The following is a 133,205-nucleotide window of genomic DNA, read 5'->3' on the forward strand; positions in this document are numbered from 1 at the left end:
TTACAAAGGAAAAAAAAAATATATATATATATATATATAAATGCTTCATTTATTTTTTTCCAAGAAAGAATTAATATGAAGAGAGAGAGAGAGAGAGAGAGATTAGTTACATTACTTTGGCCACTGAAATACTTTAGCAAAGCGATCTAGAATGGTCCTAACTTTATTACATTTGATAACCATCTGGGATTTGTCAATTTGGAGCTTCTTCTTTTCATCATCAATCTGTGATCTCTCAATTTCAAGCTTCTTTCTTTCATTATCGATTTGGGACTCCTCAATTTCAAGCTTTTTTCTTTCACTATCAATGTTGGTCTTCTCGATTTCCATATTCCTTGTTTCAGTCTCTATCTTCTTCAATTGAGCTATAACAAGCATCTCTTGATTATGATAATTTCAACTTGTTTCTCCATAATTGATAGACATTGCTCCATCAATGGGTCTCCACCACTGCTTTCTTTTCCTTCATTTGTTTCCTTCTTAATAAACGGCATTGGTTTTGATGGTCTCCTTTTGCTTCTCTCCCTCCTATGTGAGATAACTGTAGCTATATAAATTATGTTCATATATATATATATATGTTAGTGATTTTAATGGGATCATTGAAATAAAGATGTTTAATTATTTAAACTATGATTTTATGTTACGGATATGAATTTTTTTTTCTTTTGTTTTTTTTAATGTTTTGTAGAAATCTAAATTGTTAGGAAGAGTTAATCATTTACATTGATTATTTTTCTATAAAAATTATTATAGATTTTAAATTGTTTCAAAATCAAAATTTAAATATGCATTCGAAATTTATATAAATTCAATAAAGTATTAAAATTTTAAAATAATAAATTTATAAATGCATTTTGAAATATTAATTTTTATAATTTTTAATGGCAAAACAAGATGTATTGATTATTTTAATTCTATACCAAAAATATTCACAAGTAGTAATTTCATCATGAGCATATATCATTGAACTATTAAAATGTTATTTTTAATTTTATTTTTATCAAATAACAGAATTGATACTTAATTTTCCTAACAGGATGAAGAATCTTGATATGTACCTTCTTGATGTAGGCGAAGAACACTCACACAAAACAGGGTTTCAATAGTGTTGATTCGATCCGCAAATGACAAAAAGAATTTAGGGATTAAAAAAAATATATATAACAGCGAAAAGTTATAGCCTCCAATGTGTACTTATAAGCAGCGAAGTAAAACCCTAATACATAAATTAATAAAAACCAAAAAAATAAATATAACTAAATTGCCATAGTTAATGAGATTATTAAAACGTGAAAATAAAAATACTAAATTCCAAAATCAAAATGAAATTCATTGGTCTTTTAAAATATTTTTAAATATAGATAAGTGAATAAAAAAAAAAAGTATATTGATATGGGTGAGTCAAATCATCCTAATTGGATTGGCTAGTTTGATTTAGATATTTTTAATTCAAACCGAATCAAATAAGACCATTTTTTATAGTGTATATATATATATATATATATAATTTTAAATATTTTTATTATAATTAATTATAGTTTTTAATATATTTTATTTTTTTAAAAATTTAGTTTACAATATTTATAATATTAAGTTGACATTGTTAAAAAATAATTATATTATTTTAAAACTTACTAAAAAAATTAAAAATTATAAAACGATACGGTTTGGATTAAAATCTAAACCAACCAATCGAACTGACCAAAAATAATCGGTTGGATTTGATTTTTCCTAATGATTCTATTTAATTTGGTTTGGGAAAAAAAAAAAAAAAAGGTAAAAGATCAATCAAACCGAATCAATGTCCACAGCCTAAAAAAGAATCCAATTAAATATTGCAGTTTATTATTTGGTAATTTGTTTTTTTAATCATTTAGTATTATTCCTAAAATACACTCCCAATCTATTTGGACTTGAAATACTCAAATTACTTTGTATAATTTATGAACCAATAAATACACTCCCAATTTTTGCTGCCACAACATGGTAATGGGGAACTAATTTACAACGCTATAAAGCTATATATTATTCAGCTATATCATGACAAATACTATTTTTCATATATATATATATATGATTCTACTAATCCATGATGAAATACTCTATCGATTACATATACTTTGGCGTTTGTTCACAGTTTATATTTCAATTTTGGAAATATTACAAACATTCACACTAATGCCATACAATTTATTTTTTGGCAATAATCAATTGGAAGATTCAAACTTAAAATAATTGATTATAACAACATATTATGTTATAAAACTATCAACAATGATTCTATATTATGTTGTGATAGAAATTAAGAAAATATCATTCAAGCATGTAGCCACAAATATTATCAAAAGAAAGGTAATTGGCAAGCCACAAGAGAAGAATATCTTTAATGTAACTGTCCTACGGTACATCTTATTTACATTCATTTATGGGATTTACATATGTGAGTAGGGCTCACTGCAGGATTGATACACTGAATTTATTTTCCACAAGCAGCCACCAGACATCCAAACTTGTTTGTCATGAAAATTCAAGTGTGTCCTGCAAGCATATTAGCCACAATTTGTTACAAACTCTGGGAGAATAGCAAAAAGAATTTCAAAGAAACCTATAGCAAAAAAGGATTTATGAGAAACCTGCTACTAACTCAGAGTAATTGATTAACAATGTTACCTTCCATGGCCATTCAATATTCCTCTTTTTTCAACCATACAGAAGTGGGTACCACCATATTTGACAAAATCCTATTCCAATTTGGTTTTCACTCAAAGCCATGGAATTGAGTCAAACAATATTGATTAATTTCTTAATTTGTGATAGTGGAGCTCTTATGTTTTTGAGCTTTGCATATTTTGTTTAGAGCTAGAAAATCCAAAAGAAAACCAACTATGGATATAGACCATCACAATTTTTGCCACATCGGAAATGAGACAATTTTTTACCATCCCAACCATAAGCATACTTCCAGGAAAAATAATATTTGCGAAAAAGAACCATGGGAAATGTTTTTTTCTTTTTTATTTTTTAGCTAAACTTCTTACACAAATGCAACGATCAGAATTATGTGGCCACTTACATGATAAGAAAAAGCGCACTGCTTGTGAGGAGCTCCATTATTAAGTACCAATTACTTATTTTGGTCAATTATTTTTTGATTTTTTTTCAAAGATAAAGTACTTTTAACTAGTCGTATAAAAGTTGAAAATTTTATTATTATCAGTCCATGTTCACCAATAATTTCTACCAAAATAATTACCGTACGATAGGCTATTTTCTTATATACCAATACAAACAAAAATGATTTTTCAATTAAATTTCTAGATTTGAACAATTGAATTCTTGTTTTCAAAAAAAAAAAAAATAATAATAATAATAAACATATACTTCAAAGTTATATTCCAAACATTAAACAAATATATTGTCCCCTAAAGAACTGAACTCTTAACTTCGAATCTCATTAAGAATTTAACTACATCAACAAAAGAAGAAAATAATAATAATAAAAATAAAAATAAAAGTAGTTTGCCAATGATATGATATTCTAGAGGGTTTACCAATCACCACATGTTACTCCATTGAGTGGCAATCAGCTCTCAGTTTCAGCTTCTTCAATTCATCGTCAATCAATTGGGATGTCTCAGTTTCTAACTTTTTTCCTTCACTATCGATGTGGGTCTTGTCCATTTGCACCATCATCTTTGCTTCAACCGTCATACGTAATAACTTTTCACTTATAACGAGGAGTTGATCTGTCAAATTTGATTGCTCTTTCACCAGGATTTCTAGCTTTTCCAATAATTCATCATTAATTCTTATAGGCATCTCCTTGCCTTCCTTCTTAACATCTGCCATGGAAATCTTCGGAGAGATGATCTATTTTTATTTTTTATTTTTTATTTTTTTATTTTTTGAGTGGAAGAGATCTACTGTAATTCCTCTATGTTGTGAGTTTAAATATAATTTATCGAGATAAAATTGATAATATATTCTAGTAAAAGTAATATTTACTAACGATATGTAAAATATTTTAAAATATATTGCTATTGATTCGAATTTGTAGTGCTATCGTATATATCCATATCTGTTAAAGATTTGTAGCTGTCGTACGATTCTTATCTTATCTTTTTACCTTTTATAATGTCTATTTTTTGCAAGAAATTTCATTCCTTTTTATCACTACAGAATAATAATAATAATAATAATAATAAAAAGTTATGACTATTTCTTAGACATAATTCATATCTAAATAATAATTAAAAAAACCATGATCAATTGGATTTATTTGTTTTGTAATTAACTTTGAACATGTAACATTACTTTTCAAAAACTTTTGGATTATAAGGGAGAGTTTAAATCTTTCAATTTACTGTTTGGAGGTGCTGTTGTAATAATCAATTATGAACTCTTAGTAGTACTTTCTTTTTGATAAGGAGCTGTACCTTAAAAGTACATGATTGAACAAAATTGATACGGCTACTCAATTTATAGCCACAGCAAATTTATCACGTTTTTGGATTCTCTTCCTGTTTTCACCAATAATATCAAATTATTTTTCGTAGCCTCGAAATAGCCTTTCAGGTTTTGGCATTGTTCTGCTTTCAAAAAGCAGAGACCTATTTTGTAGCTCTAAATTCAAATCAAGGAAAGAGATGAACTGAATTCAAGGAAAAAAAAGAAATTACTCAAGCTTTGTAGCCCAGCTACTGAATGATAAAAGAAAAATGTTGCGAAAAACAGAAGATTTGAAAAAAAAAAAAAAAAAGAAAAAAGAAAAAAGGGCAAAAAGACCTTTACAGATTTGACATGGTAGCATAAACTTATAATTTCATAACAGCCAAACTTGAAACTTAAACCACCACCTTAAACCAAGAAACCCAACACCCTCTCTTATTACATATGAAGTAAATAATGAAAAATTATAAAAACAAATATTAGATCAAATTTTAAATACAAGGTAAGCTTTCACTCTTATGTTTCTTCTTTTATTCAAAGAGTTTTCCTGCAGTGGAGAATGAAAGGGCCAGTAGACTTGAAACTGGAGGGTTGAAGTCGAAAGTCAGGAAGAGTTTATTTCCAAATTTTAACAGATTTGTCATAACTAGCCGAGGCAACCATCCCTGTCCTTGGTGACTGTGCTAATGCTGATATAACACACTCATGAGCTGCAATTGTCATACGTTTATTCTCAGTCAAGTTCCACAGCTCCAATGTCTGCAATCATTTGATGCCAAAATACAATAAGCACAGCATCAGTATGCTACTACAAACATAAAAGTCGGAAACAATTCACTCTGAAGAATTTATACAACTGAATGTTTTTCTGATACAGCTAGGAAGGAATGAAATTGATCTTTCCATAATACTTTCAAGTCTAAAGCATTATTATATGGAGACCACATGTTAAATTCAATAAAAAGAAACATATGTATAACTTCAAAGTTTTAGGTGTTAGGGCAACATCAATACATCAATGTTTAGATGGAGCTTTTAAGTTTTTAGGTTAAAAATATATAGGTATTTTAATGTGCAGGATTAGAAATGTAAAGTACAACAATTTTTTTGAAGAAAATTAAACAACAAAAAATTATGTCAGAAGTCTACATTTCTAAGAACTCTTAAGAATCTCCAGAGGTTTTTGTTGGGTTTTAAAAGGTTGCAATGTCATATGCTTTCTTTTATCAAAAGTCTTAGTCATAGCATGAAAGGGCAGCTCTAATACACCCATATGATGTGTTTTGTAGGACTTGAAGACTGAGAACTGACAATGAAATACCAATCATTCAGAGGGTGAGGCAGTGAAAATGTGTGCTTTCTGATTATTTGTGCACTGTTAATGGATTACAGTGCACTACGAGAGAAACAACTCTTACTTTCTTACAATCCTTTGCAATACAACTCTTCCCCTCCTCAGACCCTAAATCTAAATGTAATTTCCACTCACCCCTCAAATGACTCTTAAAATAACCCTTGGAAATCCTAAAATTGCTGGTCCACAACTTTCAGCATGCACAATACCATGCTTTTCTTAACTTATAATCATGAAAATCCAATATTTTCGTCATATTTGACTTACACACTACCAAATTCCATAGCTTATTTTTTTAATGACATCATGCATTTAAACCACCACCTAAGCACACATGGGCTGGTTTCCTAATCTATCATATCTCACTTATAGAAATCCCAAGTAGGATGTTCCATTTTTTTTTATGCATGTATTTAGGCAGAATTTGGTTCCTTGGAATGTAGTTGCTACATGAAAAAAGGGTCCCAAAATGTCTTCTGGACTTACAAAGATTTACATCCTGGGTAACTTCACACCGAGTGTAGTAAGAGTAGAAGCAAAGATTTACATCCTGGATACCATCGTTAAGATGCAACATAATATTTCTATTGCAAAATATTAATACTGCGATAGTTTTCTAACATCACATTTAAGAGACGTTGAAATGCATCCTAATAAAGACAAACCACTCTATGAATGCTTACTGGCCTTTCTTTTCCTAATTCACATGACTGGTAGATCCTCAATAATAGCTATAGAGCTATACCTCAAGATACTTGAGGTATAGCTGGCACAGCAAAACATGAGTGACATTGAATGTAATAAATTGATTTACCACCATTATGAAGAAAAATGTCACCTGGTATCCTCCAATGACCAGAAGAGTTGAGTAGCCAGGATGGAAAACACAAGAATGGAACATGTTTCCACTGGAACTGTTCTCATGAATGCACTCTCCAGAGGCTAATGACCACACTCTGACAGAATCTTGACTCGCAGATGCCAAAAGATCTCCATTTGTATCCCAACAAACAGAGTGTATCTCTGTGGAGTGACCCTGAAATCAAAAGATTTTGCCATCTGATTATAGAGTAACAGCAGATGAAAATGCGCAACACTTACAGGAAATCATATAGAAAATAAGAAATGTTTAGATCTATAGGGACATTAACATGAATTACACACACCTGAAATGCATGTGTCCGTCTGTCCTTCTCAACATCAAAGACAGACAAAATATTCCCAGCCGCTGCGGCCATTAATTGACCAATTCTTGGCTGAAATCTTACCTGTGCTGAAGCACCCTGTTACATCAAAAAATAAAAAAATACATAACCATAGAAGCTTGAAAAACTTAGAAAATGGAAACCAAGAAGAGTTTTAATACTAGCCTTGGAAACACGAGTGCAATTAAGCTGACTGATCCTCCAAAAGCGGATCTCATTGTTGGCATCACAAGAGCAGAAAAGGTCCATCTCCATGGGGTGAAAATCAAGTGACATCACCTGTGAGGTATGCCCAGCATACACCTGTGAGCCAAAGCTTGGCTGCAATAACAGACTAAAACAGTTCAGATACACATAAGAAGTTTCAAAAAGGAAAGAGAGATCAACCTATAACAAGATCACGATATATGTTAACCTACCTCTACATTGACTACTAATCAAAAAGCAGATTGTGTATGTTTGAAAGTAGTAACATTTACAAGCCTGATGCTTATGGCATTGAGATTGTCAAGCACAAAATAAAGGGTATAATGGTGTTCACAATTCGTTATGAACTCAAAATATGTGGAAGTGGATGATAAAAACATAAAATGGGCAGAAGTCATTGGAAACAAATATGTTCCTTTGTAAAGTAACAAAGAATGAAGACAGTTTACTAGTAAATATTTCAATTCCATAATGTGTAAGGTACAGACCAATGTGGACGAAGCAGGAATGTATTGTTAATATACATATTAGTTTGTTCATATCCTCAATTTTGCTCCATGTGACTGCCCTTGGGCACATGTACAGTACAAAACAAGATATTGATTACAAACATTTTAAAATTAATTTCCTGACCATATCCTCATAAATCTGTCTTCAAGGATCTAAAAATCTACATAGTCAAAAAGGATTTTCATTCATGAAAGCTCAACTAATAGTTGGAAAGATTGAAAAATGACGATTCTATTTATCTGGAAATTAGGCCAGCCTCCAGGAACAAGCATAATATACTTAAATAAAGGAACAAAAATGGTGAAATCAAATATTAAAAAATGAAAGCATCTAAGGGTTGTGAACAAAACTGGAAGAACAGCTATAAGTTGTTTACTTGTGACTGCTGAGACAGTTGCAACAAATACATCTATCTCACTATCATATGCAGAAAGAGACAGAAGCAAAAAATTTACCTTGGCAGCATCCCAAAGTCGCAATGTTGCATCAAATGAAGATGTTGCCAGCTGTGTTGAATTTGGTCTAAACCGAACATCTGTTATTATCTGAGTGTGGTCCTCCGAAAGGCTCTCAGTTTGCAATGTCTCCATGTTCCAAAGAACAACCTACTAACATAGGTAAGAAGGGTAAGAATCTGCATCATTACCTTTTCTTATTTACTTCAATTTTGAGAATCTTAATTAATTATCTCTCATAATTGTTTACCAAGTGATTTATAGGTAAGCCTGAGAACCTAAACTAAAACATATGCATAGGAATGATTTTGCAAAATTATATACGCATAGATATGGTACTTGATTGCTATCGCCCAGCTTTTTAAAAAAACAAGAAATGAAACTTTTGAGATAATAACCACAAAACCAAAAAGAAATTTGTTCAAGAAAAAATACAACCCCATAAACATTGGTCAAATGCCATTATGTAAAAACAAAATATTTGTTCAGCAATAAACTAATAAATTGCTCTATTGTGTCCAACTTTGTTGTCCGTGGGAACTGTTATACATACACAAAATTCTAACATAATGATATCATATAATAGCAACATGCTTTAAAATATTTCTATTATTTTTTAGGAGTTAGCAACTTTATTTTCAAACAAATAATTGGCTACTTAATGTAAATGAACTAGAAACAGAAATCAATAACTAAAACCAGAAATGAAGATAAAACAGATTTTACTAACTCAGAAGATGATAATTTTATGGCCAATAAAGTGATGTTTTAATTAATAAGTGAAAAAACACACCTGGGTCGCAAAGTTACAGATGGGCACAAATGCAAAAACACTTACAGGGCACATAAGTCTAATTAGGATGGTCCATAAGACAGGAAGTAGATATATGCAGCCGTGCAAATATGAAAGAAGTTCTTCCAATTCATTAAACCATTATACTTATATTTAAAATGAAAGCCAGACAGATATTAAGATTTTAGTACAAGTTAGTAGCAGTAGAAGATATGGAATTAAAAAATTCAATAACATTTAAACATAAATTAGAAAAACTTGGTATGCTGAATGCATGGGGTTTATTCTCTGCATGATACGAAAAATTATACCTTCTTATCATGTCCAGCACTGGCCAACAACTTCCCATCTGAAGAGAAATGGCAGCAGACAACCTTACTATTACTTTTGCGTATTGAACCAACTTCATTGAAGGAAAAACCTGCGACAGAGATAACACTGTCACTCTGCAGTTTATCCATTCACTTCAATAAGGAAGTTTATAAATTACCCTTTGCCGCTTCAGCTGCATGTTCTGGGTTCCGTTTCAATGAACCAAACAAATCCCTTCCATCTCCATCATCATGTGATAAAAAAGATTCCACATTGTCTTCTAAGGAGCCAACATCACCAAACTGTTCTATATCGTCCTGAAATTAGAAATTAATCATAAACAGGCATTTGAAAATGGTTAAGTATTTTTTAAGTTGACGAAGACCATCATAATATACTCTCTTGCTTGCAAATTACACATGAAACATTTTTTACTGGTGAAAGAACTAGCACAATAAGAACAAAAATAATAGTCAAATGTCAAGGGCCATTAAATTTGGAAAATCATGCATCTGTTGTTTATGAAAATTTTTCAAGTGCTCAAAACAAAAGAGCATTTGATCCAAAATCTTTCTTTTGCATGAAACTAATGACATATTGTTTCAAATCCAACACCTAAGATATGATATATACTTTTTAAGTCTCAATGTTTAACCTTGCAAGCAACTTGCAAAGATGAGCAGTTAGCACTTAAAATTCACCATCCAGCTAGCATGCAGTTTTGAAACTTCCGTAAGTTTTCATACCAGTTGATTTGTTGACAATGCAAGACCACCTGTTCCATCTGCACCATACATCATCAAACCTTTTGACATGCTACTAACATTCTGGATATTACTTCCCATTCCTCCTACATCACCAGGGGTATGAATCGATGGAGTAGATGGTTGAGAGTTAGGTGAAGGACCAACTGTATTTCCAGTACCAGTGCTGTTAGCAGGTCCAGAAGATGAAGGTCCTTTCCTTTTTCGATTAGTCTGTTATATGGTAACTATAGTCATTAATTCCAAAAAATGACCAATACACCATCATGAATCAATATACTACTACTTCATGGAGTTCCACAAGCAAGTGCAATGTAAAGTAATTTTCACACTATGACCATGAATATGCTCCATGAAATTTCTAGTTTTCACGAGTAAAAGAAAAGAGAAAGATCTGATATTATCTCAAACAGACGTAAGAACAACCTGTTGTACTTGCTGGGGCTGCAAAGGGTCCTGTTGTTGCTGAGAAGAAGATTGTTGCATTTGTGGCGTGTTCATCTGCTTAAAGCACATAAAACTAAGAAAACTTACTACTATAACTTTTTGAAAACAAAATAGAGTGATTAAGATGTTAGGAAGTGAAAGAACAATCTTTCTATACCAAACTAACACAGTGGACAGGGAAGACTCCCCTCATTTTTAGGCTCACCCAATAATGGGATGCATAAATTGGGCATTCTATGCAGCATATAAATTAACAAAAAAAGGGGGCTAAACTAGGATTTGAACAAAAGAATGGACAAATAAACTAGGTTCTATCTAAGTTACCATCAACACAAAGGCTCATGATATTAGGATGTGGGCCTAACTATGTCTAGTGATATAACAGAATAGAGTCAATAGACAATTAACAATGCTCACAATAAAAAATAAAAAAAAGACAAAAAGAAAGAATAAACATTTCATATATATATATATATATATATGGACAAACAGAATGCAACTTTAGAGCCAGCTTTGTGCTATATATATGGACAAACAAGACCAATATAAAACATAATATACAAATTACTAATATAGGAACACTCTAACAAAAAATTGATAAAAGACAGCTGTTTAGGAGTGCAACCCATGTCAAGGTATCTAAGAGATTGTAGGAAGAAGGGACAATCTGCTAACAGGTGTGGGACTGAGATGTTACCTTTGATGAAGTCGACTGCATCGGAGAACCTATAGATCCATCATTTGCAACTGGTTGGCCATCTTTAGAATTTGGAGTTCCCCTAGCCAACCCCCTAAACCTTTGAGGATCCATATCACCATAGATAGTCGAACTAGAAAGATTGCCTTGTGCTTGGACTTGTGACAACAGTTGCTGTTGCTGTTGTTGTGGCAGGAGCTGAAACTGACTTGGGTTTTGTAAGAATGGCTTTTGAACTTGTGGACCTAAACCTGGCCGAAATTGGTCAATGCCCTGGAACCAGCATACGGATCAGTTAATAAGTAGGGACTGGGAAGACATACTACATCAATTGCTAGGAGATATGCGGTGCATATTAAACGTACAGTTAAGGGCCACCCCTTTAAAGGAAGACCACTGACTCCTGGGTTCAATCCTGTTAAAGAGAAAGTAAAATAATATTTTATAAAATATTTGAAGCATGCCTTAACAAATCATAGAAACATAACCGCTAAGGAAACCCAGTATACATGTCCTGGATAAGTCCTATTCAAAAGATACCATTGCTCAGAATATTTTGAAAGAAATGTAGTTGATTGATTGTTCAAGACTTGCAACAAGTCTATCTGGAAGATCCCCATTGCATATAAATTGTTTAGGCACAATGCAAAATAACAAGCCAAGCAAGAAGTCCACAGGTGTTCTATGTGATTAATGAGGTATCAAGCAAAAGAATTTGTTGGATTGCTAGCCAGGAACTCATCTGGCAGCAAATGAATGTTGTTTGAGCAACAATGTTTTCCTGTCCTAACTCAGGATGTAACAAGACTATTTTAGTCTAGTCCAATGGTTAGATCCTTCAAGTCAGTTGTGCCAAACACCCTTTACTTGAATTTTAATACCTTCTAAGTAATCAGATAACATACCTGCATTCCCTATGCCAGGTTTTGACTGCATCATGCTCTGCCCATAGAGTGATGAAGGATCCATAGGCAAAGATCTCTGAGCAGTGCTCATCTCACTTTTGATTTCCTATACACAAAATAATCAATACATTAACCAAAGTACAAAAGATAAGGAATAAAACAGAATATCAGAAACAGCAACTTTTTCTTAGCACTGACAGGGTTCTGTTGATTTCGGGCCTGAATTTGTTGGAATGCTGCATTTACACTACCAGTGTTTCCTTGGACCAACTGACTGCGACAGGTAGGTAAGCTAAAGAGTTTACAACTCAAATATCGAAATATCAGGGAAAAAAAAGTCACTCAATAATATCTACAGCTAATTTACCCAGGATGGTTTGCTGATTGTCGAAGGGCCATCCTAGCATCAATGAGGGGTTGGGATGTATCTGAGTCCATTTGATTAGGGTGTTTCATACGTTCCTCGTACATTTTAGCTGCCAATGCAGTAGCAGTAGATTGCCCAAGCATTCCTTCAGATCCAATAGAATTTAGCTGACCACCAAGGGGAGGATGATTAGGATCCCTTCGTTGCAACTGAGCTTGACGCATAAGTTGAAACTGCTGCATTTGCAGCTGATGTTGCTCTTTTGCTTTGATTTGTTGTGCCTTCACACCAATACCAGATATGTAGAAAAGGAGCGGAACAGAGAGGGAAAAATATAAAGTCAATCAGCTAAGTAGATTAACTAAGCCAAGTGATCACCTCTATACAGATGAGATTTAGAAAAACACCTCTATGTATGCTGCAGCAGCCTCAGAATGTTTATCATTTGTTCTCGCAATAAAGATGTCCCAAAAGACAGACCACCATTCAAAAAGAAACCCCCCGGGAGCATCGATGGCTGCACACATCAATTAGTAATTACATGCACCCCTAATATTTATCATATTTTCCTTCAAACAGTGAAAATGCAATACAAAAACTGTTAAATCAATTAACCAATGTGATGAATACATCGATCCTTAATTAAGCTGGAAATACAAAACATATTCAAAATAAAAGTCAAAAGCAAAAAACCCAAGTAGAGATCATGAAATTGTTATTGAGTTGATCCATATTAATATAAATTTGAGAGCATTTCTAAAACTAAAAACATTGTTGGTCACCTAAGCAATTACAAGCTGAATTAAAACTAAAAATATAAAACGTTTAACAATAATCTATATTACCTACTGGATCCGGGGCAACTTTTCCTTCAGTCATGAATGACTTTGCGGTTGCATGCAATTTTTTCTTCACCAAATAATCATAAATGTACACATCAAGCCTATCAACATTGAAGAAGTAAATCAAATATAATGAAACTCAATACACACAAGGAACAAAAAAGATCATGTAAAGCATATAACAACAAAGAAAAAAAGTGATATTATTTACATCTTATCTGCTTCCCAATTGCTCAACGCCATTATTCCAGGTCAAAGAAAACCAATCCGAACTGCCCAAAAAAAAAAAAAAAAACACCAAAAAATCCAAATTCAATTCCCAAATCACAAAACTTGATTACAAATTAAGTTACCAAAACTGTCTTACTTTAATCAAAACTACAACAAAATCAAAACCAATTAGTGAACTTTATTATTATTTTTTTTCTATGAAAGAAAAAAAAAAAAAAAAAAAAAAAAACTGCTCTCTGTAATTGAATTGAACGTACATTGAGAGGAATTAACCTTCAGAGCCAATAAACAGACGGATCAAGCCCTAAATCAACGACGATCTTTGTTGATCAAGAATTCAATTTCTTTTTTTTCTCAATTTTAACAAACATCCCAGAGCACACAATTAAAACATCCAAAAACAAAATCAAAATCGTAATTTGGAAATTTTATCGAGAAATGGATAATGAATAAAAATCTTTACCTATTGCATCGAAATCAAGAAAGAGGGGCTTTAGGGTTCTTGATCAGAAGGCCATCGAGTTTGAACACTTGGACGGTTTAACGGGGTTGAGACTCTCTCTCTCTCTCTCTCTCTCTCTCAAGAGTAGAGGATTCGAACAATAACCGAAGCTCAGCTTGTAAGCCAGCTCCGAAGCTGAGGTTGGGAAGCCCAAGCCTCAGTGGCTTGCGTGTATATATATATATATATATATGTTTTTTTTTTTTTTTTAGAAATATTTGCTTCTCCAAATATTTTTGTATCACCAAAATAGAAAAAAGAAGAAGAAGGCATTTATTATTATTTTTTTAAGATTTATGATAACAAGCTTATTTACAAATCAAATAATGTTAAGGTATCTTTTATTAAAATAAAATAACTTTAGATTCTTTGTTGTTACTTTTTTATAGCAAAAAAGAAATCTTCTTTTAAAGAAAGCAAATAAATTTTTTTTTTTTTGAATTAATGCGACTATTCTACTTTTTTTTTTTAAATCTTTTTTACCTAAAAGATTTTATCACTAAACTTTCAATGTTGGATTGAATAATTTTCCATATATGGACAATTATTTAGCGATTGAGAAATTAATAGTAAATAAATATAGATTCTCATGTCATTTGTTACATTTGTTGGTAAATAGAGTATACAACTACATAGGAGAATATTCTAGTGAACGTTAACACAATCTTACACATCTATCTCAGATCAATCTTTATCTTATATTAATCTGGATAGCAGCACATGTTCAAATCCAATTTAAAATTAATATATATATATATATATATATATAGTCAGTTTCAAGATACGTCCATTTTATTTTTGTATTTATGAAAATTTTCATTCTAGCGAATATATATAATACACATAATGAAGTTTATTGATTTTTTTTTTTCTTCCTAATGCAGCTTCTATGATATAGATGAACTTATAAGCTATATTAATTTTCGACATCCAGGCCCATCCAAATTGAGGGTAGACTTTGACTTAGTATTAATGTGGATATTGTTTGGATAAGTAATCAATTTAAAGTAGTTGGAAATGCCCGTGAAACTTGGATACTTTTGATTCGGCAAAGCTGGCGCATATAAAGCCTGGATATAAAATTTCCTCATACTCTTCATATATATATATATATATATATAGACTTTTGATTGATTCGAAAAGTGAAATATTTTGGCATTGCTGTGTAAACCAAATGAAAAATGAAATGAAATACTTTTAAGATCAAGATTTCCATATATACTAATTAAATTCGATCAAATTAATTTTCCAAATTTTAAAAAATAAATATTTTTATATTTATTGTAATATTGCGTTCAGAGAATACTGGAATATGCGCTGCTGTTAAGATCTGCTAGTTTACAACATGAGATCTACAAAATACATTGTGTGCGCACTCTAGTGCGATCATATTCCGGTGAGTACTATGAACCCAACAGTGGACAGATGCAGATTATAAATAATTTCTGGTCCAATGTAAATAGGAGGCCACTAAAATGGAAGTGCTAGTTCATAAAAATGATGTATATTGTTGAAAGGAAGTCTAATCTAATTTAGGATGGCAATCGGATCGGATTTATCTGGATTTGGAAAAATCTGATCCAACTCGATTTGATTATAACCAGCTCCAGTTTCTTTGTCACTAAAATTTTCCTTTTTTATTTATTTTTGCCGCCGAAGTCAACAGCCGAATTGTTAAATGTCATACTTCTTTATGTTTAAATTCGAATCTATAACATGACTGCAATGTCAATATTTATCAACAAAAAAAAAAAAAAAAAAAAAAAATTATCCTTTTTTTTTTTTTTTTTAATATCTTTATCCGATCCAACCCCCAACCCGATTTATTGTATGTTAAAAAATCCAAAAAAATATTTATTTTATCTTGTTCCCAACACATTCGGGTAAAGTGAACCTGAATCCAATCTGGCAGGAAACACGAATCAGGCATAAAAGAATTATAAAAACTGTATGCGACCCAAAACAATGTAATCCACACCAAATTGACATTCTTAAATGTAAAAATTGGTGAAAATATTAAAATATGGATATGGCTTTGTTCAATCACGATTGTTCAACCATTTTCTTATTTTGGCATTTGAAACAACAGCGCTCTAGAAAAGTGATGATACACCTGCCGATATATAAATTGGAGTTTTGAGAATGTGAAATTGAGAGGGATTCTTTGCAAAATTGTTCAGATGGTTGGATGGCTAGAAAGTTACGTATAACATGTTGAAAGCAACATATGCAATTTTGAGAGAGTATGTATATTAGGTACACCCCAAAACCAAAAAAGTACCTAAATTTGTTTTTCAATTGCTTAGTTTATTCTTATTCTACTCTTATTTCTACTGTTAGATGAGATGTCAGTGCCATATAACTGGTTGAACATGAATTAATTAATGAGAATAGAAAAATTTGATTGAAGATCCTAACAAATTTGTTGATTAAAACAATATTACATTATTCATATTATACATACTCAAGAAACATTGTTAAACTGCCTCACATAAAGGGAAAAGAAAAAGAAAATAATAATAATAATGATAGATATTGAAAATTGATGAGCCCTATTCATATCTTTAAATTATTCTCTTTTTATACCACCCTGCGAGGTATGACCTACCAGGCAACTTAATTTCACCGCCCATGCTACATAGATATATACGTATAAATATATATATATATCAATATATATATTTGATGTTGTATTTTTGACCAAAGACTGTCACGTCTATACATGCATGTGCTTCTATGAGTGGTCACATTAACATAGACTCGAACCCATCGGATCTATCTGTATGTGAAGTTTATTGTATGTTAATATTTCTCGTTTTTGCTTGATAAAAGATGGTTTTAATCTGGAGGCACACAAATCAAGACCAGAGTTAATCTTAGAGAGAGGTATTGGTCATGAATTGATCCTTCTTTCTTTTTCCCTTTTTTTTTTTTAATAATTAAATCATGAATTGTTCTTGTTGAAACTAGCTTTCAACGGCTTACTGCTAAGAATGGACCAACTGTTGAATCTTGGATGAAAATTTCTTTCACCTATTTCTCTCGGTAATCTATTATTAACAACTTTTTTCCAATTTTTTTTCACTGTAAAGGAATATGATATTCTATATTTACAACTTGGCTTAAACAAAAGAAATAAACAAACATCAAATTATTCATATATATTCACGATATGTTTCCTATGGTAACTGAATTATTTTGCTGTATCCAGACTAATACCAATCCAACCCATTTCATGAATAAAATGTGACCAATTAACCAACCAACAAAACTACTTGATACAAATACCATCATGATGCACAAATATATGGTTTTTTTTTTTTTCCTTAGCAAGACATTATATGTTGACATTACAAATCGTAACGTGACATCTAAATTAAATTAATGATCATTAACCCTAAAAAAATCTTTTTTTTTGGTGAATAGAACCTCGCATAAAGCACAAAAGAGCCCCAGGTAGGGGATTACAAACTGCCATTCTTGCCCAGAAATCAAGAGCACACAAGTTTAAAATATCTCTAGGCAAGACATCCACATTACAACTAAAATAAAAAAACAAAAGTACCATATAAGGCTTCCTTTGCTAAAGAGTCAGCTACACCATTGGAAGATCTAGCATTCCATTTTATAGGCCACTTGAAGTTTTGGAATCTCGCCCGTATCTCTAACATCTCAGAATAGGTAAACCAGCTGATTGGTCGGCTATTTCTTTTACCACCATGGCAGCATCAGAGGACCACTCAATGAGGTTCCATCTTTTGTCATCTGAATAACCTAAATCTAATTAGGAATATGTACATACTTCAATAATAGTTCAGAAGTAATCAAATCTTATATATATATATATATATTATATGTATATTTTCATTTTGGTAAGTGTATATATATATTATTAGTAATTCTCTCATATGAAATGCTGAATAAAAATTTATACAAGATTTAGTCCTTGTTTGCTAATTAAATATTCTAGATTCATTAAGTAATAGAGTGTTTTTTTATTACCCTTCTACTGTAAAAGGATAAACTTTGAACAAATTTTTGTTCAGAATTTTTCACATATAGATATATATTAAAATTAATTCCGCGTTTCTCCCAAAAAAAAAAAAAAAAAAAAAAAAGGAAATTAAAGAGAGCTTCCGCGTTGAGTAGTACCATAACTACGAGACGATATGAAGGAGAGAGGTGTTGTTGGCCGGACATTGTTTGGTTGATCCATTAATGGCATCAGAAAATAGTCATTAAATGAAAATCACTTTTTGGCGGGAAAAAGATAGAAAAAAATTATACACTTTTCAGCTTGATCAGCTCGGAACTTAGCAACCTCAAGACTCAGATCCCACACTAGCTCTTTATAAACAAAAGGATAAATGATAAAATTATATACATTATACAAAAGGGCAAAAAAAAAAAAAAAAAAAAAAAAAAAAACTCCACGCAGCAAAAGTCAAAACCCTCTAAATGTACATATAATGCAACAGAAAAGTAGGGGTAGGACAGTTGGACAAAATAAATGAATCTACCAATGACAGATAAGCCTCATTTACTTCATGCAAGCGTAACAGTTCGGTGACTTTGAACCTCCATTTCCAATCCCATTATAGCCTCTCTCTATATGTATATATACTACACTCTACTCTTCACTCTTCACTCTTCACTTGTCTATCATCTCTTTCAACCTCCCTTCTTAATTTTGCTTTTCTTCTTCATCTAGCTGCTTCTTCATATCTGTATACATACATATATATATATATATATATATATCTCTTTGTTTTTAAGCAAGACTAATTTGTAGAACATGAGAGTTTATTCTGGTCGTGTTGTGGTCACTTTCTTCTGTGTTCTACTTGTGAGTGGTTTGGTTGTTGCTGATCATCACAATGGTGGAAAGGTTGATAAGGAAGATAAGCACTTGTTTCCACGTCCACATTTCTATAAAGGTGCAGGTCTAGGGCATGGAATATACAGGAAAGGTTTCAGGCATGGAAGGTTTGGTGGAGGTGGGCTTGGTGGTGGTGGTGGATTGGGTGGTGGAGGTGGTCTAGGTGGCGGTGGCGGGCTTGGTGGCGGAGGTGGGTTAGGTGCTGGTGCCGGGCTTGGTGGTGGAGGTGGGTTAGGTGGGGGTGGTGGGCTTGGTGGTGGAGGTGGGCTAGGTGGTGGTGCCGGGCTTGGTGGTGGAGGTGGGTTAGGTGGGGGTGGTGGGCTTGGTGGTGGTGGCGGATTAGGAGGGGGAGGTGGGCTTGGTCATGGTGGTGGGTTAGGAGGGGGAGGTGGACTTGGACATGGTGGTGGATTAGGAGGAGGAGGAGGGCTTGGTCATGGTGGTGGGTTAGGTGGAGGAGGAGGGCTTGGTCATGGTGGAGGGCTAGGAGGAGGAGGTGGGCTTGGTGGAGGTGGAGGTCTAGGTGGTGGAGGAGGACTAGGCGGTGGAGGTGGTGCCGGAGCCGGTGGTGGAGGAGGACTTGGCGGTGGAGGTGGTGCCGGAGCCGGTGGTGGAGGAGGACTTGGCGGTGGCGGTGGAGCCGGTGCTGGAGGTGGTGTTGGCGCTGGAGGAGGAGTTGGTGGAGGTGGTGGACTAGGAGGTGGAGGTGGAGCTGGCGGAGGTGGTGGGTTCGGCGGTGGTGGCGGAGTGGGTGGTGGTGCAGGTGGAGGCTTCGGAGGAGGTGCCGGTGCTGGCGGGGGACTCGGAGGCGGAGGCGGTGCTGGAGGTGGATTTGGGGGAGGAGGTGGTGCAGGTGGAGGAGGAGGGTTTGGTGCAGGTGGGGGATTTGGCAAAGGTTTAGGTGTCGGCGGTGGAGAAGGCGGAGGTGGCGGGTTCGGTGGAGGCAGTGGTTTTGGTGGTGGTCACTAATAAGTTGGCTTCTAGCGACCAAAACGATATATATGTATGAAGATGTTACGAGGCTAGCTATATTTTGATGTGAACTAATCAATTAATACGAGTAGTATGTCAATAAGTGCTTTGAGTTACAATCATTTTGTTTCTATTATAGCTGAAAAAAGCAAAGCAATTTCAGCGAAGTCTTTCAGATGGTGTTTATAGTTAAAATGCTATATATATAGAGTGATTAAGTACTCCTCTCTTAGTATTAGGGTAACTTCTATATGCATGGTCTTCAAGAGAAGCATGTAAACTTTCATCGTCCCCCTATTATTATTATTCTTCTAAATAAAGTTGCTCTTCTAATTCTTCTCTCGTGTTCAATCATATTACCTCTTTATAAATTATATATATGTAATATATATAAATATTAATCTATATATATATATATATATATATAAGTAATAGTTGGCCTACATTAAATGTAAAATATATATATATATACACATTAATATGATATTTTTCAAAACAATAATTAAAATATGATACTATAGATCCCTATCCTGTATATTTATATAGCTAGAGTGCTGCTTACACGAATATGTATAAAGTAATAGAATATATTTAGAAATTTTCAGAAGAAAAAGAGTAAAGAAAAAATAATACCTCATTAGGGAAACGTGCATGCTTTCTTCGTGATGGAAAAAAAGACTAGGATGTGGAAACTTGTAATATCTCTACATTATCATTAAATAAAGTAATTTCAAGATTTTGTCAAGAGTTTGACCCCCCCCAAAAAAAAAAAAAAAAAGATTTTGTCAAGAGTTTCTTTCATAATATATAGTTGATATGTGACACGTACAGCACCAATAAATAAAATATACGGTACTATCTTGAATGCTTGATAGTACAAAAATTATACTAGCATTGATTGTCCTCCAACCAACATTTTCACCTATCTAAATCTAACTTGTTAATAATCTTAACTATTCCTTTATAATAAGAACAAGAATGAAATTAATAATCTTAATTTTAGAAATTACTAATCTTAATTGAGCAAAAATCATTTAAAGAATTAAAAGCTATGGGTAGCTCAAACCAACCAATGCACATGCTGTGGGATAATATTTTGTACAAAGGGTCTGGATTTAGATCATGCAAAGGTCCCACAACCTTCATTTGTTGGCCCCCCATGTCTCTTATATATCATTCAGAATATGTTGAAATATTTATATCAACAATAATAATTTAAAGTCATTAACTTAATAGTCATTTATTTCTCTTCTTTTTTGAACAAATATAAATTAAATAGGAACGGGTACTGCTACATATATGTATACAAACATTTTGGATACAAATTGACAGTCTGTATGGATAGCAAATAAAAATATATTAAATACATAAATAAGTGATTAAATCAATATAAAATAATATTACATCAGCTGGTATTCAAAAAATTGATAAACAAATTGGTGTAGATATTGTATTATAATTAAATTTGAGTAAAAGGTAATTATCGTATATATATTAGACAGTCAAAATCTGGTGATTTATATATTATATGACTTGCACGATTTACAGTGATAAATTTAATTTTATCTATTTTTACTGTAGTTTGAAATAAAAACCTTACTCGGTGGATGATAAAAATAAAAAGGAAATCCTGAATTTATTTCCATATGGAAAATAGGACATATTTCAGAATTCTAGGTTTAATTTCTATCAATGGCTTATTCATTTGGTATCATACAAGACCAATTGAAATAGCGTAACATGTTAAAACAGTCAAATTTCATGCGAATTAAATTGCCTTGCAATAAAAGAAAATTACTTATTGGCTATTCTATCATGACGTTTACACCTACTCAAATATTGTATTTACTCAAATGTGGTTATTAATTAGAAAACTGTTTATTGTGCCTTCATTGTGTGAGGGAGCTTAAATTAAAATAATTAATATATTGTTTTAAAAAACAATTTAATGACAAAATTATTGCTCTTTTTATATGATATATAATTATCCAGAGAAAACAAATATCTTTATATTTACACAACAAGTCATTCTTTCTTAGTAGGTTTAAAACAGGGGATTTTTATGTTTGGAGAAGTATCTTGAGCTCTAAAGATGTGGTAAAGAAAGGCTCTTGTTTTAAAATTGACAATGGGTGATAAGTTGATCCCTAGATTGATCCTTGGGTCCCTGACATTTCTGGAAAAATTCCAAAAATTAAGAACGGAGCTGAAGAAGCCTTGGCTTGGAGAGTTTTTGATCTTCTTAACCCTTTGTCGCTAAGCTAGGATGATTCCAAATTGCACCAGCTTTTTGATCAAGATTCTATAGAGGCCATCAAAAGAGTGAAGATTCATTGAGCTGATAGGGAAGATAAATTGTTATGGACATGTATTAGCAACGGTGTTTTCTCAGTTAAAAGTTGCTATAGCTTACTCTCCTACAGTGAGACAAGGAATGACAAAATTTGGAAGGATATATGGACCGCCAAGATACATGAAAGACTGAAAATGTTTTTGTAGAGGTTAGCTGCAGATGTACTTCCTTTGAAAAATACCTTGTTTGAAAGAACTAGAAAGGGTGATCCTTGTTGCGCTATATGTGGGTTCAATAAGGAAACTTCTTCCCACCTTTTCATAGAATGTCCTGCGGCTAGAGCCATTGCCTTTTGCAGCAAATGGGGGCTAAAGTTAGATGCGGTTGACACTAATAACTCGCAGGATCTTGTCAGCTGGTATGTGAACCCTTCGGATCAGCTGGCAAATATGCTTGGAGGTAAAGATTTCACGACTTTACTTCTGGCCACTTTCTCTATGTGGTCTGGGAGCTTCGAAATGACAGAGTCTTTGAAAACAAAATCTCTATAACCAAGGCCGTGATAAGATGGAATTCACTTGTTGAAGAATTCAATTCAGTTGCTTTAGAAAGGAGTCATGAACATTCTGTTGTTAAAGAGACTAACTGGACACCTCCCAAAAGTGGTAGGATTTGTATTAATACTGATGCTGCTTGTATTAATGGTAAATCAACCATTGCTTTGATTGCTAGAGATGACAAAGGGAAGGTTATTCTTCTTACAGCTAAACCAATCCCTCCTTTAAGAGTTGATGTGGCTGAACTTAAGGCTATCGAATGGGCCTTAATTATAGCTGAGGAATTTGATTGGCCTTTTGTGGACTAGTTTTGTGATTCCCTTTCTGTTTTCAATCAGATTAATGCCTCTTTAGAGTTGTGTGAATGGGAAACATGGGAAATCATCTCAGCTCTCAGACGTAAATTGAAAGAGAAGAACTGGTCTATTTCTTGGACCCCAAGACAAGCCAATAAGTGTGCTGATATTGCAGCTAAGTGTGCCTTGAAGGATAACATTTTATTTTGCTCTTATGATTTTCTTTGTAATTGTCCTGCTGGTTTGGTCTCTCAAATCATCTCTGAGGAAGTTTTTTGTGTGTACTGAAGGGTAATCAGTGTTTTGCTTGGTTCCTTCCCCCCCTTTTGTGCCTAATGTAGTTTTATTTACCAAAATATATATATATATCTTTAATTGTCTGTTTGGGTGTAAACACACTTCTTTATTTTATATATATATATATATATATATCTGTATATATATTTGGAAGAAACTAATTTCTTTATTAACTTTATAGTTTTAGACTCTCACATCCCAAAATCTAATAAATTATACCATATTTCAATTAAGAAAATATAAATATATGTAATTTTATTATAGTGAACTTGCACACTTTTTATATGATGATCATTATTTTATACTACTACTAATAGATTAAACTAATAGTATCGAAAGCAATCTCATAATATGTGCAAGTTGATCATAGTGGGCATGCATGAATATATTCTCTTTGCCGTATAGTTTGATTTGAACTATTTATATTTATAGATATGTGACATTAATATGTAAGTTTTTTTTTTTTTCCTTGTTTTTACATTTAAGTTTCAAAGTTATGATGCATTTTATTTTACTTTTTATTTTATTCAATATTATTTGCATGTTGCATTAAAAACTTCAAATCTAATAAATTAACTGAATTTCTGACCTCCAAATAGGTCATGTTAGATTAAGGTTGTCCAAGAAATTCTTGTAACCTAACGGGGTTGGAATAAAAAAGAGTGGAAAACCAATAAATAAATAAATCTGAATCTTAAGCGGATCAGGGCCCCAGAAGCATGGTCTATATTTATTACCATCTATTACTTTCTTATTCAGTTATTCCCAGTTGTATTTTCTTAGGTATTGGTCAGAAAAACCAAAAAAAATAAAAATAAAAATAAAAATTCCAAGTGCTTTATTTTTTTTTTCTTGATTAATATAATCTTTTATTATTATTATTTTTTCAAAAGTGCATTTTTTCCCCTCCCAATTTCATCTTAACAATCAATTTCATATATTCCAAGCGAGGCTCGCTTCCGAATTACTATAGGGCCCCAACCTTGTGTGTTCAGGCCCACTCTGAATCAGCCCAATAATGAGCCGACTCATTTCACTATGATTCTTGTTTTTGTTTTTTGTTTTATTTTTTATTTTTTAAGAAATACCAAAGATTATTTAACTTTATTTACAAAAAAATATAAAAACAAAATAATGTGGACACCCATTATCTATCAAAGTGCGTAAAAGAATATTGCAAGCAAAATATGAATTTCAACATTTACATGTTTGTTTTAACATGAATATATATATATATATATTTTTTAATACCTTATTTTCTATCTTGTTAGTTTAATATACAAAATTTGATTCACTTCCTAATAATTCAATTTTTTTAGAATTGATAGTAACTTTATATGGCACTACAAAGCTTAGTTTTTCTATATGTTCCCATTGTGCTGTATGTTTTTTTTTTTAAAATGAAAAAAAGGGGTTCATGGTGAGGTCTATGCTAAAACCATATTTATCAACCTTTGTGTTCTAATTAAACACTCTAGTAATTATCTGGGCAAAGAGAATATTATACATAGAGCTTATATATATATATATATATATATATATATATATATATGTTTTATATTAAAGGTGGGGGATTAAAACTCTGAATTCAAGTTAAAAAAACGGTTATTTTGTCACTAACTGTAATATATAAAGAATAGTGTACGTTTATAAGCATCATATAAATGTCAAAAAATATTTGGTAGTACATATTAACAGAGAAAGAAAAAGAGAAACTAAAATATATTCATGGTGTCAAGTGTAAACAGAAACTTCTATTACATATATTTTCTTTGATCTATAATGGATAAGAATAAACATCATTATTTAGAATAACCATTAATGAATGGGTGCAAGCATTTCAAAACTTTGGCTTCACAACTTTTTTTTTCCAAAACAATCATGTGTTTGCCACCTCAATATTATATTGAAACTAATATTGCCATGTCATTTGAAAAAACAAAAAATTGGGAAGCCAAAAATTTGGAATCCTTAGCATTTTCCCAATTAAAATTGGGTTTTCCATTACAAAAATCTATCACTAAGGCTAAAATATAAATGTGGAAGCATGTAAATGAAGCTCGAGTGAGATGATGTAGTACATATTTCAGAATTATATTGAAACCAAAAATTAATATATATTGAGAGGTTTAATTGGAAAAAAATGAAAAATGCAAGGTCTAACTTGAAAATGAGAAAAACACAGTTCATCCTAATATTTTAAAATACTTAAAAGTATTACTGATAGGTATATCTATTTTACATAAAAATTAATAACGTAACTGAACGTTACTGAAGAGTATATACAAAGCAGAAAATAAATTCCATAAAACTTAATTAGCATATTATAACTTATAACTAATTAGTAGAAGGTATTCATCAAATCCAATATCCAATTTGTAAAAATCTAATTCAAGCCAATACAATCCAATCCAATAAAAATTGATTTGGAAGACCAATATTATATATGCTTTTAATTGCAGTCTATAGAGAATTGAATTCCGGGGTTAGAGAGTGTAGAGTTTACAACTTATCTAACTATAGCTTTGTAGTTCTTAGGAATTGACTAAAAAATTCAAAAAATAAAAAACAATTAAATTAATTACGCTTAGACGAGATTATATATATATACACAATAATATACAATTGCTGCTTCAATTATTTATACAGGGCAATCATGTTTTTATGATTATGAAATCATATACCATTTATATATGTACCTTCATGACTTTTTGAGGGTACTGTCAGGTTTTTTTGCATGTATTAGACAATAGAAGTACCAGACAAATGCAAAATTCCATGCCCTCATGAAAAATTTCTTAGATGGATACCAAACTAAAGTCGTCCTGTCACTTTTTTTCCCAGATATGCAAATATATATCTCTGTATCGTCTTTCTCTGCATGATGTACTTTAAACAGTTCAATTTTAAGCTTAAAAATAAGATTAAACCCAGCAAACCCAGGAGATTCATATTAGAACGAACTAAAAGTCTTAAAACTTGTTCTATGACGCCGTACAACCCAATTGAACAAATTCCAAAACATGAAACAAAGTCTTTGCTCTAAAAACTCTTATGTCTTACTGAACAAAATCATGCATATAAAATATATCAATTAAAAGAGTTCAATATTATTAAAAAAAGAAAAAAAAAAGGGAAAAAAGCAGATTAAAAGAGTTCAAATTCAGAAATATGTATAAATGTATAGCTTACTGTACATTCAAAGGAGACCAAAAGGAAGATACATAACAAATATATTTCCGACTCAATATATAATGAAAAATTATACCACCCAGCAATAATATACTTGTAGTGATAATCACAATGATAAATTATTAATAATATGTTTTTTTTTTTTTTTAATTTTAGTTATATATATTATTATTTTTTATTTTCTTAGTACAAGCAAGCTAGGCTAGCCAGCTGAAGTGCTTTTGCTTACTTGTTGGAATCAGGATTTGGACCACTAGGAACTTCATGAGCAGAGGCTCCAAGATGTTGATGTGTGATATTACCATTAGCAGGTTCTTTAGGATGAAATTCCATAGAAGATGATGAAGACGACGACGAATTCGCCATGGATGACTTCGAAAGCTCGGTATGAGGACGAGCAAAGAGCACCGGAACAACCAAGAGAAGCACAAGAAAAAGCAGTAGTGTTGCTTGGGATTTTGTAGTTGCTTCGAAGAATGATAATTTTGCCATGAAATTATTTGAAACGAATAAAGTTACCCACCCCCCAGTAATCCACAGGAGATCAATATCCATCAAACACCTGCAAAACCCCACTCCAAGTCTAGGCTAGCTTTCTTACCAAAAAAAAAGGTCTAGACCAGCTTGCATGAGCTAAAGAGAGATGACTAAAGGGGGGGAAAAAAGGAAACAAAGGAAAAGAGATTGGGAGAAAAAAAGGAAACGAAGGAAAAGAGATTTAGTTGGTCCTGAATTTCTCGAGAAGAAAAATGTTTTATGATTGCTATTTATCATCTATGATAACCACCACCAATTGTAATCATTACTAATATGATAATTGTTAAAAAAAATATATTATTTATCATTATTGATAAATAATCAAAAATAAAATTTATATTTTAAATTTCAATTTAAATAAATTCAATTTTATTGAAAAAATTCACTTTTATGGTTTTTATATAAAAAAAAAATAAATATTTGAGTTAAAATTTATCATATAAAATAATTATTGTTATTAAATTAATAATATTTAATTATATATTAATTTTTATTTTAAAATTTTAATTTAAAAAATAAATATTTTTAATAGCCATTTAAATTCATAAATGGCTTATAATTTTTCATTATTGCCCATTTCTTTTTCTAAAATTTCAAAGATATTCCTTTTGTCTATTAATCTAATTAAATTTGTATGTACCCATAAAAATAAATAAAATTGTAAATTAAAATGTCAAATTATTTGCTTTTGGAATTCATTAAATATTCTAAAATAGAGGAAGACGGTGTTATTTCTAATAAGTAATTAATTAAAAATAAATTTTTTTTACAATAAAAAGTGCATGAAAGTCACCATTTCCACGCTAATTAAGCTTATATTACTTAATTAATATAGTAAAAAAACACTAAATAATTATATTTATGTCATATCATGAATAGTATATGTGTGGTAAATTCAGAACGACAAGGACTTTTCAGAAGAAAGAGGGTGGGAAGCGATAACTTTCACCCAGTTTTACACACAAGGATGGGTAGTAGTAGCAATACAATTATTCTGAAATGATTATGATGTCAAAGCTAAAAGTGATACAATTAGTTCGACAAAGTTTCTCAATTAGTAATTTGATAGTATTAGATAGCTAGAAAAATAATTATAGATAGCATGAATTACATGAAAAATAGTTAATATATAATGCTCAAATATTCGATTAATTATTTTTGTGCAAGGGCATTTTGGTCATAACAACATCTAAGCTTCACCACCCAGCCATCTAAAACTAAAGGAAGGTGGTGGTTGAATGGGAGGAGAGTGGGCAGTGGGAAAGGAGCAAATGGTGTGTCACTTTCTTGCTTTGGCTGCTTTCCCTAAGCAATCTCTTTCTTTGACTTGGAAGCATTGGAAATTTTACTGTGTCTCTCTGATTGGCTTGTCTTTTTCTTTCTTTTTTATTTTTCTTTTATTATTATTATTATTTTTTTTAAAATTCAAAATAAAGAAACGCAAATAGCAGAGAGAAAAAAGCAAAACATGCATGCATGATTTTCCTCAATTGCTGCTTTCTACGGCTTTGTGAAGACCCACAAGGTTTGTCTCCATGATCCTGTGCAAAGAGTCCCCACACTTTATTTTTTTAGAAACTTTGCCAAAGAAAGAGATGGTATATGTTTAGCTATCTCCACCAATCCATCCTTATGGTTTCCTTTTCTTAACCTCCCAATATTTCTATGCTTTTTGGTCTTACGTGAATTCTACACTTGATTTTTTTAGTCAATATATATACATATATAAATATATACCACATAGTCTTCTTCTATCATTTAGTTTTCACACGCAAAAACACACACATGTACACACAAGAACATGCATTGTTGAAAATTTATTAACCTCGTCAACTATTTGATAATTTACATCATTACATAAAATCATGACTATATATATATATATATGGGCGTCTAAATTTATCACATAGTTAATTTTGTTGATATGCATTGATAGTTTGAAACTAGACTAACTTCTATCAATCTAACCTTTTGAAAGTTAATAGTAAGCTAATAACTTTATTTTATTAAAAAAAAGTTCGTAACTTTATTTATCAGAATTTGATGATTATCTTGTGTTAATGGGTATACTTTTCCCAAGCCTACCATAACCTTTTGTACTTCATTTACATATTGCTTATTGTTTTTTGCATGTATGATTGAACCTTGATAAGTGGAAAGGTAGGAAATTGAGAAAATTTTATTTTCCTTTTCTTTTTCTCTTTCTCTTTTCCTACAGCTAAGAAAGTTTGATAGGACTTTTTGTCTTCTTTTCTTTTGGGTGAGCGGGCTGCATGTAAAAACAATGACGTGCCAGGGGGGGCTTTTTGAAAAAATCAGAAAAAGGAAAAAAAGGTTAGCATGCATGGGAAAGCAGCTAGAAATTCCATGTATGTACGTAAAGAGCTTTATACACACACTGCTAGATCAATATCACCAAAATGAAGTCTTCTGTTTGTCTCTTACCTTCTATCTTCCAATTCTCATTTGCCAATTAAATTTACCTTATAAATAATATTCATAAAAGGGGTTCCCATCTTTCCAATCTTTTCTTTCTGTTATGTGTATTAATCCCTTCCGTCAAGTACCATGACATATTAATTAGGTAGCATAAATAACTTTGTTCTTCTAGTTAAAATTGGTTGTAAAAAAGAACATTCACATATGGAATGTATGATATCTTTATTAGTGAAAAGTGGCCTCTTTCCTTCCTTCTCCTTCAGTGCTATATGTTCCTTCAATTTTTGTCCTCGCTACCAAACAAATTCTAAGTTGATCTAAACAAAACAAATATTTTTTTTTTTTGGGTGAAAAAAAATATATATTCATTTATATGTTGGGTATATATGCTAAATTATTTCATCAGAAATTTTGTTTTTTGTTTTTTGTTTTTTGATTTTTTTTTCCTGCAAAATAACTGTTTAATTAACAAAATAGGCCAAATATATATACTAGCGCAAACCTAAAAAGGTGCATGGGATTCACAGCTAACTTCCAAAAAAGAAAAAGTAATGTTAGTAGTGGTTGATTATTGAACCTTTTTAAAATTGGTTGGAATTTGATTTCATATGTGGCATTATCGTGATAACGCATTTTTCATAAATTGCTTACAAAGTTCCCAATTACATCAAAATTATATATATATATATATATATATATATAGATCTATTCTAATTGAGAATATCTACTAATTTATTATGAGAGACATGCTGATATATATATATATATATATATATATATATATATATATATATATATATATATATATATATATATATATATATATATATATATATATATATAGATACTCAAATCGCTTAGTAATAGTGTCCCAATGAGTATGAAACAAGGAAAGCTATAATAAAATATATATTATAATAAATTATTAATAATTGAATGTACGTGGATGTGTGGCAGCATTTTCTTACTTCGTGTAGTCTGCTGCCAGACAACAAACGTATATTTGGCCTTATTAGGCCACATTAATCAATGTTGAAACACTTTTCAAGAATTTTTGGTTGAGGTTGGGCGTTGATTAACGCATCCAAAACAAATAAAAAGTGAAAATGTTGATTAAAGTTAAGCCATGCATGCATTGATTCAGTGGTTGATTTTCCCTTTCGAGAAAACCAAGTTAAGTAGAGAGAGAGAAAAAAAAAAAAAAAAAAAAAAAAAGCTATAGCAGGGGTCCATATAACAAACCTACGGATAATTGGATGGATTATTATTCAAATGTGATACTCGTTTTCTTTTCTCTTGGACAATTTTATTATCCGTTACCGTCGGAAAAAAAAAAAAAAATTTGAATTCTAGTTCTGCGGGCTTTAGCTTTACTAATTTTTATTTATTTATTGGGTGAATAGCATTAGCTTTACTATCAGTCTATTGATGTGTGTAAAAGCTATATAGCAGAAATGAAGAAGAAAACAAATCCCTTCACAAAGACTAAAATTAATGGTATAAGAAAGTCCTCCTCATGTATACAATTTTTCATATTCATATGCCGAGGACCAACGTCGGAAATGTGTGCCTTTACTATTAAAATTTTTATAGGTTTTACCAAATAAAAATAAATAAATAATACTAATAGACCATCCATGCTATAAAATATAAGCACACCCTTGATATCAAAAATATCAAAAGCGTGTATGATAGATTATATGTATACAATTTTTCATATTCATATGCCGAGCAACAACGTTAGAAATGCATGCCTTTCTGTCTATTAAAGTTTTTATTAGTTTTGCCAAATAAAAATAAATAAATAATACTAATAGACCATCCATGTTATAATTTTGCTATAAAACATATGCATGTTCTTGATATCAAAAGCATATATGATAGATTACATGAAATCAATCGATATATCTGGTGGATTAAATATAATTGAATCATATAACCCACTATAATCGATGGATTACAAATAATTCACTGGGCATGTATTTAATATTGAAGGCATACACGCATTTTATAACAAAAATGTCTAAATTATAGTACATAGCTAGCATTGAAAATTTTCAAAATGTTGTAGAATTTTGAATACATGAGACATACTGGATTTATGGTCTTAACATTGAGGTTCATTATCGGAGGAATCCAAAAGTCATAAAAGTCTTAATTTAAAACCTTTTTGTTTGAGCTAAAAATTCATTATGGTATGTTGCGAACATTTTTTTATTTGAATTTTGCTATTTTTTACCATTAGTAACGATCATCTGCTTATGTAGTAAATTTAAACTAAGAAAATGTAAATCTTATGTTTTTTATACTAAAATTTTAAAAGTGAACATTTTAATAGTAAGTATTTAAATATTTATCTGAAATGTAGATACCGTTGATATTCATTCACTGACGGTAACAAATATATTTTTTCTTCCTTTTTATATTAGAAACTATATGTACTACATAGTAAGTATTAAACATTGCCACTTATCTAGCTTGGATTTCAATTAAATCATTTTTTTTCTTTTTTTATTTAAATGAATCAAATCAAAATCTTATATATGAAAAGGTGAGGATGTTGTCATTAGACTGTCTCCACAAAGATAATTTAAATCATTAATTGAGATATTAATATTTTTAGCATTTGTTATGCTATATCGAAACTTAGGATGATTCCTAACTTGAAAATGAAAACATGTTCTATCACACAAAAATGTATTTATATATATATATATATATTATATACTATATATAGAGAGTTAGTTTTGTTAAATTACCATTAATTTCAAAAGTTTAAGCTATTAGGATGTGGGTTTATTATATATATATATATATATATATATATTAAGCTTGTCTAACATTCCCCCCACTTATAGATATAGGATGTGGGTTTATTATATACATCAAATTTGTCTAATATTCTCCCTCACTTGTAGATAAAAAAATTATGTCTATCAAGTTTGTCTAATATTCTTCCTCACGTGTAGGCTATTTTAGTCTTTACAAATGTTAATTCCTTGAATTGGTGATAATGTGATGATAATAGGATTTTAAGCTAGGATTTTAGGATTTTGAGCTTTGATACCATGCTAAATTATTATTAATCTCAAAAGCTCAAGTTATTAAAATGTGAATTTATTATATATATCAAGCTTGTCTAACAAGTCTCTATGTCAAACTAATGTATGGTTTAGCATCAAGTCTTCATTTATTAACTTGAAAAATCTTAGTTGGGCAAAATAAATCATGCATGTAGGAACCTAAAGAATCATAAATTGTTTTTAATCTCAATACAAAGACCAAAAAGGGAAATTTTAATGATAAAATCATTAAGTCAGTAGATAGGAGTAGTTATTTAGATATATATAAACAGTCTTTTATCCGAACACCTTGATAAATTTTTGTAAGGATTTCCATTTTCAACTTTTGAATTTTTTTTTTTAAAAGTTGAGATTTAAAAATACATTTTGGATTTATATAAATTCTAATAGGATTGAAATTGCTCTCATAGAATTTTAATATTTCATTAGATTTATATAAAACCAAATATATATTTTAAAATTTAAATTTTTGAAGAGATTTAAAACCGATAAATGAAATTCTGATGATTTTAATAAAAAAGTCACCGCTATATATCAAAAAAAATTCAGCTACTTAATTTTCTGAATTCTAAATGTCCATCAATAGAGATTTTAATAAAAAACTCACTGATATATATATATATAGATAAAAAAATTTTAGCTACTTAATTTTCTGAATTCTAAATGTCCATCAATAGATTCTCATAAACATATATATGATCGTAGAGCTTTACAAAACTAAAGATTTGTAGGAACAAGGCAATCAATTTGGTTGTTATATGAAAACAATTTATAAGAGTTACGGCATAAAGATATTAGATCTATTAACAAAGAATTTTATATTGTGTCCTTTCTTATATATCTATCAAGGAGTACCATCAAACCCCCCTTTTTTTTGCTTTAAAAATACTATGACTTTATGGCTAATACTTGTCACTTTTTTTCTCTCTCTCATCTTTTTGCATGCTCTAATTAGTTTTCTTCCTTTCACATACATTTGCATGCTTGGCTGACGCATGCATTATCAATTTGTGATGTCATTAATTTATTCATATGCTTATTTTTTACTTTCTATAAATATATAGTTCTCAAGTATAGAAACACTTTCCAAATAAAATTATCATTTGCACAGTTACTATTCAGATAATTGCTTAGAAAATACTATCAAACTTTATGGCTGATGGTTGTCACTTCTCTTCTTTTTGCATGCTTTAATTAGTTTTCTTCCTTTCATTTATATATATATATATATATATATATATTTGCATGCCTGGCTGATGCATGCATTATCTACCTCTGATGTCATTTACTTATTATCTACTTCATTTTAGTCCTCAGATATAGAAACTTCAGTTTCTAGATTAAGTTATGATTTGCATAATTATTATTCAGATATTGAGCAAGCCCAAAATGTACTAGCTAATTTATTTAATCCTTTGATCAATTCAATTTCAATTTCTTTTTTTTTCTTTTTTCTTTTTTTTTGAATTTTCAACTTCCAATTCTGTGTGTGAGATAGGTTGATTATTATACTCGGGAACATACACATGTTCAATTTGAAAATTTCATATACTTTGTGTCAAAACAAAATTATGAAGTTGAACGTGAAATATTGGTTTCCTTAAAAATTTATGCAACAGATAGACTTTTCTTAAATTTTTATTGGAAAAAATTACTTGAAAGAACTGTAGAACCGTAGAACCGTACTGGTTCCATATTGAAATAATAAAAATAAACAATTTATGTACAAAAAAATTAGAAGAAATAAATTCTTTAAATTTTAAAAAAAAGTTCGAAGAAATAAATTTTTTCATTTTTAAAGGTGAATATATTTGCAATTGGGCTTAAATGGATTAGTTCTGTACTGGCCCAGACTTCAAGAAAAGTTGGCTATTCAATTGTTGGGTCCAAAACAGTGTATTGGGCCAAATTACCCTCAAGTAGATCTTCACAAAACCCGGCCCAAAGGCTAAGAGCAACGTCATTCTATTGGCTTTCTTTTACGACGTCGTTTCATAAAACTTTCGAGAGGAGTTTATGAAATTTCCAACTCGGTCCCTTCCTGTTCTTCCCAATTCTCAGAGCCACAGATCAGACCCTCGTTCTCTCTCTCCTCTCTCTTTCCCTCTCCATCTGTATACCAGAGATGGACTTTCACAGTTTCAATTTGCTTGTTATCTTCTTCCTTCTCTGCTCGCGAGCTGGGGTTTTTACTTTCTCTCTCTCTTTCTTTGTTTCCCTTTTTACTGGATAAAATTTCTTCACCATGTGATGCGTTTGTACTAGATTGACGATCTGATAATTATTTTTGGCTTCAATTTTTGATTCAGGCCGAAGGTACTGGATCTGTATTCTTTGTCGATGGCTCCGGTAATCAGTTTATTCGCAATCCTTCTCCGAACGATGTCGACAAGGTAAATTCTACGCTATTGCTTCGTCTTGTGCATTCATTTTTTTTTTTTTTTCATTTTCAGTTCTTTTATGAGGAATTTTCGTTTAGCATTTGATTTGAATTGATCGTTTGCTTATAGTTCTTTTAGTTGATTGCGAACTTTTTCAGAGATTTTGATGAACTTTCAATTTGCCAATTCTATATTTTATATATATAATATATAAATGTAGTAGGAAAATGATTATTCCATTTTCCTAATGTCTTGGTATAATTGAATATGTTTGATTAAAATTTGGAAAAGCTAAGCTTTGGCTTGATTACGTGACAAGTTCTGTTCTTAATGCATAAATTTAGCGATCCATTAAAGAAACAAGGTATTGCTAGGGTAGCGTTTTAAATGGTTTGTCAAGATTTTGTTTTTGTAATTGTTGATGACCCAAAATAGATTCCTTATTACATACCATTTTACGATCGCAGCCTGATTCAATGGTGGCCATGGAAGTTGGTGCCGCAGTCTCAGTTTTGCTTGGTCTTGCTCCACCTTCTACACTTTCTGCGGCTAGCTCATCTAAGGTTTATAACTGATGAAAAATACATTTTATAGTTTGTAATTGCTTGCAGTCCTTAATAAAATAGAAGAAACAATAAATTTACTTCCCGTAGTTAATATTGTAAGTTTTGGTATTTTTTTTGCAGTTGAATGAGGTTCTCCAGCCTAATCCTTTCAATAGGCCTCGTGCTGTTTTCATGCTGGAAGTTAGAGGAATTGATGGTCTCTGCTTTTGATATTTATATGTATTCGACTCTTAGTTTACAATTTTTATTGGTTTTGTTATTGGCATAATCCACAAATCAGTGTCTTATACATGCAGATCCTAGTCTTGTAGTCAAAGGTGATTCCATTCTCAGCGATGCCTATGGTAGTAAGATTGTTTTTTATTCAAAGGAAGCCGAGATTCAATTGCCAGGTATTCCATCTAGTATGGCCATTCATACTGTAAAGTTTAATATATGAACTATCATATCAACTATATGGATAATAATCGCATAATAATCACAGATGAAGATGAGGTAGCTGTGGTATCTTTGGATGAGCCACTGGCAGATTGTACTGATAGAGAAATCTCAGATTTTGTGAGTAATGCACATGTCGTTGTTTATCTCCTTTGTGTTTTTGAATCATTTCATTTCAACATAAATTTATTTGGATTTTCATTATTATTTTTTTAGGCAACTTGGATGGGTGGATCATATGTAGTTGATATGCTGGAACCATTGAACGGAGAGTTGACTATTCCATTGGGCAGTGGTGCCAATGCAAAGTTTCATATGTCAAAGGTGGTTCTCTGGGTTTAAAATTTTTTATTTGTATCATTTAATGAGCAACAGTTGTCTACAAAGTATTGAACATGAAAATATATCTCTCTTTTTTTTTCTTTTTTTTTTTTTTTTTTCTTTTTTCTTAATTCGCATTTAGCATTTATCGGATGGATAATATTTTAATTGCTTGCAGAAAGCTGACAGGGAGTTTATAGTGAGTCTTCTATCTCTTATCCACAATTTTAGACGGGCAATAGAACTGCATGAAGATTTATCTCAAGGCACACAACATCCTGCTGAGTTAGTGACTGGTCATTATGATGGCATTAAGGTGATGTATCCTTCAGTTCCTTCTTTTATAATCAGAATTTGGTGTGAATGTAATGTGACCAAATATTCCTGAAATATGTCTTTATAGAATAGAAATATTATGGTGTTTCATTACATATTTAGATACTAATATACAAATTTGGCTAACTGGTACAAATACTGCATCAAGCTGTTCAACAAGAATGGTGTTTTTTGGAATGAACCAAATAAAAAATATGGCTTAGTATAGGTTATATGGCTGTGTTTGGTTCGTCTTTAAAGAGAAATTCTTTGGTCTATTGAATTTAAAACAAGATTCTTCCATGATGATATATGAATTGGAAAATGCATTTGAGAGTTTTAAACTTTAAAATAAATATATAAAATATGTATTGTATCATACATTGAGAGAGAGAGAGAGAGAGAGAGAGAGAGAGCTATTCCTTTTGAGTTACTGCATTAGTTTTTATTATTTTGGTAATGAGAAGAAATTAATACATTAATTGACTAGTACGTCAAAATATAATTTTGACAGGTAGATGAATTTCGAAAACTACATTTACATATGTTTGTATATTTATTGATGCCTTGTCTGTGTGTGTGGTTTAGTTAGACTAGTATATGTGCCTTACTATAGTTCTTCATCAATTATTTTCTTTCTGTAAATGTCATTGACAGGTCTTGCAAGAGCAATATGGAACTGAAGCCATTGCTCAACATGGAAAGGAGTTACTACTTGCTACATTGACCAAGATATCTAATTCATTGCAAAATGCACACAAAGGTCAGTTATATTGATTTTCTGTAAATTAAATCATCTTGTACTCCAGCAATCCCATGCCAAGTTTCCTAGGGAAAGGAAATTCCTAGTCATCTAATAGCCTTCACATAATTAGTCCCATCTATAGCCTTGTGAGATCCATGGATACCAGTGAGATAAGTTGATGGAATAGGACACTGAAATTATTTCTTTAGATTAGAATGTCTGAGTGAAAATATAAATTACAGGTTGTTGCTGCTAATTTCTTTTGATGCTAATTCTTGCGGCTTGAAAGATTTTATTGTGACATTACTAATTATTAATATTTTTTGTATTTACTTGGTTGAAATTTATAGTCTTTCCTCTCATAAAATTAATGTTATTTTTGATAATATGGCAGGTCATATTGTTGGTGTTATCTCCTTCTATAAATCATCTCCTCTGGAATCAGGCAAGATGTTGAATTTGAGGTTTATTCCTCGGCCATCTGCACGTTGGTTAGAAGAAACAAAAGTCCCTCATGATCTGAAGGTTGAAGTTGTGTTGGTTAGACGGACACTTGCTTGGATCACGGGGATTATACTCATCATTGCAACTCTCTTAGGGGTAAGATCAAAACTGTCAAGAGCGTATACAGCATGATGTGTTGTAGATTGAAATATAGTAATTAAGTAATGAAACCAGTGCTTAAGCCATTTTAGAGAAAGTCAATTTTTCCAGTCACATTTGCTGTCAGGATTACTTATTTCTTGGCTTAAGTCAATTTTTCCGGTCATATTTCCCGTCAGGTTTACTTATTTCTTGGCTTACTCATGCAATAGAACTGTTAACAAATATCGTTTCTGTGCAGGTATACTTCCTGTTGAACATGCCACTCACAAGGGATACCCTCCTGTATTCCAATGTTAAGCTTGACTAAGCATGAAGGAGTTCCTAATTACCAGAAGAGGCTCAGGTTGCCATTGATCCTCCTATGCATGTGTTTTATGTAGATGAATCATGCAGATATCCATGTTTCCATTGTCGCGTGAAACCCGTTCCGTGTTTTATGATATTAAAACAGGTAGCTATAGTTAATCTGAGTTTTCACATTAAGGCATTGGTGGCTAGATCAAGGAGGAATTGGCATTATAAAGAGAAGTTAATTGGTCTAGACCTTTTTTGGTTTTTTAAATGTAAAGCATGAAACTAGGCAGTGGGGTGAGCGATACTTAAGCAAATTTATATTACTATGTGCATTTGCTGGTTGAGGAATTGTTGTGATGTGTATTTGTTTAAAATCTAGATTTTTCTCATTTTGTATTGTAGCTTCTGAATTATGAATAATGAAAAACGCATTCGATTTTTATTTGTCGTGATGACCAATAAAATTTCCTTTTTTATTCATGCATGTAAATGTGCACGCCAACTAAACCACTTTTCAATATATATATATATATATATATATTTTTTGTCTCTTTATTATATATGATTAGGTTCCTATAAATCTTACATGCCAGGAAGATTCATGACGACAGATCCAGAGCAATTAAAAAAAAAGAAAAGAAAAAGTTAATTAGTTTATTGCCATTGTCTTGCATTATTCCAAATTAATTAATTCATGCTTCTAAATTTTATGTCTAAAATAACACGATTTAAGAGTTTTTTTTCCCTGTTTCAAACATGAACTTAAAAATTATATATTTTTCATTTTTTTTCTTTTTTCTTTCTTTTTGAATAGAAATTTATACATAGGGAAGAAAATATAATTTTTTTTTCTCTCAATTTTATGTTGTAGTTTTTATGTATATGCACACTGAACCTCGAAAATTCTATAGTGAGGACGGTCCGCATAAGGATCGCAATATTAGTGATGATTTTTTATAATATTAACGACGATTTTTAATCATCATCAATACTATAAAAAACTGTCACCAATATTGTGGTCCGCATGAGGATGCGGACCATCCGCACAATAGATGGACTGTACTGAACCTTATAATTTTTCTTCGCTTTATTAAAACAATTATGAAACATTTTCCTGGATCACCTATTACTATCCTATTTTGATTTTCACGCTCAATTTAAATAAACCATATAAAAAATAAGTAAAGAAAACATTTAACATTTCCATGTTAATTAACATGAGACAATACATATAAAATAATAATTTTTATAACAAAGGATTAGTTTAATCATTTTACTAATGCCATTACTGCAAAATCGAGTTATAATAATATAAAGATATAGTATAATTAAAAAAAATAAAGAATTAGAAAATATCATAAAACGGATACAAAAATAGGATACTTTTATATCTGCCGTCAGTCAGATGACGTTCCCGCCCATCTTGTGTATCCGAAACGTGTGGTTGGAGTTTCTTTTTTAATAAGCCAAATATCACAACGCTTTTTTTTCTTTTCTTCTTCTTCTTCACAGAGAAAATTCTTTGGCAAATATCAAAGACGTTTAGAAAACGCCAATGTCTTCCTCTCTCATTCTCTTCCTAAACCCTCCAATTCACCACCAAAACAAGCCTCTTCCTTTCTCTTCCTCCATTTCTTCTTCTTCTTCCTTTTCACACTCTCTCTCATTCAACTCCCACGTCTGCTTTTCTTCCTTCTCATCTTCCCACAGTGACCGAGAAGAGCAGCAATGGCTCCGAGAAGAGCAACGGTGGCTCCGAGAAGAACAGCGATGGCTCCGAGAAGAACAACGCTGGGCGCGTGAGCGAGACTCGCTTCTCCGCCAAATTTCCGATCTCCAATTCAGGATTCAAGTTCTGGAGCGCCAGCTTTCGGTTCAGGAAGGAGCTTCCGTGTCCGAGACCATCGCTAGCATCGCAGGTTTGCTTCAGGTTTTGAAGGACAAGAGTTTGATCGCGGAGACCGATTTGAGTACGAGCACGAGCACGAGTCCGATGGTGTTGGAGGAGAAGAAGAGCGAGGAGGAAAAGAAAGAGGAAGAGGTGTTGGTGGTGGAGAAGGTGATTAGGGTTGAAGATGCAGAAGGAAAGAAGGTGGAGAAGAAGAAGAGGAGTTCTTTGAGAAAGGGATCGGAAGGAGAAGAAGTCCGATCAATGCAGGTCTGCTATCTTGCAATCTGAATATCAAATTTGAAAGGCGAGTTTTTTTTCGCTTAATTTGTTCTGTTTATGCGTATATATAACTCTATATGTGTGTGTGTGTTTATATATACGTATGTATGTGTATGTGTATGTATCTGCGGATTTCTGTATGCATTTTGTGCTTTGTACTTTGTGGAATTTGATTAATGTGTGTTCTAGCAGGTAAGAGATTTGGAATGTTTCCAAAAGAAGAATATGGGTAATTCAGATTTAATAAGTTCAAAAAAGAAACACATTTTCTTTTAAAATTATGTTAAACTGATAATTATTTCGTTGTAAAAAAACAAGCTCAAAGTTCGAAGAGCTAAAGAGCTGAGAAAAATATAATGTAAGACAATCTAATGAGGACCATAGTGATGAAAATCTGTACTTATTTTTAAAGTTACTGGTCATAGTTGTCTTGTGTGTTGAAGTTAATAAAGACGGGCAAAAATCTCAGCATAATGGGTGTTATAGTATGTGTCATTTATTAGGATTGAAAAAACTAACCGTTTTTCTAATAGGGTTGGTGTGCTTCATCTGTTCTATAACTTTTGGTTTCATGCTAAGAAATCGGTGGGTTTCCAGCTTGAGTGTATTGTGCTTTTGACTTTTCCTGAATGTTTAATTATGACAGGAAGCGTTGCTAAAGTTAGGATTTTACTCGGGTGAGGAAGACATGGAATTTTCTAGCTTCTCAAGTGGGACTGAGCGTGCTGTGAAGACTTGGCAAGTGAGTTGTGAAAATCTTTATATTTTGAGAGAGATAGATTTGAGAATCATATATAGAGATAATCCCTCTTTAATAGAATGGAAAAAATTGTTCGGGAAATAATGTTCTCAAGGCATTAATTTCACATGATCTTGCTGGACAGGCCAGCTTAGGTGCCCCTGAAGATGGGATAATGACAGAACAACTTCTTGAAAGATTATTTGTGGAACAGATTGGGGGTTCTGGCTCAAACTTAAAAACAGACAAAAACAATAGTCCTGTCGATACGCCAAAGGTATGTCAAACTCACCTAGGCTTTTTGAAAGATACCCCCTTCCCCCTTTCTATAACTTGATTGTAATTTTCACTTTTTAAAAGAAGTCACCAAACTATGCTTAGTTGTTGGTATCAACTATCAAGCAGTTAGGCAGATATTGCATAGTCTTAAGGATACTTTAGGATTCTAATGAGTGGAGTTCTATTATCGTTTTGGTTTCATCAGCCATTTTATGAGTGACACTTCTTTTTGGGGGGCCATGGTTTTGCATTTTCAATATGCTAAAAATTTTGTAGATGGCCTAATTTATAAGCTTCCTTTATCATTTCTTCACCTGCCTTATAGCGGTTGAAAATTAATGAGTAGCTCAAGGACAAAGTAGAACTCCACCCTTTGGTAATTTAGTTTGAGATGAACCAACTAATAGCAACGTGATTGGTTTATTTACCATGTCATTAAGAATTAACTTAGGCTTATTTCTCTACTGACAAAAAGTGCAGGGTAGCATACCACTCCTTCAAACAACCACGTCGATTACAAGTACATACCTTATAACATACACGTTGCAGTTCTAGTGTAGAATCTACAACTATCATTCTGACCTTGACGTCCAGTCCAATTCTATAAGGAAGAACTATATTTGTACAGTAGTGTTGTTATATGAATATACTTAGCTAATTTTTGGCATTTCAAATGTCTTCCAGATTAACTTTTTTCTTTCCCTTGCGGCAATACTTTTGCCATGTTGTTTAGTTAGTTTGACAGAAGTTAGAACACAAAACACTGTGACTGACATCCAATAAGGTATGAAATGAAGCAAAAATCCCAATAAAATGCAGAAAACGGAACATGGTGCCTTGGTCAAATACTTTTGTTTGATTGGTCAATAACTTTCTTTGTTCTACGTATATTGCAACTAATTTGACTGCATGAGATGTAATTCTGGCATGATTATCTAGCAGATTCATTACTCGTAATGCAACAAAACTTGAATTTCTCTTGTACTTAGTTTGGATAATAGCCATAGAGGCCAAAGCACCAGTGATGACTTATTGTGTTTCTTCTCCCCACTTGGCCTTGACTTAGAAACTTGAATAGAGACCCTAGATATCATTAAATTAAAGTACATGGACTGAAATATTAAATTCCTATCTATAATTTTAAGTGGTGATTCTCTTGATCTTCTAGGAAGGTACAAATGGAGCTGCAATTGCATCTTTTACAGAAATTTCAAAGGTTCAGCAAAAAATTGTGAAAGATGAAGGTGTTGCGGAAGTAGATTTGTCCCATCAGCGAGTTTTTCTCTTAGGAGAGAACAGATGGGAAGAGCCTTCTAGACTCGGCAGATACAATAAAAATGGTGAAAGCAAGACGAAGCAAAGCACAACAAAGTGCCTCAGTTGCCGTGGGGAGGGTCGTTTATTGTGTATGGGTATGAAAATTAATTCATACTTACTCCTAGAGAGAGTTTCCATTTGCATAAATCATTACATGCAAATATTTTAATTTCCTTCATGTTTCTTTGTTTTCAGAATGCGATGGTACAGGTGAGCCAAACATCGAACCCCAGGTTAGATGACGATTATACTTCTTACACACATTGCATAAATTTAGTATTTGTTTAGATTTTGTTCCATCAGTATCCATTAATTCACACTTATTTCGGAATCAACGTTGCAGTTCTTGGAATGGGTAGATGAGGGAGCAAAATGTCCTTACTGTGATGGCCTTGGGTATACAATTTGCGATGTTTGTGAAGGGAAATCAGGGGCATAGTTAAGGTATTTGTTTCTTTAAGCCAAAAAAAAAAAAAAAAGGTATGGTATTTGTTTCTCATAAATGTATTTTGTGTACTATAATGCTCGAACATGTACTTTGACTAATATCCATTATAAATATTTAGAAGAAAATACTTCCTACTTTTTAGATTATGAACCGAGTATGATTCCATTGCCAGGATCGACTATTAAAAAGTGGACATTTTACCACTAAGATTAGCTGGATAATAGGCATACATTTATTATCTCATGTCCTAGAATTAGAAAGTGATATGAGCACAATAAAGTCTTTAGTCTCTTTGCACCCAAAAAAAAAAAAAAAAATCTGAGTAATAGCGGTCCCAAACGATTCCCATATACTTTTGGTACAAACATGCAAAAAAATAATTATAATAAAAAATTACAAAAAAGATAAAAAAAAAAAAAAAAAAAAGAAAAAAAAAGAAGAAGTTATGGTATAAAAACACAGATCACGTTACATAAGCCCAAGTCAGCATAATGCTTGACTATTTTGTTTCATTCCCAAAATGATAATCACCGATACCTTAAGAAGTTATGAGGAAATTTGTGCTACCGAATACCGATAAACATAGACTTATTATTATCATTATCGTTATTAATATTATTGGTGCATGGAATAGACAAAAGTCTTGCTTAAAATGTAAATCTTAGCAGAGCTTATAGAGATAAAAAGGCATTTAATTTGTAGTTTTTAACTTCTTTTTATGGTTGCAATTCCTCAAAAGTAGAGGATTTCTTTCTTGTCCTTTCGAGATAGAGATAAAAGTCCACCTGTTACCACCTAAAATTACTCTCTTTTCCTTTTTTTGTTTTGCTTTGATAATATAGATATAAAAATGAGTAAAATAATCAAGAAGTTATACAAAATAAAAAAAAGAACCTCTACGTAGACCCCAAGAAAGTTGCATAGTTCAAACTGCCAACTAAATTTTTTTAAATAAGCAAATACAAATAGTGCAGCAAGACCATTCCAGATAAAGGAATCAAATTTTGCACCAATCATTATGCATCTTTTTTCCTCCCAACTTTCTTAGAACCAAAAACAAGGTAAAAAAATTCTTAGGAAATTAGGATCGATCAATATAAAAATATAGATAGTAAATTATATTGGTTCTGCGCAATTATCTTTTTAACACTGCTCAAAGTAAATTTTATTGGACAAAAAAAATCCAACCAATTTTTTTTCCCTCGTTATACCCCATGTTTCCATGTAGTGAATGTAAAACAACTACCTATATAACTAAGCGAATATCCTTTTTCCAAAGCATATATATATATATATATATATCCCTCTTCCAGAATCTACTCACTGTATTCTTATAGATTTGTCTTTGGTTTGTTAGCAGGAGGAACACGCCTTGAAACCGTACGCATTGTCACAAATTCCTCCGCGGCAGAAGGATGTATTCCCACCTATATATTAAAATTAAAAAGCTTCAAGAGTCAAGTTGTGCCCATAAATATACTATATAAGAATAAATTATGAGATCTTCTCATGAACGGATAAAAATCTTTTTGAAAAAATTAAAATGTTTTCCGGCGGAAAAACCAAAGATGCAATTGAGGCATTGGGTTGATAACCAAACACATAGAAAAGGTAGAACTTACTGTGCTGTCAAATTGTGCCTTGGTTGCTCCACACTTAAGCGCAACAGCAATGCCCTGTGAAGTACATCCAAAACAATTTGAGATTATATGTAAAAAATTTATTAACAGAAAAAAAGGAAAAAAAAGAAAAAAAAGGGGGACTGAAATAGAAAGCACAATGGTGCAACATAACCTCAAAGAGCCAGAAACTTTCTACAAAATGATTACTAATTAAAGCCAGTGATGTTTAGCTGTTCAAGTTCTTCTAGGAATCAGCTTATATGAATGGCAGACAATAACACATTTTGTAACTCAACGATCATCAATAATGGGGAACAACGTACCTGTATAATTTCAGGTGCATCTGGCCCAACCATGGATGCCCCAAGAACTTTATCCGTCTCAGCATCAACAACAAGCTTCATAACTGTCTTTTCTTGTCGTCTAGATGGGAAAAGTAAGTAACATACATAGAAATATTAGCTACATGTAAATCAAAAATAAAGAACAGCAATTAAAGCAAGATCTCGAATTTACAGGAGCAGTACTCTAATCCAGAATAAAAGAAAAAAATGCGGTTTTAAAAGAAGATGCAGGGCAGATACTTAGCAATATTCTTCACACCAAGAAAAGCAAGTAACTAAAATTTTCCTAACTTTGACTTTCACTTGCAAGATGCTCAGTTAATGCTCTTCATTTTCACTCGAGCTTTCATTTTATAGTTTATAATATAAACTTCCTCACACCAAGGGGGAATTTATCTCATGAAGAGATCATCTTATAGGTCTAGAACAGACAGAAGAATCCCGACTCCTGAGATTAGACAGAGGTCAGAATTATCATAAAATTGGTCAAAAGATCTGATTCAACAGAGTAAAGAAGTCCAAACTCAATTTAAAAATCGTGGTCTCGGCGCTCACTAAAAGTGCTGACACAGCATCCATGATACTTTTAAAATTCTGAGCCAGAACAATATCCAAATCTAATGATTTTAAGTTACAGTCTACCGTATAATACACTTCATAGTTTTCCGCCATGAAGGATATAATCAGCATAGTTTTATGCATATTTGTTCAAGGAAGACTATACAGCTGTGCATACCCAGAGACAGTGTTCTTCATTGGATTGAAGGTTGATGTGAAGACCAAAATATCTCCATGTGCTTGCTCAATTGCTTGTTCTTCACTGAGACCGACAACAGAAAGTGGCGGTATGCTGCGTAGGGAGTACAACACAAGTTCAACACAAAGTTCATAAATTGATAAAGAAATTTCAGAATGGAAGAATACAGTAGGTTCAAATTATTACAAGATCAGCCATAAAATGTAAAAACAACAAAAATTTCAGAACCATAAATAAAATTTAATGACTTTCCCCTAACTTCACTTGCCAGAAGATGACATAAACTTCTGTTTCAATATAGGGAAAAGTTTCTGATAAGATTTATAAACCAGACTTGTATATAAGTGTTTATACAGCTTTTCTATCATTTGTAACTTTTTGTTTAGGAATACGCCTCAACACATTTAGTAGGACATTTTCCCAGAAAAAATGTCCTGGATAAGAGAGCATAATATATATATATATATATATATATATATATATTTATATATATACACTCTCCCTGACTATCCATGTTTAAAAACAGCTCTACATCTGGTTGAAGAAGAAACAGCATTTTACAATTAGAAAAAATAAAAATAAAATCCCCTCGTTAAAGAAGAAAATTCATTACCTAAACACTGCATAGGGTACGTCTCTGTAGTCTGGTTTAGAAGGTTTCCCATTAAAAACAGTGTTCTGTAAGTCATATGAAAGGAAATAAATAATGTAACTGACAATGTACTGTAAGATAATATGAATGTTTCAAAACAAATATTTTAATAGGAAAACCAAAATTGCAATGAAGATGACCAACAAAGGTATGGAGTAAAAACATACCGCAAAAAATGTTCCCTCCATTAAGGCCACAGGAGTAAGATTCATCCGGTTTGTAACATCACCGACAGCCCATATGCTAGGAATGTTGGTGCGTGAGTACTCATCTACCTAGAAGAGGAAAGGAAACAAACACCTTAACGTTACATTTGCTGTAATCCATAAAAACTTATTAATGTGAATGAAAATGCAATCTTTCAATGCCTAATTAAGTAGACTTGTTGAGGAGAAAAAAAGGACAAACAACTAAAACAGCATTGCCTGACATAATTGCATATGGCTTTTTATACATTCAACCAAACAACAAAACAATCAATAAAAAATGAAATAAAAACAAAACAAAACAAAGCAAGAGACAGATACAGAGACAGACAGACAGACAAACACCAAAAACCCCCACTGCCTCTATACAGTGACTAGAGAGCATTCCCAAATGGTGTCAATTTTTGCTCCAGATTTGTACTTCAACCACAAATGCTCATCTCTCAAACATTTCATTGGACTGCAACAAACAGTCCATAGCAACACCCCTATTTCACACCTATAAGTCCTAACCAAATTTTATATATAGGTAATAAGAAATAAGTTACAAGCTACAGATAGCCAATAATTCTGCCCGAACAATGTCATATTTGCAAAAATAATATGCGCACAGATATGTACTATTCACAGCTCAATCAATTAATGGAGATAACTGGTGTACAATGACAAGGAATATGTATACAAAAAGAATGCAGAACCAAAGCCAAAGTAAAAAAATTGCTCCCATTCTAGAGAGGAAGCATATAACAGAACATGAAATCAACATCAATGAAATGTAAAAGACAAAGCTAGAGACCTTCACAGCTCCTGCCTCATCAAGTTCCACACCTGCAGCTTCAAGATTCAACCTCTTTGTATTAGGAACCCGACCTGTTAAAAAGGTAAAAGCAGAATATATATATTGTTACAATGTTTGCAGGTACCCACTTCAAGCTTAAAGAAAAAAACTTAATTAATTTGGGATACCAAAATATCTGATAACTGTATTTAGAATGATCCACTATATGGTAAGAGCTTACAATAGAAATATCACCCCATAGTGTCTACAGTAACCCACAGGACAACAGACTTTAAGCACCCTTCCAGCCTCCTCTTAACTCTCTCTCACACTTGTACTTGCTTCATCCCTCTCTTACCATCCCTTAACATATCTTTCAGATCTCTCTTGATCTCCCTCCCACAAACAAGGCTTTAGAATATTTTAATAGCTGGGTTAAGTATAATGCAATTCATGGGGCTTGATAAGTTTGAGGGTTTGGATGAGATGCACAATTAAAATTGGCTTTAGGTGTTTGATTGAGGATAGGTAATATATGTGGTTATCAAAGGCTTTATCAGTGGTTTCTGGCTGCTTCTTTTAACAAATAAAATGACCATGACCTAGTTTCATAATTATGTTTCTCTGGAAGCTTGTTTTGGATTAAATCCTCCTAAACCAATCCAATTTGCATGCGAACAGGCACTACAGCCCTACTCTTAATCTTCACTGATACCAAAAAGTTACTCAAATCGAATGGATTATCAATTATGTACCTAAATTGGAACATTTGAAATGCATTTCTCACCGAAGTCCAATGAGAAAAACATTAATAGTTTTCTTTACAGTTAGACATCAATGAATCTGAATAAATGACCATCATCAAGACTGTGAAACTACATCCAAACAAACGACCTGCACTTGCAATTTGTACCAAACATCAAAAACGAATTGCACTTTCTTTTCCAATAGTAGGTTCCAAACCAACCCTGGTAACAAAACCAGGACCATTACAGGTAAAAATACTTCAATAGAGAGCAAAAATCCACAGTTGACCATCAAAAGTCCAAATTAAAAGATACCACATGCAACTGATTGAAGATTATAAACGGTACGCATTGACTTCTTTTGACATAACAGAAATGCATAACCGAACAGGTAATTACCAGTTGTAAACAATACAACATCTCCTATTGACTTCTAGTTCCATATCACAAATATGTGTAACTAAACAGGTGATTACCAGTTGCAAACAGAACTACATCTGCAATCAAATCTTCACCATGATCCGTAGTAGCTTTTATTTTGCCATCTTCTGTTTTTTCCAACTGAATTTACAAAGACAATAATTAGTGGAAGAGAAACATATTAGAGAAGATTCTAGACAAGCACTACAAATAGAAGTACCTTTGTCAAATTTGTCCTTGGATGTAAATTAACTCCCCTGCCTTCCAGATTTCTTGCAACCACTGCCCTCATTTCATCATCAAAACCCCTGCAACAGAATATTCCAGCACATAATTCCATTAAAACAGCGCTGCAAGCCATGGTAGAAAGTGACAGAGAACCAACAACTGTCTTCTTGACAATAGGCAGCAAATATGGAACATGCACTTGGAATTATTGGAAACTAAAATGTAAACCAGTTGGAAAAACTTCCCAACATCATATAAAGGCCAGATAAGGAGGTCAGCATGAATAAATAAAAGTACTAGTCATGCTATTTTCGCACAGCTAAGAACATTATCAGCATATACTATAATGAAACTTTAAAATTTATGTGAAAAGATTAACTATCAAAGCATTACGTTAGCCAACTTGAAGAAATTTTAGATCCCTAGTTTAGTAATTTTATATCAGTGACAATGACGGAATCATGATAATCAGCAGTCCCAGAAAAGATAAATGTTAAGCAACTACAAAGGCACCTATAGCTTTAAACTTCCATCTTTACAAAAAAGAACATTTTGGGAACTACTAATAAGTCTCTTGACCATTATCTGTGAATTATCAAGATTTCTGATTTTGCAGTCCTATTAGAAAATGCTGAAGAAGTTCTCAGTATTTTTTATATCAATGGCCTGAGATTTGAAACTTAGCCTCCCATAAATGGCCATGGAATTCGTCAAATAGTAATAACCATGATATACCTTAAAAAAGTAAAAATCCCACTAGGAAATCCATCTTACAGATCACACAGCCTAGAAATATACAGAAGCAGAAGAACATGAGATCCAAAGTGCTACCTTAATGGAAGTTCTTTTCTAAAACATAGATCAACAGTAGCTCCCAGTCCTCGCCATATCGAAGCAAATTCAACAGCTATGTACCTAATAAAAAGAGAGAACAAGCATACAAAATAATCAGCACGCTAAGAAGCTGAAAGCTTAAAAAACAAATAAATAGATCAAGACGCACCCTCCACCAAGCACCACAGCATGTTTCGGAAATTCCTCTAAACTCAATGCCTCATCAGAGGTTATAGCCAATTCCTTTGAAAACAGAAAGAGAAATGAGGTGAATGACAATACTATCACAACTGTCATATTGGATGCATCAAAAGTTTCAAGTACATTATCATGCACCATCACAATAACTTTTTAAGCTTAATCCCATTAAAACAAGTAATAAGGGATGGAACAACACTTAAAATCTACTCCTACCAATCCATTTGGGGCAACCAATGTCATAAGCCAAAATTCCAGAAAGGCACAACCTACCTTTCTGTGAATCAAGTTAGTATAAGAAGGCCCAGAAAACACTTCAATTTACCAGGAAACCAAGAATTTGAAAAGCTCATGCACTCTTTCTTTTCCCCCATAGAAACTCAACTTTATTGATGGAAAAAAAAAAAAAAAAAAAAAAAAAAAAGAAAAAAGAAAAAGAAAAAGAGAGCATGCCTTAAATACAAAATGAAAAAATTAGTCAGAATAAGTTAGATAACGTCTTGTAATTCAGAAAATAAGAGACATTGGAACATCCTTCCATTGTTTTTCAAAGTAGATGCCCATCAAAATTAAGACAGACAATCATTAACAGGTGATAAACATATAAAACCAAACTTGAAACATCTAATTTAGGACAATAACCATTAGAAAGATGCTCCAGTGATAAAATATTAATAAAAAATTTATATTAGGATGGATTTACAACGAAGAAAAGAAAATCACCATCAGTTACTAATTACTCAAAATTATAAACACAGAAGATTGTTAACAAAACAAGAATTCACATGTAACCAATATCCATGAAACTGTAACAAAAAGCATCTGTAATGGTAACCAAAATAATTCATTTTCCAGCATACTATAAATCTACCTGGCCAGGAATTGAAATACGATGAGCCCTACTGCCAGTTGCAATCAGTATGTGTTTAGCTGAGTAGCTCAATTTAGTGCCATCTAGTTGTATGACCTCAACTTCATTAGGACCAACTATCTTTCCCTCTCCTTCGAATAATTTAACCCCAGCATTTGCCAATAATCGCTTGTATATTCCATTCAACCGGACTATTTCATCTGTCTGCAGTTAACAAAAAGACATAAGATTTATAAACAAAATACAGACCACAAAGTGCTGTTTAACTAATATCTTAAGATAAATTAAACCAAAAGCAACCAATCAAAGAAAATTTCCCAACCTTTTTCTGCAAAAGTTTCTTCCAATTGAAGTCAACTTTCTCATTCACTTCCCACCCATAATTCCTTGCATCCTACAAATCGAAACCAAACTTCCATCAAACCATTTAAAATCAACATAAAAGTTATTAATATCATGTAAATCTACTGTACTTAAATGGATATGCACTAATCTGGGGGGAAAAAAAAAGATAAGTTTAGCAAAGGTGTGTATAATCCTCCTAGACAAGCTAAAATTATTCCTTTTCAGTGATGCATAATCAAAGTTATCTTCTACATTCTTATATGGCACCAAAACCAAGTAAAGAACTATGATAAAACTCCCTATGTTGGACTAAGATTCAGTATCCAAGCACATGGAAGGAATTGGAAAAGTTCAAGTTATTTAAATATTTTAAATGTTGAAGGCCAACATTGAAAAAAAAAATAAATAAATAAAAAATGCTTAAACCTTGTCAAGCATGTCTTTACCACTGAGAACTAAGAAAATAAACATACAGTTGCAACTGATAGACTTACCTTTTTTTTTTTTTTTTTTTTTGAAAAATTATATCATGTAAAGCATATGGAAATTTTTTTTCTCACCTCGATTTCACCTCCAAAAGATGCTCCATACACCAGAATCTTTTTGGGAACACAACCACGGATAACACATCTAGAAAATCAAAATGTACGAGAAGTCATGAGTACAAACATACTTGTTTCAAAGATTCCATTTATGCTAGCAAGAAAAATGAACTTAAAAGTTCTGAAAAACTCACGTTCCACCAACTCCTCCAACAACTTCTGAGCTGATCGGATGAAATGGAAGTTCACATATACCAACCTTAAAACATTGCATTAAGAAGTATAAGTAATAACAGAATGCAAGTAATAACAGAATGCTTCTTCCAAAGAGTTGTATGCATGTATATTATCAAAATAAAAATAAAACAGAAAAAGAGAGAATTTTATGCATGTAAAGAGTTTAACAACGTAGATCAAGGGGATAATTAAGCTAAAACAATCACCAATTTGAAAACGGTAACATGAATCAGTAAAATAAAAGAAGGATATCAAAAGACTCAGCTAATCCACCAAGAATTCCAACAAATCAAAATCAGTTTTCGTAAATTTAAACTCTTCATTCTTATGATACAAACCAAGAAATCAATCCAACAAAATAGATGAAAATCCCTTAAAAGCATCCAAGCATGCTTTTCAAAACAAAGCCATATGGAAACAGAGCATTACAAGTAGGCATTAAAATAAAACATTATAAGCCACCCAAAAAAAAAAAAAAAAAAAAAAAAGAAATAATCAAATTTTCATATTCTGGGGTCATATACCTTGGCTCCAAAATTAGCTGAAAATCTAGAAGCACGAACACCACCACTTCCTGCCCCAATAACAAACAAGTCGAAGTCATAGTGGGCATCATCTTCATTAGTTTGGTTCACTTCCCCATCGTTAAGCATCTTCCTCGACATGATTAAAGACTATATCGAACTGAATCCACAAAACCACGAAATCGTTACCAGAACATCATAAAATGTAAACAACAAAAACGGCTAACACTCTTACTGGCTGCTCAGAAAAAGAAACAAGTTAGAAAAATAAAAAAATAAAAAAAGGGAAAAATAAACTTTTTGAATGCGATGAATTACTTTGATATTTCCAAATCGGATAACCTTTACCAAAAATTATAAAATAAAATTTACTTTTTTAATAACTCTATAATAAATCAGAAATGAAGCATCCATTAAAAATAAATGAAATTTTCTGGCTTTATACCAGATTTTCCTACGAGCCAAACAAATCATTTTCAGAAATATTTTAAATTATACGAAATTAAAAGACAGATGAGAACCACTTAGAGAGAAAAAAAAATATATATATATATATATATATATATATATATATCAAAAATCAAAAATTACATTAACAACTACAAAATCATACAAATTTATTTTCATTCTGCGATCAAACAACAAGATTCAAAGAAGGCACTTTAAAAAAAGTTCATACGAAATAAAACTTCAACTCCGTGATCACAAATAAAACAGTATCAAAATCAAACAACAATTTTACATCCTCAATTCAAACATAGCATCTAAAAACACGTACTCTGTTTTTTAATTTTTCTTTTTTTCCTTTTGCGAAAAAACCAAAAAAAAAAAAAAAAAAAAAAAGAGAGAGGGAAAAAGAAAAACACGAAATAGAAAAACAGAAAACAAAGACATGCAGTAAAAGCTGCAGCAAAAAACAGATAATTGGACGTTGAAATGAAATCATGTTAAACAAACTTTCCAGCATTTTTCTCGGAAAGCAAACAGAAAGGGAAAAAAAATAAAAAAATAAAAAATGGCGGATCGTACCGAAGCGAAGCAGGAAATGGAGAAAAGAAGTAGCAAAAAAACAGAGTAGCAGAAGTAGAAGTTCTAGGGTTTTTGTAGTAGATGCGGCGTCAGAGGTGGTATATAGTAATTTCTCAGTTATCTACAATACACTTCCCTTATTTACGATCTTAAGCACAGGAGAGAAATGCAATGGTGGATTCAGAAGAGACGAAAGCTGGTGATTTTTAATTTAATATTTTTTTTTTTTTTAATTATAGAATAAAAAAGGTTTATTCAGAAAACTCAGATGCATGATGACGTGTACACGTGGAGTCCTTCCCTTTTTTTTTTTTTTTTCTATTTTTTTCATTAATTTCCTAGCAGACTCCACAGTGGGCCATCATTTCTTGTTTCTTACACTGTTTTTATTATTATTAGATTTTGAATAATAAATAATATTATCACTGATAAATCTATGCCCTATAGATAAATATTGTTAATATGAATAAAATAAATTGTTTGGATACAAATTGAGACAGCAGTGTATAAATGGTTAATAAATCAATATAATATAAACACTTTATTTTAATAAACCTTAAACAAAATTAATAATTCAGAATTATTATTAAAGGAAAAAAAAAAAAAACAATGATTTTGCTATTTGACTTAGTCGTTGGTAAGAAAATGATCATATTTCTGGTTACTCATTTTGAAAAATTCATTAGTTAGGACATCATGTATGAATTTATATCTTAATTTTGGCCATGTCCCACAAATTATAAAATATAAATTTCGAATTTAATTAATTTGTCAACGTATTATATAGGTGGATTTGGATGGAGAATGTTGAGCCAATAAAAAATATAGAAAAACTTCTGAAGAGAAATTAAAAAAATAAATAAGAAATAGAAAGTATTAAAAAGAAGACAACAAGATGCATACGGAAAGAAAAGAAGCATGTCGATTGTGAATGTGCACGCCATGTTGATCAAATTCAATCTTGACCCGCCTACTAATTTTGATTTTGATTGAATAAAAAAATTTCCAATTTAGATATTAATTATAAAGTTTCCCCCTAAAAATTAATTCCAAAGTATTTTTTTTTTTTTTAATGTTTTCTGGAGACTGTGTTGGTGTATTTAATTAAATGAAAAAGTTTGGTAAATATGAAGCAATTACATAGGAAATAGAGGTGGGTCACATCTTGGTTACGTGGCTGATACAGAAACCAGTAATGAAATAGATTGACTTTCTTTTTTTCCATTCCTATTGAAGAAAGAAAGAAAGAAAAAAGCAGTTTTGCTGTCCATGTTCACACATGAATAAAGACGCTCTTTTGCCAAATGTACATCAAATGCACTTGTGTAAAAAAAAAAATTTAATTAAAAAAATTTATATAATATAAAAAAAGAAAAAAAAACGAAGAAGAAGAAGCAACTACACTACTACTTTTGCCAAATACCCGATAGATGATAATTTTGCCATTAGATGTTTTGGTGCAACAATTGTTGAACAAAGCTCATTTAATAAATCATTTTTTAAATCTTCATGGTAAAAGTTTAGTTCTTTTTTAAAATGCTAAACTTGCATATTTATATATATCTAAAATGTAATCTCTAAGTGATATAAGATTTTACATTTTATTATAAATTATGTTTTAAATATGGATAAATATATAGGTGTAGCATTTCAAAAGCAATTTGAATAGTATTTTTAAGAGAGATTTAATAGACAAATAGATAATTGTAATGTATATATATATATATAATAATATTAAAATTATTAAAATGTTTATCAAATTTATTTATTAAATGATATAATAATATTTAATTAGTTTATTTTTAAAAATTTTTTTATAATTAAGTTATATAAATGTGTCAATTAATAAAATTTTAATATGTATCATTTTATAAATAAATTTTATAAATATTTTGATAGCTATAAAATTATGAGAATATATAATATGGTAGAAAGATATGCACTCATTACTTTTGAAAAAGTAGTAGTTTCCGATTAGATTATTTCTAATGCAACAATTGGTGGACAAATTTCATTTAACACATTTCTTTTCAAAATTTTCATAGTATTTAAATAACTTTTAAAATCTTTAAAACGGTTTTCGAAAGCTGAAGTTACAAGTTTTACTCTAAATTGATTGGTCTGCTTCCATTTATTAGAAGATAAGGTCAAGGGTATTCCACACTCTGGCAATTTCACCGCTTGGGCAGCAGCCCCTTTCTTCATCACATTCATAGATGGTGCTCGGAGAGCCAATCTCATAGTCTGATGGTGAAGTTTTTTTTTCTTTTTTCTTTCTTTTTTTCCCTCTTTTATTATTTCTCTTCAAAAAAATTATTTTTGAATTTTGTGTACCACGATAAAAGTAAGTCATTAAAAGGCCGTCCATATAACTTTTGAAAAATTGGTGTTATGTAAAATCAACTTTAATGATTAGGTAGGAATGACTTCTTCCAAAGTGACTGTCAAGGAATCACCTGATTGACATTACGAAACAGTTTATTTTATAGAAACAAAATTACCTTAAAAGGTTTTCATATATTTTTGGGTAGATTTTAATATGAACCTTTCAGGACTTACACTAATTACAATTGGATACATTTTCATTAATATCTATATAGGATTTGTGGATGATACAATTCAAAAATTGATCATATTTTTTAAACCAAAGGGATTAAACTGTTTCAAGCTCAGAATGGTGAATAATATTATTCTTATTTTTGTTAAATTAAAGGAAGAGATTCAAAGTGGTTTTAGTCATGAGAACCACTTTGTGAGTGATGGAAATTTTCAATGGCGAAGAATATGAAATATGAAGGTGAGAGGTCATACATAAAGGTAGCATATCGAGGTATATAATGCCAATATGGTGATAAAGGGCTAGGAAAGAGGAACCAGAGGCCCAGAACAAGAAAAAAAGGTCGGTGTGATGGCTTGGGGACCATAGGGATCCAACTGGGACAAAATATTTTAAATTTAATAATTAAATTGAAGAAAACATTAAAGAGACAAACTAACATGAAGTTGTTCTGTTCAATAATTGTACTCCAAAGTCCAAACATAGCCTTTAAAGCTGGTAATCATCTACCAGCACCAGGAAGTCATTTGTCCTTCAATAAGGATCATTTTTTCTTTTTTTTTTCCTTTTCTTTAATGCGATTACATTGTGCAAAGCCATACATTTTTGAACGTGTTGTAGTATTATGTGAAAGAACCAAAGAATTTCCTCCCTTCATTTCCTTTTTATATACAGTAATATTATTGTCCTCAGTTTTGGCTCTTTTCAACACAAACATTGTACATAGAGAAAACTATAATATTATATATATATATATATATAATGGATAATGTAGAAGAATAGTTATACAAAAAATTTTCACATGACATGTTATCTATATCAAGTGAGAGAGATTGCCTACCAGGTTATCACCCAGTTTTTTTATTTCCTATTTTTCTATTAATTCCCTCAAAATCTCCTCGAGCAGCTTACTTTTACTGCAACAAGGTTTGAGGAAGAAGGCACAAATTCAATTAACATTTCTTTACAAGATGATGAAGTTGTTATGTTACAGTCAGCATGAACAATGAAACACAGAATTCCCAAAGCATTTCGCTTTGGTAGTAATCCTTCTAACACCGGTTTCGCTGTGAGATGATCTTGGAGTCGTGGGAGATAGATGGATTCTATCCATTATATTGATCTGAGGGGCCTCAAGGATTGCCTTAGGGAGTGATAATGCGTATTGCATGCCCCAAATAGAGAGAGGCCTCATATATATAAGCGACCGGAAGTGCCCTCCAATTGACCATGCCTCTGGAGTCTGGAACCAGTATCTGCATCGTTCAGGAAACGATATCACAAAATTATTCTTAAAACATAAACACATCAAAGAATTCTGTTGCCAATATCTAATCTTATCCCCTATAAAAGAATCCTCTACTACAAGCAACAAAAAGAAAATGATGTTGAATGCGATCAAGAACTTGCGCAACTAAGGAAATATTACATGAGAACTACAATAAGGCAGCTATAGAAGCCAAAATCTTGCACAACCCTGATAAACTGATTACATAATCTGGTAAAAATTGGTTTAATTATTTCATTCAACATATGCTGACAAGTTAAGCATGCAGCCAATCTAAGCATTGTTTAAACATAAAATTATTATGAAAAGGAAGTCAAAGGATGCCTCATCTAATCCAATTATCATGCTACCAATATCTGCCTTTGACATATAGGAAATTAGTCACCAACAAAGACTAGTTTAGCTTGGATGTGTAACCATCATTTGCGTCTAAGCAAATCTTTTTAAAAATGAGTGAAAGAATAGAATAAAGATCAGCCAACCAAAAAGCACTCTGTAAATGTCCAACGTATATACTTACCCATATCCCTCTTCTGACCAGCCTGCAGTAAAAATGCCTTCAGCAGTTGCAAATGCCTCTTCCTCCATTCCAGCAAGAATCATTGTAGCTGCAACACCATAGGTGACACCAGTCCATATTTCACGTGACTGCATACATGTCTCATCTACCTTTCCATTGGGATGCATGCCATTCACAGCACCCATTGTTCCTCCTTTAATTTTCATCACATTGAAATCATAAATTTTTTTCAGAGCACTTTTGATTTTATAATCATCAAATAATGAAGGCAAACCCGAGGATGCTGTATACCACTGACCAGCCAATTGATCTGCTTGTATAGATTTACTGTTACTACTTGACCCACTATCATAGTTAAAGTAAGAACCGTTCCATAGTTTTTCTTCAAATATTGGTTTGGCCTTCAAGTATTTGGCCTTACACCATTCAGCAAAGGGTTTATCACCAAGCTGAAGGGCCATTGCAGCTGCAGCTTGAAGGGCAGCTAACCAGAGGCAGCCACAGTAAGCACTTATACCATGAACAGTCCAAGTGTCATATGTCTGATCCGGGAAACCATCATTCTCGATTAAACCATCATTGTCCCTATCAAACTGTTCCATGTATTCCATTGCAGCACGAACAGATGGCCACACATCAACTCCAAAAGACATATCCCCTGTTGCAGAAAAATCCCTATACACCTGAAGCACAAATTTTGGGTTCAAATCTTTCCACTTACTTGTATCATGAATATTATATGCATTCATTTCATGCCATGGATCATGTGTTCCCAGATCATGAGGGACAGCTCCTCTAACTTTACGAATCCCCCAATTTCCTTCTGCTAGGAACTTTACTTTTCTTCCATCCTCGGATAAGACAGCTTTTGCAAAGTCCCTTTGAATATTGAGTTCTATTTTAGGAAATAGTGCAAGGAGGGCAAACGATGCATAGAAGTGCACATCATAAGTGCACCACATGATGTACTCCACTCCTTCCAAGTAGAGAAATCTACCAACATCTTCATTATCATATTCTGGGACGGAATGGTTGCGGTATTTGGACATACTTAGTGCACTGCTGTAGCCATAAGTTGTAGCATGACCAACAACTGTATTTTCTCTGTGGTTAGCTTTATTTTCAATGACCTTTGGATCTGAGCTTTCTACTTCTCCTAATAGGTGTTCATTTCTTGTGTTTCTATCTGATGAGGGAGAATCTGTACAAAAAGGGCAAAATAGTTACTACATTACTATTTGCCATGTTGCATAAATGCAAGAGCAGGAGAATATATCAAATTAAGCAATAATAACATAAATAGAGTACATGATAAGGTTGCAGCTCAACTGAAAATGACATGAATTGTAAGAAGAAAATATTTTCTAGCAATTTATCAAAATGAGAGAAATTTAGCCAATTAGTATAAATAAGTACCAATCCAAACTGTTCCACCGGCAACCAGAAAGTAGAGCTCATTAAACAATGTGAATTTGTACCTGCGATAATTAAATGACACATTATGTACCAAACACAAACCAAAAAAAAAAAAAAAAAAAATAGATGCAGAAAGTAATATATGGTATTAATTCACCGGAAAGTAAGCATGCTAATATCAGATTAGGATTGCTAAGTAAGAACTAGTGTTATGAAACTTCTATCTCTAGGGCAGGAAATGATGGATTTTTCCCTGGTGGTATAACCATACAGTTCCAAAATCAGTAATGAGCAAAGTAAAACCATACAGTTCCAATATCCATAATGAGCAACAACATATTTGTTGAATGTCCAACATAAACAAAGCATATAGACAATCAATTATTTGATTATACCTAAAAAAGCTTAACTAATGCATCTTTTGAAACTTTAATCCTGGGTGCAGACAGTCTTCAAGTGTTTAATGGGTAATGCACCCAAATTACTACCGAAAGCAGTACATACATCGTCCAATTTAACACAGATTGATCATCAAGATGACAGCATCTAAAAATAACTTTCTTCAATGCCTGAAATGCATGGGACACTCCTCAAATTCATCAAGAAGGGAACAAAAATTGTGTTTTTGTCTTCTACAACATACATGCTTGGGATAAACTTCCAGTGTACATTAAACTGTTAATGCACTTCAATTTTCGTAAGTTTTTACCAAAAAAATAAAAATAAAAAATTAGATGTTCAAGCACACCATCTTAGCTCTAGAAGGTGGGAGCTAGTTTCACCATTTTAAGACACCTATAATTGTTCTTTTAGTATCTTATAAATGAGTTAATTAAGAATTACCATTCTGGAAGATTGCTATCTTTGAGGATAGGACTTTGCCATTTCTCTATCTCTTCCTCCCACTGCTTGTAATCTGTTCAGACAGAAGAATTATGAGGTCCTATATATCCTACTTTAAGAACCCAAAGACACATAAAGCTCTATAAAATAGCCAAAAAGTAAAAAGACTAGAAAATTTCACCAAATTATCAACTGGATTAATTAGTAACTCAGATTATCACAATTATAAACACCCTAACTTGAATAAAAAAAATAAAAAATAAAAAATAGGATGACATACTTGTTAGTGCATTGTGCACCAAGTCTTGAGCCGCTCTTTCAGAGGTACCGTAGAATTTTGTGTACCTCCTGCAACAAATGAAAAAGTCAAAAAACAGTTAAATTAAAATTCATAAAGTTTAGATGGCAAATCGTTAAAACCTGTATAATTATTAAAACATATGGAAATGAACATTCTACAGCTCCATGGACCTATTTTTTAAAGCTTAAATTGTGTTATTGACTATTACAGCAGCTAAACCAAGGTTAATACAGTTAACATGCCCTGCTCCTTGTCCAGTTCCAGATGATATAACAAGCTTTCAAGGAGCTATTAAACACTTAAAAGTGCATAGACAGGCAAATAATAAAATCAAGAAACATTTATAGATACATACATACCGAGGCAAAGACAGAGAGAGTTACCTTTGATACGAGCTTCCCTTCGAAAATTTTACTGTTGGAGATGACCATGCTAGTCCAAATGCAACAGTACACTTTCCATGAGGTTCCACCCATGCAGAAGCTGAAACTGCAGCACAGAGTGCCTCTCCAACTGATGAAGGCATTGATGGTCCCGAATTGAAGTTTGCACGACCAAATTGTCCATCCTTGAGACAAAAATGCACAAGTCAAATCAAACTCTGCTCTATCATTATAAAGCTTGGAGAGGAAGCTATGCAACATAAGGGAATCAATCTGATGCAGCAATCTATCACATTAAAAACTTTCAACACATACCACATGAACTTCTAGATAGGAAAAAAAAAAATTCAGGTAACTGACTGTATATTCAAAAGCACTATAAATGATTACCTTTACCATTGTACTCCACAACTCCTTTGCAGTAGTGTTACTTCCTTCAGACAGACCAAAACTGGGCAAAACAGTCACGCTTACATTTTGCGTTTCACATGCAGCAATTGCAAAAGTGACAGGGGGATTCCCTTTTGCAGTCCTGCACCATAGGCATAAATCATTGTAAACACTTAAAATCCTCCATCAGAGAACAAATAAGAAGACCGAGAGAACAAAGTCCAATAAAACTTGCAAAAATCCACATTGGATTACTGACAACATTTCTTCGCCTTGTCAAGGAACCAAAAGGAAAACTAGAATAAGAAAGAGGGGCCAAAAAAAGCCAAAACAAAAGCGGGAGGAGAAAAAAAAAAACTGAGTAAGAGTAAGAGACTGAAAATGACTGAACTGTCCAAAGATATGAGGGAGATTTACATACTGAAATTGATGATGGGCCATATGATGGATAAATATAATGAGGGAAGGGCAGAAATTGCAAAATTACAGAAAACAGAATATGCTCGTAAATAGAAAATATGAAACTTACAAAGTACATCTTTGCAAGAACAAATTTATATAGACCTAAAGAAAGAGAGGAGCGGGGTGAGAGAGAGAGAGAGAGAGAGAGTTTTCCCACTCAAAAACAGTACGAGTAAAAGGAAGCTTCAGATTGAAAGCTCTTTGTAGGGAAAAAAAATATCCACACAAGCAAAGGCAAATTATAAGTGTCAATATTACATGATAAAAATGAGACTAAAGGGTGGACCTAACTTTGGAAGAACAAGGGTCAAGGAATAATAGACAATTGTTAAACCAAATATTTAAGGAAACAAAATAAAACAAAAAAAAAAAAACAAAATACACGATAAATAGGCTTTACTGCTATGGAAAAGGAAGTAGTTTGCATCCATCTCCTAGAATTTTCTCCAGTGTAGCTCAAAACATCTCTATCTTTGTTAACAGATAATAAGACTAAATAGTTTCTAGCAAACATAAACTGTTAATTTTCCAACTTCGATAAAGCAGCAAGGAACATATCAATACTTCCCAAAATTAGAGCAGCAACAGCATCATACCACATGGAAACAAGTGCCTAAATGGACATAATGAAAATTTATATCTACTTCAAGGCGTAGATTTCAGAAATGACGAATTGATTGGGGTACCAATACTATATGTTGAAGTTTGTTATCTCTGACAACATCAGCAAGAGAAAGATCACCAAAGCTATGATCAATCCATTCACATTATGCAAATAATTTGTTCATGAAAACTGAGTTTAAATCAAAATTCATAAAAAATGCAACTTGCTATTCAAAGATCTCTAATGCAAGGTTTAACATTGCTAATGTACAATGTTTTTCTAGTTGTAGCCTATGGTCTTTACCCCCACATAAAAGGACAATACAGTTTGACAATATTGCATCATCTTTTTTCCTTTGATCTAGATATATTATTCTAAAAATCACGTGCATATCGCAAGTTGCAACCAGATTGACAATCATGACCAAATGATCGCAAGGAGTCAACAGATAGGAGCACAAAAAGTCTTAGGGCCCACCGTTTTGAAAACATTTCATGATACAAGAGAATGAAGGTATCATATCAATTGGGTATTGATGAGTTTGGACTCATCAAACAATAAAAGGAAACAAATGTCCAACAAGCTCACTCCCACTCATAGGAACCCATGCTTAGCTATCATGTTACAAATAAATCAGATATTTACCATCTTGTTTCTTAATATAAAACAAAATTATAAACAATTATTTCACACAACTGGCAGTTTATATGGAGATGTATAAAAAATGTGCAGGTGGCTAAGTCTTCTAATCAACTAAGATACCGATATAGCAATGAATAGTAGTTATATGAAGAAATACATATATGAACAATTAAAAAACAAACACTAAGCTAGTAATGTACATCATTTTTTACTTCCAAAACGCAGACAAAAGATCTGATAATTATCTTCAAGTCAATATAACCAAACAGCCCTCATAATGAAGTATAGCAAGATATAATCAATTACCAAATCTTCTTCCTAATTTCCAATAAAATTTTATTGAAACATGGCAAGGGAGTGTATGATGGTTTTTCATTTCATTTACAAGGATTCTAGCATACAACATAAGCATGTTTGTTTTCAATCTTTCAAGGTTCCAAAGAATTTGAGACAGTTCTAATTCTTTCACCACCAAGCTTCAGCGCCCCCTTTTTCTATATATATCAGTTCCGTTTACACAGTATTGTATTTAGAACAATTTTTAAATTGGCAAGTTGACATACAAGCATCATTCTTCATTGTCTTTTTCCTTGTTTCCTTCTGCTGAGGCCCTAAGAACCTCCAGCATCGGGTGTGGGTGTTAAACAACCTGCCTTTAACCATCATAATTTTGAAACAACTAAGAGAAATACGCAAACCAACCGTAATATATAGCTATTAAGGTTTGATGACTTGCTTGTGATGTAGAAGAACTCCGGAGACTCCATCTTCATCTCTATCAAAGAAACAAGATGAAGTTAATAACAATAGTCGCAAGCACAATCATTAGATAACCTAGAACATATAACAAATATACTTACAGAAATGGTTCATTCACATGATCTCCTGACAAGTGTGAGATTCCTCCAATTGAATTCTAGACAAAATAAGCAAATAACCACTGAATATTCAAGAAACTGAGGCATATCCTTAAGTGCTAAGAGTAACAAAATATCAACTCTGGTTGGAAATAAGCTTACCGCCCATGTAAAGAGAAGGCTGACTTTTGCCCTTTCCTTTCCAGTATTGACCAGCTACAACAAAAATAATGTCTCTTATTAGCAAACCAATAATTTAAAAAATAATAATAATAATAATATCATATTGCAATTCTTGTGCTAAGATCCTATAGTGGCTCAATTAACTGCTTTCATTGGAATATCCAAAAAACAAAAAACATCATAAAACATGAAATATTCCACAGTTCACTCCAACACTAAAATGAACATGATAGACAAATCACAAAACCAAAGACAGAACTGTCCCACAACCTATTTCTTTGCTCATGGTTTCCATTAGGTACTCAAGGATAGTAAGTAATCTACAGCTCATCTAAAGATTGCTCATTTCACATATCCAACCGGTGGACTAGGATACAAATGATTTATCTGTATTTCAGAATATCTAGATGGAACATACCGTATAAACAAAAACAGCAGTAGGGAGACTACTATCTCTATAATTATGTGGTATAAATGGTGATATTTGCCGACAAGACACTTTCAGTTCTGGGTCTGGTTCACCTATAATATAGAACAACAGGATTAAAAGGAAGACTAGCAAATTATGCAATATCACAGAGAGAGAGAGAGAGAGAGAGAGAGTAAAGGAGTTCAATACCATCATATATGGTCCATGCCCTAGGAAATAAAGCATGGTATGTGGAATGCTGGCCATTAAGATTCCAGCCCCACGATGATATACCTTGATCACCAACTTTCCTGTAAAAGAAAAGAAAGATAACTAGTGTGAAAATCGCAACATCATGGAGAACCATGATAAATTATAACACCAAACGATGTCTTTAGAATTTCAAAATCCTACCATGAAAAATCAATCACCCTCATGCATAACAAGAAAACCAATTGCTCTAGTGTAATCTGGGCAAATTAATTTGATTCTTCTAATTGAGATTAGACTAAAGGAGTGGAACTGTGATGGTTTTACAAATCTTGCCTTGCTTGAATTAGAAGTTCACATTCACAAAAGTGTCAATTGAGATGTTTTTCCCTTTTTCTTCCATTTCCCTTGCCCAATAAGTATTTTGGAGTGATATTCTTCTTTAACACAAAAGTAGACAGGGAAAACACTATTGAATAGGAGAGGAAAGGGTGAAACTTTGATGAGAATATCATCACCAAAGAAAACAGTGCCTCTACCATGAGTTCAAGACCAACCAAACCAGATCTGACACCAATGAAGGATCAAAATTATCTTATACTACATGCTCCCATTGAGGAATAGTTATGCCACCTTAAGGCTTAAGCCAAGAATTTGACCACCTGCCAAGACAATCTAAGAATGTCTAATATCCATCTAGAATTTCCACAGCAATAAGAAAAATAGTAAACACAACCTACTCACAACCCAACTGCATCTAGAAACAAACACAGAAGATGGCACCAATACCAAATCAAATGAAGAGCAACCAAAACATATCTCTTCATGTTAAACTTCATACTTCATACAAATACACATACATTAACACACATCTTATGAAGAAACATCCATAATACTGTAGACCATCACATGTTAAGAATACATGCTTTTTATTCTTCCATTTCCTTCAACATTTTTCCTCTTACCCTAATCCTTCATGTTGACCAGGGGCCAAAACCGATGCATAGTTTTTGTTTCCTCCATCTCTAGATATGAAAATCTACAGAATACCAAGAAAATAAATTATCAGAAGCATTCAAAGCAATAAGACAGCAAAAGTGTGTGCTGATTTGAAAGAGGCAATTGATAGTTATACCTCTATTTCTTGTACACATCGTGTAGAAGCAGACAACAAAAAGAACATCAAATGAACCCAAACCTATCATCCATTTCTGATGTCACAGTTATAATTGCTCTACTAAAACTAACCACATTCATAAACATTTATGAGAATACTCAACTTCTCTATAATTGGAAGAAACAAATTACTGATGTCTATAATCCTTAAAATAAAATATTAATAAAAAGAATTACTAAATTCAATTTTTAATTGCCATTCCAACCCATCATCTTTAAACTGTCCCATTTACATTGACATGAAAAGTAGTTAGCACTTAGTATGACCAAAGCACTTCTGATAATAAGCTGCTAGATATTACTGGATATTAATATATAAAAACTAGCAAACAAGTTATCATGCAAAAGCCTATCTGCAGAGCTAAAATAAAGATTGAAATGAATTTGCATTCCAGCACATCCAGTAAAATACCACATCCACAAGTACTTTCATAAGTTACAGATGGTATAAAGACACGATAACAACAATCCAAATAATAATTTACATAGCAAACATATTATCAGAGGAAAAGCAGAGCTTTACAGAGAATTGATTGGCCATAACAGGGGAAGCTTCACATAAACCAGGAATAATTTGCCATTGCCTAAACTCGCCTCTAAAACCTCTAGAGATGCTGCCACTTCTGTAAAATATAGAGAAAACAAACCCGCATCAGATTAACAAAGATATAACAAAAAATAATTGAAGAGACGAATCTGGTAAACTACATACCCCATCCCCCCAAGTGGAACCCCTTGAGATGCAGATGGTTTGCAAGTTTCACGAGTGAAAGGATCAATAGGTGCTTTCTGTGAATATACAAAATCAACAGGTCAATTTCATAATCAATGTGAAAAAATAGCTTGCAGCCAATTGTTGTACAGTCATGTAGTCATATAAAAACATTGGACAAGGAAACTAAAATTACACCATGCCTAAATCAAAATAGTAAAAAAATAAATAAATAAAAATTACCCTTCCATGAGAGGCTTCTTCCCTCACATATGACCATAACCGTATACCTAACCGAATCTGAAATTTCAAAATTCAGACAATAGTCAGGAGAAAGCAGAGCTGAGATTGCTCAGAAAAATAGGTAAAGAAATAAAAAGAAAAAAGCTACAAGCATGGCAGACAGAACTTCTATACATCTTAAACAGTAAAAGTGAAAGGATGATGTAATTTACCATTTTTATGGCTTCTGTAAATGTAATACTAAATTCTTTGAGAATATTAGCATGGCTGTTTAACTTTCTCCTCCAAGCTTGCTCTGGTGGGGCAGCACTATCAAAATCAAGCTGCAAAGAAGTATCAAAAGAAGGAGCAGATTTGAGTAGAAGAACAGACATGTGCATCTTGAATTACCAAAACAGAAGAAAATTATACAAAAAAAGCTACTTATCAGATAGGCTACTTCCAGAATATATGAAATGCAGCAATAATGGACCAATCCTAACAACCCAATACTTCTCTAGAAATGTTGGACAAAACTCTAAAACTTACTGTTTTATCTTATTAGGAACTTCATCCGGAAAATGTGAAATACCGCCTAACATAATTTAAATGGACCCTTACCAGACCACTGACCCAATCTTGGCCTCGCAGGGCAGGCCCATAAGTTTTGCAAATGCACAAAATAGAGTACTCCTAGACAAGAATAATGGAAACAACCAATAACTGACAATTTGAATAACCTTCCGATTATAAGACACATGAAACACACTACACCATAGTCCATATTTGCTTTGCTTGTGACTTCACCAAAAAAATATGCTAATTTTAGTTTCCAAGCTACAAGTACATTTGAAATGAAGATAAGAGTTTTGCATGCTTTCCATGTGTATATGTAACTAATAATGATTGACAACATCAAAACCTTCAATAATGGGGTTTCTGGAGATTCTATCTCAGAAATCCAAAATTTTCAAAGTCAATAAGAAGCTAGCTTCACCAAATGATAGACCAAATCCACAGTTTTAAGACTTGAAATAAAGAACATATTTAGTGATCCAAATCATTAAAGATGCTAATTCTGTATGGTTTAGTATTTTTATCAAGAAAAGTGTTTATCCATTGCAAAAGTGATATAAATTCTAAATTTGTATGTGACCACACACCAATCTCATTCCAACTCAGTGATAAACCAGCTCATTCAAGACGTAAACCATACTTAAATATGTTTTTATTCACTCCTCCATCATTCAAACAAAAAACAAAAGCACCTCCATCAGATATTCAGATCTTTACACCTCAGGTAACAATACGAGGCAAACAATTATAAAAACTTAGGTTCCATAAAAAGTACGTAAAATGATTTGTATGCATCAAACTTTCATGGTAAATAAGAATGTTATCTTAATTAAAGAACATTATTATTCAAGCAAACATTGTTTTATACATGCGCATATCTTTTGGCAATATTATAAGAGTTTAAACACTCCAACTTCAGATTTTTGGCTCTTTGATTAAATAAAACAAAACTAATATTCCCCTAAATAATTATTCATAAGTTTTGAGCTCAAGTTCTTCTCAGTTTGGTGACTTAATTAAAATTCCTCCCACTGATCAAACCAGCTTGAAGTTTAATAGAAAAAAAACAAATATTGTCAACATCAGTAAGCATTGGGTTCAACCGATAAATAAGAAATAATAAATAAATAATACAACCTATTCAAGTCCGTCAAAGAAAAAATGATGACAACCCGAAAATAAATGTCAACACACAGATAAATATCGGGTTCAAGCGTTGAAAAAGATAAATAGATAGATAAATAAAATTTACTCTGTTTGACTTTAATGGAAATGGAAAAGAGAAAATAAATTTCCAATCTTTATTCATCAATTCATCGAGATTGTTTAAGCAATTCGACATACTTCGAGATTTTCAAAGCTTATTTTGCTTTATTTTCTTAGATTTTCTTAACAAAAAAGGAAAAAAAAAATGTAAAACAGAGCTTACCAACTGCAAGGCGGTCTTGCTAATATACTCCTCAGGAGGCCATGAATTTTTTCTACAGTGAAATAAATTCCCACTAACCATATCGACTAAATTCTCGAATTCAGATTATCCGATTCCCAATCAAAACCACGAAATCATCCACGACTCCTTATCTTAATAAATACCTCTTATCAAAGATTTCTTCTTCTTCAAAAATAAAAGAACTCTTCCAAAAATAGCTATTGAACACCCCCAAAAAAAATATGTTCTTTACCTCCAAACAACAACAAAGCAACGAGAGCAAGTGTAGTGAAACCAAAGCACAAGCAAGACCAAAAACACACTCTAAATCAAACTTGCCCTCAAAGATCTTAAATATCAATCATACCCCTCCAATAAGAACCCAAATGAACAAACAAAAATCCCAATCAGAATCAATCCTACCAAACAAAGTTCAGTTCACGAAGCAAAGCCAAAACCAAACAGTATTCTCCAAAGACCCACCGAGAAAACCGCTCTTTAACGTGATTTGCGGATTCAAATCAACGAAACAAAATTAAAAAAAAAAATTTCCAAAATTCAAGAGTTTGTGACATGTGATTGGCTGCGATGAGGAAGATATTTGAGAGAGAGAAGAAAAGAAAAGGTTAAATGGAGATGTGAAAATGGCGTGGCGAGCAGAGAACGAGCCGCCTGTAAACGAAGCTGTCTGCAACTCCGTCTGTGAGATCGCCAGGTGGATATGGCTTCTGATACACACACACACGCACAACTCTTCGCTCTTTTATCTCTCTCCTCCCTTTAAAAACCAAAAATAAGAAAAGCAGCTTCTCCCGAGTTTGTAGAGAGAGAAAGAGAGGAGCGCAAGAGATTTGTTTGGCTGTTGTTTGCGTCAAACATGGCTTTTTAGTAGTCTGGTGGTGTGGGCCTCCTTTTTTTAAAAAAAATATATATATATTTATTCAGCTACTGTGTGCGATAAAACTATTTTCGAATTTTGTTCAACCAAAAAAAAAAAATTTAAATAATAAATAGTTGCAATTTTATTTTTCTTTTTTTCTGTCAGTCGCAGGTGGTGTGCTTTTTATCTATTTTACACATGTTGAATTTATATTTTTTTTTAAAAGATTGACTAATTATTTCTAGAAAGAGTGTGGTAAATGTTATTTTAATTTTTAGTTTGGACAATAAATGTTTGTTGTAAATTTATTTTATTTTTTTTAACTTTTTTAGTGCTAGTTTTTAGGTATGGCATATTGATGTTTGTGGAAGTGATGTTTTGTTTATTATATATGAGTTTAGTTTAGAGAACAGAAATTTGTTGAATTTGTTTTCCCTTTACTTTTTGCTTTTGGTAATGGAATATACTTGTGTGGAAGTCACCTGTCGTTTATTATTTTAAATTTATATGGTATCAATAAATTGTCCCTGTTGAAGTGCTACGTGGATGTGCATTAATCCTCTCATTAAAGCCCTTTTTTTTTTCGTACGTTTTAATTTTAAGTTGACAAGATAAAACTTTGTTTTGGTACTTCAAATCCATATGAAACAATAATAATAAAATATTCAAAATATTTATTAAATATAACAATATTGAATTGATTTATTATTTATTTATTTATATATTAAAAATTTATTTATCCATGTTTAAATTTATAATATACCAATTAATAATATATTAACTCATATTATTTAGTAAACATTTAAGCATTTATAGCACTATTTAAATTTAAATGATAAAAATAATTTGGTGGTGCTTTTTGATTCCCCTTAAAAATAAGTGAAATATATAGTAATCCACCTGAAAATTAGTTTGGTTCAAGATTTCACAGATTAAGTAAGTTTAGATTATCTTGCAAAAAATTATATATTAGGTTTTTTAGTACATATATATATATATATATATATATATTATGTTAGAGATAACATCGTTTTATCATTTGCTAAAGATGATAAGTTCCTTTTGATATTTTTGAATGATTTATAAATACTTATATCATAAAAGTATGAAAAAAAAAATGTTATTTACCATTAGTGACTATAATAAATATAAGAATGATAATTGTGAAGCAGCTTGCCCCATGCCCCATTCCCTACGCCACAAGGAAACCCCATCCCCATCCAATTTTCTATTTTCATTGGAAGCGAGGTGTGATTTATCTCTACAAGAGCAGGAATTCTCATCCACCATTTTGTTTTTTTGTTTAAATTTTTATACATTTCAAAATTTTTAACATAATATCTTTTAACTTGATAATATTGTTTTTCCTTTAAACAAATAATAAAAATGTATAAAAATAAAATTTTTGTTATTATACACACATGGATATGGGAATATAGGAACTATGCTTTCCGTTTCGGTCCCGAGCAAAGCTGCCCTGCCCTAGAAATTTGACGAGGAATTTCTATCCCATAAGGGGCGGCGTATTACATGATGTGAGTGAGACTTCTATCCCATGAAGTATTTTAATTAGCTTTTCAAAAAATTCACTTTATCATGTTAAAAATTATTTTAAAAAATTAACATAAATAAATACAGTAAATTGGTAAATTTCACATAAACTAAAATCCACATATGATCAGTGATAAATAAGAGTAATTCTAGCCTCTAACAAAAATAAAAATATTCTTTCTCATTATTGATTAACAATCATTAATAGAATTTATATGTACAAAATTATTTTAAATAGTTATCATTAAATAGTTACAATTTTAGAATTTAAATAAATAATAATAATAAAATTAAACGTTTAAATGAAAATTTATTATACAAGTTGATAATTGCCATCAACAATAATAAATAATAAAACTCTAATAAAAACATGGATCAATGACAACGGTGCCAACATGTTATACAATATAATCTAATAATAAATAAACAAGCTTTAAAAGGAAGCCAAACATATCACTATATCATTACCACTTAATTTTATGAGTAAATTTGGTAAAAAAAATTAGTAAGATAGAAAAACTCAAAATTATTGGTTGGCAATATGGTATAATCTAATAATAGATAAACACAAGAAAGCCAATGATATATTGCTATGTCATTGCCACTTTAGTTAGGAAGTAAATTTGATAGAAATTTTTGGTAAACCTAGTATTATGATAGAAAAACTTAAAATTATATAACTAATTTTGATTTAAATAGGTTTTTTTTTTTTACAATTTTGAATTTAAATAGGTTATTACTTTTTTTTGGATAAATTTGATGACTTAAAAAAACTATAAATATCAAAATCTCTATAAAATCGTTTACCAAATGTTTATGCATTATTATTATTTTGCTTTAAATATTAAATACAACTAAACATAAATCAATTAAATAAATATTTTAGTAAACCTCTTGTATTATTCAAAAGTTTCTCAAAATTTTTTTTTACATTCATATAGAATAAAGATGATTTAGAGGCAAAGTTGCAAAAAGTCTTATTTACCATGTTCATGATTTTGCGTTTAAATTTCCATTTTTTATTAAAAAAAAGTTATATGTTAGAATTTTTTGTTCAGGCAATATATATGTTAAAAATTGTCGAAACAGGATATTTAATTTCTATTTACAAACAGTAAAAAAAATAACTAAATAAATAATAAATAATTTAATAATTATGTCGGGAGAGTTTGAATGCATTGGGGTCCGTACATTTAATTTAAATGACGAGTCGGTGGGGGTGTTGGTGCACGTAAGTTGTCTATTTTCCCCAACTCCATGGCGGCAAAAGCCAGCCAGCAATTTTCGACCCCAACATCCTACCTACTACTTTTTTTTTTTTTTTTTTTTCTAAATGATAATTTATAATTAATTTACCAAATTTATATATAATAAATAATTTAATATTAATTTTTTCTTTTTTTGAAAAAAAAATATGGTATTGATTTGCCACATCCGTTGACTGCAATGAGGAAAGGACAAAGCTAGCTCTTCGACTGTTTTGGACTGAAAAAAATAATAGTAATTTCGTAATATTTTGACATTGACCAATCAAATGGAGAAATTGTACAAACATTTATAATGTAATTTACGAATTTTAAGAATCTAGACACACACACACAAAAACAAAAAAAGGAAAAAAAGAAAAAAAAGGCTATGTTTTAACATTTAACCAACTAAAATATAGAAAATAAATTATTTTTATTTGGAAATTGTATTATCTTTTTTAGTAAGAATATAAGAAGATCTATTGAGTGTTTAATAAAACGAGGATTACAAAAAATATATATATTCCTAATATTCTTTTTACTAGTAGAAAATAAGGATAATTTCACAAGCTTAAGTTGTGGCTTGAAATTTTTGTGTCTTATTCTTGCTTGATATTAGATGTACCGATTTTTTTTTCTTTTATTTGAACTGAACTAAATACCTAATTGTTTATTAAATTTAATTATCAAAAAATATGGCAAACTACATAATAATACAAATAAATGGTTAAAAATTCATATAAATTAAATAAACTTTTAAATGAATAAACATAAATGGATTAAACAAATTTCATATCATTCATTATAGAAAGTTCAAATAATAGTTGTCTTTTAAAAAAAACAAAAGGTTGAGTAATAGATCCACTATAATAAAATTAAAATATATAAATATATATAAAAAGAGATTAATTTATATCAAACTTTGATGTCCCATTGCAATAATTGATCAGCTCATTATTCAACAACATCATAATAAATATATTGGAGCTTAGCTGCCCAAAAACATCACGGAAATGACATTCATTGACAAACAATCTTCATCTTAATCCAATATAATATTTGCTGTATAATATAACTTAATTCAATTTGACATGACATACGTAAAAATGATTATTATACTTTATGGATATAACTCTAACAGATGGCTGTCACGCACTTGTTGGAGCAAAAGGCACTCTTATGAGCTGGATTAATTCTCAATCATTCTTTTAGTATTTCAATATTATAATTCTAGGCATCTGTATTGAAAAAAAAAAAAAAAAAAAAAAAGAATGCTAAATATTCGAAAACAAATCATTATTTGGAATATTAAGAGGGTTTCTAATTATTTTTATTTATTATTTCTTTTGCATTTTGGAATAGTTTAGACATGTGAGACACTATAGATTTATTCCACATTTTTTTGGTTCATACAAAACATTTGTTCTATTCTAAAAGAATCAGCCAAACCAGATAAAGGAAGCTATTCACTTCATAACTTTGTATAAGGAAGTTATTCACTTCATAACTTTGTATATTTACTGGTTGAGCTTGAGAGTAACGATAAGATGCTATTCTCCTAACAAAAACGTGCAATATTTTTTTGGGCACAGAAAAACGTGTAATATTGATATAATATATATTTAATGTGGGTATGTTGTCTTGTCTTAAATGTTAATATTGCTACAAACAACTAATTATTTACAAAATAATTTTACTAATATATTATTGATTATAAATTATTTATCAAATGATGCGATGATATATAATTATAGACCAAATAATGTGATTTAAATTTAGATAATTAAAATGTAAAATGGAAAAGATGAACCCAAAAGATGAGCTTAAAAAAAAAAAATAACATAATTTGTGGCATTAATGTTTTAAAATATAAAGGCACAGTAATGTCACAAGAACCTACCTACCAGCTACTATTATGATCAAATTCAGGATATTATCCAAGTTTAAGAATTTTAATTACCAAAGAGCCATAATTATACTTATCTTTTACTTCAAGCAAAAAAAATAAAAAATAAAAAATAAACTTATCTTTTATTCTATTTTTTATTTTAGTTAAATTTATTAGAAATCGATCTAATAAATTTAATTAGATATTTTTAATATCATTGCACTTCTTGAATTATAGAAAAGTCATAAATAAGAGTCTAAGAGTTCGAGTAAAAATTATATAAAATCCAGAAATATATATTGAAAAATGTTACAACTTTTAATATAATTATAAAGTTTTTTTTTTTTTTGGTCATCAATAATTGTAAGGTTGAGCATCAAAACGTCATCTACAGAAAAAACAAAACAAAAAAAAAAAAAGAAAAGAAAAGAAAAGAAAAGAAAAAAGTAACAATTATTGGGTTGGAAGAGGTTTCCACCACTTTATGGTTTATTTGATTCCCTTTTTAATTTTTTAGGCAACAGTTTCTATGGTTTCTTAAATTAATTACTACGATTACTAAGAAGAAAAAGAAAAGAAAAAAGAAGCTGAATTATTCATTAATTAAATAACGGTTGCGTTTTTTTTTTTTTTTTTCTTTTCATATTAATAACAAAGTTCCATTATTTGCTCCAGTTAACTCAATATTTTTTTTATGACCAAAATAATAATAATAATAATAACTCAATATATATATATATATATATATTTTTTTTTTCATTCATTTCCCCTTTGTTCCCATTTATTTTTTGTTTAGCAATCTCATTTGCCATAAACTCCAAGACATATTATCAAACTTACAAAGTTACTGTTTCAGTATTTAATTTGTTTACTTTATATATCCAACATATATATATATATATATATATTGGTCATGATTACAATACTATATCCATTATACACTACTAAAATTACTTTAATTTACACCAAATTCACAACTTGCTTATAATTATAAATCTATATGTGCACTTTCCCACTTTAACTTCTTCCTCTTTAAGAATGGTTTGGATATATTTAGATAAAGCTCATGAAGACTTTGTTCAAGATTAACTTTGTTCTTTAAATTATTTTATTTTTGCACTCTTGTCTTTTATAATGTCTGATATTCCTTTGCACAGCAATATCCCAAATAGAGATACCTTAATTAATTACCACACAATTGAATGAAAATTATTTTAATGTGTTGTCTTTTACCATTTCCACATCTTCCTTTTTTTATATTGTTAAAAAATAGTCATTTTTTATTAAATTATAAGAATACTTTTTTCTATTAGTTTAACATACATACATATATATATATATATAATAAGAATTTTATTTCCGTAATAACTATAATCAAATAAACCTAATTCTATGTTTTTATAAAACCCACAAATTAAATGTTAGATATTTTAAAGCAACGAACATATGGAATATTTCAGTAGCAGTTTATTTTCATTGTATTAAATAAAATTATGCTTTTTTTTTTTTTGTGTAATGTAAATTATGCTTTCTTACTCATGAAGTAGAATAACACAAATAGCTTTTCCAATCACATTGTCATAAGGATGATGGTCATGTTTCCAGCCTAAACAATTTGTCGGAATCATAAGAGATGTTTTTGATTGGACATATATTAATAATCTCTTTATTTTTATCGTTATGCTACTTTGGGTGGTCTGGATATGGAATATGCTCATTTTCTTGCTTTAATTGTTATTAATTTTTATTTATATCAAATGGATGATGATGAATTTTCTTACCTTTCTAGAATGGTCCACTTTTTTCAAAATGGGACACAATCCATATGAGAAAAATCCCCAAAGAGCCTTAAAGCAAAGAAACAGTCAAACAATCCTACGTACTCCCACTTGAAAATGAATCTACCCAAAAAAAAAAGAAAAAGAAAAGCAAAATAAAAAAAGGACAATTTGATATGTCCCTTTCATGGGTGCCTATTCTCTGCCCATCAAAAGGTGTCAAACTAATGTTACTGAAAGTAAAGGAGTCCATGTCAATCTTTTTTTTTTTTTTTTTTGCTGAAGGGAGTCCATGTCAGTCATAATAAATAAAAATCATTGATGTATTTTTCTTAAAAGAAAAATGAACAAAATTGAAAAAAAAATACAAAAGTTTGGAAAGGCAAAAATGTTCACAATACTGTTTTTTTCTCAGGTACTGTTTGGGGAACAAGAAGACACGGTTTTCACCATCACAAGTTGCTCCAATTTTGACCCTTCTTCTTTATCTTTGTAAAATTTTTTAAACACTATATGGATTTTTGGGTCCCATAAAAAAAAAATAATAATAATTTGGTTTTTGGTGTTGTGAAAGAAACGTTTCTGTTTTTATCGTAAAAGGGAGAAAAAGAAACGCCGTTTCCTTCAAGTAATTGAGATGTCTTAAAATGCTTTTATCTTGAAAATTAAAAGAAAAGAGGGCTTATTTATACAACTCCAAATGGGAATTTTATGATTTTTTTTTTATTGTTTTTTTATAAACAGTTTTTGGTTTTTGGAATAAAGTGCATTGGTTTGGAGAAGAAGGAAAATGTAAATATAGTTGATTAAGGAAAGAAAAAGTGACATGTTTTTCAAAGCAAAAACTTTCACTTGAAAGGGGGAAAAAAAAAATCAAAATTTTTTACCTGCTTGGGTTATGCCATCATTTTTTTACATTATAGTAAAAAGCATAAACTTGGAAACAATTTTAGTATTTTTTACTCCACAGCCAGTGTATAATTAGATGAGGATTTGCTACCTGTCTTTTCTGAAATATACTTTTAACCCAACTAGAAAACGTCTATGCCTTACAAACCCAAAAACAAAAAGTAAACCAAAAAAAACCAAAAAAAAAAGAAAGTAAAAAAGACTTTATTTATGCATCATAACGTTGATGAAAATAACAGAAAAGGCAAAGAGGAAAATTTAAACCCTTCATAGAAATAATTTAGAAAATTTTGGAGCTTAATCTTCTTTAGAATATACATTTTCCACCATATTGCCAGTGCTTTATGCATCTCCAGAAAATTTTGAGGCATAGTAAAGAAACCAAAATTGTGTTTCAATAGTAGGTGGGAAGTGTTAAATTTAGGCATAAACTTTGTTTTATACATTTCGACATCAAGCCGCACTAACTGGAAATGAAAAAAAAAAGAAAAAAAAAAGAAGATTATTATTAAATTTTGATACACATCAAGCCCCATTTGATGGATCTCTTCTAGATGAGTCCAATCTCTAACTCTTGGAGATCTAAATGCATCACAAAATTATAATTAGCCATCTTAAAAAAAATTCTCTATATTTATATTTTTGATCTTAATATTCAGGAAAATACTGATTTTCTCATTGATCTATTTTATGTTTATAAAGTAGAGAGTCCAATTTTTCCTCATCAACATTGACTCTATTGATATGATTTATTAATTAATTTTGTTCAAATCTGATTTGATTTTCTAAAATTAAAGATCAATGTATGCTGGAAAAATAAATTTCTAGCATTCTAGCTATCAATAATCACATATATCATTTTCCATGGAACCATGTTGATATTTATGGTTAACTATTATGAACCAATGACTAGCAATTGGAATTGGCAAATTTGAGTTTCTAGAAGTGATGCATGATGTTAAAGGTCAAAATGGGCTGCTGACGTTGGAACCTTCCAATGGGCTATGCTCATCATGGCATACCATTAATCATAACGAATCAGATTTTAATCAATATAAATAATTGAATTTGTTGACGATTGTCAGCTTGGGGTGGTGGCGCAGTTGGCTAGCGCGTAGGTCTCATAGCAAAGCGAGTGATCCTGAGGTCGAGAGTTCGAGCCTCTCTCACCCCATTAATATTTTTTTGTTTTTTTTTTATGAAATCAGCTTCCATCATACCCTATTCTTCTACTGTAATATTGAACGGCATTTAATGACTTGGGTACGCCAAAGACACTTGTCTTCACTTGCAAGAGTTGAGCATTTTTCTACATTGGATCAAGTTTTTCCTATAAGATAATAAGCTTTACGAAATCACCATAAAAATTGAATATAAACAGAACAAGCATTAATCTCTAATATCTGAAAGAAGTCTAAAACATTCAAGTCCACCCAAAAAAAAAGAAAAAAGAAAAAAGAAAAAAACTCTCAAAGGTCAATGCCAGTCTATTAATCCTCCCAGTGTTGTTGAACCTACTCCTTCCCATGCCTCACTGAGGCCTACTTCTTCATTGTCTATACCTTCCATGTCGGAGTCCCACCAGCCTCGTCCGTTTTCATCTGCTTGCAGAAAAATTAAGGATCTTAATGTCTTACCATCCATAAGAATCATAAGAAATTTTCCAAACTACAAGATACAGAGTAATATACTAACAATGATTATAAAGAGGTGGTGGTTTCTCTTTGCTATTGGAATTCCTGACCCTTCTTTGTTGCTTGGTTTTTGGATCACCTCCAAGAAATGCAACATGCTTTGGGGTGATGTATTTCTCATTCTCACCTATCAAACATATAAATGAAAATAGAATGAAAACAGTAACGGAATTTTTTTATAATTTTTATTTTTTTATTTTTATTTTTTGTAAACTTGAATGTTGTAGAATTATTCAGATAATAGAGTGATTTTGTTTAGCCTATTATCTTGTACCAAAAAAAAAAAAAAAAAAAAAAAAGCACTAATCAAGTGGTAATTCAATGTGGTTCTCTGGACAGAAAGGAAAAATTTAAAGCAAAACATAACCATTAGTCGGAACTAAACATGGATGAAAATTGAAGCTGACCCTCTATTGAATATGATTGAAAACAGCAACAGAAAACAATATGATTGAGCTTGAAGAAAAAAATGTAACAAGGCTTTGTTCAAAGCACAAACAAACTGAAATTGGATAATGAACCTTCGGAATTCTTCCTCTTTCTCGATTCTTGCATATCGGAAATGTTACAACTTTCTGTTTCGCCGCAGCTGCTTGAATCTGCACAATGTTCTTTCTCTGTGACAGTGTGCTTGAACTGTTCCAAAACCCCTTTATCAATGAGAGCAATGGTGTTCCCTTTCCCTCCTTTCTTGGCCTCAATTTCTTCATCATTGTACCCAGTTTTTTGTTTTGGACCTAGTAAAGATGAGAAAGGTCTTGGTTTTTCCTAGCAACATTAAAACCAATATCCTTAAAATCTGTATATTCAGCTACAAACAAGTTCAATATTTAAAACTTCAAACTCCAGATTTTTATTTTTTTCACTGATTCTTGAGCCTAAAAAAATAAAAAAAAATAAAAAGACAACCATTTGACTTCGGTCTGTTTTTAAGACTTTGCAGACTATTATGTTCCAAGAATCAATAGCCTTTGCTCTATCAGTTTCTAAGAAACTGTACGAAAATATAAAAAAAAGGGCCCAAAAAAAAAAAATTTGTTTCTTTTTCGATTAAACACTCAATCAAACTTTGTCAAATGCACCATTTGTCTCCATTCAATTTTACAACTTAAAAATAAAAGGCTGAAAGCATAAGAAACCCAGAATCTCCAGTTTCGCTATCTTTACCCAATGTTCACAAAATTTCTCAGCAAGCAAACAGAAGGTGACACAGAAACTACCTTTACCGTCCTGGGTGGTTCAGAAGTTTGGTGAAGTTTCCTTTGGAGAAAATCCGAGAACGACACCGGCGATTTTTTCTCTGAACCTTCATTCTTTGCATCTTCTTTCAAAACCTTGAAACTAATTCCCAAAAAAAAAAAAAAAAAAAAAAATCAAACACACAAAAAAGTCCAAAATAAGAAGGGGGAAAAAAAAAAAAAAGAAGGGAAAAATGGGTTATGTTTTTCTTCCTACGGATTGGAAGAGCGAGAGAGCAACGATGAAACAATAGAGCGCTGCCCAATTTCTCTGAAAGGAGTTTGCTTCGTTTCCATTCTATGCTTTTTCAGAGCTTTCTGGGTTTTTGGTAAGAGTGTGAAGCGGGCCTTAATTGTTTGCCTCTCTTTTTTTTTAAAGTTGGCGCCAAAAGTTTGAAATTTTGCGGGAAAAAAGTAAAATCTTTGGAATTCTTTTTTTTTTTTTTTTTTGGGTAGAAAAATCTTTCATATTGTTTCTTGCATTAGATAATGAGAAATATAGAGTAAATTCTGCATTAAACTTTTTAAACATATTGTAAAAATTAACCTTTTCAATTTTTTTTAATAAAATTATGACATTTTTATTACTTCAAAATTTAAACAGTTTTTTTGTTTTTTTTTTAAATGTAAATTATTAATACTGTAAATCGATGTTAACCAGGAGAACAACAGCATTGATTTTCAATTATTGCTTGCTTGGAGATCCAAATATAATTACACAGTGAGAAAACAATAATCATTCCGCTACACCAAATATAGAGTGGATTAATTCTAACTTTTTAATGATAACTTCCTATAAATATGTCAAAGAAAATGAGGTCCATATTATTCCTATCTCAACCTTAAAACAACTAAACTATACTTTCAGCCAAAAATTTTGAAAAAAAAAAACATTAATAAACAAACTTTATTTTGAAAAAATAAAAATAAAAAACAACTAAAATATAATATTATGGTATGACTTTGTTTGGCAAGGAAATTGATTCCTAAAAAGTGAGGAGTTTTATGACTTACAATGGTTAAATTAATTTGTGCTTTAAAATTAAGGATAAGCTTATCTTTCATAAAATATATAAAATTAGTTTATCAAAAAATTTTAAAATGATTTTTTTTATAATAATCATTTTTTATCCTAATTTTTCAAAGTTGGGAGAAATAATTTCCTATGAATTTCACAATCTTTTATTTTTAAAATTATTTAAATAAAGAAAAATTTCATTTTGAGAAACTTTTTTAATAATTTCAAAAGAATTCTCTATAATATTATTATTTAGACACTATTGTTTAAATATATATAAAAATATAAAATAATTTTATACAATATTCTTAATACTTAAAATACCCATAATATATACAATACCAATAAAGCCAAAAACACGTTTTTTTATAAATAGGTTACATATCAAATATTATTCCATGAAAATTTATAGTTGCAAATTGATAATGAATTATAATGTTTTTGAATGAAACTGATAATCATGAAAATTCTAAATTTTTTTTTTAATCATAATGTATTAGAAATGTTCAATTGTACATTTTTGAAATTGTTTAAAATGTTCACCTTAAAAACCTTCGATTACATATTTTTTATATAATTAAAATGTTCGAATATATATTTCTCATGAATATATTTGAAATGTTGCTTCAGTGAAAAAGTTCACTTGATTTTAATTGAAGTGCTAATGGTAAAAGTTGGTGATTACACTTACCATTTGGAAAGCTATGTGTCAATGACTAATGGTAATTTTAAAATTGTATTTATCATTTTTAACTCTTATGAAAAAAAAAAAAAACTTTAACTCTCTAATACTAAATGCTAAAAAAAGAACAATATCAATTTTAAATTTAATTTAACCAAAATTTAACATTAGTATTTCAGTAGAAAATTTTAAAAAATAGCAATGCTAAATTTTAAATTTTATTTTAATCAATTTATCGTTTCCATACTACATTTAACAAGGCTATCTTTTCCATTTTTCAAAGAAATAGGGTAATTGCGATACTTAGTGCCAAATTTTGACACTTCCAATTGTAAAAGTCAAAATGATAAAATTGGAGGTGCTTTAATGCTTTTCTCTTCGCAAATAGACCACACGATAAAAATTTGGCTTCTTATCACCGCTGACCCACCCTTTGTTTTTTACACTTCGATCCTTCTTTTTTTTTTTTTTTTTTTTTTTCCTATCCTAAAGCTTTGGTTTTAAACTTGAAATTTTTTTATACAATCATTTCACCAATTATTTATTTATTTATTTATTTTTATTTATCTACGTTAAACTGTGAGGTAATGTAATGCACTTACTACAATAATAAAATAACAAAATTACAAAAATAGATAATAAAAAAAAAGTTAAAACAATAAAGTGCCAAAAAAAAAAAAAGAATCAAAATTCTGAAAAAAAATAAATCTGGTATTGCATTGAAGGTTTTTATCATTATCATTATATTTTTTTTTTTGAAACAAATTACTTAATTACAAACTATCCAAAATTCTCAGTATCAAGTATGATTCGATCCATGCTCTAGTGGAATAGATAAAAATGCTCAACCATTGAATGACTCGACCTATATTTTTGTGGATATAGATAGAAATGCTTAACTATTGAAATCAATCCTCTTCATCATCATTATCATTATTATATATATATATATATACAGTCCGTTTATGGTGCGGACAGTTCTCATGCGGACTATAGTATTGGTGACGGTTTTTCATAGTATTAAAGACGATTTCTTAGAAAATCGTCACCAATACTATGAAAAACCGTCACCAATACTGTGGTCAGCATGAAGACCATCAGCACCATAGACGAACTAACAGTAACATGGTTTTTATTCAATAAAGCATCATAGGACATAACATTGATGTTTATAATCCTATGACTATTTATCACCACGAAAACCAAAAAGAAAAAAAATTTATTCATTAGATTTATTATAATAAACAGAGCAACCATTGGATGTCCTATAATAAAATTTCTAAATATCTGTCACTAAAAAGACTAATAAACTACCATGGTTACATAAATGTTATATCGTCCAGTGTTATTATTGTCAATGGTAAAATCGATGCTAATTAAATTGTCATATCAGCTGAATTTTGCATATGACAAATTAAATTTTTTTTCCAAAATTTTGTTGTTCATATTTTTTTATTTTGTCTCCATTCATCAATTTCCATGCGAGTTGTTTACAAAGTCAATTAGACGACCTAATCATGGTATAATATTCCATAAAAATAAAAGATGGATGGATCATTCATCTCTAACCCAGTGCATGTTTCTGTATAGCAATTTAATCAATTCTTCATTTCCATTTTCATGGTTTCTAATTATTCTTGAAAACTAGAAACTTGAAAAGAGCTTAATTTGGTTTTCTCATCAAATAAGTTAAACAAAAATCAGAGATCAAAAAATGGAGATTAGCATGTTTCTTGGTGATTGGATTGCCCCAAATATTACTGACTTGCCCAGAGGGCATCACGCTAATGGGAGAAGTGTTTATACTTATATTTCATTTCAGCATTTTCTTCTTGTGCAAAATGAAATTGTTCACTAATTTTGTCCTTTGCTATTTTGCATTTTTCAAAACTTACATATTTTACAATTTAATTTAAAATAATTAAAGGATTAAAGTTGCAAAATAATTTAAAATTTAAGAATCAAAATACCAAAAAAATAAAATAAAAAAGAAATCAGATATCAAAATATAAAAGCTTAATAATCAAGGAGCATAATTGCTAAAAACCTTAAAATTATCCTAATTAATTACTAAAGAACCCCCTCATACACTTCAGCATTAGCTTTATTATAAAGAAAATAATTGGTCATTAAGATTCTGGAATCACTTTGCCTGCTTTGTATCTCTTATATATATCCAAGGTTTAAAATATTTTATATTTTCTCGATATTTTCATTTTTTAAAGGGATCGAAATAAAATTTAAGTTCGACATAAAAATAGATAAAATTTCCATAATATCCATTGAAATTTTCAAAATTTTGGCAAAATTTCTATGGAAATTTCTATAAAATATCTACATCAAATCCTTAACGATTTGATTAAAAAATCTATAATTTCCATAAAATTTTCACTGAAATTTAAAAAAATCAGATATTTTTAATTTTTTTTATAAAAAATTCATAAATATTATTGATATTTAGTAAACCTTTTTATCAAATTAACTTTATTTATAATTTTTTACCCTTTAATTGCTTTTTAGATATTTAATGATATAAAAAAAATGGAATGAATTGAATTAAATAACGTTAATAAGTTCTACTTATTTATTGAATATCGATAAAGCAAAAATATAAAAATTGTGAATTATATTTTTGAACCTTGAAAATCTTTATATTTGAAACTATAATGGAAGATGATGATGAAAAGGACAATTAAATGTACCAATTGATTAGAGATGTTTATTTAGATGATCATGAAGGGAATCCTGATTCAAAAATTGATCAACAAGTTGCAAAAGAGGGAATAAATGTTCAAAAAATGATTGCTAAAGAAATAAATTCTAATAGTAGTGATTCATTTCAAAGGCTTATGAGAGAGCCAACTAGAACTACTAGTGCTTCAGCTCCATTAGGTGGTACACATTCACAATTTGAAACTCTTACTAGTCAGTTTAGCTCTAGTGGTGATGGAGATAACTTCAATAAATTATATAAATTAGAAGTTAGAAGAGGTAGTGGTCAAAGGAAATCACCAAGTCAAGAAGTTGCATTAAGCCCATTTATTGGTGAACAATATTACACACATGCAACACAAGATAAAGATCATGGGAGTAAAGATGCAGGTAAGGATTTGATGTCGTTGGAAAAGACTATATATATAAAGAAAAATCTATAATAGAGATGTCACAATAAAAAGAAGATTCAATTTTTACTGAAATTTGGATCTATGAGGATTGGAAGTAATTTTCATAATCCTTATTCAAAATTTGGATCTATGAGGATTGGAAGTAATTTTCATAATCCTTATTCAATGGATATGTATGGAGTATTATCAAGTAGCAACTCATGGGTACCATCTCAAACTCAACCATCAGAGAGTAGTAGTTATGCACATAGTCAACCAATAATGCAAGATCTATATAGTTGGCATATTAATAATTATATGCAAAATTATTAGGGAGATACATTTTTTCATAACTACTTCTTATATTTCACATCTCAAAATCAAAATTAGAAAGAAACTGATGATTTTAAACCACCGAAAAATTCTATGTGGTATTAAGATGGTATTTATGAACTACAATGTAATTGTAATAATTGTTTTATATGTTTTAGTTAATAAATAATTTTATCGTATATGTATTTTTTGATATATTTTTATTAATAATAATTCATCTATGGTCATTAATACTTATTAAAATTCGATTCATTAAGAAGAATATAACATCCATTCAATATTTTAACAAGTTTTATAATTAATTTGATAATCAATGGATTAAATATCTAATTTTAAAGTTTCAATAAAAATTTTCACTTTTTAAAACAAATTTCCATCATATTTTATAATTTTTTATCGACATTCGATATTTTCCGATATTTCCAGGGAAATTTACGTATTTTAAACTTTCGGTATTTCCATCGATATCGATTTTTTGAACTATTTATATATCTACATACCTATAAAAAACTTTCATTTTTTTTCCATTTTTTTTTTGAAGAAAGAAAATCATGGAAAAATTGAAATTACCAAGTTGCCGGACGTGTCCATTTCTTGGAAATAAGCAAAGCTAATATTGGAAAAATTCCCTGCTAACTCTAAAACTTGATCAACAATATTGCCCTTCATATCCAAACACTGATCCCTCTGATTCACCATGGTAATCGCAATAAGGCAATCAGTTTTTCTCAATATATATATATATATATATATGTATATTAGCCATCGAATTATCATCTTAACGAGTTGCAATAATGCGACAGATATATTAACAGTAACATGGTTTTTTACAATAAAGCATTACAGGACATAAGATTACTGTTCATTATTTATTAGCTTTATTATAATAAATAGCGCAACCATTGGATGTTGTCCTACATTAAAATTTCTAAATAATTTATCGTCAAAAAGACTAATAAACTATCATGGTTACATAAATGTTATATTGTCGATTATTATTGTTTATCACTAGCAAAACTGATGCTAATTAAAATTGTCATATCAGCTGAATTGGCATATTAAATATTTCTACAAAGTTATTTATTATCAGAAATGAAATATTGCGGTCCATCTTTTTTTCTTTTGTCTCCATTTATCATTTCCACGCGAGTTGTTTCCCAAGTCAATTAGACGACTTAGTCATGGTATAATGTTCCATGAAAAATGAATGATGGATGGACCATTCATCTATAAACCTATGCTTGTTTCTAGATAACAACTTAATTCTTTGATTTCCATTTTTCATGGTTTCTCAATATCCTTGTAAAACTAAAAACTTGAAAAAGCTTATCTTGGTTTTCTTATCAAAATTAAGTTAAAACATAAATCAGAGTTCAGAAAATGGAGATTACCATGTTGCCAAAAGATTGCATCTCCCACATAATTTCCTTCACATCTCCAAGGGATGCTTGCAGCTTTTCAATGGTGTCTCCTTTCCTCAGATCAGCCGCGGATTCTGATGCGGTGTGGGAATGTTTTTTGCCGCCGGATTATAAGGAGATTCTTTCCAAGACAGCTTTAGCTTCACCCATGGATTCCATGTCAAAGAAGGAACTTTATTTTCATCTCTGTGAACATCCTGTGGTCATTGACAATGGTAACTTGGTAAGTAAAACCCACTTGGAATATTAGTTTTTTGGTAACAAATTTGGTGTTGCTTTTCAATGGTTTTTGCTGCAAGAAATACACTTAGGGAGATACACATTCTGCACTTTATTATATTATGAATTTTAAAGGAGCATATGATCACCAAGTTGTTATTCATATATTATCATATGATTTTTTTTTTTAAAAAAAAAAAAAGAAAAAAGAAGAAGAAGAAAAGAAATGGAAAAATCTTCCTTTTTACATGGTTTTCATGAAAAGGTGAACTCAAACATAGTTGAAAATATGCTTAACATGTGAACTCAAACATAGTTGAAAACATGCTTAATATACTTTTACAAGGCACGAGATCATTCTTTTGCTCTGTTTTTTAACAGAAAGAGATTTACTTACCTAGTTTGGTGCATCTAATAAAAATTGGATTGTCATTCATATTGGGGTTAATGAGGAATTGATTAAGGCATGCTTGAATTTGCTAGATCTATATCTGTTCCCTTGTTAAAAGACAATAATTCGGGCTAGAAATCTTAAAAATTGAATGAAACTCATAACTTTACTGTTTTTTAATACAAATAATGTTTAAAATACAAAGCAGAACTATGGTTTTAGGACCATTTCATAGATTGACCAATAATTCATCAAAAATCATATATTTGGTTTCGTGATTTAACCAATAACATCTTCTTTTGCCCGCTGCTTTGTGCTATATAGTATGTGTGTGTGTGTGTGTGTGTGTGTGACATGCATAAAATGATGTTAACAACTGCTTTGTTTGGCACAGGGTTTCGGAATAGATAGAGAAAGTGGAAAGAAATGTTACATGTTAGGAGCAAGAAGGCTACACATTATATGGGGAGATACACAAACTTATTGGCAATTGATATCTCTACCAGATTCTAGGTAATATAAGCTTTCACATATTTCCATTCAATAATTCTATGGCTATGGCCTATAAGCTCTTTTTACACCATTGGTTTTCAAATCGTGATTATAAAACTAGTCCGGTATCAATGCAAAAAATGAAAAAGCGTACCTTAATTCATGGACAGGTTCTCTGAAGTGGCTGAACTGATGGAGGTATGGTGGCTTCATATCTTCGGACAGTTGGAAACAAAAGTTTTGTCTTTGGATACAACTTATGTAGCATATTTTGTCTACAAGTTTGCAGAGAGCAGATATGGGTTCCAAGAAAAACCAGTAGAATTGGAAGTCTATTTTGAAGGACAAGAGGTCCATGGAGGTACACGGTGCTTGTTCCTAGACACTCCAATAGATATGCCACAAATGTCTCATTTAAGAAGAGATGGGTGGATGGAGATTGAGATGGGTGAGTTTTTCAATGCTCATGGACAAGATTTCAAAGTGAATTTCTGTTTAAAGGAGATTGATAACTACAACAGAAAGTTTGGACTACTTGTGGAAGGAATTGAGTTTAGGCCTAAATATTAGGGTACTTAAAAATTAGTAACTATATCTAAGGGCAATGTAGTGTTTGGTTGTGAATAGGATAATGGGTTTTTGTGCCAATTCTATTTTTTAAGCGTTCGGTTGTGAATAGGATAATGGGTTTTTGTGCCAATTCTATTAATTTTTATTTTTTATTTTTTATTTTTTATTTTTTTATAGCGACGCGAAGCCAGGCATTGTTTTAGTGAAATATATGGTATTTAAATGTCATGTTCGTTATATTAATAGATGAGGCTCTCAATGGGGGCCAAAAAAAAAAATGTTGTTTTTATTTAATTTGAGTGGTAATCACAAAAGTTGATATGGATATTTATTATCGGAGAGTTCAATGCTAATGTAATGACAATATTAAAATTGATTTTATCATTAGAGATGCTTTAAATGCTAAAAAAATGAAAAAATCAAATTGTAAATTATTTTACTCGAATTTTAACATTATCATTTCAATAAAAAAAAATCTAATTTGGTCAAAGAAAATTTTCTGAAAAATAGCAATGCTAAAGTATATAATTTATTTTTAACCCATATATTTATTATTCACAGACTACATTTGACAATTCCATCTTTTACATTCTGAAAAGAAATGAGTGCCAAATTTTGGGCCGTGCCAAATTTTGACACGTCCTATTATAAAAGTCCAAATCACAAGCCTGGAGATACTCAAGGCTTCTCTCTTAGCAAATAGGCCCCATGATAAAAAATTGGGTTTTTTATCACCTATGTCCCTTTAATTATTAAGCTTTCCCACTTTAGCTCCTAATTTTTTTTACACTTCGATTCTTGAATTTAATTGATCCTTTTATCATTTTTTTATCTACTTTTTTAGCAATTCTAATGTAACGGCTTTATCAAAACAATAAAATAAGGAAATTACAAAAATCTTTTATGGGTGAATCATGAAATTACAAAATTAAACAATCTAAAAGTGATAAAAAAACAATAATTTAAGAGACAATATGGCATACTTCTGATCGGATTTAAATTTTAATACCATTCTATAATCCACACACTAGTATGATATTGCCTGTTTTGAATCTAATCCGCACAATATTGTTTTAGGCCAAGCTAAATTTTTTGACCAAAGGACCTCATATTGGTAGAAAAAATGTTTATATTTATATATCACTTCACCGTTTTTTTCTTGAGCAATATATGAAATTGTTCACTAATCTTGTTTTGCCCAAATTGTTTACGGATCTTGCCTAGCAAATTCAATCAGAAAAAACACATAACACTGTAAAATTTATATGAAATATTAGAGTATTGAAGATGAACAAATTTGGGGATATATATACAGGGAGAGGCTATCATCAGGTCCGTCTTGATCCTTTTATATGCGGTCTAAAAACGTATGTTTATTCTCTGCCTTTATATTAAAACCAACGGCTCAAAAATTTCCTCCCAAAAATGCTCTCTCACGTGCCCACAATCTTCCCTTCCCTTCCTCTTGTCGGCCGTTCCAGCAGCCACAACCATCCACCTGAAAGTCTCGATGTATTTTACAAAATTAATAACCAAGCTTCACCGTAGCTTCCTATTCTCTTGGATTTGACTAGATTTGCATCCCCCACCGTTCGACAAAGCCGTTGTTCAGCCCAGACCACCACCATTCAGCATTTCCTTTCCTTCCCTTCCTCTTATCCTCTACATTTTTAAGGTAAAATTAAACAACTTAAACAATTTTTTTAAGCCAAGTCCTTTCCTAAACAACCTTTTAAAAAACGACAACCACTGCCCTTCACCCAAGCTTCCTTTTCTCCTGTATTTTACAAGAAAAATTAAATTTTGATAAACAACTTTTTGAAAGTAAAGCAAAGAAAAGGAATAAATCTTTTTCTGCTTGGTGGGTTTTCATGGCTGAAAATTGTTAGGTTTTCTTCCTGACTTTTGTCATTTGGGACCAAAACATAGAAAACCCAAAAAAAAGATAAAGACGACGGTGACCAAGTTTATATAGATGGGAGGTTATTGCTCTGTTCGTTGTATAGCAAGAATATAGGAAAATTTTGAACTAAAAAATTCTTTTTTTTTTTTTTAAAAAGACCCATGGAAGGAAAATATAAAAAGCAAACTTGGCGAAAGAGGAAGGGAAAGAGGTGGATTTTTTTGTGGCTGCTGGAATAGTGGAAGCAGAAGAGGAAGAGGAAGGGAAAGCTGTGGGTCAAGTGAGAGAGCATTTTTGGAAGGAAATTTTGAAGTATAATCTGAGCCGTTGGTTTTAATCTAAGGGCGGGGAATTAAAACACGTTTTTGGATTGCATATAAAAGGATGAGGATGGATCTGATGATAGTCTCTCCCTCTATATCCTTTGTCTATACTATAAATGAGAAGTGCTGATGAATTTTTGTCTTTGTTACTATTCAAAATGGTCCAAAAATGACTGGGCTTTCTGCATTTTGCATTTTGTTTTGTTTTGGATTTTTTTTTTAAATTTTATTTACTTTTAACATGCTGTCGTTTATAATAGAGATACCCAAACCTACATTTTTGTCATTTTCCTCCCAAGATGGTATGCCAAAGATATAATAGTAATTTTTTATAAATTAGAAAAGAATGGTGCAGTGTCAGAGAGTAAAACGCTTTTGAGGAGAAGGTGTATCTCCGGTATGGGAAGGATTCTGCAAAGTTAAGGGAGGGGTGTACTAGGGTATGTGTTGTATTGATTCTTGCGATGGGGAAGGTGTCCTTCCGTATTGTTTTGGTTTGCTCCTTAAGGTGTGAAGCTGAGACCTCAAAAAATTATCAGAGTTAAACTCGGATACAGTGATGAGAATGTCAAGAAGCAACAGAAACGAGGAGGAGGAGGAGAAAGAAAGGCCATACAAGAAGAACGCACTAACTTTTACTTCATTCTTCACGGCTAGAACCAGGGTAGCTTCATTTTTTTTTTAAAAATTTTTTTACTTAATATATGAACCCTTTGGTCTTTGTCTTTGGAAAAACTCCTTATCTCTTTTTCTTTCTCTTTCTCAATATTCTCTGTTCCAGCTTCTCATCGAATCCTCATCCCCACCGCACACAAAAAAAAAAAAAAAAAAGAACGAAAAAGAAAATGTCTTCCCTGAACAAGCTCTAGGGGATGGATTTTGGTCTTTTTTACTATTCAAAATATATTATATAAATATGAGTGATAGGAAATTGCTTTAAGGCTTTCCCTTCCTCGACTCCGTGTGAGCTCCTCTTGGCCATTGTCGAGCACAGTGAGCGTAGACTTGAACAGGTATCTCTGATTAAAGAAGAACCGCTCCACAAATCTCCTCTTAGATTTGATTGGAGAACAGAACAACATTAGGTATTGTCTCTCCCTCTCCTCCACTTTTCTCTCTTCCTTCTTTTATGTTTCTTCAATTTTAAACTTAGTTATATTCATTTCTTCCTTTTATCTCTCACATAAAGCTTTCTTTTATTTCTTGGTCATTTTAATTTTTATTTATTTATTTTTTTCCCTCTCTCTCTCTCTCTCTCTCCCCTAAGGATCGGCAAGGCTTGATGATTTTACAAAGAAAATAATAATAATAATAATAATAATAATAACTAAAAAAAAAAAAAAGAGACAGAGTCACAGAATAGAGAGGAAGAGGGTTGTGACTTGGAAGAGAGAGTTTGTAGAGCGTGTCAATTGGAAACCCCTGGTCTTGGCCGGGAGCGATTAAGATCTCTGGCATTTTGAATTCCATTTTATACTTTTTATCCAAAAACAATCCAAGCCATGTCGTGGGAGAGATCTAGAAGAGGCACTTTGCCTCCTGCTCAAGAGGTACACTAACCTTCTACAATTAATTTCTCTTCCTCCTCAGATTAACGTTTCAGTTTTTGTATTTGGTTCCCGAGAAGACTAAAAAACCAAAATATCTGATTTTATGTTTTTGTGGGATGGGGCTAAAGTTTTTATTTTTATTTTTATTATTTTATTTTGCGAGCCAAATATTGAGTGAAACAAAAATTTATGGAGTTCTATATTTTGCTTACTAAACTATAAATGAAAATTCCTAACATTATAAGTATGCTGAATTTCTTCCCCCCCCCCCCCCCCAAAAAAAAAAAAAAAGATATTTGATAGCTGTTAAATGGTGCGTAGTTTTTACATTGGATTTGGTTAGTGGTTAAATGGAACATGCTTGAATTCTTATGGATGATGGCAGAAAAATGATCAAGTAAGCTGCCTTGGGTTTATGGGATATCGAAGTAACACAAAAGATGGCTCATTTTGTAACTTTTCTTTGTTTTGTGTTGCAATTCTTAAACACAATCTCTGTTTAAGTTTGATTTTTGAGTTTCAGAGAATGATGATTAATTCCAATTATTAATTTTTGTGGATCTTAATCATTATGGCAACTAAATATCCGAAAATACTCAAAAGACAGTGAAGTTTTTCTTGCAACAAATCTCGTTATTTTGATTAGCAAGCATGATCCTCAATCATAATGTAGCATGTTTTTGCTTTTAAATGCGGCATATTGACAAATGAGCAAAAGTTGTCGAATGGGGTAATTGCTATGGGACTCAACAAATGTACAAATCGATCAGTGCAAGGTATAATCATTTTTTTTTTCTGTTTTATTCTTGTCCTGTTCATTTAGATCAAAACTCTATCTTATGTTTCACACCTGAGATGAAAAATATAATTCCATTGATTATAAATTCTTCATGCACAATTAATTAGTGTGTTTTTAAAGGGGAAAAAAGCCCAGTAGTTGTTAGTTACTATCATATATGTAGATGAAAGTCTGTCCTTAGGATTTCATAATAGTCATTTTTGTTCTATGTAACAAGCTATCTTTATTTTTAATTTAGGTATACACCACTGATGAAAATCGTGCATGCTTTATTGCAGATATGTATCTGCGCAGAGGTATTCTGAAGCATTGGATATCCTTCAGGCAGGTGCATGAATTCAGCTGGAACATGGGCAGGTCATACAATTATGAACACTTGAATATTTGCATGATATCTTCTCTTCATTTAGATATAACTTTATGCCATTTGAGCACATCCATTGCAAGTATCTGGGATAGGGCTTGCAATATGATAAATTGGATTGAGTTTTAGCCTACCGTTCAACCATTAGGTCCAATTCTATCCTGGTTAATATGTGTGTCTTCATCCATTTGACTTATTATATGTGAACCTTATTTCATTTTTTTTTTTAAATTATAATATATCTATAGTTGAGATAAGTGCGGCTGAGGCTCTGAATGATCTGTACATCTTGGAGCATATCATAATAAAGGAACAGTTCCTTATGATGATGAAACGCTTGGTCAGTTTTTAACTTGTGATGTAGTATTATATGCTTATCAATTTTCTGTTGGTTGGTTCTTACCTTTCACTATTATGATAAGTACTTGTTGAGTTTCCCTTGGTGGTTATAATTACTTTGTTTCATCTTATGCTATATCCTCTCAAGTCTTCTAATATGAAAGGAACTACATCACATGATTATATGGGGATTTATGGTTTTTGGTCTATTTAACATTTCTGGTGTTGTCTTTCTTGGTAATTATGATAAAATATTTTTCTTAGATCGTGCCAGGAAAATTTATGAGAAGTTTGCTAAGATTCCTATTGCGGCACTAAATTTAACCGAAGATCAGGACATCCAACAACTTTTTGAAGCAATTGGGGCTGCAAAAACACGTGTAGAGGGTTGCTCATCATTTTTAAAAGCCGCTATTAAGTGAGACAATATGCTATTAACATGCTTCTGTCACAATAAACTTCTTTGCCTGGAAGTAATGGTTTGGAAAGGATACACGTGAAAAATAATTTCTAGGATATTTATCCTAGGAAGAAAGAAAAAGCAAAAGAAAAATTAACTGGAGTTTTTATAAATTTATGATATATTATTTTGTATTATTTGTTGAAAATTATATTAAAAAAAAAAGTATTTTGCTTTATATTGTGGATCAAATATTTAACATCCATATAAAGTAATTATTTTTGTTTTTAGAGATGTGAATATATATATATAAACACATATATATACATATGGTTAACACTTTTACACATCAATACACGTGCAAAGCACGTGGGCCAAACCTAGTATGTATATATATATATATATATATATATTAAAGATAGGAAAGTCGATCAAGAAGAGTCGGTGGAAAGATAACCTTTTTTCATTATTATTTATGTATTTATTATTATTATTATTATTATTATTTTTTTTTTTTTTCTGGAAGAGAGTAACCTTTACCTATTCCGCGAGGATTTGAGACAACAAATAGGAGACCAAAGGTTGAAAAAGGCTAAAATGTACATTAGTGAAGAGGGAGCGATGAGGGAGCTTCTCACTTTCATGTTTATTCAAATATTTCTGTAATAATATGTGTAGATAAATATACATTTGTGCATTTTTTTTTAATTATATATATTTCAAAATTTCTTTTCAAACGGACTTTAACTTTTATCCTATTATTTATGCTCGTGTCCAAACAAAATACAAGCTTAAAAACAAGTAACAATAAAATAAGAGATTCATATGCTATTGATTTTGATATTTGCAGTGGCTTCAAGCTTTGCTAAAGATGACCTACACTTCTTAATTACGTTTCTTAAAAACATTGTCAAGATGAGTTCATCTTGAGAGTGTTTTTATTTTTTTTATTTTTTATTTTTTAAAAATATTTTAAAGATAATATTATTAAAGCTTTATATTCATGTATACGTTGTTTGCCTATTTGTTAATTTGTCTGATATTATAAATGTTCAACAATGCTAATGGTACGATAAAAATGAATAAATAAAAATAAGAAAAAAAAAACTATAAGCACTTCTAATATGGAGTAAATGATATTATTTACCAAAATAGTAAAATAAATTATATAAAAAAAATTTAAAATCATTAGAATTCCATCAAAATATGTTAAATTCTATAATATAAGTTCCATAAACTCTATTAAATTCCATATAGAATTCTATTAAAATCTATGTAGAATTTATACAATTCTAAATAAATTCATGAATTCCATCAAACATATTAACTTTTTAAAAATCCATTAAATTCTTAATTCAATACACGCCTAGATTTTTGCTTTTTCTACTTTTGTGAAAATAGAGAAATCTTTTATTAAAATCTCCTTAGTGTTTTTAAAAAAAAAGAAAATATTTTTTTAAAGATAAGATAAATATAACAAATCCATTAAAATAATATATCAAGTAAAACTAATTTTTATACCAAATAATGCAAACCAATATAAATGTTAAATAAAAAAAAAATTAATTTGGTAATTATTTTATACATATATTTTTAATTATTTATATTTTAATAGATTTAATTAAATTAATTTCTTTTTTTTTTATTAAAACCAATTTAAACCGATTAAATTATTGAACTTAAATTTTTAAAACCCATTCAATTTTTTTTTTTTTTAAATTACAAGTTAACCCAAATACCATACTCACGACTCAAATCATGCTCTTATGACATAAATAGAGATGCTCAACCCATTCAAATTGATGCAAACAATTTGAATTAGATTAAATTGAATGGTTTAATCTGGCAGCCGATGTTTTTGCACACCCCCAAATATCTATCCCAATTTAATTGCAAAAGAACCCCTGTATGCTTCGGCATTAAGTTTTTTTCAGAAAGAATATGGTCGGACTTAAAAGAGTTCGGAATCACTCTGCCATATATATATATAATTATATATTCATATAGAAAATATCATTCTTTGTTTTTTTGGTTTTTGTTTCCTGAGAAAGAAAATCAGAGAAAAATGGAGATTACAAAGTTGCCTGAGGAGTGCATTTCACGAATAATTTCGTTTACATCTCCAAGGGATGCTTGCAGGTCGGCTCTAGTTTGTGCTCTGTCTAGATCAGCCATGGATTCAGATTTGGTTTGGAGAAAGTTTCTTCCTCATGACTATCACCAAATCCTTTCAAATTCTTTACAACCATCATTAATGGATTCCCTTTCCATGAAGCAACTCTTTGTCCAACTTTCTCATCATCCAGTCCTTGTAAACGATGGTAATATGGTAATCAACAAACCAGTCCTTTATTACTTCGTCTAATTATTTGTTTTTTTTCAATTTAAATTCATTATTTTTGGTTTCTGTTAGTACTCACAGTTAAGGTTCATCGATTGGAACTTGGATTTTTATTTTTAATATTTTGTTGTTATTATTATTATTATTATTATTTTACGCTCAGTAAAGTTGAGGAAGAAGAACTCGTTATTAATCTGTCGCTGTAATTAGGTTAGCTTAGATATTGGTAGACTAGATAGTTCCTGTAATATTATTCTATTATTTATGTTGGGGTGGAGAGATTCAGGATCATTATCCAAGAAAACAATGATTTTTTTTCAAACCAGGCTGTACCTCCCCAATTTAGAAGATTAATTTAAAACCTTTAAATAACAGTTTTATATAATTATGTTAAAAGAAGAGAAGATCCATATAATTATCATCTCATCTTTAAAAAAACTAGACTGAAGTGAAGTCTTCATAAATCAGCATTAAGAAAACATAACTTTAGTACAAATAGGGATAGTCCAGTGGTAAATCCACTGCTTCCTCTAGCAAATCTCTAGAATTCGAAGGGCCCAAAAACCAAATATAAAAAATGGAAAATATTCATGAATATATATACATATATATGTATATTTATATATAGCATAGATGATAGATATACGATGATTTTACCATCAAAACTTCCTATGTATATATGTGGTTAGACATGGCTTTTTATATCCGTATGTTTTTGACGTACGCGCAGAGCTTGCAATTGATAAGAATAGTGGAAAGAAATGTTATTTGATGGGCGCAAGAAGGCTCGCAATTATATGGGGAAGTTCACCCCAATATTGGCAGTGGATATCTCTACGTTCGTCTAGGTGATTTTTCTACTCTTTTACTTACTGTTATTATTATTTTTATGTTTTTTTTCCCCTCACACAATGTTATTCTTTAATGGATTTGAGAATTTTTTATTTTACAAAATGGAACAAAAACTACTTTCTTTGATTCACAGGGAATTTAAGAGCAAAAACATTTCCTGTTCTCAAATAGATATTTTTCTTTCATATTTCTCTCAGGTTCTCTGAAGTGCCTGAACTAAAACTTGTATGGTGGTTTGAGATCAAAGGAAGGATTGAAACAAACATTTTGTCCCTGCAAGCAACTTATGCAGTTTACTTTGTGTACAAACTCAGTTGGCACCGATACCAGTTTCATGAAAAACCTGTTACGGTTCAAGTCAATTTTGAAGGAGATGATGAAATCCATGGCGAAGGATATGGGAGTAGAGAAGTGCTGTTAGGCCCTCCAGAGAATGGGAATATGCAGCTACCATGTGGAGTATATAGAGGAGATGGTTGGATGGAGGTTGAATTGGGGGAGTTCTTCAATGATGGTGGGGAAGGTCATGGGGTTGTGGCGTTCAGTCTAATGGAGACTGATAATTATACATGTAAGTTTGGCGTCATTGTTGAAGGAATTGAGCTTAGGCCTAAAGCTGGTTGATAGAAAATAAGTATGTTAGTAGCCTAGTCAATGCTCTCTTTTTCTTTTATTGGACTTGGATGCTGTTTTTGGAATTGAGCTTGGGCGTAAGCTGGTTGATTGAAAATAAATCAGTATGTTAGTAGCTTAGTCAATGCTCTCTTTTTCTTTTATTGGACTTGGATTCTCAGTTTGGAATTGAGCTTGGGCCTAAAGCTGGCTGATAGCAAATATGTATGTTAGTTGCTTAGTCAATGCTCTCTTTGTCTGTTATTGGACTTGGATGCTCTGTTTTTGGCACTGCTCTGGTTTTTTTAGTATTAGCCATCCATACATCATCTAAACAATGACATTAGTGATAAATATATTAACACTAACATGCTTTTTTTCTTATAGGACATAACTTTGATGTTTATAATCTTACGATTATTTATCACCACTAAAACCAAAAAAAAAGAAAAAGAAAGGTTTTATTTATTATTTATTAACTTTATTATAATAAACAGCACAACCATGTGATGTTTTATAATGGAATTTTTAAATATCTGTCATTAAAAAGACTAATAAACTACAAAGGTTACATAAGTGTTGTATCGTCATGTATTGTTGCTTGTCAATGATAAAATTGATGCTAATTAAATTGTCATATCAGCTAAATTTCGCATATGACAAATTAAAATTTTCTACAATGTTAATTTGTTTCCCAAAATTTCGTCGTCCATCTTTTTTCTCTCGTCTCCATTCATCAATTTCCATGCAAGTCGTTTAGAAAGTCAATGCCAAGTCATCGTATAATATTCCATAAAAATAGAGGATGGATTGACCAATCATCTCTAACCCGGTGCCTGTTTCTAGATAACAACGTGATCAATTTCTCATTTCCATTTTCACGGTTCAAATTATTCTTGAAAACTAAAAGCTTGAAAAGAGCTTACTTTGGTTTTCTCGTCAATTTTAGTTAAGCATAAAATGATAAAAAAATAAAAATAAATGGAGATTAGCATGTTTCTAGGAGATTGAATTGCCCCAAACGTTACTGACTTGCCCAAAAGGCATCATCATTTCACCATTTTACTCTTGAGCAATATGAAATTGTTCATTAATTTTTTTATTTTGTATCTTACATGTTTCAAAGTTCACATATTTTACAATTTAATCTAAAATAATTAAAGGATTAAAGTGTTAAAAAAATATTAAAATATAAGAATCAAAACGCCAAAAGAAAACAAATCAAAGATTGAAATATAAAAGCTTAATAATCAAGGAGCATAGTTGCTAAAACCCTAAAAATTTATCCTAATTAATTACTAAAGAAGCCCGTCATAAACAAATCAAAGATTGAAATATAAAAGCTTAATAATCAAGGAGCATAGTTGCTAAAACCCTAAAAATTTATCCTAATTAATTACTAAAGAAGCCCGTCATATACTTCTGCATTAAGTTTTATCAAAAAGAAAATAATTGGGCATTAAGTTTCCTGAATCACTTTTCCCGCTTTATGTCTATTATACATATACCTATTAAATTTTTTTTTTTCATTTTTTTATTTTTATTTTATTTAAAAAAGAAAAAGAAAATCAGGGAAAAAATTGAAATTACCAAGTTGCGGGAAGTGTGCATTTCTTGGAAAATAAGCAAGATAATATTGGAAAAATTCCCTACTAACTCTAAATCTTGATCAACAATATATTGCCCTCCATATCCAGACACTGATCCCTCGATTCACCATGTTAATGGCAATAAAGCAATCAGTTTTTCTCAATATATATATATATATATATATATATATATGTATGTACGTATATTTAAATATTAGCCATCCATTCATCATCTTAACAAATCGCAATAATGATACATATAAACATATACTAGCAGTAACATGGGTTTTTTCAATAAAGCATTATAGGACATAACATCACTAAAACCAAAAAAGAAAGTTTTATTCATTATTTATTAGCTTTATTTTAATAAACAGAGCAAATATTGGATGTTGTCCTATATTAAAATTTCTGAATATTTTATCATTAAAAAGACTAATATATCATGGTTACATAAATGTTATATCAGCGAGTATTATTGTTTATCACTGGCAAAACTGATGCTAATTAAATTGTCATATAAGCTGAATTGGCATATTAAATTTTTCTACAAGCTTATGTTTTCCGAAATGAAATATTGTGGTCCATCCTTTTTTCTTTTGTGTCCGTTTGTCATTTCCACGCGAGTTGTTTCCCACTTTAATTAGACAGCCTAGTCAGGATATGGATAACAACTTAAATGGTGTATTCAATTTAAAATTTAATGAATTTAAAATGAGTTATAAATTTTAAAAGATTTGATGGATTATTGTAAAATTTTATATATTTCATAAGAAATTTATAAGAATCCAACGAAATTTTTGATATTAATGCTGGATTTTATATTAACAAATTTTTTTACAATTTTACTATTAAAATCCTTTCAAATCCAATAAAATTTATCATTTTTTAAAATCTTTTAAAGTCAATTACTTTTTAAATACTACTAGATTTTAAAAGAATTTTATAAAATTCTAATTGAATATATCTAGATTTTAATAAACTTTTATAAAATCCATTAAAATTTGAATTGAATATCATTGGACTTGTATAAATTCTTTTAAAATCCAAATCAAATACCTTTAAACTTTTAAATATTTTTAAAATACTTCAAACTCTAAATTAAATATATCCTTCTTAATTCTTATGCTCATGTCCAAACTAAAGATAACCTACACTTTTCTTTTTCTTTTTTCATTTCTTTTGAAAAGAGGATAATCTTTACCTAGTATGCAAGGATTTGAGGCAAAAGCAGACCAAAGGTCAAAAAGAGGAAAAGGTTGACCACTGATGTAATGTTGCGTTTGAAATAAAGCTTTGTATGGTCTGCGTTTTCTCAAAAATAATTTTAATAGGATAGTAAGGATTTATTTGGTTATGTTTTTATTTTTGAAATATTATTTTCGAAATAGAAAATAAAAAATTATTTTTTACTGTTTAATGAGAATAAGAAGCTTTTGGCTATTAATACTTAAAAATAATTTTCAAAACTAAAAAAATAGAAAATATGTTTGGCTAAATAATTTTTAAATTTTTTTAAAAAAAAGTTTTTATTTTTTCTACTTTTTTATTTTTTTTTACATACAAAGAACCTAATATATAATATATATACATATATATAGCTATAAACATCCATAAAATCTCATATTAGTATAAGAATAAAACTATTAACTTTTATATGTTACCAACATAGTCAAGTCATATGTTTAGACCTTTTTGATACTATTACAGAAGAAATATAAAAATAAAAATAAAAATAAACAATAAAAAGGAAAAAAGTAAATACAATGGGAGATAAGGGGAAATAAAAAATCGAACTAAGGAAAAAAAAAAAAAAGAATAACTTAGAGAAAAACCAAAAAAAACAAATGAAAAAGAAAAAGTAAAAATTTAAAAATTTAAAAAAATATGATAGAAATGGAAAATAAGAAAAAAATAATGGAATAAAGGAAAAATGGAAAATCAGTAAAAAGAACAAAATAGAAGAGAGAGAGAGAGAGAATATTTGATAAGAAAAAATGGAAAATAAGGAAAAAGAAAAAAAAGAAAAATAAATAATTGATTTAAGTAATATTGGCCAAAAAAAAAAACTGATAAAAGAAGTAAAATAAAAAAACAAAAAAACTAGTAGGTATAAAACAAAGGAAAGGAAAATAAAAAATAACGATAAAAAATTAATTGATGTAACTTATAAAGGATTAAAAAAAAGAAGAAAATAAAATAAAATAATAAAAAAATTGAATTGGATATATTTGTCAAGGCATAATATTCTATCTTTCTCTCTTTAAGATATTCCAAAGAATTGAAGTAATGTTTTTTCTCTATAACTTTCTCTCTATAAGATAGAAAAATGCAGACTAAAAAAAAAAAACGATGAAGAAAACAAATTAAAATAATATATATTTTATTATTTTCAAAACAGGTGAAAACATCATTTTATTGTTTTCTAAATTTTTTTCATTTATTTTTTAAAACGGATAGTCAAACAAGTAATTTTTTATTTTGAAAACAGTTTTCTTTTTAAAGAATAAAACAGAGAACTGTTTTAAAAACAGACCCTAAAATTTCAAAATCACTTTGCCTTCTTTATCTCTTTTATATATATATATACATATAGAATTTTTTTTTTTTTTTTTTTTGGTTCTTTGTTTTTCCTTTTCTGAAAAAGGAAGTGGGAGAAAAATGAAGATTACAAAGCTGCCGGAAGAGTGCATTTCACAAATAATTTCCATGACTTATTGTCAACCAATATATTTATTATTCTCATACAACATTTGACAATCCTATCTTTTACATTTTTCACATAAATGGGCCCCTAATTTTGGGCCGTGCCAAATTTTGACCCTTCCTATTATAAAAGTCCAAATCATAAACTTGGAGATGCTTATACACTTTTCTCGTAGCAAATAGGCCACAAGATTAAAATTCGGGTTTTTATCATTTATAACCCTTTAATCACTAAGCCTTTACTCTTTAATTTCTGATTTTTTTTTTTGACACTTTGATTTTTAAAATTCAGTTTTTTTTTTTTTGTCTGCTTTTTTGTAGTGCTAATGTAATGGATTTTCCAAAACAATCAAATAACAAAATAAGATTTTTTTTATTTTTATTTATTTATTTATTTTTTTTGTGAACAACGAAATAAAAAATTTTGACAAGTTAAAATGACCAAAAAAAAAAAAAATTTAATAATAATTTCAGGGGACAATATGATATACTTTCGATTGAGTTTAGATTTTGAAACCATTATGCGTTTTACTAATATAATATTGTTTATTTTGGATATAGTCTATACAGTTTTATATTGGCAAAAACCAAATTGGTTTGCCCAAAAAATCTCATATTAGTGGAAAAAGTGTCTATACTTATATCTCACTTGACCATTTTCTTCCCAAACAATGTAAAATTATTCATTGATATTGCTTCATATCCTTCAAAATTTATAGGTTTTACAATTTAATAAAAAATAATCCAAGAACTAAAGTGCAAACAAATAAAAAAAAAGTAATAAAGTTTAAGAATCAAAATGTCAAAAAAGAAAAGAAAAAAGAAATCAGGGATCAAAATGTAAAAGCTTAATAAGGAAGGAGCATATGTGCTAAATACTAGCGGTGTTCATTGATTAAAACTGATCTTTTTGTACAAATATCAATCTAATTCAATTATTAATTGATTTTATAGTTTTCAATCAAATCCAATCTAATTTAATTTGATACTAATTTGATTTTGGATTGGATTAGATGGTCAATTTTGGATGGATTTATAAATTTGGATTTTAGAATTATAAATACAAAGTAGTCGAAACTTTGGATTTTTGCCTTTTTTTTACTCTTATGAAAATAGTCAAATTTCTTTAATGTTTTCAGAAAAAAAAAGAAAATATTTTTTTAAAATAAGATAAATATGACAAACTCCATTAAAATAATATATCAATTAGAATTAATTTTTATATCAAATAATGCAAATCAATATAAACCTTAAATAAAACAAAAAAATAATAATTTGGTAATTATTTTTAATATATATTTTTTAGTTATTTATATTTTAATTGGTTGAATTTTTTTAAACAAATTACTGGAACTAATCTTTTTTGTTATTAATTTGTTTAATTTAGATTTTTTTTTAAAATCAATTCAAACCGATCAAATTATTGATTTTAAATTTTTAAAATCCATTTAAATTGATACAAACAAATTGAATTAGATTTAATTGAACGGTTTAATCTGGCAGCCGATGTTTTTTCACACACCTATTAAATACCCTAAATATCTATCCCAATTTAATTACTAAAGAACCCCTCGTATACTTCGGCATTAAGTTTTCTCATAAAGAAAATAATCAGGCTTAAAGAGTTGGGAATCACTTTGCCATCTTTATCTCTCTCCCTCTCTCTCTCTCTCTCTCTCTCTCTCTAATATATATATATATATATATTCATATAAAAAATATCATGCTTTGTTTCTTTGGTTTTTGTTTCCTGAGAAAGAAAATCAGAGGAAAATGGAGATTACAAAGTTGCCGGAAGAGTGCATTTCACAAATAATTTCGTTGACATCACCAAGGGATGCTAGCAGGTCGGCTCTGGTTTGTGCTCTGTTTAGATCAGCCATGGACTCAGATTTGGTTTGGAGAAAGTTTCTACCCCATGACTATCACCAAATCCTTTCAAACTCATCTTTACAACCATCATTAATGGATTCCCTTTCCATGAAGCAACTCTTTTTCCATCTTTCTCATCATCCAGTCCTTGTAGACGATGGTAATATGGTAAGCAACAAACCAGTCCTTTATTACTTCGTCTAATTATTTGTTTTTTTCAATTTAAATTCATTATCATTGGGTTCTGTTAGTACTCACAGTCAAAGTTCATCAACCGGAATTTGGAATTTTTTTAAAAAGAAATTGTTATTTTATTATTATTACTATATATATATATATATATATTTTATGCTTAGTAAGGTTGAGGAAGAAAAACTCATTATTAGTATGTCACTGTAATTAGGCAAGCTTGTATTTATATGTTGATAGATGGTGCCTGTAATATTATTCTATTATTTATGCTTGGGTGGAGAGATTCAGGATCATTATCCAAGAAAACAATGATTTTTTTTCAAACCAGGCTGTACTTCCCCAATTTAGAAGATAAATTTCAAACCTTTCAATAATAGTTTTATATAATTATGTTAAAAGAAGAGAAGATCCATATAATTGTCATCGCACCTTTAAAAAAACAAGACTGAAGTGAAGTCTTAAGAAATCAGCCTTAAGAAAACATAACTTTAGTACTAACAGGGATAGTCCACTGGTAAATCCACTGCTTCCTCTAGCAAATCTCTAGAATGCGAATGGCCCAAAAACCCAATATAAAAAATGGAGAATATTCATGAATATATATATATATATATATATATATCACATAGATGATAGATATATGATGATTTTACCATCAAAACTTCCTATGTATATATGTGGTCAGACATGGCTTTTTATATCCGCATGTTTTTGACATACTTGCAGAGCTTTGCAATAGAGAAGAATAGTGGAAAGAAATGTTATATGATGGGCGCAAGAAGGCTCACAATTATATGGGGAAGTTCACCTCAATATTGGCATTGGATATCTCTACCTGCATCGTCTAGGTGATTTCCCTACTCTTTTACTCACTCATTATTATTATTTTTATGTCTTTTTTCGCTCAAACAATGTTATTTTTTGATGGATTTGAGAATTTTTATTTTACAAAATGGAACAAAAACTACTTTCTTTGATTCAGATGGAATTTAATAGCAAAAATATTTCCCGTTCTCAAATAGAGATTTTTCTTTCCAATTTCTCCCAGGTTCTCTGAAGTGGCTGAACTAAGACATGTATGGTGGTTTGAGATGAAAGGAAGGATTGAAACAAACATTTTGTCCCCACAAACAACTTATGCAGTTTACTTTGTGTACAAACTCAGGCGGCACCGATACCGGTTTCATGAAAAACCTGTTACGGTTCAAGTCAATTTTGAAGGAGATGAGGAAATCCATGGCGAAGGATATGGGAGAAGAGAAGTGCTGTTAGGCCCTCCAAAGAATAAGATTAAGAATATGCAGCAACTATGTGGAGCATATAGAGGAGATGGTTGGATGGAGGTTGAATTGGGGGAGTTCTTCAATGATGGTGGAGAAAATCATGGGGTTCTGATACTCAATCTAATGGAAATTAATGCTGCTGTGAAGTATGGAATCATTGTAGAAGGAATTGAACTTAGGCCTAAAGCTGGTGGATAGAAAAGTATGTATGGTAGTGGCTTCGTTAATTCTCTCTTTTTCTTTTGTTGGACTTGGATGCTCTGTTTTTAAGCTTAGGCCTATAAGCTCTTTTTACACCATCAGTTTTCAAATCGTGAGTATAAAACTAGTCCGGTATCAATGCAAAAATGAAAAGGCATATCTTAATTTATGGACGGGTTCTTCGAAGTGGCTGAACTCAAGGAGGTATGGTGGCTTCAAATCGTTGGATGGTTGGAAACAAAAATTTTGTCTTTTGACACAACTTATATAGCATATTTTGTCTTCAAGTTTGCGGATACGGGTTCCAAAAACCCGTAGAATATGTAGTCCATTTTGAAGGACAAGAGGTCCATGGAGGTACGTAGTGCTTGTTCCTAGACACTCCACTAGATATGCCTCGAATGTCTCAAGAAAGAAGAGATGGATGGATGGAGATTGAGATGTGTGTTTTTCAATGATTATGGATAAGATTTCAAAGTAATTTGCAGCTTAAAGGAGATTGATGACTACAACAGAAAATTTGGCCTAATTGTGGAAGGAATTTAGGCCTATAGATTGGTGTATTCAGAAATTGATAATTATCATCTAAAGACAATGCAGTATTTGGTTGTATTTTCTTTGCTTCTTGTTATTTCCTATGTCAATCCTTCTATAGTAATAGTCAATGGGTCAATGGGGTTCACATTGACTCAATTCATAGAAGATTAAATTGTTTGAAATTTCCGTTTCAAAGGTTTTTATGGAATTTTTGTGGCCTTAAGCAAACCAAATATTGGAATTGGAAATGGTCGTTTTATTTTTCAACCAAATGTGGAATAAATATCAAGACTTTGGTCTTCTAATGACACAATCATTTTTAATAATTTGGTCTTTAAATGCAGAATAAAGAAAAAAGAATAACACATATATATGTTTATATTTTGATCATTTGATGGTGATAGTTCGCTAGTAAGAATCACAATTAGTGGTTGAAGGTTTAATAGCAAAAAAATTTCTATGGCTAAAGCCAACCTTTAGTGACTAAATTGATTATTAGTATTAATTATATATTTTAAAATGCTAGTTGAGAAATTAATTACTTTGGGAATAATAATTCATTTATTATTTTTGAGAAAATTTTCGAAACACTTATGGAATGTTTCCAAAAAGGATGGTACCCAACATCATATGTGAAATTGCCTTCGCCGTCATGGAAAATTAATGGACCTGGTCACATTGTTTTGAACTCAAAAAATCAATTCTCACATCAGGCCCATATTATTTAACCCAAAAAACACCAGGCTTATAATTTTATGGTGTTCTTTCTGGACCGTTTTTCTTGTTTTTTATTATTTCCTGGTTAAGATTTAAAAATAGGTTATAACGAGATTTCCAAATACATTTTAAAAAGTCCGAAACAGTCAAGATTTGCTTTTTAATTTTGAAGTGCTTAAGGAGATTTAAAGGCAGATTTATGATTCACTCGGTCTTGACAAGATGTGCTATTTTATAATATCGATTTTAATATATTAATAAATTCATTTTTCATCAGTATATAAATTTTTAATTTTTTTTGATATAATTCAAAGTTTAGATGGACCTAATATGAGCCTGATTTACTTCTACGTACAAGGGTTTTTCACTAATTCACACACGCATAAAACTCTACACTTATTTTGATATTTTTACCTCACGATAAACCCAGTATCCAATCTTGCCCTTGCTCCACCCGCGGCGGTGGTTCTTCTAGGCTCTGCCAAAAATGAGAGAGTACTTAATTTCAAATGCAAATGCTTGTATATGCTTTTTGGATTATAGGGGTATTTCAAATGCAAATGCTTGTATATGCTTTTTGGATTATAGGGGTATATCTCTATATATACTATATCAACACTGTATGTATATGCTTGTATATGCTTTTTGGATTATAGGGGTATATCTCTATATATACTATGTCAACACTGTATGTATTACCTTTTATTGATGTCACTCATGATCCATGCATTTTTTTGGTAAATTCTGTTCTACACATTTTTGTTTTATGCATTTATATGTAAATATATATCCACTTTTGCTATGAGAGGATCATATTCATTTTATAAAATGAGAATCTAATATTGAATATAGTTTTGGCAGGGTTAGTTTTGCCACGAAATGTAGGCATGTTAGGTGATGAAGTATCCCTCTGCACCAAAATTGGCCCTCCCAAAATAATATTGTACATTAGATTCTCATCAATTTATGGAAAGCAAAATCATATACATATATATATATATATATACATACATACATATTATATATATATATATATGTTTGATATGGAATTCTAATAAGAAGTAGATTTTTCTGCAGCATAGGGCATAATGGCTAGGGTTGTGGTTCGATCAACTAATACTCCTGCTTGGTATCTGGTTTAAGGCATGGCCAACCTAAGCCTAAAGCAAGAAGCTGCAGAGTCATAATGATGTGCAGCAGCAGCAGCTTACAAGTACCCGGATTGAGAATGAGAGGCGTATCAGGATTACGAGGTTTGAATGCTTTGGATTATAATTTGGTGAGGAGTCCTGGCCATGAGGAAGATGATTTCCATCCTAAGTTGCTGCAATTGCAATCTCTCCTTCACGGTGGCTCCAAACTCAAAACTATACTCAAAGGGCTACTACAACCAGAGGTGGTGGTGGTAGTGGTGTACCTGAAGCACCCGTGTTTCAGCGCTTTACAGGGACAGAAATCAACGCAATTCTGCTTGCACAGGTTGAAGCAAGCAGAGTTGGTCGCAATCATATTGACACGGAGCAGATGCTGTTGGACCTTATTGGTGAGGGAAATGGAATTGCTGCCAAGATCCTTAAATCCAAGGGAATAAGTCATAAACAAGCGCGTGTCGAAGTGGAGAAGATAATTGGAAACGGTTGTGCATTTGATTATCATGTTGTAGTACATATTCCATTTGCTGTCCGTGCAAAGCGTGTTCTTGAGTCCTCTAGAGGAAGCTTGCCAACTGGTATCTATTTATTTATTTTTTTCCTTTGATTAAATAATTTTGGCTTCCTTTTAATTTAGAATATCACATTATGCTTTAGTTATATACTGAAAGGGTCGGTCCATATATATATATTTCATGAGAATCTTGCAAGGGCATGATGATTACATTGGTTCTGAGCACTTGCTTTTAGCCCCGCTTCGTGAGGGTGGAGGTGCAGCAATTTGTGTTCTTGAAAACTTAGGTGCTGAACCAAGTAGTATTCGCGCACAGGTACTTAAAAAAATATAATAATAATAATAAAAAATAAAAAAATGCTCCAACCGTATTACATTTTGGTGTCAAAATAGTCTTTGTTATTGTGGATAAAAAACCAATCACCTTTCATTGGGTGTTGGGCAGGTAATTCGTATGGTGGATGAAGGTGTTGGAGGAGGAAGCAGTGGAAATAAGATGCCAACTCCAGAGGAGAAAGGAACTAATTCGACTGACTAAGCTAGCAGAAGAGGTAATGTGCAATAAGTCTTTCTAATTCTTATGGTGCATAGTGAGATGGTGTTTCTTTGTTGTGAACTGTTTTTAGAACAAATTTTTTTTTTGGGGGTCTTTTTGGGGGGTAAGTTGGATCCTGTTGTTGGAAGGCAGCAGCAAATAGAACGTGTTTCTCAAATCTTGGGCCGACAAACTGAAAACAATCTGATAGAGAATACAAGTATTGTATTAGAATTTATAATTTTTAGGTTCTTAAACATTTTTTTATGTTTCATTAGGATTTTGATTTAGTTTCCTTATGTTCATTAGATTTTTTTTTTTTATTATAAATGGGGATTATTGTAATCCTATTAAACAAGACTACTATTATGATTACGAATTGTTGAATAAAGTTGTTCTATCATTTAGGGACATGTTTCTGTTGGATTTTTGGACAAAAAACACAGCAAAACGAATGGAAAGAAAAGAAGCTTTTTTGGTGTGAAAAACTGACTTCATTCATTTTTGGACAAAAATATATAAACATAAGCCTACAACAGTAAATCACCTACTTTTCACCTACTATTGCAGTAATCATACCACCAAAAGACAAGTCATACTTTAGTTACCTAATATAACAATGTTTTACCAAAAAGCTGAATATAAAGTAACTAAATATAAAAAAGAAACTAAGACACCAACAAAAGTGTCATTACACTAACATTCCTCCTTGACACTTTTGCTGAAACACTAAGATCATTTCTTAATGTTTCAAACCTTTTTCTTGGCAAGACTTTTGTAAAAATATCAGCAAGCTGGACCTCAGACTTGTAATGAACCAGCTTCACTTTACCATTTCTTTTAGCTTATAAACTTTGTCTTCCTTTCCTTGAACAACAAAGCTTTCAGGTTGTTCAATATACACTTCTTCTTGCAAGTAACCATTTAGAAATGCGGATTTCACATCTAACTGGTAAACTTTCTAACCTTCTTTAGCAGCAAGAGCTAGTAGAAATTTAATTGTCTCATGCCTTGCAATTGGTGCAAACGTATCTCCACAATCAATACCTGATTGCTGCATATAATTCTTTTCTACCAATCTTGCTTTATGCTTATTTATAGTACCATCTGCATTGAGCTTGGTCCTAAAGACCCATTTCACTTCAATTTCCTTTTTGCCTTGAGGATTTTTCACCAACTCCCAAGTCGTGTTTTTGTTTATTGTGCTGATTTTAGTTTCCATGGCTTCTCTTCGTGTCTCAAACTGATTTGCATCATAGAAAGTAATCGGATCACACAATGCTAGGTGGCATCTCTTATATACATCTGTCAAAGGTCTTATACCTCGGACATCGGCCAGGGGTCTTGTATCTCGGATATCGGTCAGGGATCTTTTACCTTGGACATCAGACAAAGGTCTTATACCTCGGACACCGGTCAGGGGTCTTTTACCTCAGACATCGGGCAAAGTTCTTATGCCTCAAATGTAACACCTCATACAAAAAAAAAAGCACATAATTAAATAAGTTTGACTAAGTTTGACAAAGTTTGACCAAGTGAACAATATGTGGGTTCGAGTTGACTTTTTCAACAGTTAATATTTTTGGTCTGACTGAGGTACCATTGTATAGATCTCGTCGTTACGAGTTCATAGACTGGCGGCATGCCAAATTCCGAGTTACGCATAAAAGTTATGGTTTTGAGAAGTTTTAAACATAAGTTTTATATCAGTGTCCAAACCAGTCTCCAATTTTTATTTGTTAGTGATTTAGGCTCTATATACGCCTCGGTAATTGTGCCAAACAGGAAGAAAAAGCCCAAAAATACTCATTTTCTCTCCAAAAAAACTCGAGGAAAAAAAAAAAAAAAACACCCCATACCCACGGGCTCCAACCGATCCTTTTTACCTTCAACCGGGTTTACGCCGTTTGACCCATCGGTGGCCACCACCTTGCTACACGCGCTGGCTAGAGAGGATCGGGGGACGGAGGCGAGCTCGGCCGCAAAATTTCAAGGCCACTAGTCACCGGACGCGCCCAGATCAGGCCGGAGAAGCCCGACGGCTGAAAAGTTTCTCCCTCCTTTTTTCTTGTTTTTTTTCGGCCAACCCAGCTCAACCCATACCTCTATCCCACCATTTTCGACCCCTCTGAGTCCATTTCCGTGGTTAGATTGCCCAAAATCCCCACTATTTGAGAGATCTCTCAAGTTCAAGTTCGGCCGAACCTTTACGTCAATTTTTCGGTCACCGGAGGAGTCACGGGACCAAGGTAAGACCACTGGTGAACTTCTTATCTCTTGGGCTTTCCGTTGACATATAATTTGTGAATTTTGGAGGTCGTTTGATAATTGTTCTATTTTTGGGGTTATTTGGTTAATTTTCAGAGAAATTGGGACTGTGTTTGGACGATTTTGGATAAATTGGTTAGAATTGAAGTTAGATTACTGAAATTGTATAATATTAGGACCTAATTGGGGGTTCAATTTCGAAAGATTAGGCTCCGGGTGAAAATCCCCAATTTTGGGTACCGGGTCCTAAGGCACGCGGTATAATTGGACTGCCCGGTATCCAATTTATGTAATTTTATAGTACTATAAATTATTTGGAGACATTTAGGTCACACAAGTGTCTCTGGTTTAGTTGTTTGGAGCCTGAGGAATATTTTGTTATATTACAGGAACTCGAGTTGAGCCTGGAGGTGATCCTGTAGAGGAGCAGGCGCGAGCATCTACAGTACTGTGAGTGGTTATATTATTTTTAAATGATTTGGGTATATAGTATAGTATATATGTGGTTTAAATATTTTACGTATATATATCATTTGATTAGAATGTTGTTTTATGCGTATATAAATATTTGCTTCACATATATGCGTTATCATTTTATATGATTTTTGAGAATATTTTAAGTGATTTTTAATTTTAATGGGTCCATAAATGGACTTGTGGAATTTAAATATCTTGGTAATTAAATTGAGATTTTAAATCATTTTGGAAACTATTTGGTTTGAGAAACCAGATTGAAAATCATATAATTTTAAGCACGATCAAATATTTTATAATTTTATGTGCTTAAAATTGGTTTATGGTGAATATATTTCACTGTGGTATTTCTGGTTTTCGTATGAAATGATGATTTGAAAATTTTGAAATATTTAAACAAGCGGTTGAGCTTGACAGTTAAATTGTGATTTATGATATAGTATTGTTTGGAAAAGTATATATACAATCTTACAAGATTGTTTCATGTATACTGTATTGGTTATTTTAAATTGATGTACCATGTAATGCCAATACCTTGGATCAGTATTATATTATATTATATTACCGCGCGCTGGGTTTACCACGGTACCATGAGGTTGGTTTCATCCAACGGTTATCTATTATTACCACGGACTGTGAGGTCCGGTTTATTCGACGGTTTGTTATTATTACCACGGTGCCGTGAGGTTGGTATCATCCAACGGTTTATTATTGCCACGGACCGTGAGGTTGGATACGTCCCGACAGTTATTTATTATTTCCACGACACCGTTCATATATTGAGGGCCGTGAGGTGGGTGTATCCCACGGTTTGTATATTGGTATATCGTATGGTACATTGTATATGTTTATATATATTGTTGATTTACAAATATTGTGGTGATTTCTACTTTTTCATATTTATTTGGTGGAACTGTATTCATTATATTTTATGCCTAAATGTTTATATCATGATTTGAGACATTTCATAATATTACAATGATCGTTCCTTCATACTTTCGAGCATCGGTTTTCATGATATTAATTGGGGTATAAGTTTGGGTTTTTGTGAAATGATTTTTAAACGGAGAACCTTTCAATGAGTGGAATGAGAGGTCTTGAGAGAAAGATTTTTTGGAAATAAATCATTATTTTTCTATTATACTATGCCACTCACTGAGATTCTTTATCTCACGTTTTATTGTTTTAAATTCGTTCCCCTAGGCCCAGGCGGCTAGTAGTAGTCTACCTCGCGCACAGCGTACCGCTTGTTTCCTTCCACTACAGCAGCCGTATTTATCCTTTCTGTACCTATTGTTATCTTCTGGACTTATTTATTTCTTATTTGTACTCATAGACCTTGTTGACACTTTTAGAATGCTCTGATTTTAAATATGGAACTCAGTAGAAACCATAGTACTCATGTGTGTTGTTATGGCCTGAAGTACAGTAGGCCGGTTGTGGACTTATTTATATATATATATATATATATATATTTATATTTGAGGTATTAATGTTAATGCTGGTGTTGATTATCTACGTTGTAAGGTGAGGTTCCATTGGGTATTTTTTAGAGATTGTCCAGTGGGACTTCACTAGGCGGGATCACCCGGGAGGTTCAGAGAGGGTTCCCGGGGCGGGTCCTGTCATCGAACATTGGTTAGGGGTCTTTACCTCGGACATCGGTCAATGATCTTCTACCTCGAACATCGGTCAGGGGTTTTTTACCTCGAATATCGGTCAACGATCTTTTATCTTGGACATCGGTCAGGGATCTTTTACCTCAGACATCGGACAAAGGTCTTATACCTCGGATTCTAATGACATTTTCATCATCTAAATCAGCCTCCTCCTTAATTTCATCATGTTCTTGGATAAAATTCTCTTCTGAGGCTTGAACTTCACTCTTTTTCCTCTTCCATTCTACTTCAAAGCTTTTATTTTTCATTCTAACATTTAGAATTTCACTTCCATGTTAATCATATATTGTGTAAGACTTATCTCGAAAATTCAGAGAATATCCATTTTCAAGCATTTGTCCCATACTCAACAATCTTTGATTAATTTCAGGTACATATAACACATTTGAAATGAGTTTAGTACCTGTTGAAGTTTTCACAGCCACATCTCCTTTGCCTTGAATTTGAATAAAGTCTCCATTTCCAATTTGGACTTGGGAAACAAAGCTTCTGTCTAAGCATTTGAAGAGATCAGCATCATGTGTCATGTGTTGAGTACAACCACTATCCACCAACCAAGCTTCTTTGCTACCATTTTCTGCATAACATGTAGCAACAAACAACCTTTCCTCACTTTGCCATGCTTCATCAGCAAATTGTACTTAGTGTGCTTGTTGTATTGGCTCTCCTTTGTTTTTGCATACTTTTTCAACATGTCTAAGTTGTTTGCACGCTCTATACTGAACATTAGGCCTAAACCAACAATATTTTTCAGAATGGTTGTCCTTTTTGCAATGAGAGCACATCACAAACTTCTTTCTTTCACTCTCTCTGTTTGTACCAACACCATCTCGTCCTTTGTCATTACTTCCTCTACCTTGCTGCTTCCTTTGGTTATTGTTTGCTGGAGACTTGCCTTTTTGTAGTGCTAGAAAAGCACTTTCTGAAGCCTTTTCTTATCTTATAGATCTTCTTTGTTCAGTTGCTTATAAGGCATTAACAAGCTCTGACAAAGAAATCTGATTCAAGTCTCTTGACTCCTTCAAGGATGAAATCTTTGATTCAAACTTCTCTGGTAAGCTGACCAGCACTTTCTCCACAACTCTTCTGTCACTCAGCTCCTCTCCAAGAATTCTGATTTGGTTTACTACCTTCATTAGTCTGTCAATGAAGTCTTTTACCAACTGAGAATCCTTCATTCTTAAAGTTTCAAACTCCCTTCTTAAATTCAATACCTGCATCTGTCTTGTTCTTGCACTTTCCTGGAACTCTTCTTTCAGCTTGTCCCAGACCTGTTTGGCTGTAGTGTAAGCCATAATTCTAGTAAACATCACATCTGAAACACCAGCATGTAAAGCAGATAAAGCCTTAAATGTTTTTGCAATCTCCTCACTATGTTGCTTTATTTGTGCAATAGTGGGATTTGTCATCAAAGGGGGAGGATTTCTATTGGTCTCTACAACTTCCCACAAGTCAAAAGCTTGAACGTAAGCTTTCATTTTTATAGACCACATGGCATAATTTTCTCCAGAAAATATAGGAGGTGATGGAGAAGAAAAATGAGTTGAAGCCATTTAAAAAGGAAGGAAAGGTAGAAGGAATGTTTCTAGAATTTTTTGCTATTTCACTCACAGCCCTACTAAGATCATTAGAGCTCTGATACCATTTGTTGGATTTTTGGACAAAAAACATAGCAAAACGAAAGGAAAGAAAAGAAGCTTTTTTGGTGTGAAAAACTTACTTCATTCATTTCTAGACAAAAATATATAAACATAAGCCTACACCAGTAAATCACCTACTTTTCACCTACTATTGCAGTAATCATACCACCAAAAGACAAGTCATACTTTGGTTATCTAATATAATAGTGTTTTACCAAAAAGCTGAATATAAAGTAACTAAACATAAAAAAAGAAACTAAGACACCAACAAACGTGTCATTACACTAATAGTTTCCCCTGTCTTTATCTCTCTCTAACGTTCTCTCTTTCTCTCTTTTTATTTGTCTAAGTCTATTTTGTTTGTTAGTTGTCTCTCCCCTTTTGTTTAATTATTTCTCCACTTTCATCAAATTCTATCTCTTTTTGTATTTTTGGTTACTGTTCTACATCAACCTTATTCGAGAACTTGGTTCTGTTGGGAAAACAATAATTGTTGATGTCACTTATAATGTATTTTTAAAGGAGATTGACTGGATACGATGATCCACCCGATGCAAACCTGACTATGTGTACATATGTGTTGATTCGACCTTATGGCCTGGTAGGTTCTTTGAAGGAGTTGAACTAGGGCATGTATGGTGGCTTGACAAGTTAACATCAAGGGAAGGATTGAAACAAACATTTTGTCCCCAAAAAGAAACTTTAATTTTGAAGTTACTTTGTGTAAAAGCTAAAGATTTCAGGGATAGATTTGACGAAAACCACTCAAATTTCAAGTATATTTAGAAGGAGAAGAGGACGTCTGCAAGGCTGGCCAGTATCGTTTGTTTTTAGATTCTCCATGGAATAGGATCTGACCATGTCGAGATAGAGGAGATGTAGAGGATCATAGGGGTTGTGGTATTTAGTCTAATGGAGATTGATGTTAGAGACAAGTCAGGCCTCATTGTTGAAGTAATTGGGCTTAGGCCTAAAGCTGGTAGATGGAAATAAGTACTATGCCTCTTATTAATTTTATACTTGTTTGGTTCTCTTCCTTTTGTACAGGAAATGGTCATTTCATTTTCCAACCAAACATGGCATGAATATGAAAGACTTTTGCCACCTAATGTCACCATCATTTTTAATAATTTGGTCATTAAAAAAAAAAAAAACTAAATAAATCTTTTGTGGCCAAACTTTTACGGTCTAAAATAATAATAGATGGTTTGCTAAAAATAAAAATCACCAGCCAAAAACTAGTGGTTGGAAGTTTAGTAGCCAAGAGTTTTTATAGCTAAAACCCACAATACTTTATGTGAAAGAACCTTTGCATTGCCATCATAGAAAATTAATGGACCTAGACACATTGTTTTGAATTCAAAAAATCATTATTTTGCTCTGTTCTTTTGGCAGGAAGAGAGAGATTTACATACCTAGTTTGGTGCATCTAATAAAAATTGGATTGTTATTTATATTGGAGTTAATTATGAGTTCATTACGGCATGCTTGAATTTGCTAGATCTATACATGTTCCCTCATTAAAGACAATAATTGGGGCTAGAAATATTAAAAATTGAGGGAAGCTGGTAACTTTACTGTTTTGTAGTACATATAAGGTTTTAAATACTAAACAGAACTATGTTTTTAGGACCATATCATGGATTGACCAATAATTAATCAAAAATCATATATTTGGTTTCGTGATTTAAACAATAACATCTTCTTATGCCCTTTCTCTTGCTGCTTCGTGCTATACAGTATGTGTGTGTTTGTGTGACATGCATAAAATGATGTTAATAACTGCTTTGTTTGGCACAGAGTCTGGGAATAGATAGAGAATGTGGAAAGAAACGTTACATGTTAGGAGCAAGAAGGCTACACATTATATGGGGAGATACACAAACTTATTGGCAATGGATATCTCTACCAGATTCTAGGTAATATAAGCTTTCACATATTTCCATTCAATAAGTCCATAGCTATAGCCTGTAAACTCTTTTTACACCATTAGTTTTCAGATCGTGATTATAAAACTAGACCGCTATCAATGCAAAAAATGAAAAAAGCATATCTTAATTAATGGACAGGTTCTCTGAAGTAGCTGAACTCAGGGAGGTGTGGTGGCTTCATATCTTCGGACACTTGGAAACAAAAGTTTTGTCTTTGAATACAACTTACGTAGCATATTTGTCTACAAGTGTGCAGAGAGCAGATATGGGTTCCAAGAAAAACCAGTAGAATTGGAAGTCTATTTTGAAGGACAAGAGGTCCATGGAGGTACACAGTGCTTGTTCCTAGACACTCCAATAGATATGCCTTAAATGTCTCACTTAAGAAGAGATGGGTGAGTTTTTCAATGATCATGGACAAGATTTCAAAGTGATTTGCAGCTTAAAGGAGATTGATAACTTCAACAGAAAGTTTGGCCTAATTGTGGAAGGAATTGAGTTTAGGCCTAAAGATTGGCGTATATAGAAATTAATAACTACATCTAAAGACAATGCAGTGTTTGGTTGTGAATAGGATAATGTTTTTGTGCCAATTCTATTATGTTTTTTTTAGCAAAACGAAACCAAGCATTGTCCTAGTGAAATATATGGTATTTAAATGTCATGTTCGTTATATTGATAAATGAGGCTCTCAAAGCGCGAAAAAAAAAAAATATATATATATATATATATTAATTTAATTGGAGTAGTAACAATAAAAGTTGACATTGATATTTATTAATTGGAAAGTTCATGCTAATGTAATGACAATATTAAAATTGAATTTTATCATTAGTGATGTTTTAAATGCCAAAAAATAACAAAACCAAATTGTAAATTTTATTTAATCAAATTTTAACATTATCATTTCAATAAAAAAAAACCTAATTTGTTAAAAAAAAATTCTTAAAAATAGCAGTGCTAAATTATATAATTTATTTTTAACCAATATATTTATTATTCTCATACTACATTTGACAAAGCTATCTTTTATATTTTGCAAGGAAATGAGTGCCAAATTTTGGGCCGCGCCAAATTTTGATACTTCCTATTATAAAAGTCCAAAGCTTAAACTTGGAGACGCTTTAATATTTCTCTCGTAGCAAATTGGCCACATAATAAAAATTTGGGTCTTTATCACCTATGTCTTTTTAATTATCAAGCGTTCGCACTTTAGTTTTTAATTTTTTTGACACTTGACTTCTTGTGCTTGTTTTTTATTTTTTTTGCACTTAGATCTTTTTATCATTTTTTATCTACTTTTAGCAATTCTAATGTAATAGATTTACTAAAACAATAATATAACGAAATTACAAAAATCTTTTATTGGTGAATAATAAAATTACAAAATTAGACAAATTAAAAGTGATAAAAAAAATAATAATTCAAGTGATAATATGACATACTTCTTATTGGATTTAGATTTTTAATACTATTCTATGCTTTCGGACACTAATATGATCTTGTCCATTTTGAACCTAATCCACACAATATTGTTTTAGCCCAAACTAAATTATTTGCCTAAAAGGCCTCATATGAATAGCAGAAATGTTTATGCTTATATATCATTCACTATTTTCTTCTCGAGTAATATATGAAATTGTTCACTAATCTTGTTTTGCATAAATTGTTCACGTGATCTTGCCACGTAAATTCAATCAGAAAAAATACACAACACTGTAAAATTTATATGAAATATTTGAGCATTGAAGACGAACAAATTTGGGGATATATATATATATATATGTTATACATATATGTGTGTGTGTGTGTGTGTGTGTGTGTGTGTGTGTGTGTGTGTGTGTGTGTGTGTGTGTACACATTAGAGAAAGGATATATATATATATATATATATATATATATATATGTATATCAGAGAAAGGAAAGTCAGTTAAGAAGAGTTGGTATAAACATCTTTTATTATTACTATTATTATTTATTTTATTTTATTTTTTTGAAAGAGAGTAACCTTTACTTATTCCCCGAGGATTTCAGACAATAAATTGTAGACAAAAGGTGAAAGAGGAAAAGGTTAAGAAGCACACTAGTGTACCTGAAACTCCAGAAAGTTGCCGTGACTTTTTTTTTTTTTTTTTTTTTTTGAGGGGAATGAATTCACCAAAAAAGAAAAAAGTTAAGAGGGAGTGATGAGGGAGTTTCTCTGTTTCATTTTTATTCAAATATTTCTATAATAATATGTGTGTACTTATGTATACATTTGTCCCCTTTTTTTTTTTTCTTTAATTGTATATATTTCAAATTTTCTCTTCAAACAGACTTTAACTTTTGTCCTATTATTTATGCTCATGTCCAGACAAAAGTACAAGATTAATTAAAAAAAGTAATGATAAAGTAAGAGATTCTTATGCTATTGATTCTAATGTTTGTAGTGGCTCCAAACTTTGCTATTATTTAGTACGCAAGAATTTGAGACAATAGCAGACCAAAGGTTAAAAGTGGAAAAGGTTAAGCACTGATGTATTGTCTGCGTTTTATGTAAAGCTTTGTATGGTCTGCATTTTCTCACAGAAAATAATCGGGCATTAAGAGTCTGGAATCACTTTGCTCTCTTTATCTATCTTTTATATATATTCATAACAAAAATTTCATTTTTGTTCTTGTTTTTGTTTTTTTCATTTTTCATTTTTCATTTTTTGTTTTTTCTTTTCTGAGAAAGAAATTCAGAGAAAAATGGAGATTAAAAAGTTGCCAGAAGAGTACATTTAACAAATAATTTCCAGGACTCATTTTCAACCAATATATTTGTTTTTCTCATACAACATTTGGCAATCTATCTTTTACACTTTTCAGAAAAATGGGTGCCAAATTTTGACATTTCCTATTATCAAAGTCCAAATCATAAACTTGGTGATGCTTTAATACTTTACCAAAACAATAAAATAACAAAATTAGAATTTTTTTTTTTAATGAATAACGAAACTACAAAATTTGACGACTTAAAGTGATCCAAAAAAAAAAAAAAACAAAAAAAAAATAAAAAATTCAGGAGACAATGTGACATACTATTATATTGTCTATTTTGGATGTAATCTATACAATGTTGTTTTGGCCCAAATCAAATTGGTTTGCCCAAAAACCCTCATATTAGTAGGAAAAGTATTCATTTTTATATCTCACTTGATCATTTTTTTCCTTAACAATGTGAAATTATTCACTGATTTTGCTTTATATCTTTCAATGTTTACAGGTTTTACAATTTAATAAAAAATAATCCAAGAACTAAAGTGGAAAAGAATTAAAATTTAGGAATCAAAATGTCAAAAAAAAAAAAAAATAGGGATCAAAATGTAAAAAATTAATAAATAAGAAGCATAGGTGCTAAATACTAGGGGTGTTCATCGGTTGGAAATTGACCTATTTTTACGAATATCAATCTAATTCAATTATTAATCGATTTTATAGTTTCCATTTAAATCCAATCTAATCTAATTCGATAATAGTTTGGTTTTAGATTGGATTTGTAAATTTGTATTTTAGAATTATAAATACAAGGTAATTCAAAATTTGGATTTTTGCCTTTCTACTCTTGTAAAAACAGCCAAATTATTTATTAAAATCTCTTTAAAGTTTTCAAAGAAATGAAAATATCTTTTTTAAAAGTAACATAAATATAACAAACTCCATTAAAATAATATATCAATTAAAACTGATTTTTATATCCAAGCCAATATAAACATTAAATAAAACAAAAAATAATATTTCACTAATTATTTTTTAATATATATTCTTTAATTGTTTATAATTTAATCGATTTGATTTAGATTACTTTCATTTTTTTTCTCCTTTTAAAACCATTTTAAATAGATCAAATTATTGATTTTAAATTTTCAAAACCCATCCAAATTGATACAAATAAATTAAATTAGATTCAATTGAACGGTTTAATCTAGCAGCCGATTTTTTGCACACCCCGATTAAATACCCTAAATATCTGTCCCAATTTAATGAGAAAATCTTCTATGATACTGTGGTACTACATCAGCTGCTAGCAATTTAACTAGTTTATCACCATCTGTTAAAATTTATTCCACGTTTTTTCAATTATATCTTAGTTGAATATAATTGATTGGAAAAATTGTTATCGATCTTCATTGGTTTGGAAAATACCCAGATCTCGGTTAAGCCAATATCCAGATCTTGATTTGTTTCGAAAAGATTGCAACTTATCTTATTTTTTTTATTTTGGGTTGATTTAGATAATTCCATTGAGCCAGTTAAAGAAACTAGTAGTAGACTTTCGGGCACAATAGTTCATCATTAGAATAAAATAAATTTACAAATTAATGAATTTATGTAGTAATGGAAAAAGATTTGATGAAATGAGAGAGATTGTTTCTGAGCTTTTTTTTTTTTTTTTTTTTTTTTTTTTTTTTTTTTTCTTAATGTGTGGATTAGAGTGTTGATTATGATAGAGTCATTTTTGTTGCAGAAAGAGACTACACAAGGGAAGAGGTTGGTGGTGGTGCGCCATGAAAACCAAAATATTTACGTTCTCAAGAAATTAAAAAAAGAAATTAAATTGGAAAGATGAGTTGGTCATGTGATGTGGTTGGTAGTAATATTAATGCGGCAAATGTTTTACACATGTTGTAAAATAATTTGGAGTGGTCCCAGCTAAAGTGGTGGGTTGGATAATTTAATATGATAAAAGGCACAACAAAAGGCACATGTTGTGTCTTTGTTGGACAATGCTATCTTTTACATTTTTCATAGAAATGGGTGCCAAATTTTGGGCCGTGCCAAATTTTGACACTTCTTATTATAAAAGTTCATATCATAAACTTGGAGATGCTTTTATACTTTTCTCTTAGCAAATATGCCACAAGATTAAGTGTTTATTTTGCTGATTTTTTTTTTTTCGATACAAATTTATTTGGGGGTTAAAATTTTTTTTGTTAAAATATAAGAATATTTGGTAATAGTCAATAAGTATTTATTAACAATTTTTTTTTTCTTTAAACTGCTTTAGATAAGCATAAATTTTATACTTTTCTAAAAAAAATTATTTTTTTTACTTTAGATAGAAATTCAATAAGCATTTAATACTGTGTGTCAGGACTCGTCCAAAATTCCTCACCGGAATCCTAGACAAGCCCTGATCCCAGGGAAATACCACCGAATCTTCCAACGGAAAATCCGGCAGCACCTCCCCTAAGGGTAGGACTAACCAAAAATTTTCTGCACTGAAAACACACTTCTAAATTCATCCTCTTATTCCTCCCACAATACTACAAGTTGATTCCACAAATTTACAGCACTCCAAATGAACAACAGGGAATTAATGCAGTATTTAATAGAATGCGTCCAATACAGTATACAGAGCATTATACAAATAAATAAGAAATTAATATGATGACAGATAAAGAAATAATACAAGATGAAGAGGAAAAAGAGAAGAAATGCTTCTTGAACTTTCGGCAACGAGCTGAGATGTCGGGCATGCTCCGGACGATCAACGTCTCCCAACCTGGACCTACGGGAACGGAATTTAAAAACGTGAGATGCTAATCATCTCAGTGAGTGATCCTATCTACTGTACACCTTTAATATTAATAATATAACAAATAAAGAAATTTAATTAATACCAACAATTAGATAAATAATAAATAATAACATTTGAAAGTAATACTTCTCTCAAAACCCTCACTATTCACTCCGTTGGAAATGTTCCCCTTTTAAAACATTTTCAAAAAACCCGTTATTCGTATTTCCCAAAAACCAAGGGATCAATTAATTTAATAAACAATAAATAAATACCCCAAATATAAATAAAATATAATAAGATATAATAAATAAATTTTGAATATTTTGGGGTTTGAAATTTCTTTCCGAAAATTTATACTTGATGCACCACATCATATACCAGTGATGCCCTCCGATACCTAGCGTCCCGAGCATCGACTGGCGGGAGATTAAAGAGAGAAACTTGCATACGGCACTTCGGCGTCCCGACAGTACCGCTGCTGAAACCGTCATCCCGGCCAAGGAGGGGGGCGGCTAATGCGCAATATATAAGACTTGCCTGCCCTCGGTCCAATGGCAACTCACGGGAGACATAATACTTGCGCACTAACCACATATACACCGGAACACCAATACTATATGAGTGCGTTTAAAATAATTATTAAATTAATTATTACCATACCGATGCAGTACAACAACAAGTCGCTAAATGTAAAGAGACTTGCGACGCTAAACATAGAGGAATCCACAACTCTAACTCTCTACGTCGCTAATTTTACATCTATACTACGTCGCTGTTTTTTGTAAATTCATACGTTGCTAATATGGAAGAAACAACGACTTTACATTTTATACGTCGCTAATTGTTAGAAATTTTAGTGACTTGTTATAATTCATCGCTGTTTTATGTAAACATTTGCGTCGCTAAATTGTAGAATTTTTAGCAACTTGCGTCGTTGTATGTCGCTGTTTACTTATAACTACGTGTCGTTAATTTCATATATGTTTAATCTTTAGCGACTCGTTGTTTTGCATCGCTATATATTTAAATAAAAGCATCACTAAAACACAGGGACACAATGTTGTTATTATGCGTCGCTACAAGTCTTTTTAGCGTCAATTTTCTTCTTGTACGTCGCCGTTGCTTTTTTTAATTGTTAAAATTTATTAAAAAATAATAAATACAAAAAAAATTTAAAGTAGCTTCATTCAAAATAATTATAAGAAAAAAATTGAAAGTAAACATTTTCATAACAAAATAATTATCAAATAAATTAAATAGTATCTCATGAAATATTTTTACAATTCGGTAAACTATTGTATATGCAAAAGCAAAAGTAATATTAACTAAATCTCCATGAATTGCATATTCATTGAGGTGGAAGTTGTCATCCCTTTGTTGACGATATTACACACCCTCATATTGCATATGGAAAAATTAATAAATTTATAAACACTTATGCAAAATAAATATATATTAATTATTAAAAAATAACAATTTAGTAGATGAAAATTTAAAGAATATTATCGTTGTTTTTATGAAAGTAAATAAAAAAATTTATTAAATGGATAATAATAAATGTCATGAATATTACTTAAAACATACAAATAAATCTACGTACCAATTTATTTAGAAGGTATTTGTTATCCATATCCCCTCACAATCGTTACGAGCATAGCCACTCTCACATTCATCCTCATTATCATTTTCATTAACACTTGGCAACTGTATGATAAATGGATTATGAGCCATTGTAGTATCATCAAGAACATCTTCTTCAACAAAAGTATGATGTTGTGGTGGAGTTGAAACAACAGACCATCTCGAAGATCTTCAACATAAAATACTTGTTGAACTTAACAAAACAATGTCAAGCAATATCACAAACAAAATATCTACAAAAGCAAGATTAAGAAAACCCAACGAACCTAACCTACGGTTAAAATGAAGAAAAAAAAAAAAAACCCAACCCACCACATGTCAATTCCAACCACAAAGAAAAAAGAAATTCACCTAAACGATGGAGACGAAGAAACAAGAAACCTAGCTAACCAGGGGGTGAAACAGAAAAACCCAGCTTTCCTGACGGAAATGCAGGCAAATGAAAAATGAAACCCGAAATATCCCACTCTTCATGTCTCTCTTAGATTGCTTCCAAATATAGAATCTATTAGATAGTGTACTTGATATAGTTTTGGAAAAGAAAAGGGATTCAAAGGAGCGCATAAAAATTTTAAAACGTGTCAAAAATTTTCAAAATAGTCGCGTAAAATTTTAAAACATTTTTTAAGATTCTTTTTTTCTTTTTAAAATTAAGAGAACAGGCGACGCATTTATATCTTAAAGTGTCGTTTGTTCCATCAATGTCATTATTTTTTTTTGTTTCTTAATTAGTTTTTTATTCTTCATCTAAAAATAAATACTGAAAATATTTCTTATATATGTGATACAAAATTACCAAAATGGTAGTTTAATTATTTTGTTTTCCAAGTACAGTTTATTTACTTTAAAATCTTGTTCTAAGTTTTATTTTTTGTTCCTTAATTTGATGGAACAATCGATGCATAAAAAGCAAAAAGAGTCGCCAGATACTTTTTATTTTTTTCATTTTTTAATAGTTATTAATTTGCTTTTGAAGTATAGTTTATTTGCTTTTAAAAGTTGCAAGTAGAAAAATATATATTTTTGAATTAAGAGAACAGGTGACGCATTTACAATTAAAATCGATGCCTTTTCTCTCAATTTCATTTTTTTTTCTTTGGTTATTTTTTTGTTTTTCATTTACAAATAAACATTGAAAATAGTTAAGGAATAAAAGTATAAAAAAAATAGTTAAAGAATAAAAGTCAGACAACAAATGAAACAGGCGACACATTCGTAAAACATTGTGTCTCCTGTTCTCTTTTCTAAATGACAAATACTATTTAAAATACTTGGAAATTTAATAAGAAAATAATCTGTACTTAAAAAGCAAAAAAATTAAACAAAAATAATTAATATATTTAATTAATATTTTATTATATTTGATTCAAATTTTTATTAACTCTCTATTAAAATTTTCAAAACAATTAAATTTATCACAGTATTTTTATTTCCTATCTATTAAATCTGTATTACTATTTATGAAATTATTAATTTTAAAATAATAAAATTATTATATGAGTTAATATTTCATTTATTTGAAATATTAGATTCTTATACCAATATTTATTTGAATTTTATTGTCTATAAATTATTTTGTATGAATTTATCTATCAAATAATCCTAATTTGACAAAACTAAAAAATAACTTTCAAATTGAAAAAGAAAGTCGCTAAAGGCTGGAATAGGCGATGCTTTTCTGAGATTATAATTTCCAGATTCGTCGCTAAATATAGGAATAGGCGACGCATTTTGAAAAAAGAATCGTTAAATGCGATAAAAGGCGATGCATTGTTAAAAAAAGTCTCTTATTAGTTTTTAAGCATAAAAAAAGTTTTTTAAATAATTTTTCATTATCTTTTTAACATAACAAAGCTTTCTAAATAATTTTTGAAGTCTTGAACGACATAATTATTGAGAAAAAATCTCTTAAAAATAATTTTTATTTATAAAATTATTTTTATAAGCATAAATAATTGATATATTATTAATTGATATATTATTTTATAGAAGTAAAACAAGTAACTTATCATAGAAACACAAATAAATTAAAGGAATTGCTTAATAATTTTGCCTCATATTTCTATCTATTAAAATTTTTAAAATAATTAAATTTATTACATTTTTATTTCCTATCTATTAAATATGTATTAATTATTTATGAAATTATTAATTTTAAAATAATAAAATTATTATATGAGTTAATATTTCATTTATTTGAAATATTATATTCTTATACCAATATTTATTTGAATTTTATTGTCTATAAATTATTTTGTATGAATTTATCTATCAAATAATCCTAATTTGACAAAACTAAAAAGTAACTTTCAAATTGAAAAAAAAAACATCGCTAAAGGTTGGAATAGGTGACGCTTTTCTAAAGTTATATTTTTCAGATTCGTTGCTAAATGTAGAAATAGGCGACGCATTTTGAAAAAAAAAAATCGCTAAATGCGATAAAGGCAATGCATTGTTAAAAAAAATCTCTTATTAGTTTTTAAACATAAAAAAAGTTTTTTAAATAATTTTTCATTATCTTTTTAACATAAAAAAGCTTTTTAAATAATTTTTGAAATCCCTAAGACATAATTATTGAGAAGACTTCTTTTAAAAATAATTTTTAGTTATAAAATTATTTTTATAAGCATAAATAATTGATATATTATTAATTTATACATTATGTCATAGAAGTATAAAAAGTAACTTATCATAGAAACACAAATAAATTAAAGGAATTCCTTAATAATTTTGCCTCATATTTCTATCCATTAAAAATTTCAAAATAAATAAATTTATCATATTTTTATTTCCTATCTATTAAATATGTATTAACTATTTATGAAATTATTAATTTTAAAAGAATAAAATTATTATATGAGGAAACAGGAGAAGCAATCAAGGGGAATTGCGTCGCCTGTTCCCATTTTTTTTTTTTAACTTGTACCCCTTTTTTTTTTAAAAAAATACAATTTAAAGAATTGAAAATTTAGTAGAAAATAAATTGCACTTGAGAAACAAAATAATTAGAAAACAATAATAAAAATAATCATATAAGGCAACAGGCGACGTAATCAAGGGGAATTGCGTTGCCTGTTCCAAATTTTTTTTTAATTTGTTCTCCTTTTTTTATTAAAAAAATGAAATTTAAAAAATATAAATTTAAACAGAAAATAAAATGTACCTGTAAAACAAAATCATTAGAGAACAACAATAAAAATAATAATAAAATTCAATAGGCAATGCAAGCATTGGGAATTGCATCACCTGTTCTATTTGTTTTTTTTAAATTTGTTTCCTTTTTTAAAAAAATAAAAATACAATTTAAAGACTTGAAAATTTACATAGGAAATAAACTTTATTTGGGAAACAAAAAAATTAGAGAGCGACAATAAAAATAATTATAAAAGGGAACAGGCGACGCAATCAGGGTGAATTGCGTCGCCTGTTGCATTTTTTTTTTAATTTGTTCCCCCTTTTTTTTTTTAGAAAACAAAAATGCAATTTAAAGACTTGTAAATTTAAACCGAAAATAAATTGTACTTGATAAACAAAATAATTAGAGAACAACAATAAAAATAATCATATCAGGTAACAGTTAACGCACTCAGGGAGAATTGTGTCGCCTGTTCCGATTTTTTTTTTTAATTTGTTCCCCTTTTTTTTAAAAAATATAAAATTTAAAAACTACAAATTTAAAAAGAAAATAAATTGTACTTGAGAAACAAAATAATTAGAGAACAACAATAAAAATAATCATAAAATGCATTAAAATAATCATAAAAATACTCATAAAATTTACATAGAAAATAAATTTTACTTGGGAAACAAAAAAATTAGAGAGCGACAATAAAAATAATTATAAAAGGGAACAGGCGACGCAATCAGGGGGAATTACGTCGCCTGTTCCATTTTTTTTTTAATTTGTTCCCCCTTGTTTTAAAAACAAAAATGCAATTTAAAAACTACAAATTTAAACAGAAAATAAATTGTACTTGAGAAACAAAATAATTATAGAACAACAATAAAAATAATCATATCAGGCAACAGGTGACGCAACCAGGGGGAATTGCATCGCCTGTTCCCATTTTTTTTTAAATTTGTTCTAATTTCTTTTTTAAAAAAATAAAATTTAAAAAATACAAATTTAAACAGAAAATAAATTATACTTAAGAAACAAAATAATTACAAAACAACAATAAAAATAATCATAAAATGCAATAGGCGACGCAATCAATGGGAATTGCGTCGCTTGTTCCAATTTTTTTTTTTAAGTTGTTTCCTTTTTAAAAAAAACAAAAATACAATTTAAAGATTTGCAAATTTACACAAAAAATAAACTGTACTTGGGAAACAAAAAAATTAGAGAGCGACAATAAAAATAATTATAAAAGGGAACAGGCGACGCAATAATCGGGAATTCTGTCACCTGTTCCATTTTTTTTTTAATTTGTTCCCTTTTTTTTAAAAACAAAATACAATTTAAAGACTTGCAAATTTAAACAGAAAGTAAACTATACTTGAGGAACAAAAAAATTAGAGAGCGACAATAAAAATAGTTATAAAAGGGAACAGGCGACGCAATCATGGGGAATTGCGTCACCTGTTCCATTTTTTTTAATTTGTTCCCCTTTTTTTTAAAAACAAAAATACAATTTAAAAACTTACAAATTTAAACAGAAAGTAAACTATACTTGAGAAACAAAATAATTAGAGAGCGACAATAAAAATAGTTATAAAAGGGAACAGGCGACGCAATCATGGGGAATTGCGTCACCTGTTCCATTTTTTTTTTTAATTTGTTCCCCTTTTTTTTAAAAACAAAAATATAATTTAAAGACTTGCAAATTTAAACAGAAAGTAAACTGTACTTGAGAAACAAAATAATTAAAGAACAACATTAAAAATAATTAAATCAGGCAACAGGCAACGCAATCAAGGGGAATTGCGTCTCCTGTTCCATTTTTTTTTCAATTTATTCCTCTTTTTTTTAAAAACAAAAATACAATTTAAAGACTTGCAAATTTAAACAGAAAATAAACTGTACTTAAAAAACAAAATAATTAGAGAACAATAATAAAAATAATCATAAAATGCAATAGGCGATGCAATCAATGGGAATTGCGTTGCTGTTCCATTTTTTTTTTTCAATTTGTTTCATTTGAAAAAAAAAACAAAAATATAATTTAAAGACTTGCAAATTTACATAGAAAATAAACTTTACTTGGGAAACAAAAAAATTAGAGAGCGACAATAAAAATAATAATAAAAGGAAACAGGCGACGTAATCAGGGGTAATTGCATCGTTGATTCCCTTTTTTTTTTTAATTTGTTCCTTTTTTTCAAAAAGACAAAAATACAATTTAAAGAGTTGAAAATTATTTAAGAAAAAATAATATTCCTTCACATATTAAGAAATATTTTCAGTATTTATCTGTAGATAAATTAAATATATAAAATAATTAAAGGACAAATGGAAATGATGTAACAGGCGATACTGTTTTGATTAAATGCGTCGCCGTTAACAAAAAATGTTTATGAGATTGGTAATGTAAAGTAAGGATATGACGACTCTTTTTTAGTAAATGCGCCACCTAAAATATCTGACGACTCTTTATGCTATTAATGCGTTGCCTGTTCTCTCAAAATAAAGGGAAAAAAATACTTTATTAGGATTGTAACTTGCAGTATCAAATAAACTATCATTGAAACATAATCAAATAACTAATAAAACAAAAAAAAAACAAAACAATGAATAAAACAACAAAAGCCGAAGCTGTTGAGTCATATATTAAGCAACGCTGAAAATCAGGGTCGCTTATTTTTATTTTTAGCGACCTTCAATTCATTTTATTTCTTAGCGTTGCTAATTTTATATCGCCAAATCTCAATTTTCTTGTATTAGCGATGCCGTGGAAAGTGCGTCGCTTATTGTCTTATTAAGCGACGTTTTATCGTGCATTTTTTTATTACGTCGCAAACTTGGTGTCGCTAAATCGCTATTTTCGCGTAGTGCCTTCAAATCAATTCATCCAAATATCATTAGCACCACATACAATTTCACATATAATTAAGCATATAAAAATACATTCTATTAGATACCATAATCTCACAATAAAATTAACAATAATTTAACAGCAATTTAAAATTTACAGCTTTCCAACTTTTTGAAAACATTAATTCAAGACCACATTTATTCCATTCGACACAATTTGGCATCTTCAATATAAATAATAATTATTTAAATATTGAATAGATACATTTTTCATATTACTATATTAAAATAATAATATTTTTTTCAAAAATAGTATCTTTCAAAATACTTCACCATAATTCGCAAATGAGATACCAATAAAAAGCTAAAGAGATGAGCAATGCATTACCAACCTCCATTGGGCTCAATTTGACCCGTGATGGCCGAAAAACGGACAGAAAGTTCGGCCAAACTTCCCTTCCATGTATCTTGCAAATGGTTTGAAATTTGAGTAAATGGAAGTCATTTTTGGAACCAGGGGGTTGAAAACTAGGGGAGAGGCCAAAAAACAAGGTCGGTGGCCGCCGGAAAACCGGCCAACCAAAATCACGCCTGCCACCGACTTTAGGTGTAGATCTTGGCGTATGTACAGGCCAAAATGCCGGCGATTCGGCTCCCGGGCTCCCCCGGCCATGGGCCAGTACGCCTCCAGCGCATGTAGCTGTGTGGCGGTAGGGAAGGATGCAGACAGGGAGCCCGACGAGAGGGAAAGAAAGAGAGAAGGAGAAAAGAAGAAGAAGAAGAAGAAGAAGAAGAAGAAGAAGAAGAAGAAGAAGAAGAAGAAGAAGAAGAAGAAGAAGAAGAAGAAGAAGAAGAAGAAGAAGACAGAGAAGAAGTGTTTTCTCATTTGATGACACATACCATACTTAAAAGTCTCTTCTGAATATTATATTATCCGGTAAAATAAATCTCAGAAGAAATAATCATAATTTTACAAATCCATAACTTTTTAATCGTATATCTAAATTGGGCATGCCACCAGTCTACATATTCATCTCGATGAGTACTTTACCACCATACATGAGTCAAAGCTATATTTCACAAAAATAAAAAGTCAAACTCGACATTCTTGGATAATTTGGACTACAACTTATTTTGCTCATAACTTTCAAACCGTAGCTCCGTTTTCAATGTTCTACTAGTCTATGGACTCGGATCAATGCGTACTTCGCAACGATGCTTTAGCCAATCTAGAATTCTATCCGAGTCAAAAAGTCAAAGTTTATCCACGACGATCAAACTCGATCAACTTAAGAAAATTCCAGTGTATTTTGGGACGGGGAGTTACAACTCTACACTTATTTTATATTTTTACCTCACGCTAAACCCAGTATCCAATCTTGCTCCACCCACCACGGTGGTTCTTCTAGGCTCTGACAAAAATGATAGAGTACTTAATTTCAAATGCAAATGCTTGTATATGCTTTTTGGATTATAGGGGTATATCTATATATATACTATATCAACACTGTATGTATTATTATGTATTGATGTCACTCATGATCCATGCAATGTTTTGGTAAATTCTACTCTACACATTTTTGTTTTATGCATTTATATATATATATATATACACTTTTGCTATGAAAGGGGCATATTCATTTTATAAAATAAGAATCTAATATTGAATATAATCTTGGTAGGATTAATTTTGCTATAAAATGTTGGCATGTTAAGGGATGAAGTATCATTCTAGAGCAAAATTGGCCCTTCTAAAATAACATTGAACATTAGATTCTCATCAATTTATGGAAAGCAAAATTATATATATATATATACGGCTTTGCTATAGAGAGGACCAAATACCTAATGTTAAACATCAATTCAGGAGGGTAAGTTTTGCGCTAGATGCAGATAGATCCGCTCACCTTATGGAGAAAACCTGATCTTTATAGCAGTATATATATACATACATATATGTTTGTTATGGAATTCTAATAAGAAGTAGATTTTTCTGCAGCATAGGGCATAATGGCTAGAGTTGTGGTTCGATCAACTAATACTCCTGCTTAGTATCTGGTTTAAGGCATGGCCAACCTAAGCCTAAAGTAAGAAGCTGTAGAGTCATAATGATATGCAGCAGCAGCAGCTTACAAGTACCTGGATTGAGAATGAGAGGCGTATCAGGATTACGAGGTTTGAATGCGTTGGATTATACCTTGGTGAGGACTCCTGGCCATGAGGAAGATGATTTCCATCCTAAAGGTACTGCAATTGCAATCTCTCCTTCATGGTGGCTCCAAACTCAAAACTCAAACTCAAAGGGCTACTACTACCAGAGGTGGTGGTGGTGTACCTGAAGCATCAGTGTTTCAGCGCTTTACTGGGACAGAAATCAATGCAATTCTGCTTGCATAGGTTGAAGCAAACAGAGTTGGTCGCAATCATGTTGACACAGAGCAGATCCTATTAGACTTATCGGTGAGGGAAATGGAATTGCTACCAAAATCCTTAAATCCAAGGGAATAAGTCATAAGCAAGCGTGTGTCGAAGTGGAGAAGATAATTGGAAAGGGTTTTGCATTTGATTATCATGTTGTAGTACATATTCCATTTGCTACCCGTGCAAAGCATGTTCTTGAGCTCTCGCTAGAGGAAGCTTGCCAACTTGGTATGTATTTTTTTTTTCCTTTGATTAAATAATTTTGGCCTTTTTTTTATTTTTAAATTTAGAATATGTCACATTATGCTTTAGTTATATACTGAAAGGGTCGGTCCATATATTATATATTTCATGAGAATCTTGCCCGGCATGATGATTGCATTGGTTCTGAGCACTTGCTTCTAGCCCTGCTTTCATGAGGGTGTAGGTGTAGCAATTTGTGTTCTCGAAAATTTAGGTGTTGAACCAAGTAGTATTCGCGCAGAGGTATTATTAAAAAAAAAAAAATGCTCCAACCATATTACATTTTGGTGTCAAATAGTCTTTATTATTGTGGTTAAAAAACCAATCACCTTTCAATTGGGTGGTGGGCAGGTAATTTGTATGGTGGATGAAGGTGTTGACTGACAAAGCTAGCAGAAGAGGTAATGTGCCATAAGTCTTTCTAATTTTTATGGTGCATAGTGAGATGGTGTTTCTTTGTTGTGAATTATTTTT

The 133,205-nt window shown here is 30.8% G+C and overlaps 11 protein-coding genes, 1 long non-coding RNA gene and 1 other non-coding gene across 20 annotated transcripts; 7 read left to right on the forward strand and 6 right to left on the reverse strand.

The window, feature by feature from the left end:
• Positions 1-4,776: 4,776 nt before the first annotated feature.
• LOC107422518 (transcriptional corepressor LEUNIG_HOMOLOG) lies at positions 4,777-14,192 on the reverse strand. Of its 4 annotated transcripts, none has more exons than XM_048477666.2 (19): positions 14,005-14,192; positions 13,799-13,845; positions 13,522-13,582; positions 13,314-13,411; positions 12,876-12,985; positions 12,469-12,749; positions 12,300-12,375; positions 12,102-12,207; positions 11,562-11,611; positions 11,197-11,469; positions 10,479-10,553; positions 10,035-10,265; positions 9,467-9,605; positions 9,288-9,397; positions 8,184-8,333; positions 7,177-7,332; positions 6,973-7,089; positions 6,645-6,842; positions 4,777-5,211 (listed from the first exon to the last, which is right to left on the reverse strand). In XM_048477666.2, exons 3-19 carry the CDS (start codon positions 13,551-13,553, stop codon positions 5,068-5,070), a joined length of 2,346 nt encoding a protein of 781 aa, XP_048333623.1. In that variant the 5' UTR covers positions 13,554-13,582; positions 13,799-13,845; positions 14,005-14,192; the 3' UTR covers positions 4,777-5,067. The 4 variants fall into 4 exon arrangements, with proteins under 4 accessions (XP_048333623.1, XP_048333622.1, XP_048333621.1 ...); XM_048477665.2 differs by having other exon boundaries at positions 13,799-13,885; XM_048477664.2 differs by lacking the exon at positions 13,799-13,845.
• A 4,448-nt stretch (positions 14,193-18,640) lies between these two features.
• Positions 18,641-20,230, forward strand: LOC107422517 (glycine-rich protein 23). The gene has a single exon (XM_048476849.2). It carries the CDS (start codon positions 18,839-18,841, stop codon positions 19,889-19,891), a length of 1,053 nt encoding a protein of 350 aa, XP_048332806.1. The 5' UTR covers positions 18,641-18,838; the 3' UTR covers positions 19,892-20,230.
• Positions 20,231-26,754: 6,524 nt separating this feature from the next.
• Positions 26,755-27,021, reverse strand: LOC132803114 (CLAVATA3/ESR (CLE)-related protein 41-like). The gene has a single exon (XM_060815365.1). The coding sequence runs from the start codon at positions 27,019-27,021 to the stop codon at positions 26,755-26,757; it is 267 nt and encodes an 88-aa protein (XP_060671348.1).
• Positions 27,022-34,613: 7,592 nt separating this feature from the next.
• On the forward strand, positions 34,614-38,738 carry LOC107422525 (uncharacterized). The gene is made up of 11 exons (XM_016031986.4): positions 34,614-34,773; positions 34,898-34,981; positions 35,437-35,532; positions 35,656-35,731; positions 35,832-35,927; positions 36,020-36,093; positions 36,190-36,297; positions 36,473-36,610; positions 37,267-37,372; positions 37,749-37,954; positions 38,199-38,738. The coding sequence occupies exons 1-11, from the start codon at positions 34,714-34,716 to the stop codon at positions 38,265-38,267; spliced, it is 1,113 nt and encodes a 370-aa protein (XP_015887472.3). The 5' UTR covers positions 34,614-34,713; the 3' UTR covers positions 38,268-38,738.
• A 1,001-nt stretch (positions 38,739-39,739) lies between these two features.
• Positions 39,740-43,353, forward strand: LOC107422524 (protein disulfide isomerase pTAC5, chloroplastic). Its single transcript, XM_016031985.4, has 6 exons — positions 39,740-40,412; positions 41,071-41,166; positions 41,309-41,440; positions 42,611-42,854; positions 42,955-42,992; positions 43,103-43,353. Exons 1-6 carry the CDS (start codon positions 39,810-39,812, stop codon positions 43,196-43,198), a joined length of 1,209 nt encoding a protein of 402 aa, XP_015887471.3. The 5' UTR covers positions 39,740-39,809; the 3' UTR covers positions 43,199-43,353.
• Positions 43,354-44,302: 949 nt separating this feature from the next.
• Positions 44,303-53,811, reverse strand: LOC107422513 (glutathione reductase, chloroplastic). 2 transcript variants are annotated; one of them, XM_048476733.2, is made up of 17 exons: positions 53,541-53,808; positions 52,512-52,671; positions 51,945-52,009; positions 51,769-51,838; positions 51,186-51,257; positions 50,864-51,067; positions 49,964-50,037; positions 49,792-49,875; positions 48,953-49,040; positions 48,789-48,873; positions 47,585-47,658; positions 46,750-46,857; positions 46,544-46,608; positions 45,910-46,023; positions 45,153-45,252; positions 44,830-44,883; positions 44,303-44,634 (listed from the first exon to the last, which is right to left on the reverse strand). In XM_048476733.2, exons 2-17 carry the CDS (start codon positions 52,650-52,652, stop codon positions 44,539-44,541), a joined length of 1,494 nt encoding a protein of 497 aa, XP_048332690.1. In that variant the 5' UTR covers positions 52,653-52,671; positions 53,541-53,808; the 3' UTR covers positions 44,303-44,538. The 2 variants fall into 2 exon arrangements, with proteins under 2 accessions (XP_048332690.1, XP_060671252.1); XM_060815269.1 differs by lacking the exons at positions 44,303-44,634; positions 44,830-44,883; positions 45,153-45,252 and adding an exon at positions 45,567-45,621 and having other exon boundaries at positions 53,541-53,811.
• A 3,010-nt stretch (positions 53,812-56,821) lies between these two features.
• Positions 56,822-69,610, reverse strand: LOC107422526 (uncharacterized). Its single transcript, XM_016031988.4, has 18 exons — positions 68,721-69,610; positions 66,949-67,059; positions 66,737-66,793; positions 66,494-66,570; positions 66,305-66,404; positions 65,571-65,644; positions 64,606-64,706; positions 64,405-64,508; positions 63,966-64,019; positions 63,807-63,862; positions 63,683-63,721; positions 61,239-61,380; positions 60,849-61,033; positions 60,445-60,512; positions 60,165-60,237; positions 59,322-59,383; positions 57,906-59,106; positions 56,822-57,353 (listed from the first exon to the last, which is right to left on the reverse strand). The coding sequence occupies exons 1-18, from the start codon at positions 68,799-68,801 to the stop codon at positions 57,092-57,094; spliced, it is 2,847 nt and encodes a 948-aa protein (XP_015887474.3). The 5' UTR covers positions 68,802-69,610; the 3' UTR covers positions 56,822-57,091.
• An 8,451-nt stretch (positions 69,611-78,061) lies between these two features.
• On the forward strand, positions 78,062-78,147 carry TRNAM-CAU (transfer RNA methionine (anticodon CAU)). Its single transcript is given in 2 exon segments — positions 78,062-78,099; positions 78,112-78,147. It is a non-coding gene; the product is annotated as a tRNA-Met (tRNA).
• An 85-nt stretch (positions 78,148-78,232) lies between these two features.
• LOC107422523 (uncharacterized) lies at positions 78,233-80,247 on the reverse strand. 2 transcript variants are annotated; one of them, XM_048477986.2, is made up of 5 exons: positions 80,123-80,247; positions 79,888-80,008; positions 79,189-79,404; positions 78,669-78,794; positions 78,233-78,574 (listed from the first exon to the last, which is right to left on the reverse strand). In XM_048477986.2, exons 1-5 carry the CDS (start codon positions 80,200-80,202, stop codon positions 78,530-78,532), a joined length of 588 nt encoding a protein of 195 aa, XP_048333943.2. In that variant the 5' UTR covers positions 80,203-80,247; the 3' UTR covers positions 78,233-78,529. The 2 variants fall into 2 exon arrangements, with proteins under 2 accessions (XP_048333943.2, XP_015887469.3); XM_016031983.4 differs by having other exon boundaries at positions 79,189-79,435.
• A 4,374-nt stretch (positions 80,248-84,621) lies between these two features.
• On the reverse strand, positions 84,622-87,855 carry LOC112492297 (uncharacterized). The gene is made up of 3 exons (XR_003056561.3): positions 87,720-87,855; positions 86,434-86,660; positions 84,622-85,729 (listed from the first exon to the last, which is right to left on the reverse strand). It is a non-coding gene; the product is annotated as an uncharacterized LOC112492297 (long non-coding RNA).
• On the forward strand, positions 85,778-88,301 carry LOC107422521 (F-box protein PP2-B11-like). The gene is made up of 3 exons (XM_016031981.4): positions 85,778-86,686; positions 87,468-87,586; positions 87,736-88,301. Exons 1-3 carry the CDS (start codon positions 86,423-86,425, stop codon positions 88,133-88,135), a joined length of 783 nt encoding a protein of 260 aa, XP_015887467.2. The 5' UTR covers positions 85,778-86,422; the 3' UTR covers positions 88,136-88,301.
• Positions 88,302-95,625: 7,324 nt separating this feature from the next.
• On the forward strand, positions 95,626-97,893 carry LOC107422511 (putative F-box protein PP2-B12). 3 transcript variants are annotated; one of them, XM_048478058.2, is made up of 3 exons: positions 95,626-96,142; positions 96,885-97,002; positions 97,204-97,893. In XM_048478058.2, exons 2-3 carry the CDS (start codon positions 96,926-96,928, stop codon positions 97,628-97,630), a joined length of 504 nt encoding a protein of 167 aa, XP_048334015.2. In that variant the 5' UTR covers positions 95,626-96,142; positions 96,885-96,925; the 3' UTR covers positions 97,631-97,893. The 3 variants fall into 3 exon arrangements, with proteins under 3 accessions (XP_048334015.2, XP_015887457.3, XP_060671939.1); XM_016031971.4 differs by having other exon boundaries at positions 95,626-96,134; XM_060815956.1 differs by having other exon boundaries at positions 95,626-96,134; positions 97,321-97,893.
• Positions 97,894-103,524: 5,631 nt separating this feature from the next.
• LOC107422519 (putative F-box protein PP2-B12) lies at positions 103,525-106,180 on the forward strand (the record flags this gene model as incomplete). Its single annotated transcript, XM_016031980.4, has 3 exons — positions 103,525-103,953; positions 104,704-104,825; positions 105,026-106,180. Coding segments are annotated over 3 exons (984 nt in total), but the record flags the coding sequence as incomplete, so codon positions are not given.
• Between the last annotated feature and the right edge of the window lie 27,025 nt (positions 106,181-133,205).

The sequence above is a fragment of the Ziziphus jujuba genome, chromosome 3, assembly GCF_031755915.1.
Source record: "Ziziphus jujuba cultivar Dongzao chromosome 3, ASM3175591v1".
NCBI classification, from domain to species: Eukaryota; Viridiplantae; Streptophyta; class Magnoliopsida; order Rosales; family Rhamnaceae; genus Ziziphus; species Ziziphus jujuba.

Bases quoted from the DNA above. Each gene is read 5' to 3' on its own strand.
- LOC107422511 (XM_016031971.4), top strand. From the start codon at position 95,666: ATGTTTTTGCACACCCCCAAATATCTATCCCAATTTAATTGCAAAAGA. The intron at 96,135-96,884 runs GTAATATGGTAA...ACGTACGCGCAG, and splicing joins TCCAGTCCTTGTAAACGATG to AGCTTGCAATTGATAAGAAT. The intron at 97,003-97,203 runs GTGATTTTTCTA...TATTTCTCTCAG, and splicing joins ATATCTCTACGTTCGTCTAG to GTTCTCTGAAGTGCCTGAAC.
- LOC107422517 (XM_048476849.2), top strand. From the start codon at position 18,839: ATGAGAGTTTATTCTGGTCGTGTTGTGGTCACTTTCTTCTGTGTTCTA.
- LOC107422525 (XM_016031986.4), top strand. From the start codon at position 34,714: ATGGACTTTCACAGTTTCAATTTGCTTGTTATCTTCTTCCTTCTCTGC. The intron at 35,732-35,831 runs GTCTCTGCTTTT...TTATACATGCAG, and splicing joins GGAAGTTAGAGGAATTGATG to ATCCTAGTCTTGTAGTCAAA. The intron at 37,373-37,748 runs GTCAGTTATATT...ATAATATGGCAG, and splicing joins ATTGCAAAATGCACACAAAG to GTCATATTGTTGGTGTTATC.
- LOC107422513 (XM_048476733.2), bottom strand. From the start codon at position 52,652: ATGTCGAGGAAGATGCTTAACGATGGGGAAGTGAACCAAACTAATGAA. The intron at 51,258-51,768 runs GTGAGAAAAAAA...TTCGATTTGTAG, and splicing joins CTTTTGGAGGTGAAATCGAG to GATGCAAGGAATTATGGGTG. The intron at 51,068-51,185 runs GTTGGGAAATTT...TGTTAACTGCAG, and splicing joins AGAAACTTTTGCAGAAAAAG to ACAGATGAAATAGTCCGGTT.
- LOC132803114 (XM_060815365.1), bottom strand. From the start codon at position 27,021: ATGGCAAAATTATCATTCTTCGAAGCAACTACAAAATCCCAAGCAACA.
- LOC107422523 (XM_016031983.4), bottom strand. From the start codon at position 80,202: ATGGAAACGAAGCAAACTCCTTTCAGAGAAATTGGGCAGCGCTCTATT. The intron at 79,436-79,887 runs GTAGTTTCTGTG...TAATGTTGCTAG, and splicing joins AACCACCCAGGACGGTAAAG to GAAAAACCAAGACCTTTCTC. The intron at 78,795-79,188 runs GTTCATTATCCA...TATGTTTGATAG, and splicing joins AAAGAGGAAGAATTCCGAAG to GTGAGAATGAGAAATACATC.
- LOC107422524 (XM_016031985.4), top strand. From the start codon at position 39,810: ATGTCTTCCTCTCTCATTCTCTTCCTAAACCCTCCAATTCACCACCAA. The intron at 42,855-42,954 runs GTATGAAAATTA...CTTTGTTTTCAG, and splicing joins GGGTCGTTTATTGTGTATGG to AATGCGATGGTACAGGTGAG. The intron at 42,993-43,102 runs GTTAGATGACGA...TCAACGTTGCAG, and splicing joins AGCCAAACATCGAACCCCAG to TTCTTGGAATGGGTAGATGA.
- LOC107422518 (XM_048477664.2), bottom strand. From the start codon at position 13,553: ATGGCGTTGAGCAATTGGGAAGCAGATAAGAT. The intron at 12,208-12,299 runs GTCAGTGCTAAG...TTTTGTGTATAG, and splicing joins CCCGAAATCAACAGAACCCT to GAAATCAAAAGTGAGATGAG. The intron at 10,554-11,196 runs GTAACATCTCAG...TGCTTTAAGCAG, and splicing joins TGCAGTCGACTTCATCAAAG to ATGAACACGCCACAAATGCA.
- LOC107422521 (XM_016031981.4), top strand. From the start codon at position 86,423: ATGGAGATTACCATGTTGCCAAAAGATTGCATCTCCCACATAATTTCC. The intron at 86,687-87,467 runs GTAAGTAAAACC...TGTTTGGCACAG, and splicing joins TCATTGACAATGGTAACTTG to GGTTTCGGAATAGATAGAGA. The intron at 87,587-87,735 runs GTAATATAAGCT...ATTCATGGACAG, and splicing joins ATATCTCTACCAGATTCTAG to GTTCTCTGAAGTGGCTGAAC.
- LOC107422526 (XM_016031988.4), bottom strand. From the start codon at position 68,801: ATGGTTAGTGGGAATTTATTTCACTGTAGAAAAAATTCATGGCCTCCT. The intron at 60,513-60,848 runs GTAACTCTCTCT...CATTTGTTGCAG, and splicing joins AAGGGAAGCTCGTATCAAAG to GAGGTACACAAAATTCTACG. The intron at 59,384-60,164 runs GTAATTCTTAAT...TAATTATCGCAG, and splicing joins GATAGCAATCTTCCAGAATG to GTACAAATTCACATTGTTTA.